This window comes from Cervus elaphus, chromosome 26 (assembly GCF_910594005.1).
Source record: "Cervus elaphus chromosome 26, mCerEla1.1, whole genome shotgun sequence".
Classification (NCBI taxonomy): Eukaryota; Metazoa; Chordata; class Mammalia; order Artiodactyla; family Cervidae; genus Cervus; species Cervus elaphus.
The window spans coordinates 3,133,669-3,277,847 of record NC_057840.1 but is presented as its reverse complement, the minus strand read 5'-3'; positions in this window follow the sequence as shown (position 1 = coordinate 3,277,847).

Here is a 144,179-nt window from a genome sequence, read left to right as displayed (position 1 = left end):
TGGAGACCACAGAGAAAGACCTAGTTCCCCACCTCATCGCGACCGGAGGCCTCACATCCTTTGAAAACTCCAGAAGTACGCGGAGATCAGTGCCTCCAAAGGAGACGATGCCTGACTCCTCGTGAAACTTGATAGGAGTCCCAGGATTCCTGTGGCACGTGGAAAGGGACCCTTGGTCTCCCGCCTCAGCTGGAGAGGCGTCCCAATTGCCTTGCCAATCCTCGAGGAGAATCCCGAGTTGTGTCTCGCAACTAGGCAAGAGTCCTGACGTGGCTGAACAAACACATGTGTGGAAGGGCCATCCCCGTCATAACTCGAGAATATACCCCAGGTTCCCGCCGCAACTCGAGAAAAACCATGAGACTTCCCCCTCGCCGCGAGATGAGGCCCGATTCCCCTGCACTGCGTGCAGAGCAATTCTGTGTTGCACATCACACATGAAAGGAGCCTTGATTTCCTTCATGGCACTCCAGAGAAACCCCAAGAACACTGTTTCAAGGCTAGAGGGATCCTGAGGTCACTGTAGCAACACGAAAGAGCTCCGTCGGCCAAAAATCAACTCGAGATGAGAGGTTAGTCCCTGGCTTCGACTCCAGAGGAATACCACCTTACCACAAGCACCTCAAGAGGAGGCTTCTCTCAGGTCTAGGTATGTGAGAGGGACCCTGAGTTTGGGGCCTCAAGTGGAATGGACACCGCGATGCCCTGACTCGAAATAAGGCCGGATATCCCTGCAGTGACTGGAATGCAGGCTCGTCTTGCATCTCCCAAGACGAAAGGGTGTCTGAATCCCCTGTGGAGACCACAGAGAAAGACCTAGTCCCCCACCTCATCGCGACAGGAGGCCTCAAATCCTTTGAAAACTCCAGAGGTATGCGGAGATCAGTGCCTCCAAAGGAGACGATGCCTGACTTCTCGTGAAACTTGATAGAAGACCCAGGATTCCTGTGGCACGTGGAAAGGGACCCTTCGTCTCCCGTCTCAGCTGGAGAGGCGTCCCAATTGTCCTGCCAAGCCTCGAGGAGAATCCCGAGTTGTCCCTCGCAACTAGGCAGGAGTCCTGACATGGCTGAACACACACGTGTGTGGAAGGGCCATCCCCGTCGTAACTCGAGAATATACCCCAGGTTCCCGCCGCAACTTGAGAAAAACCATGAGACTTCCCCCTCGCCGCGAGATGAGGCCCGATTCCCCTGCACTGCGTGCAGAGCAATTCCGTGTTGCACATCACACATGAAAGGAGCCTTGATTTCCTTGATGGCACTCCAGAGAAACCCCAAGAACACTGTTTCAAGGCTAGAGGGATCCTGAGGTCACTGTAGCAACACGAAAGAGCTCCGTGGACCAAGAATCAACACGAGATGAGAGGTTAGTCGCTGGCTTCGACTCCTGAGGAATACCACCTTACCACAAGCACCTCAAGAGGAGGCTTCTCTCAGCTCTAGGTATGTGAGAGGGACCCTGAGTTTGCGGCCTCAAGTGGAATGGACACCGCGATGCCCTGACTCGAAATAAGGAAGGATATCCCTGCAGTGACTTGAATGCAGGCTCGTCTTGCATCTCCCAAGAAGAAAGGATGTCTGAATCCCCTGTGCAGATCACAGAGAAACACCTAGTTCCCCACCTCATCGCGACCGGATGCCTCACATCCTTTGAAAACTCCAGAGGTATGCGGAGATCAGTGCATCCAAAGGAGACGATGCCTGACTCCTCGTGAAACTTGATAGGAGTCCCAGGATTCCTGTGGCACGTGGAAAGGGACCCTTGGTCTCCCGCCTCAGCTGGAGAGGCGTCCCAATTGCCTTGCCAAGCCTCGAGGAGAATGCCGAGTTGTGTCTCGCAACTAGGCAAGAGTCCTGACGTGGCTGAACAAACACGTGTGTGGAAGGGCCATCCCCGTCGTAACTCGAGAATATACCCCAGGTTCCCGCCGCAACTCGAGAAAAACCATGAGACTTCCCCCTCGCCGCGAGATGAGGCCCGATTCCCCTGCACTGCGTGCAGAGCAATTCTGTGTTGCACATCACACATGAAAGGAGCCTTGATTTCCTTCATGGCACTCCAGAGAAACCCCAAGAACACTGTTTCAAGGCTAGAGGGATCCTGAGGTCACTGTAGCAACACGAAAGAGCTCCGTGGACCAAAAATCAACTCGAGATGAGAGGTTAGTCCCTGGCTTCGACTCCAGAGGAATACCACCTTAGCACAAGCACCTCAAGAGGAGGCTTCTCTCAGCTCTAGGTATGTGAGAGGGACCCTGAGTTTGCGGCCTCAAGTGGAATGGACACTGCGATGCCCTGACTCGAAATAACGCCGGATATCCCTGCAGTGACTGGAATGCAGGCTCGTCTTGCATCTCCCAAGACGAAAGGGTGTCTGAATCCCCTGTGGAGGCCACAGAGAAAGACCTAGTTCCCCTCCTCATCGCGACAGGAGGCCTCAAATCCTTTGGAAACTCCAGAGGTATGCGGAGATCAGTGCCTCCAAAGGAGACGATGCCTGACTCCTTGTGAAACTTGATAGGAGACCCAGGATTCCTGTGGCACGTGGAAAGGGACACTTGGTCTCCCGTCTCAGCTGGAGAGGCGTCCCAATTGCCCTGCAAAGCCTCGAGGAGAATCCCGAGTTGTCCCTCGCAAATAGGCAGGAGTCCTGACATGGCTGAACACACACGTGTGTGGAAGGGCCATCCCCGTCGTAACTCGAGAATATACCCCAGGTTCCCGCCGCAACTCGAGAAAAACCATGAGACTTCCCCCTCGCCGCGAGATGAGGCCCGATTCCCCTGCACTGCGTGCAGAGCAATTCTGTGTTGCACATCACACATGAAAGGAGCCTTGATTTCCTTCATGGCACTCCAGAGAAACCCCAAGAACACTGTTTCAAGGCTAGAGGGATCCTGAGGTCACTGTAGCAACACGAAAGAGCTCCGTGGACCAAAAATCAACTCGAGATGAGAGGTTAGTCCCTGGCTTCGACTCCAGAGGAATACCACCTTAGCACAAGCACCTCAAGAGGAGGCTTCTCTCAGCTCTAGGTATGTGAGAGGGACCCTGAGTTTGCGGCCTCAAGTGGAATGGACACCGCGATGCCCTGACTCGAAATAAGGCCGGATATCCCTGCAGTGACTGGAATGCAGGCTCGTCTTGCATCTCCCAAGACGAAAGGGTGTCTGAATCCCCTGTGGAGACCACAGAGAAAGACCTAGTTCCCCACCTCATCGCGACCGGAGGCCTCACATCCTTTGAAAACTCCAGAGGTATGCGGAGATCAGTGCCTCCAAAGGAGACGATGCCTGACTCCTCGTGAAACTTGATAGGAGACCCAGGATTCCTGTGGCACGTGGAAAGGGACCCTTGGTCTCCCGTCTCAGCTGGAGAGGCGTCCCAATTGCCCTGCAAAGCCTCGAGGAGAATTCCGAGTTGTCCCTCGCAGGTAGGCAGGAGTCCTGACGTCGCTGAAAAAACACGTGGGTGGAAGGGCCATCCCCGTCGTAACTCGAGAATATACCCCAGGTTCCCGCCGCAACTCGAGAAAAACCATGAGACTTCCCCCTCGCCGCGAGATGAGGCCCGATTCCCCTGCACTGCGTGCAGAGCAATTCCGTGTTGCACATCACACATGAAAGGAGCCTTGATTTCCTTGATGGCACTCCAGAGAAACCCCAAGAACACTGTTTCAAGGCTAGAGGGATCCTGAGGTCACTGTAGCAACACGAAAGAGCTCCGTGGACCAAAAATCAACTCGAGATGAGAGGTTAGTCCCTGGCTTCGACTCCAGAGGAATACCACCTTACCACAAGCACCTCAAGAGGAGGCTTCTCTCAGCTCTAGGTATGTGAGAGGGACCCTGAGTTTGCGGCCTCAAGTGGAATGGACACCGTGATGCCCTGACTCGACATAAGGCCGGATATCCCTGCATTGACTGGAATGCAGGCTCGTCTTGCATCTCCCAAGACGAAAGGGTGTCTGAATCCCCTGTGGAGACCACAGAGAAAGACCTAGTTCCCCACCTCTTCGCGACAGGAGGCCTCAAATCCTTTGAAAACTCCAGAGGTATGCGGAGATCAGTGCCTCCAAAGGAGACGATGCCTGACTCCTCGTGAAACTTGATAGGAGTCCCAGGATTCCTGTGGCACGTGGAAAGGGACCCTTGGTCTCCCGCCTCAGCTGGAGAGGCGTTCCAATTGCCCTGCCAAGCCTCGAGGAGAATCCCGAGTTGTCCCTCGCAACTAGGCAGGAGTCCTGACGTGGCTGAACAAACATGTGGGTGGAAGGGCCATCCCCGTCGTAACTCGAGAATATACCCCAGGTTCCCGCCGCAACTCGAGAAAAACCATGAGACTTCCCCCTCGATGCGAGATGAGGCCCGATTCCCCAGTACTGCGGGCAGAGCAATTCCGTCTTGCACATCACACATGAAAGGAGCCTTGATTTCCTTGATGGCACTCCAGAGAAACCCCAAGAACACTGTTTCAAGGATAGAGGGATCCTGAGGTCACTGTAGCAACACGAAAGAACTCTGTGGACCAAAAATCAACTCGAAAAGAGAGGTTAGTCCCTGGATTCGTCTCCAGAGGAATACCACCTTACCACAAGCACCTCAAGAGGAGGCTTCTCTCAGCTCTAGGTATGTGAGAGGGACCCTGAGTTTGCGGCCTCAAGTGGAATGGACACCGCGATGCCCTGACTCGAAATAAGGCCGGATATCCCTGCAGTGACTTCAATGCAGGCAAGTCTTGCATCTCCCAGGACGAAAGGATGTCTGAATCCCCTGTGGAAAGCACAGAGAAAGACTTAGTTCCCCACCTCATCGCGACCGATAGCCTCACATACTTTGAAAACTCCAGAGGTACGCGGAGATCAGTGCCTCCAAAGGAGACGATGCCTGACTCCTCGTGAAACTTGATAGGAGTCCCAGGATTCCTGTGGCACTTGGAAAGGGACCCTTGGTCTCCCGTCTCAGCTGGAGAGGCGTTCCAATTGCCCTGCCAAGCCTCGAGGAGAATTCCGAGTTGTCCCTCGCAACTAGGCAGGAGTCCTGACGTGGCTGAACAAACACGTGGGTGGAAGGGCCATCCCCGTCGTAACTCGAGAATATACCCCAGGTTCCCGCCGCAACTCGAGAAAAACCATGAGACTTCCCCCTCGATGCGAGATGAGGCCCGATTCCCCTGCACTGCGTGCAGAGCAATTCCGTGTTGCACATCACACATGAAAGGAGCCTTGATTTCCTTGATGGAACTCCAGAGAAACCCCAAGAACACTGTTTCAAGGCTAGAGGGATCCTGAGGTCACTGTAGCAACACGAAATAGCTCCGTGGACCAAGAATCAACACGAGATGAGAGGTTAGTCCCTGGCTTCGACTCCTGAGGAATACCACCTTACCACAAGCACCTCAAGAGGAGGCTTCTCTCAGCTCTAGGTATGTGAGAGGGACCCTGAGTTTGCGGCCTCAAGTGGAATGGACACCGCGATGCCCTGACTCGAAATAAGGCCGGATATCCCTGCAGTGACTTCAATGCAGGCTCGTCTTGCATCTCCCAAGAAGAAAGGATGTCTGAATCCCCTGTGGAGACCACAGAGAAAGACCTAGTTCCCCACCTCATCGCGACCGATAGCCTCACATCCTTTGAAAACTCCAGAGGTACGCGGAGATCAGTGCCTCCAAAGGAGACGATGCCTGACTCCTCGTGAAACTTGATAGGAGTCCCAGGATTCCTGTGGCACTTGGAAAGGGATCCTTGGTCTCCCGCCTCAGCTGGAGAGGCGTCCCAATTGCCCTGCCAAGCCTCGAGGAGAATCCAGAGTTGTCCCTCGCAACTAGGCAGGAGTCCTGACATGCCTGAACAAACACGTGTGTGGAAGGGCCATCCTCCTCGTAACTCGAGAATATACCCCAGGTTCCCGCCACAACTCGAGAAAAACCATGAGACTTCCCCTCGCCGCGAGATGAGGCCCGATTCCCCTGCACTGCGTGCAGAGCAATTCCGTGTTGCACATCACACATGAAAGGAGCCTTGATTTCCTCGATGGCACTTCAGAGAAACCCCAAGAACACTGTTTCAAGGCTAGAGGGATCCTGAGGTCACTGTAGCAACACGAAAGAGCTCCGTGGGCCAAAAATCAACTCGAGATGAGAGGTTAGTCCCTGGCTTCGACTCCAGAGGAATACCACCTTACCACAAGCACCTCAAGAGGAGGCTTCTCACAGCTCTAGGTATGTGAGAGGGACCCTGAGTTTGCGGCCTCAAGTGGAATGGACACCGCGATGCCCTGACGCGAAATAAGGCTGGATATCCCTGCAGTGACTTGAATGCAGGCTCGTCTTGCATCTCCCAAGATGAAAGGATGTCTGAATCCCCTGTGGAGACCACAGAGAAAGACCTAGATCCCCACCTCATCGCGACCGGAGGCCTCACATCCTTTGAAAACTCCAGAGGTACGCGGAGATCAGTGCCTCCAAAGGAGGCGATGCCTGACTCCTCGTGAAACTTGATAGGAGTCCCAGGATTCCTGTGGCACTTGGAAAGGAACACTTGGTCTTCCGCCTCAGCTGGAGAGGCGTCCCAATTGCCCTGCCAAGCCTCGAGGAGAATCCAGAGTTGTCCCTCGCAACTAGGCAGGAGTCGTGACGTCGCTGAAGAAACACGTGGGTGGAAGGGCGATCGCCGACGTAACTCGAGAATATACCCCAGGTTCCCGCTGCAACTCGAGAAAAACCATGAGACTTCCCCCTCGCCCCGAGATGAGGCCCGATTCCCCTGCACTGCGTGCAGAGCAATTCCGTGTTGCACATCACACATGAAAGGAGCCTTGATTTCCTTCATGGCACTCCAGAGAAACCCCAAGAACACTGTTTCAAGGCTAGAGGGATCCTGAGGTCACTGTAGCAACACGAAAGAGCTCCGTGGGCCAAAAATCAACTCGAGATGAGAGGTTAGTCCCTGGCTTCGACTCCAGAGGAATACCACCTTACCACAAGCACCTCAAGAGGAGGCTTCTCTCAGCTCTAGGTATGTGAGAGGGACCCTGAGTTTGCGGCCTCAAGTGGAATGGACACCGCGATGCCCTGACGCGAAATAAGGCTGGATATCCCTGCAGTGACTTGAATGCAGGCTCGTCTTGCATCTCCCAAGATGAAAGGATGTCTGAATCCCCTGTGGAGACCACAGAGAAAGACATAGTTCCCCACCTCATCGCGACCGGAGGCCTCACATCCTTTGAAAACTCCAGAGGTACACGGAGATCAGTGCCTCCAAAGGAGACGATGCCTGACTCCTCGTGAAACTTGATAGGAGTCCCAGGATTCCTGTGGCACTTAGAAAGGGACACTTGGTCTCCCGCCTCAGCTGGAGAGGCGTCCCAATTGCCCTGCCAAGCCTCGAGGAGAATCCAGAGTTGTCCCTCGCAACTAGGCAGGAGTCCTGACGTCGCTGAAGAAACACGTGGGTGGAAGTGCCATCCCCGTCGTAACTGGAGAATATACCCCAGGTTCCCGCCGCAACTCGAGAAAAACCATGAGACTTCCCCCTCGCCGCGAGATGAGGCCCGATTCCCCTGCACTGCGTGGAGAGCAATTCTGTGTTGCATATCACACATGAAAGGAGCCTTGATTTCCTTCATGGCACTCCAGAGAAACCCCAAGAACACTGTTTCAAGGCTAGAGGGATCCTGAGGTCACTGTAGCAACACGAAAGAGCTCCGTGGACAAAAAATCAACTCGAGATGAGAGGTTAGTCCCTGGCTTCGACTCCAGAGGAATACCACCTTACCACAAGCACCTCAAGAGGAGGCTTCTCTCAGCTCTAGGTATGTGAGAGGGACCCTGAGTTTGGGGCCTCAAGTGGAATGGACACCGCGATGCCCTGACTCGAAATAAGGCCGGATATCCCTGCAGTGACTGGAATGCAGGCTCGTCTTGCATCTCCCAAGACGAAAGGGTGTCTGAATCCCCTGTGGAGGCCACAGAGAAGGACCTAGTTCCCCACCTCATCGCGACAGGAGGCCTCAAATCCTTTGAAAACTCCAGAGGTATGCGGAGATCAGTGCCTCCAAAGGAGACGATGCCTGACTCCTCGTGAAACTTGATAGGAGACCCAGGATTCCTGTGGCACGTGGAAAGGGACCCTTGGTCTCCCGTCTCAGCTGGAGAGGCGTCCCAATTGCCCTGCCAAGCCTCGAGGAGAATCCCGAGTTGTCCCTCGCAACTAGGCAGGCGTCCTGACATGGCTGAACGCACACGTGTGTGGAAGGGCCATCCCCGTCGTAACTCGAGAATATACCCCAGGTTCCCGCCGCAACTTGAGAAAAACCATGAGACTTCCCCCTCGCCGCGAGATGAGGCCCGATTCCCCTGAACTGCGTGCAGAGCAATTCCGTGTTGCACATCACACATGAAAGGAGCCTTGATTTCCTTGATGGCACTCCAGAGAAACCTCAAGAACACTGTTTCAAGGCTAGAGGGATCCTGAGGTCACTGTAGCAACACGAAAGAGCTCCGTGGACCAAGAATCAACACGAGATGAGAGGTTAGTCCCTGGCTTCGACTCCTGAGGAATACCACCTTACCATAAGCACCTCAAGAGGAGGCTTCTCTCAGCTCTAGGTATGTGAGAGGGACCCTGAGTTTGCGGCCTCAAGTGGAATGGACACCGCGATGCCCTGACTCGAAATAAGGCCGGATATCCCTGCAGTGACTTGAATGCAGGCTCGTCTTGCATCTCCCAAGAAGAAAGGATGTCTGAATCCCCTGTGGAGACCACAGAGAAACACCTAGTTCCCCACCTCATCGCGACCGGAGGCCTCACATCCTTTGAAAACTCCAGAGGTACGCGGAGATCAGTGCCTCCAAAGGAGACGATGCCTGACTCCTCGTGAAAATTGATAGGAGTCCCAGGATTCCTGTGGCACTTGGAAAGGGACCCTTGGTCTCTCGCCTCAGCTGGAGAGGCGTCCCAATTGCCTTGCCAAGCCTCGAGGAGAATCCCGAGTTGTCCCTCGCAACTAGGCAGGAGTCCTGACGTTGCTGAAGAAACACGTGGGTGGAAAGGCCATCCCCGTCGTAACTCGAGAATATACCCCAGGTTCCCGCCGCAACTCGAGAAAAACCATGAGACTTCCCCCTCGATGCGAGATGAGGCCCGATTCCCCTGTACTGCGTGCAGAGCAATTCCGTGTTGCACATCACACATGAAAGGAGCCTTGATTTCCTTGATGGCACTCCAGCGAAACCCCAAGAACACTGTTTCAAGGATAGAGGGATCCTGAGGTCACTGTAGCAACATGAAAGAACTCTGTGGACCAAAAATCAACTCGAAAAGAGAGGTTAGTCCCTGGATTCGTCTCCAGAGGCATACCACCTTACCACAAGCACCTCAAGAGGAGGCTTCTCTCAGCTCTAGGTATGTGAGAGGGACCCTGAATTTGCGGCCTCAAGTGGAATGGACACCGCGATGCCCTGACACGAAATAAGGCCGGATATCCCTGCAGTGACTTCAATGCAGGCTCGTCTTGCATCTCCCAGGAAGAAAGGATGTCTGATTCCCCTGTGGAAAGCACAGAGAAAGACTTAGTTCCCCACCTCATCGCGACCGATAGCCTCACATCCTTTGAAAACTCCAGAGGTACGCGGAGATCAGTGCCTCCAAAGGAGACGATGCCTGACTCCTCGGGAAAATTGATAGGAGTCCCAGGATTCCTGTGGCACTTGGAAAGGGACCCTTGGTCTCTCGCCTCAGCTGGAGAGGCGTCCCAATTGCCTTGCCAAGCCTCGAGGAGAATCCCGAGTTGTCCCTCGCAACTAGGCAGGAGTCCTGACGTCGCTGAAGAAACACGTGTTGGAAGGGCCATCCCCGTCGTAACTCGAGAATATACCCCAGGTTCCCGCCGCAACTCGAAAAAAACCATGAGACTTCCCCCTCGATGCGAGATGAGGCCCGATTCCCCTGCACTGCGTGCAGAGCAATTCCGTGTTGCACATCACACATGAAAGGAGCCTTGATTTCCTTGATGGCACTCCAGAGAAACCCCAAGAACACTGTTTCAAGGCTAGAGGGATCCTGAGGTCACTGTAGCAACACGAAAGAGCTCCGTGGACCAAGAATCAACACGAGATGAGAGGTTAGTCCCTGGCTTCGACTCCTGAGGAATACCACCTTACCACAAGCACCTCAAGAGGAGGCTTCTCTCAGCTCTAGGTATGTGAGAGGGACCCTGAGTTTGCGGCCTCATGTGGAATGGACACCGCGATGCCCTGACGCGAAATAAGGCTGGATATCCCTGCAGTGACTTGAATGCAGGCTCGTCTTGCATCTCCCAAGATGAAAGGATGTCTGAATCCCCTGTGGAGACCACAGAGAAAGACCTAGATCCCCACCTCATCGCGACCGGAGGCCTCACATCCTTTGAAAACTCCAGAGGTACGCGGAGATCAGTGCCTCCAAAGGAGGCGATGCCTGACTCCTCGTGAAACTTGATAGGAGTCCCAGGATTCCTGTGGCACGTGGAATGGGACCCTTGGTCTCCCGCCTCAGCTGGAGAGGCGTCCCAATTGCCCTGCCAAGCCTCGAGGAGAATCCCGAGTTGTGTCTCGCAACTAGGCAAGAGTCCTGACGTGGCTGAACAAACACGTGTGTGGAAGGGCCATCCCCGTCGTAACTCGAGAATATACCCCAGGTTCCCGCCGCAACTCGAGAAAAACCATGAGAATTCCCCCTCGCCGCGAGATGAGGCCCGATTCCCCTACACTGTGTGCAGAGCAATTCCGTTTTGCACATCACACATGAAAGGAGCCTTGATTTCCTTGATGGCACTCCAGAGAAACCCCAAGAACACTGTTTCAAGGCTAGAGGGATCCTGAGGTCACTGTAGCAACACGAAAGAGCTCCGTGGACCCAAAATCAACTCGAGATGAGAGGTTAGTCCCTGGCTTCGACTCCAGAGGAATACCACCTTACCACAAGCACCTCAAGAGGAGGCTTCTCTCAGCTCTAGGTATGTGAGAGGGACCCTGAGTTTGCGGCCTCAAGTGGAATGGACACCGCGATGCCCTGACTCGAAATAAGGCCGGATATCCCTGCAGTGACTTCAATGCAGGCTCGTCTTGCATCTCCCAGGACGAAAGGATGTCTGAATCCCCTGTGGAAAGCACAGAGAAAGACTTAGTTCCCCACCTCATCGCGACCGATAGCCTCACATCCTTTGAAAACTCCAGAGGTACGCGGAGATCAGTGCCTCCAAAGGAGACGATGCCTGACTCCTCGTGAAACTTGATAGGAGTCCCAGGATTCCTGTGGCACTTGGAAAGGAACACTTGGTCTTCCGCCTCAGCTGGAGAGGCGTCCCAATTGCCCTGCCAAGCCTCGAGGAGAATCCAGAGTTGTCCCTCGCAACTAGGCAGGAGTCGTGACGTCGCTGAAGAAACACGTGGGTGGAAGGGCCATCGCCGACGTAACTCGAGAATATACCCCAGGTTCCCGCTGCAACTCGAGAAAAACCATGAGACTTCCCCCTCGCCCCGAGATGAGGCCCGATTCCCCTGCACTGCGTGCAGAGCAATTCCGTGTTGCACATCACACATGAAAGGAGCCTTGATTTCCTTCATGGCACTCCAGAGAAACCCCAAGAACACTGTTTCAAGGCTAGAGGGATCCTGAGGTCACTGTAGCAACACGAAAGAGCTCCGTGGGCCAAAAATCAACTCGAGATGAGAGGTTAGTCCCTGGCTTCGACTCCAGAGGAATACCACCTTACCACAAGCACCTCAAGAGGAGGCTTCTCTCAGCTCTAGGTATGTGAGAGGGACCCTGAGTTTGCGGCCTCAAGTGGAATGGACACCGCAATGCCCTGACGCGAAATAAGGCTGGATATCCCTGCAGTGACTTGAATGCAGGCTCGTCTTGCATCTCCCAAGATGAAAGGATGTCTGAATCCCCTGTGGAGACCACAGAGAAAGACATAGTTCCCCACCTCATCGCGACCGGAGGCCTCACATCCTTTGAAAACTCCAGAGGTACACGGAGATCAGTGCCTCCAAAGGAGACGATGCCTGACTCCTCGTGAAACTTGATAGGAGTCCCAGGATTCCTGTGGCACTTGGAAAGGGACACTTGGTCTCCCGCCTCAGCTGGAGAGGCGTCCCAATTGCCCTGCCAAGCCTCGAGGAGAATCCAGAGTTGTCCCTCGCAACTAGGCAAGAGTCCTGACGTCGCTGAAGAAACACGTGGGTGGAAGTGCCATCCCCGTCGTAACTGGAGAATATACCCCAGGTTCCCGCCGCAACTCGAGAAAAACCATGAGACTTCCCCCTCGCCGCGAGATGAGGCCCGATTCCCCTGCACTGCGTGGAGAGCAATTCTGTGTTGCATATCACACATGAAAGGAGCCTTGATTTCCTTCATGGCACTCCAGAGAAACCCCAAGAACACTGTTTCAAGGCTAGAGGGATCCTGAGGTCACTGTAGCAACACGAAAGAGCTCCGTGGACAAAAAATCAACTCGAGATGAGAGGTTAGTCCCTTGCCTCGACTCCAGAGGAATACCACCTTACCACAAGCACCTCAAGAGGAGGCTTCTCTCAGCTCTAGGTATGTGAGAGGGACCCTGAGTTTGGGGCCTCAAGTGGAATGGACACCGCGATGCCCTGACTCGAAATAAGGCCGGATATCCCTGCAGTGACTGGAATGCAGGCTCGTCTTGCATCTCCCAAGACGAAAGGGTGTCTGAATCCCCTGTGGAGGCCACAGAGAAGGACCTAGTTCCCCACCTCATCGCGACAGGAGGCCTCAAATCCTTTGAAAACTCCAGAGGTATGCGGAGATCAGTGCCTCCAAAGGAGACGATGCCTGACTCCTCGTGAAACTTGATAGGAGACCCAGGATTCCTGTGGCACGTGGAAAGGGACCCTTGGTCTCCCGTCTCAGCTGGAGAGGCGTCCCAATTGCCCTGCCAAGCCTCGAGGAGAATCCCGAGTTGTCCCTCGCAACTAGGCAGGCGTCCTGACATGGCTGAACACACACGTGTGTGGAAGGGCCATCCCCGTCGTAACTCGAGAATATACCCCAGGTTCCCGCCGCAACTTGAGAAAAACCATGAGACTTCCCCCTCGCCGCGAGATGAGGCCCGATTCCCCTGAACTGCGTGCAGAGCAATTCCGTGTTGCACATCACACATGAAAGGAGCCTTGATTTCCTTGATGGCACTCCAGAGAAACCTCAAGAACACTGTTTCAAGGCTAGAGGGATCCTGAGGTCACTGTAGCAACACGAAAGAGCTCCGTGGACCAAGAATCAACACGAGATGAGAGGTTAGTCCCCGGCTTCGACTCCTGAGGAATACCACCTTACCATAAGCACCTCAAGAGGAGGCTTCTCTCAGCTCTAGGTATGTGAGAGGGACCCTGAGTTTGCGGCCTCAAGTGGAATGGACACCGCGATGCCCTGACTCGAAATAAGGCCGGATATCCCTGCAGTGACTTGAATGCAGCTCGTCTTGCATCTCCCAAGAAGAAAGGATGTCTGAATCCCCTGTGGAGACCACAGAGAAACACCTAGTTCCCCACCTCATCGCGACCGGAGGCCTCACATCCTTTGAAAACTCCAGAGGTACGCGGAGATCAGTGCCTCCAAAGGAGACGATGCCTGACTCCTCGTGAAACTTGATAGGAGTCCCAGGATTCTTGTGGCACTTGGAAAGGGACCCTTGGTCTCCCACCTCAGCTGAAGAGGCGTTCCAATTGCCCTGCCAAGCCTCGAGGAGAATCCCGAGTTGTCCCTCGCAACTAGGCAGGAGTCCTGACGTCGCTGAAGAAACACGTGTGTGGAAGGGCCATCCCCGTCGTAACTGGAGAATATACCCTAGGTTCCCGCCGCAACTCGAGAAAAACCATGAGACTTCCCCCTCGCCACGAGATGAGGCCCGATTCCCCTGCACTGCGTGCAGAGCAATTCCGTGTTGCACATCACACATGAAAGGAGCCTTGATTTCCTTGATGGCACTCCAGGGAAACCCCAAGAACACTGTTTCAAGGCTAGAGGGATCCTGAGGTCACTGCAGCAACACAAAAGAGCTCCGTGGGCCAAAAATCAACTCGAGATGAGAGGTTAGTCCCTTTCTTCGACTCCAGAGGAATACCACCTTACCACAAGCACCTCAAGAGGAGGCTTCTCTCAGCTCTAGGTATGTGAGAGGGACCCTGATTTTGCGGCCTCAAGTGGAATGGACACCGCGATGCCCTGACGCGAAATAAGGCTGGATATCCCTGCAGTGACTTGAATGCAGGCTCGTCTTGCATCTCCCAAGATGAAAGGATGTTTGAATTCCCTGTGGAGACCACAGAGAAAGACCTAGTTCCCCACGTCATCGCGACAGGAGGCCTCACATCCTTTGAAAACTCCAGAGGTACGCGGAGATCAGTGCCTCCAAAGGGGACGATGCCTGACTCCTCGTGAAACTTGATAGGAGTCCCAGGATTCCTGTGGCACGTGGAAAGGGACCCTTGGTCTCCCGCCTCAGCTGGAGAGGAGTCCCAATTGCCCTGCAAAGCCTCGACGAGAATCCCGAGTTGTCCCTCACAAGTAGGCAGGCGTCCTGACGTCGCTGAAGAAACACGTGGGTGGAAGGGCCATCCCCGTCGTAACTCGAGAATATACCCCAGGTTCCCGCCGCAACTCGAGAAAAACCATGAGACTTCCCCCTCGATGTGAGATGAGGCCCGATTCCCCTGTACTGCGTGCAGAGCAATTCCTTCTTGCACATCACACATGAAAGGAGCCTTGATTTCCTTGATGGCACTCCAGAGAAACCCCAAGAACACTGTTTCAAGGCTAGAGGGATCCTGAGGTCACTGTAGCAACACGAAAGAACTCTGTGGACCAAAAATCAACTCGAAAAGAGAGGTTAGTCCCTGGATTCGTCTCCAGAGGAATACCACCTTACCACAAGCACCTCAAGAGGAGGCTTCTCTCAGCTCTAGGTATGTGAGAGGGACCCTGAGTTTGCGGCCTCAAGTGGAATGGACACCGCGATGCCCTGACTCGAAATAAGGCCGGATATCCCTGCAGTGACTTCAATGCAGGCTCGTCTTGCATCTCCCAGGACGAAAGGATGTCTGAATCCCCTGTGGAAAGCACAGAGAAAGACTTAGTTCCCCACCTCATCGCGACCGATAGCCTCACATCCTTTGAAAACTCCAGAGGTACGCGGAGATCAGTGCCTCCAAAGGGGACGATGCCTGACTCCTCGTGAAACTTGATAGGAGTCCCAGGATTCCTGTGGCACTTGGAAAGGGACACTTGGTCTCCCGCCTCAGCTGGAGAGGCGTCCCAATTGCCCTGCCAAGCCTCGAGGAGAATCCAGAGTTGTCCCTCGCAACTAGGCAGGAGTCCTGACATGGCTGTACACTCACGTGTGTGGAAGGGCCATCCCCGTCGTAACTCGAGAATATACCCCAGGTTCCCGCCGCAACTCGAGAAAAACCATGAGACTTCCCCCTCGCCGCGAGATGAGGCCCGATTCCCCTGCACTGCGTGCAGAGCAATTCTGTGTTGCACATCACACATGAAAGGAGCCTTGATTTCCTTCATGGCACTCCAGAGACACCCCAAGAACACTGTTTCAAGGCTAGAGGGATTCTGAGGTCACTGTAGCAAGACGAAAGAGCTCCGTGGACCAAAAATCAACTCGAGATGAGAGGTTAGTCCCTGGCTTCGACTCCAGAGGAATACCACCTTACCACAAGCACCTCAAGAGGAGGCTTCTCTCAGCTCTAGGTATGTGATAGGGACCCTGAGTTTGCGGCCTCAAGTGGAATGGACACCGCGATGCCCTGACTCGAAATAAGGCCGGATATCCCTGCTGTGACTGGAATGCAGGCTCGTCTTGCATCTCCCAAGACGAAAGGGTGTCTGAATCCCCTGTGGAGACCACAGAGAAAGACCTAGTTCCCGACCTCATCGCGACAGGAAGCCTCAAATCCTTTGAAAACTCCAGAGGTATGCGGAGATCAGTGCCCCCAAAGGAGACGATGCCTGACTCCTCGTGAAACTTGATAGGAGTCCCAGGATTCCTGTGGCACGTGGAAAGGGACCCTTGGTCTCCCGTCTCAGCTGGAGAGGCGTCCCAATTGCCCTGCAAAGCCTCGAGGAGAATCCCGAGTTTTCCCTCGCAACTAGGCAGGAGTCCTCACATGGCTGAACACACACGTGTGTGGAAGGGCCATCCCCGTCGGAACTCGAGAATATACCCCAGGTTCCCGCCGCAACTCGAGAAAAACCATGAGACTTCCCCCTCGCCGCGAGATGAGGCCCGATTCCCCTGCACTGCGTGCAGAGCAATTCCGTGTTGCACATCACACATGAAAGGAGCCTTGATTTCCTTCATGGCACTCCAGAGAAACCCCAAGAACACTGTTTCAAGGCTAGAGGGATCCTGAGGTCACTGTAGCAACACGAAAGAGCTCCGTGGACCAAGAATCAACACGAGATGAGAGGTTAGTCCCTGGCTTCGACTCCTGAGGAATACCACCTTACCACAAGTATCTCAAGAGGAGGCTTCTCTCAGCTCTAGGTATGTGAAAGGGATCCTGAGTTTGCGGCCTCAAGTGGAATGGACACCGCGATGCCCTGACTCGAAATAACGCTGGATATCCCTGCAGTGACTTGAATGCAGGCTCGTCTTGAATCTCCCAAGAAGAAAGGATGTCTGAATCCCCTGTGGAGACCACAGAGAAACACCTAGTTCCCCACCTCATCGCGACCGGAGGCCTCACATCCTTTGAAAACTCCAGAGGTACGCGGAGATCAGTGCCTCCAAAGGAGACAATGCCTGACTCCTCGTGAAAATTGATAGGAGTCCCAGGATTCTTGTGGCACGTGGAAAGGGACCCTTGGTCTCCCGCCTCAGCTGGAGAGGCGTTCCAATTGCCCTGCCAAGCCTCGAGGAGAATCCCGAGTTGTCCCTCGCAACTAGGCAGGAGTCCTGACGTGGCTGAACAAACACGTGAGTAGAAGGGCCATCCCCGTCGTAACTCGAGAATATACCCCAGGTTCCCGCCGCAACTCGAGAAAAACCATGAGACTTCCCCCTCGATACGAGATGAGGCCCGATTCCCCTGTACTGCGTGCAGAGCAATTCCGTGTTGCACATCACACATGAAAGGAGCCTTGATTTCCTTGATGGCACTCCAGAGAAACCCCAAGAACACTGTTTCAAGGCTAGAGGGATCCTGATGTCACTGTAGCAACAGGAAAGAACTCTGTGGAACAAAAATCAACTCGAAAAGAGAGGTTAGTCCCTGGATTCGTCTCCAGAGGAATAACACCTTACCACAAGCACCTCAAGAGGAGGCTTCTCTCAGCTCTAGGTATGTGAGAGGGACCCTGAGTTTGCGGCCTCAAGTGGAATGGACACCGCGATGCCCTGACGCGAAATAAGGCTGGATATCCCTGCAGTGACTTGAATGCAGGCTCGTCTTGCATCTCCAAAGATGAAAGGATGTCTGAATCCCCTGGGGAGACCACAGAGAAAGACCTAGTTCCCCACCTCATCGCGACCGGAGGCCTCACATCTTTGAAAACTCCCGAGGTATGCGGAGATCAGTGCCTCCAAAGGGGACGATGCCTGACTCCTCGTGAAACTTGATAGGAGTCCCAGGATTCCTGTGGCACTTGGAAAGGGACACTTGGTCTCCCGCCTCAGCTGGAGAGGCGTCCCAATTGCCTTGCCAAGCCTCGAGGAGAATCCCGAGTTGTGTCTCGCAACTAGGCAAGAGTCCTGACGTGGCTGAACAAACACGTGTGTGGAAGGGCCATCCCCGTCGTAACTCGGAAATATACCCCAGGTTCCCGCCGCAACTCGAGAAAAACCATGAGACTTCCCCCTCGCCGCGAGATGAGGCCCGATTCCCCTGCACTGCGTGCAGAGCAATTCTGTGTTGCACATCACACATGAAAGGAGACTTGATTTCCTTCATGGCACTCCAGAGAAACCCCAAGAACACTGTTTCAAGGCTAGAGGGATCCTGAGGTCACTGTAGCAACACGAAAGAGCTCCGTGGACAAAAAATCAACTCGAGATGAGAGGTTAGTCCCTGGCTTCGACTCCAGAGGAATACCACCTTACCACAAGCACCTCAAGAGGAGGCTTCTCTCAGCTCTAGGTATGTGAGAGGGACCCTGAGTTTGCGGCCTCAAGTGGAAAGGACACCGCGATGCCCTGACTCGAAATAAGGCCGGATATCCCTGCAGTGACTGGAATGCAGGCTCGTCTTGCATCTCCCAAGACGAAAGGGTGTCTGAATCCCCTGTGGAAAGCACAGAGAAAGACTTAGTTCCCCACCTCATCGCGACCGATAGCCTCACATTCTTTGAAAACTCCAGAGGTACGCGGAGATCAGTGCCTCCAATGAGACGATGCCTGAGTCCTCGTGAAACTTGATAGGAGTCCCAGGATTCCTGTGGCACTTGGAAAGGGACCCTTGGTCTCCCGCCTCAGCTGGAGAGGCGTCCCAATTGCCTTGCCAAGCCTCGAGGAGAATCCCGAGTTGTGTCTCACAACTAGGCAAGAGTCCTGACGTGGCTGAACAAACACGTGTGTGGAATGGCCATCCCCGTCGTAACTCGAGAATATACCCCAGGTTCCCGCCGCAACTCGAGAAAAACCATGAGATTTCCCCCTCGCCGCGAGATGAGGCCCGATTCCCCTGCACTGCGTGCAGAGCAATTCTGTGTTGCACATCACACATGAAAGGAGCCTTGATTTCCTTCATGGCACTCCAGAGAAACCCCAAGAACACTGTTTCAAGGCTAGAGGGATCCTGAGGTCACTGTAGCAACACGAAAGAGCTCCGTGGACCAAGAATCAACATGAGATGAGAGGTTAGTCCCTGGCTTCGACTCCTGAGGAATACCACCTTACCACAAGCACCTCAAGAGGAGGCCTCTCTCAGCTCTAGGTATGTGAGAGGGACCCTGAGTTTGCGGCCTCAAGTGGAATGGACACCGCGATGCCCTGACTCAAAATAAGGCCGGATATCCCTGCAGTGACTTCAATGCAGGCTCATCTTGCATCTCCCAAGATGAAAGGGTGTCTGAATCCCCTGTGGAGACCACAGAGAAAGACCTAGTTCCCCACCTCATCGCGACCGGAGGCCTCACATCCTTTGAAAACTCCAGAGGTATGCGGAGATCAGTGCCTCCAAAGGAGACGATGCCTGACTCCTCGTGAAACTTGATAGGAGACCCAGGATTCCTGTGGCACGTGGAAAGGGACACTTGGTCTCCCGTCTCAGCTGGAGAGGCGCCCCAATTGCCCTGCAAAGCCTCGAGGAGAATCCCGAGTTGTCCCTCGCAACTAGGCAGGAGTCCTGACATGGCTGAACACACACGTGGGTGGAAGGGCCATCCCCGTCGTAACTCGAGAATATACCCCAGGTTCCCGTCGCAACTCGAGAAAAACAATGAGACTTCCCCCTCGCCGCGAGATGAGGCCCGATTCCCCTGCACTGCGTGCAGAGCAATTCTGTGTTGCACATCACACATGAAAGGAGCCTTGATTTCCTTCATGGCACTCCAGAGAAACCCCAAGAACACTGTTTCAAGGCTAGAGGGATCCTGAGGTCACTGTATCAACACGAAAGAGCTCCGTGGACCAAGAATCAACACGAGATGAGAGGTTAGTCCCTGGCTTCGACTCCTGAGGAATACCACCTTACCACAAGCACCTCAAGAGGAGGCTTCTCTCAGCTCTAGGTATGTGAGAGGGATCCTGAGTTTGCGGCCTCAAGTGGAATGGACACCGTGATGCCCTGACTCGAAATAAGGCCGGATATCCATGCAGTGACCTGAATGCAGGCTCGTCTTGCATCTCCCAAGAAGAAAGGATGTCTGAATCTCCTGTGGAGACCACAGAGAAACACCTAGTTCCCCACCTCATCGCGACCGCATGCCTCACATCCTTTGAAAACTCCAGAGGTACGCGGAGATCAGTGCCTCCAAAGGAGACGATGCCTGACTCCTCGTGAAACTTGATAGGAGTCCCAGGATTCCTGTGGCACTTGGAAAGGGACACTTGATCTCCCACCTCAGCTGGAGAGGCGTCCCAATTGCCCTGCCAAGCCTCGAGGAGAATCCAGAGTTGTCCCTCGCAACTAGGCAGGAGTCCTGACGTCGCTGAAGAAACACGTGGGTGGAAGGGCCATCCCCGTCGTAACTCGAGAATATACCCCAGGTTCCCGCCGCAACTCGAGAAAAACCATGAGAGTTCCCCCTCGCTGCGAGATGAGGCCCGATTCCCCTGCACTGCGTGCAGAGCAATTCCGTGTTGCACATCACACATGAAAGGAGCCTTGATTTCCTTGATGGCACTCCAGAGAAACCCCAAGAACACTGTTTCAAGGCTAGAGGGATCCTGAGGTCACTGTAGCAACACGAAAGAGCTCCGTGGGCCAAAAATCAACTCGAGATGAGAGGTTAGTCCCTGGCTTCGACTCCAGAGGAATACCACCTTACCACAAGCACCTCAAGAGGAGGCTTCTCTCAGCTCTAGGTATGTGAGAGGGACCCTGAGTTTGCGGCCTCAAGTGGAATGGACACCGCGATGCCCTGACGCGAAATAAGGCTGGATATCCCTGCAGTGACTTGAATGCAGGCTCGTCTTGCATCTCCCAAGATGAAAGGATGTCTGAATCCCCTGTGGAGTCCACAGAGAAAGACCTAGTTCCCCACCTCATCGCGACCGGAGGCCTCACATCCTTTGAAAACTCCAGAGGTATGCGGAGATCAGTGCCTCCAAAGGAGACGATGCCTGACTCCTCGTGAAACTTGATAGGAGACCCAGGATTCCTGTGGCACGTGGAAAGGGACCCTTCGTCTCCCGTCTCAGCTGGAGAGGCGTCCCAATTGCCCTGCCAAGCCTCGAGGAGAATCCCGAGTTGTCCCTCGCAACTAGGCAGGAGTCCTGACATGGCTGAACACGCACGTGTGTGGAAGGGCCATCCCCGTCGGAACTCGAGAATATACCCCAGGTTCCCGCCGCAACTCGAGAAAAACCATGAGACTTCCCCCTCACCGCGAGATGAGGCACGATTCCCCTGCACTGCGTGCAGAGCAATTCCGTGTTGCACATCACACATGAAAGGAGCCTTGATTTCCTTGATGGCACTCCAGAGAAACCCCAAGAACACTGTTTCAAGGCTAGAGGGATCCTGAGGTCACTGTAGCAACACGAAAGAGCTCCGTGGACCAAGAATCAACACGAGATGAGAGGTTAGTCCCTGGCTTCGACTCCTGAGGAATACCACCTTACCACAAGCACCTCAAGAGGAGGCTTCTCTCAGCTCTAGGTATGTGAGAGGGACCCTGAGTTTGCGGCCTCAAGTGGAATGGACACCGCGATGCCCTGACTCGAAATAAGGCCGGATATCCCTGCAGTGACTTCAATGCAGGCTCGTCTTGCATCTCCCAGGACGAAAGGATGTCTGAATCCCCTGTGGAAAGCACAGAGAAAGACTTAGTTCCCCACCTCATCGCGACCGATTGCCTCACATCCTTTGAAAACTCCAGAGGTACGCGGAGATCAGTGCCTCCAAAGGAGACGATGCCTGACTCCTCGTGAAACTTAATAGGAGTCCCAGGATTCCTGTGGCACTTGGAAAGGGACACTTGGTCTCCCGCCTCAGCTGGAGAGGCGTCCCAATTGCCCTGCCAAGCCTCGAGGAGAATCCAGAGTTGTCCCTCGCAACTAGGCAGGAGTACTGACGTCGCTGAAGAAACACGTGGGTGGAAGGGCCATCCCCGTCGTAACTCGAGAATATACCCCAGGTTCCCGCCGCAACTCGAGAAAAACCATGAGACTTCCCCCTCGCCGCGAGATGAGGCCCGATTCCCCTGCACTGCGTGCAGAGCAATTCCGTGTTGCACATCACACATGAAAGGAGCCTTGATTTCCTTGATGGCACTCCAGAGAAACCCCAAGAACACTGTTTCAAGGCTAGAGGGATCCTGAGGTCACTGTAGCAACACGAAAGAGCTCCGTGGACCAAGAATCAACACGAGATGAGAGGTTAGTCTCTGGCTCTGACTCCTGAGGAATACCACCTTACCACAAGCACCTCAAGAGGAGGCTTCTCTCAGCTCTAGGTATGTGAGAGGGATCCTGGGTTTGCGGCCTCAAGTGGAATGGACACCGCGATGCCCTGACTCGAAATAAGGCCGAATATCCCTGCAGTGACTTCAATGCAGGCTCGTCTTGCATCTCCCAGGACGAAAGGATGTCTGAATCCCCTCTGGAGACCACAGAGAAACACCTAGTTCCCCACCTCATCGCGACCGATAGCCTCACATCCTTTGAAAACTCCAGAGGTACGCGGAGATCAGTGCCTCCAAAGGAGACGATGCCTGACTCCTCGTGAAACTTGATAGGAGTCCCAGGATTCTTGTCGCACGTGGAAAGGGACCCTTGGTCTCCCGCCTCAGCTGGAGAGGCGTTCCAATTGCCCTGCCAAGCCTCGAGGAGAATCCCGAGTTGTCCCTCGCAACTAGGCAGGAGTCCTGACGTGGCTGAACAAACACGTGGGTGGAAGGGCCATCCCCGTCGTAACTCGAGAATATACCCCAGGTTCCCGCCGCAACTCGAGAAAAACCATGAGACTTCCCCCTCGATGCGAGATGAGGCCCGATTCCCCTGTACTGCGTGCAGAGCAATTCTGTCTTGCACATCACACATGAAAGGAGCCTTGATTTCCTTGATGGCACTCCAGAGAAACCCCAAGAACACTGCTTCAAGGCTAGAGGTATCCTGAGGTCACTGTAGCAACACGAAAGAACTCTGTGGACCAAAAATCAACTCGAAAAGAGAGGTTAGTCCCTGGATTCGTCTCCAGAGGAATACCACCTTACCACAAGCACCTCAAGAGGAGGCTTCTCTCAGCTCTAGGTATGTGAGAGGGACCCTGAGTTTGCGGCCTCAAGTGGAATGGACACCGCGATGCCCTGACTCGAAATAAGGCCGGATATCCCTGCAGTGACTTCAATGCAGGCTCGTCTTGCATCTCCCAGGACGAAAGGATGTCTGAATCCCCTGTGGAAAGCACAGAGAAAGACTTAGTTCCCCACCTCATCGCGACCGATAGCCTCACATCCTTTGAAAACTCCAGAGGTACGCGGAGATCAGTGCCTCCAAAGGAGACGATGCCTGACTCCTCGTGAAACTTGATAGGAGTCCCAGGATTCCTGTGGCACGTGGAAAGGGACCCTTGGTCTCCCGCCTCAGCTGGAGAGGCGTCCCAATTGCCTTGCCAAGCCTCGAGGAGAATCCCGAGTTGTGTCTCGCAACTAGGCAAGAGTCCTGACATGGCTGAACAAACACGTGTGTGGAAGGGCCATCCCCGTCGTAACTCGCGAATATACCCCAGGTTCCCGCCGCAACTCGAGAAAAACCATGAGACTTCCCCCTCGCCGCGAGATGAGGCCCGATTCCCCTGCACTGCGTGCAGAGCAATTCTGTGTTGCACATCACACATGAAAGGAGCCTTGATTTCCTTGATGGCACTCCAGAGAATCCCCAAGAACACTGTTTCAAGGCTAGAGGGATCCTGAGGTCACTGTAGCAACACGAAAGAGCTCCGTGGACCAAAAATCAACTCGAGATGAGAGGTTAGTCCCTGGCTTCGACTCCAGAGGAATACCACCTTACCACAAGCACCTCAAGAGGAGGCTTCTCTCAGCTCTAGGTATGTGAGAGGGACCCTGAGTTTGCGGCCTCAAGTGGAATGGACACCGCGATGCCCTGACTCGAAATAAGGCCGGATATCCCTGCAGTGACTGGAATGCAGGCTCGTCTTGCATCTACCAAGACGAAAGGGTGTCTGAATCCCCTGTGGAGACCACAGAGAAAGACCTAGTTCCCCACCTCATCGCGACAGGAGGCCTCAAATCCTTTGAAAACTCCAGAGGTATGCGGAGATCAGTGCCTCCAAAGGAGACGATGCCTGACTCCTCGTGAAACTTGATAGGAGACCCAGGATTCCTGTGGCACGTGGAAAGGGACCCTTGGTCTCCCGCCTCAGCTGGAGAGGCGTCCCAATTGCCCTGCAAAGCCTCGAGGAGAATCCCGAGTTGTCCCTCGCAACTAGACAGGAGTCCTGACGTCGCTGAAGAAACACGTGTGTGGAAGGGCCATCCGCAACGTAACTCGAGAATATACCCCAGGTTCCCGCCGCAACTCGAGAAAAACCATGAGTCTTCCCCCTCGCCGCGTGATGAGGCCCGATTCCCCTGCACTGCGTGCAGAGCAATTCCGTGTTGCACATCACACATGAAAGGAGCCTTGATTTCCTTGATGGCACTCCAGAGAAACCCCAAGAACACTGTTTCAAGGCTAGAGGGATCCTGAGGTCACTGTAGCAACACGAAAGTGCTCCGTGGACCAAGAATCAACACGAGATGAGAGGTTAGTCCCTGGCTTCGACTCCAGAGGAATACCACCTTACCACAAGCACCTCAAGAGGAGGCTTCTCTCAGCTCTAGGTATGTGAGAGGGATCCTGAGTTTGCGGCCTCAAGTGGAATGGACACCGCGATGCCCTGACTCGAAATAAGGCCGGATATCCCTGCAGTGACTTGAATGCAGGCTCGTCTTGCATCTCCCAAGAAGAAAGGATGTCTGAATCCCCTGTGGAGACCACAGAGAAAGACCTAGTTCCCCACCTCATCGCGACCGGAGGCCTCACATCCTTTGAAAACTCCAGAGGTACGCGGAGATCAGTGCCTCCAAAGGAGACGATGCCTGACTCCTCGTGAAACTTGATAGGAGTCCCAGGATTCTTGTGGCACGTGGAAAGAGACACTTGGTCTCCCGCCTCAGCTGGAGAGGCGTTCCAATTGCCCTGCCAAGCCTCGAGGAGAATCCCGAATTGTCCCTCGCTACTAGGCAGGAGTCCTGGCGTCGCTGAAGAAACACGTGGGTGGAAGGGCCATCCCCGTCGTAACTCGAGAATATACCCCAGGTTCCCGCCGCAACTCGAGAAAAACCATGAGACTTCCCACTCGATGCGATATGAGGCCTGATTCCCCTGTACTGCGTGCAGAGCAATTCCGTCTTGCACATCACACATGAAAGGAGCCTTGATTTCCTTGATGGCACTCCAGAGAAACCCCAAGAACACTGTTTCAAGAATAGAGGGATCCTGAGGTCACTGTAGCAACACGAAAGAACTCTGGGGACCAAAAATCAACTCGAAAAGAGAGGTTAGTCCCTGGATTCGTCTCCAGAGGAATACCACCTTACCACAAGCACCTCAAGAGGAGGCTTCTCTCAGCTCTAGGTATGTGAGAGGGACCCTGAGTTTGCGGCCTCAAGTGGAATGGACACCGCGATGCCCTGCCTCTAAATAAGGCCGGATATCCCTGCAGTGACTTCAATGCAGGCTCGTCTTGCATCTCCCAGAACGAAAGGATGTCTGAATCCCCTGTGGAGACCACAGAGAAAGACCTAGTTCCCCACCTCATCGCGACCGGAGGCCTCACATCCTTTGAAAACTCCAGAGGTACGCGGAGATCAGTGCCTCCAAAGGAGACGATGCCTGACTCCTCGTGAAACTTGATAGGAGTCCCAGGATTCCTGTGGCACGTGGAAAGGGACCCTTGGTCTCCCGTCTCAGCTGGAGAGGCGTCCCAATTGTCCTGCAAAGCCTCGAGGAGAATCCCGAGTTGTGTCTCGCAACTAGGCAAGAGTCCTGACGTGGCTGAACAAACACGTGGGTGGAAGGGCCATCCACGTCGTAACTCGAGAATATACCCCAGGTTCCCGTCGCAACTCGAGAAAAACCATGAGACTTCCCCCTCGCCGCGAGATGAGGCCCGATTCCCCTGCACTGCGTACAGAGCAATTCTGTGTTGCACATCACACATGAAAGGAGCCTTGATTTCCTTCATGGCACTCCAGAGAAACCCCAAGAACACTGTTTCAAGGCTAGAGGGATCCTGAGGTCACTGTAGCAACACGAAAGAGCTCCGTGGACCAAAAATCAACTCGAGATGAGAGGTTAGTCCCTGGCTTCGACTCCAGAGGAATACCACCTTACCACAAGCACCTCAAGAGGAGGCTTCTCTCAGCTCTAGGTATGTGAGAGGGACCCTGAGTTTGCGGCCTCAAGTGGAATGGACACCGCGATGCCCTGACTCGAAATAAGGCCGGATATCCCTGCAGTGACTGGAATGCAGGCTCGTCTTGCATCTCCCAAGACGAAAGGGTGTCTGAATCCCCTGTGGAGACCACAGAGAAAGACCTAGTTCCCCACCTCATTGCGACAGGAGGCCTCAAATCCTTTGAAAACTCCAGAGGTATGCGGAGATCAGTGCCTCCAAAGGAGACGATGCCTGACTCCTCGTGAAACTTGATAGGAGACCCAGGATTCCTGTGGCACGTGGAAAGGGACCCTTCGTCTCCCGTCTCAGCTGGAGAGGCGTCGCAATTGCCCTGCAAAGCCTCAAGGAGAATCCCGAGTTGTCCCTCGCAACTAGGCAGGAGTCCTGACATGGCTGAACACGCACGTGTGTGGAAGGGCCATCCCCGTCGGAACTCGAGAATATACCCCAGGTTCCCGCCGCAACTCGAGAAAAACCATGAGACTTCCCCCTCGCCGTGAGATGAGGCCCGATTCCCCTGCACTGCGTGCAGAGCAATTCTGTGTTGCACATCACACATGAAAGGAGCCTTGATTTCCTTGATGGCACTCCAGAGAAACCCCAAGAACACTGTTTCAAGGCTAGAGGGATCCTGAGGTCACTGTAGCAACACGAAAGAGCTCCGTGGGCCAAAAATCAACTCGAGATGAGAGGTTAGTCCCTGGCTTCAACTCCAGAGGAATACCACCTTACCACAAGCACCTCAAGAGGAGGCTTCTCTCAGCTCTAGGTATGTGAGAGGGACCCTGAGTTTGCGGCCTCAAGTGGAATGGACACCGCGATGCCCTGACGCGAAATAAGGCTGGATATCCCTGCAGTGACTTGAATGCAGGCTCATCTTGCATCTCCCAAGATGAAAGGATGTCTGAATCCCCTGTGGAGACCACAGAGAAAGACCTAGTTCCCCACCTCATTGCGACCGGAGGCCTCACATCCTTTGAAAACTCCAGAGGTACGCGGAGATCAGTGCCTCCAAAGGAGACGATGCCTGACTCCTAGTGAAACTTGATAGGAGTCCCAGGATACCTGTGGCACGTGGAAAGGGACCCTTGGTCTCCCGCCTCAGTGGAGAGGCGTCCCAATTGCCTTGCCAAGCCTCGAGGAGAATCCCGAGTTGTGTCTCGCAACTAGGCAAGAGTCCTGACGTGGCTGAACAAACACGTGAGTGGAAGGGCCATCCCCGTCGTAACTCGAGAATATACCCCAGGTTCCCGCCGCAACTCGAGAAAAACCATGAGACTTCCCCCTCGCCGCGAGATGAGGCCCGATTCCCCTGCACTGCGTGCAGAGCAATTCCGTGTTGCACATCACACATGAAAGGAGCCTTGATTTCCTTCATGGCACTCCAGAGAAACCCCAAGAACACTGTTTCAAGGCTAGAGGGATCCTGAGGTCACTGTAGCAACACGAAAGAGCTCCGTGGACCAAAAATCAACTCGAGATGAGAGGTTAGTCCCTGGGTTCGACTCCAGAGGAATACCACCTTACCACAAGCACCTCAAGAGGAGGCTTCTCTCAGCTCTAGGTATGTGAGAGGGACCCTGAGTTTGCGGCCTCAAGTGGAATGGACACCGCGATGCCCTGACGCGAAATAAGGCTGGATATCCCTGCAGTGACTTGATTGCAGGTTCGTCTTGCATCTCCCAAGATGAAAGGATGTCTGAATCCCCTGTGGAGACCACAGAGAAAGACCTAGTTCCCCACCTCATCGCGACCGGAGGCCTCACATCCTTTGAAAACTCCAGAGGTACGCGGAGATCAGTGCCTCCAAAGGAGACGATGCCTGACTCCTCGTGAAACTTGATAGGAGACACAGGATTCCTGTGGCACGTGGAAAGGGACCCTTGGTTTCCCGCCTCAGCTGGAGAGGCGTCCCAATTGCCTTGCCAAGCCTCGAGGAGAATCCCGAGTTGTGACTCGCAACTAGGCAAGAGTCCTGACGTGGCTGAACAAACACGTGTGTGGAAGGGCCATCCCCGTCTTAACTGGAGAATATACCCCAGGTTCCCGCCGCAACTCGAGAAAAACCATGAGACTTCCCGCTCGCCGCGAGATGAGGCCCGATTCCCCTGCACTGCGTGCAGAGCAATTCCGTGTTGCACATCACACATGAAAGGAGCCTTGATTTCCTTGATGGCACTCCAGAGAAACCCCAAGAACACTGTTTCAAGGCTAGAGGGATCCTGAGGTCACTGTAGCAACACGAAAGAGCTCCGTGGACCAAGAATCAACACGAGATGAGAGGTTAGTCCCTGGCTTCGACTCCTGAGGAATACCACCTTACCACAAGCACCTCAAGAGGAGGCTTCTCTCAGCTCTAGGTTTGTGAGAGGGATCCTGAGTTTGCGGCCTCAAGTGGAATGGACACTGCGATGCCCTGAGTCGAAATAAGGCCGGATATCCCTGCAGTGACTTGAATGCAGGCTCGTCTTGCATCTCCCAAGAAGAGAGGATGTCTGAATCCCCTGTGGAGACCACAGAGAAAGACCTAGTTCCCCACCTCATCGCGACCGGAGGCCTCACATCCTTTGAAAACTCCAGAGGTACGCGGAGATCAGTGCCTCCAAAGGAGACGATGCCTGACTCCTCGTGAAACTTGATAGGAGTCCCAGGATTCTTGTGGCACGTGGAAAGGGACCCATGGTCTCCCGCCTCAGCTGGAGAAGCGTTCCAATTGCCCTGCCAAGCCTCGAGGAGAATCCCGAGTTGTCCCTCGCAACTAGGCAGGAGTCCTGACGTGGCTGAACAAACACGTGGGTGGAAGGGCCATCCCCGTCGTAACTCGAGAATATACCCCAGGTTCCCGCCGCAACTCGAGAAAAACCATGAGACTTCCCCCTCGATGCGAGATGAGGCCCGATTCCCCTGCACTGCGTGCAGAGCAATTCTGTCTTGCACATCACACATGAAAGGAGCCTTGATTTCCTTGATGGCACTCCAGAGAAACCCCAAGAACACAGTTTCAAGGATAGAGGGATCCTGAGGTCACTGTAGCAACACGAAAGAACTCTGTGGACCAAAAATCAACTCGAAAAGAGAGGTTAGACCCTGGATTCGTCTCCAGAGGAATATCACCTTACCACAAGCACCTCAAGAGGAGGCTTCTCTCAGCTCTAGGTATGTGAGAGGGACCCTGAGATTGCGGCCTCAAGTGGAATGGACACCGCGATGCCCTGACTCGAAATAAGGCCGGATATCCCTGCAGTGACTTCAATGCAGGCTCGTCTTGCATCTCCCAGGAGGAAAGGATGTCTGAATCCCCTGTGGAAAGCACAGAGAAAGACTTAGTTCCCCACCTCATCGCGACCGATAGCCTCACATCCTTTGAAAACTCCAGAGGTACGCGGAGATCAGTGCCTCCAAAGGAGACGATGCCTGACTCCTCGTGAAACTTGATAGGAGTCCCAGGATTCCTGTGGCACTTGGAAAGGGACCCTTGGTATCCCGCCTCAGCAGGAGAGGCGTCCCAATTGCCCTGCCAAGCCTCGAGGAGAATCCAGAGTTGTCCCTCGCAACTAGGCAGGAGTCCTGACGTCGCTGAAGAAACACGTGGGTGGAAGGGCCATCCCCGTCGTAACTCGAGAATATACCCCAGGTTCCCGCCGCAACTCGAGAAAAACCATGAGACTTCCCCCTCGCCGCGAGATGAGGCCCGATTCCCCTGCACTGCGTGCAGAGCAATTCCGTGTTGCACATCACACATGAAAGGAGCCTTGATTTCCTTCATGGCACTCCAGAGAAACCCCAAGAACACTGTTTCAAGGCTAGAGGGATCCTGAGGTCACTGTAGCAACATGAAAGAGCTCCGTGGACCAAAAATCAACTCGAGATGAGAGGTTAGTCCCTGGCTTCGACTCCAGAGGAATACCACGTTACCACAAGCACCTCAAGAGGAGGCTTCTCTCAGCTCTAGGTATGTGAGAGGGACCCTGAGTTTGGGGCCTCAAGTGGAATGGACACCGCGATGCCCTGACTCGAAATAAGGCCGGATATCCCTGCAGTGACTTCAATGCAGGCTCGTCTTGCATCTCCCAGGACGAAAGGATGTCTGAATCCCCTGTGGAAAGCACAGAGAAAGACTTAGTTCCCCACCTCATCGCGACGGATAGCCTCACATCCTTTGAAAACTTCAGAGGTACGCGGAGATCAGTGCCTCCAAAGGAGACGATGCCTGACTCCTCGTGAAACTTGATAGGAGACACAGGATTCCTGTGGCACGTGGAAAGGGACCCTTGGTCTCCCGCCTCAGCTGGAGAGGCGTCCCAATTGCCTTGCCAAGCCTCGAGGAGAATCCCGAGTTGTCCCTCGCAACTAGGCAGGAGTCCTGACGTCGCTGAAGAAACACGTGGGTGGGAGGGCCATCCCCGTCGTAACTCGAGAATATACCCCAGGTTCCCGCCGCAACTCGAGAAAAACCATGAGACTTCCCCCTCGCCGCGAGATGAGGCCCGATTCCCCTGCACTGCGTGCAGAGCAATTTCGTGTTGCACATCACACATGAAAGGAGCCTTGATTTCCTTGATGGCACTCCAGAGAAACCCCAAGAACACTGTTTCAAGGCTAGAGGGATCCTGAGGTCACTGTAGCAACACGAAAGAGCTCCGTGGGCCAAAAATCAACTCGAGATGAGAGGTTAGTCCCTGGCTTCAACTCCAGAGGAATACCACCTTACCACAAGCACCTCAAGAGGAGGCTTCTCTCAGCTCTAGGTATGTGAGAGGGACCCTGAGTTTGCGGCCTCAAGTGGAATGGACACCGCGATGCCCTGACTCGAAATAAGGCCGGATATCCCTGCAGTGACTTCAATGCAGGCTCGTCTTGCATCTCCCAGGACGAAAGGATGTCTGAATCCCCTGTGGAAAGCACAGAGAAAGACTTAGTTCCCCACCTCATCGCGACGGATAGCCTCACATCCTTTGAAAACTTCAGAGGTACGCGGAGATCAGTGCCTCCAAAGGAGACGATGCCTGACTCCTCGTGAAACTTGATAGGAGTCCCAGGATTCTTGTGGCACGTGGAAAGGGACCCTTGGTCTCCCGCCTCAGCTGGAGAGGCGTTCCAATTGCCCTGCCAAGCCTCGAGGAGAATCCCGAGTTGTCCCTCGCAACTAGGCAGGAGTCCTGACGTCGCTGAACAAACACGTGGGTGGAAGGACCATCCCCGTCGTAACTCGAGAATATACCCCAGGTTCCCGCCGCAACTCGAGAAAAACCATGAGACTTCCCCCTCGCCGCGAGATGAGGCCCGATTCCCCTGTACTGCGTGCAGAGCAATTCCGTCTTGCACATCACACATGAAAGGAGCCTTGATTTCCTTGATGGCACTCCAGAGAAACCCCAAGAACACTGTTTCAAGGATAGAGGGATCCTGAGGTCACTGTAGCAACACGAAAGAGCTCCGTGGGCCAAAAATCAACTCGAAAAGAGAGGTTAGTCCCTGGATTCGTCTCCAGAGGAATACCACCTTACCACAAGCACCTCAAGAGGAGGCTTCTCTCAGCTCTAGGTATGTGAGAGGGACCCTGAGTTTGCGGCCTCAAGTGGAATGGACACCGCGATGCCCTGACTCGAAATAAGGCCGGATATCCCTGCAGTGACTTGAATGCAGGCTCATCTTGCATCTCCCAGGACGAAAGGATGTCTGAATCCCCTGTGGAGATCACAGAGAAAGACCTAGTTCCCCACCTCATCACGACCGGAGGCCTCACATCCTTTGAAAACTCCAGAGGTACGCGGAGATCAGTGCCTCCAAAGGAGACGATGCCTGACTCCTCGTGAAACTTGATAGGAGTCCCACGATTCCTGTGGCACGTGGAAAGGGACCCTTGGTCTCCCGCCTCAGCTGGAGAGGCGTCCCAATTGCCTTGCCAAGCCTCGAGGAGAATCCCGAGTTGTGTCTCGCAACTAGGCAAGAGTCCTGACGTGGCTGAACAAACACGTGTGTGGAAGGGCCATCCCCGTCGTAACTCGAGAATATACCCCAGGTTCCCGCCGCAACTCAAGAAAAACCATGAGACTTCCCCCTCGCCGCGAGATGAGGCCCGATTCCCCTGCACTGCGTGCAGAGCAATTCTGTGTTGCACATCACACATGAAAGGAGCCTTGATTTCCTTCATGGCACTCCAGAGAAACCCCAAGAACACTGTTTCAAGGCTAGAGGGATCCTGAGGTCACTGTAGCAACACGAAAGAGCTCCGTGGACCAAAAATCAACTCGAGATGAGAGGTTAGTCCCTGGCTTCGACTCCAGAGGAATACCACCTTACCACAAGCACCTCAAGAGGAGGCTTCTCTCAGCTCTAGGTATGTGAGAGGGACCCTGAGTTTGCGGCCTCAAGTGGAATGGACACCGCGATGCCCTGACTCGAAATAAGTCCGGATATCCCTGCAGTGACTGGAATGCAGGCTCGTCTTGCATCTCTCAAGATGAAAGGATGTCTGAATCCCCTGTGGAGACCACAGAGAAAGAACTAGTTCCCCACCTCACCGCGGCAGGAGGTCTCAAATACTTTGAAAACTCCAGAGGTACGCGGAGATCAGTGCCTCCAAAGGAGACGATGCCTGACTCCTCGTGAAACTTGATAGGAAACCCAGGATTCCTGTGGCACGTGGAAAGGGACACTTGGTCTCCCGTCTCAGCTGGAGAGGCGTCCCAATTGCCCTGCCAAGCCCCGAGGAGAATCCCGAGTTGTCCCTCGCAACTAGGCAGGAGTCCTGACATGGCTGAACACACACGTGTGTGGAAGGGCCATCCCCGTCTTAACTCGAGAATATAACCCAGGTTCCCACCGCAACTCGAGAAAAACCATGAGACTACCCCCTCGCCGCGAGATGAGGCCCGATTACCCTGCACTGCGTGCAGAGCAATTCTGTGTTGCACATCACACATGAAAGGAGCCTTGATTTCCTTGATGGCACTCCAGAGAAACCCCAAGAACACTGTTTCAAGGATAGAGGGATCCTGAGGTCACTGTAGCAACACGAAAGAACTCTGTGGACCAAAAATCAACTCGAAAAGGGAGGTTAGTCCCTGGATTCGTCTCCAGAGGAATACCACGTTACCACAAGCACCTCAAGAGGAGGCTTCTCTCAGCTCTAGGTATGTGAGAGGGACCCTGAGTTTGGGGCCTCAAGTGGAATGGACACCGCGATGCCCTGACTCGAAATAAGGCCGGATATCCCTGCAGTGACTTCAATGCAGGCTCGTCTTGCATCTCCCAGGACGAAAGGAAGTCTGAATCCCCTGTGGAAAGCACAGAGAAAGACTTAGTTCCCCACCTCATCGCGACCGATAGCCTCACATCCTTTGAAAACTCCAGAGGTACGCGGAGATCAGTGCCTCCAAAGGAGACGATGCCTGACCCCTCGTGAAACTTGATAGGAGTCCCAGGATTCTTCTGGCACCTGTAAAGGGACACTTGGTCTCCCGCCTCAGCTGGAGAGGCGTCCCAATTGCCCTGCCAAGCCTCGAGGAGTATCCAGAGTTGTCCCTCGCAACTAGGCAGGAGTCCTGACGTCGCTGAAGAAACACGTGGGTGGAAGGGCCATCCCCGTCGTAACTCGAGAATATACCCCAGGTTCCCGCCGCAACTCGAGAAAAACCATGAGACTTCCCCCTCGCCGCGAGATGAGGCCCGATTCCCCGGAACTGCGTGCAGAGCAATTCCGTGTTGCACATCACACATGAAAGGAGCCTTGATTTCCTTGATGGAACTCCAGAGAAACCCCAAGAACACTGTTTCAAGGCTAGAGGGATCCTGAGGTCACTGTAGCAACACGAAAGAGCTCCGTGGGCCAAAAATCAACTCGAAAAGAGAGGTTAGTCCCTGGCTTCGACTCCAGAGGAATACCACCTTACCACAAGCACCTCAAGAGGAGGCTTCTCTCAGCTCTAGGTATGTGAGAGGGACCCTGAGTTTGCGGCCTCAAGTGGAATGGACACCGCGATGCCCTGACTCGAAATAAGGCCGGATATCCCTGCAGTGACTGGAATGCAGGCTCGTCTTGCATCTCCCAAGACGAAAGGGTGTCTGAATCCCCTGTGGAGACCACAGAGAAAGACCTAGTTCCCCACCTCATCGCGACAGGAGGCCTCAAATCCTTTGAAAACTCCAGAGGTATGCGGAGATCAGTGCCTCCAAAGGAGACGATGCCTGACTCCTCGTGAAACTTGATAGGAGACCCAGGATTCCTGTGGCACGTGGAAAGGGACCCTTGGTCTCCCGTCTCAGCTGGAGAGGCGTCCCAATTGCCCTGCAAAACCTCGAGGAGAATCCCGAGTTGTCCCTCGCAACTAGGCAGGAGTCCTGACGTGGCTGAACAAACACGTGGGTGGAAGGGCCATCCCCGTCGTAACTCGAGAATATACCCCAGGTTCCCGCCGCAACTCGAGAAAAACCATGAGACTTCCCCCTCGATGCGAGATGAGGCCCGATTCCCCTATACTGCGTGCAGAGCAATTCCGTCTTGCACATCACACATGAAAGGAGCCTTGATTTCCTTGATGGCACTCCAGAGAAACCCCAAGAACACTGTTTCAAGGATAGAGGGATCCTGAGGTCACTGTAGTAACACGAACGAACCTTGTGGACCAAAAATAAACTCGAAAAGAGAGGTTAGTCCCTGGATTCGTCTCCAGAGGAATACCACCTTACCACAAGCACCTCAAGAGGAGGCTTCTCTCAGCTCTAGGTATGTGAGAGAGACCCTGAGTTTGCGGCCTCAAGTGGAATGGACACCGCGATGCCCTGACGCGAAATAAGGTTGGATATCAATGCAGTGACTTGAATGCAGGCTCGTCTTGCATCTCCCAAGATGAAAGGAAGTCTGAATCCCCTGTGGAGACCACAGAGAAAGACCTAGTTCCCCACCTCATCGCGACCGGAGGCCTCACATCCTTTGAAAACTCCAGAGGTACGCGGAGATCAGTGCCTCCAAAGGAGACGATGCCTGACTCCTCGTGAAACTTGATAGGAGTCCCAGGATTCCTGTGGCACGTGGAAAGGGACCCTTGGTCTCCCGCCTCAGCTGGAGAAGCGTCCCAATTGCCTTGCCAAGCCTCGAGGAGAATCCCGAGTTGTGTCTCGCAACTAGGCAAGAGTCCTGACGTGGCAGAACAAACACGTGTGTGGAAGGGCCCTCCCTGTCGTAACTCGAGAATACACCCCAGGTTCCCGCCACAACTCGAGAAAAACCATGAGACTTCCCCTTCGCCGCGAGATGAGGCCCGATTCGCCTGCACTGCGTGCAGAGCAATTCTGTGTTGCACATGACACATGAAAGGAGCCTTGATTTCTTTCATGGCACTCCAGAGAAACCCCAAGAACACTGTTTCAAGGCTAGAGGGATCCTGAGGTCACTGTAGCAACACGAAAGAGCTCCGTGGACCAAGAATCAACACGAGATGAGAGGTTAGTCCCTGGCTTCGACTCCTGAGGAATACCACCTTACCACAAGCACCTCAAGAGGAGGCTTCTCTCAGCTCTAGGTATGTGAGAGGGACCCTGAGTTTGCGGCCACAAGTGGAATGGACACCGCGATGCCCTGACTCGAAATAAGGCCAGATATCCCTGCAGTGACTTCAATGCAGGCTCGTCTTGCATCTCCCAGGACGAAAGGATGTCTGAATCCCCTGTGGAAAGCACAGAGAAAGACTTAGTTCCCCACCTCATCACGACCGATAGCCTCACATCCTTTGAAAACTCCAGAGGTACGCGGAGATCAGTGCCTCCAAAGGAGACGATGCCTGACTCCTCGTGAAACTTGATAGGAGTCCCAGGATTCCTGTGGCACTTGGAAAGGGACACTTGGTCTCCCACCTCAGCTGGAGAGGCGTCCCAATTGCCCTGCCAAGCCTCGAGGAGAATCCAGAGTTGTCCCTCGCAACTAGGCAGGAGTCCTGACGTCGCTGAAGAAACACGTGGGTGGAAGGGCCATCCCCGTCGTAACTCGAGAATATACCCCCGGTTCCCGCCGCAACTCGAGAAAAACCATGAGACTTCCCCTCGCCGCGAGATGAGGCCCGATTCCCCTGCACTGCGTGCAAAGCAATTCCGTGTTGCACATCACACATGAAGGGAGCCTTGATTTCCTTGATGGCACTCCAGAGAAACCCCAAGAACACTGTTTCAAGGCTAGAGGGATCCTGAGGTCACTGTAGCAACACAAAAGAGCTCCGTGGACCAAGAATCAACACGAGATGAGAGGTTAGTCCCTGGCTTCGACTCCTGAGGAATACCACCTTACCACAAGCACCTCAAGAGGAGGCTTCTCTCAGTTCTAGGTATGTGAGAGGGATCCTGAGTTTGCGGCCTCAAGAGGAATGGACACCGCGATGCCCTGACTCGAAATAAGGCCGGATATCCCTGCAGTGACTTGAATGCAGGCTCGTCTTGCATCTCCCAAGAAGAAAGGATGTCTGAATCCCCTGTGGAGACCACAGAGAAAGACCTAGTTCCCCACCTCATCGCGACCGGAGGCCTCACATCCTTTGAAATCTCCAGAGGTACGCGGAGATCAGTGCCTCCAAAGGAGACGATGCCTGACTCCTCGTGAAACTTGATAGGAGTCCCAGGATTCTTGTGGCACGTGGAAAGGGACCCTTGGTCTCCCGCCTCAGCTGGAGAGGCGTTCCAATTGCCCTGCCAAGCCTCGAGGAGAATTCCGAGTTGTCCCTCGCAACTAGGCAGGAGTCCTGACGTGGCTGAACAAACACGTGGGTGGAAGGGCCATCCCCGTCGTAACTCGAGAATATACCCCAGGTTCCCGCCGCAACTCGAGAAAAACCATGAGACTTCCCCCTCGATGCGAGATGAGGCCCGATTCCCCTGTACTGCGTGCAGAGCAATTCCGTGTTGCACATCACACATGAAAGGAGCCTTGATTTCCTTGATGGCACTCCAGAGAAACCCCAAGAACACTGTTTCAAGGATAGAGGGATCCTGAGGTCACTGTAGCAACACGAAAGAACTCTGTGGACCAAAAATCAACTCGAAAAGAGAGGTTAGTCCCTGGATTCGTCTCCAGAGGAATACCACCTTACCACAAGCACCTCAAGAGGAGACTTCTCTCAGCTCTAGGTATGTGAGAGGGACCCTGAGTTTGCGGCCTCAAGTGGAATGGACACCGCGATGCCCTGACTCGAAATAAGGCCGGATATCCCTGCAGTGACTTCAATGCAGGCTCGTCTTGCATCTCCCAGGACGAAAGGATGTCTGAATCCCCTGTGGAAAGCACAGAGAAAGACTTAGTTCCCCACCTCATCGCGACCGATAGCCTCACATCCTTTGAAAACTCCAGAGGTACGCGGAGATCAGTGCCTCCAAAGGAGACGATGCCTGACTCCTCGTGAAACTTGATAGGAGACCCAGGATTCCTGTGGCACTTGGAAAGGGACCCTTGGTATCCCGCCTCAGCAGGAGAGGCGTCCCAATTGCCCTGCCAAGCCTCGAGGAGAATCCAGAGTTGTCCCTCGCAACTAGGCAGGAGTCCTGACGTCGCTGAAGAAACACGTGGGTGGAAGGGCCATCCCCGTCGGAACTCGAGAATATACCCCAGGTTCCCGCCGCAACTCGAGAAAAACCATGAGACTTCCCCCTCGCCGTGAGATGAGGCCCGATTCCCCTGCACTGCGTGCAGAGCAATTCTGTGTTGCACATCACACATGAAAGGAGCCTTGATTTCCTTCATGGCACTCCAGAGAAACCCCAAGAACACTGTTTCAAGGCTAGAGGGATCCTGAGGTCACTGTAGCAACATGAAAGAGCTCCGTGGACCAAAAATCAACTCGAGATGAGAGGTTAGTCCCTGGCTTCGACTCCAGAGGAATACCACCTTACCACAAGCACCTCAAGAGGAGGCTTCTCTCAGCTCTAGGTATGTGAGAGGGACCCTGAGTTTGCGGCCTCAAGTGGAATGGACACCGCGATGCCCTGACTCGAAATAAGGCCGGATATCCCTGCAGTGACTGGAATGCAGGCTCGTCTTGCATCTCCCAAGACGAAAGGGTGTCTGAATCCCCTGTGGAGACCACAGAGAAAGACCTAGTTCCCCACCTCATCGCGACAGGAGGCCTCAAATCCTTTGAAAACTCCAGAGGTATGCGGAGATCAGTGCCTCCAAAGGAGACGATGCCTGACTCCTCGTGAAACTTGATAGGAGACCCAGGATTCCTGTGGCACGTGGAAAGGGACCCTTCGTCTCCCGTCTCAGCTGGAGAGGCGTCGCAATTGCCCTGCAAAGCCTCAAGGAGAATCCCGAGTTGTCCCTCGCAACTAGGCAGGAGTCCTGACATGGCTGAACACGCACGTGTGTGGAAGGGCCATCCCCGTCGGAACTCGAGAATATACCCCAGGTTCCCGCCGCAACTCGAGAAAAACCATGAGACTTCCCCCTCGCCGTGAGATGAGGCCCGATTCCCCTGCACTGCGTGCAGAGCAATTCTGTGTTGCACATCACACATGAAAGGAGCCTTGATTTCCTTCATGGCACTCCAGAGAAACCCCAAGAACACTGTTTCAAGGCTAGAGGGATCCTGAGGTCACTGTAGCAACACGAAAGAGCTCCGTGGACCAAAAATCAACTCGAGATGAGAGGTTAGTCCCTGGCTTCGACTCCAGAGGAATACCACCTTACCACAAGCACCTCAAGAGGAGGCTTCTCTCAGCTCTAGGTATGTGAGAGAGACCCTGAGTTTGCGGCCTCAAGTGGAATGGACACCGCGATGCCCTGACTCGAAATAAGGCCGGATATCCCTGCAGTGACTGGAATGCAGGCTCGTCTTGCATCTCCCAAGAAGAAAGGATGTCTGAATCCCCTATGGAGACCACAGAGAAACACCTAGTTCCCCACCTCATCGCGACCGGAGGCCTCACATCCTTTGAAAACTCCAGAGGTACGCGGAGATCAGTGCCTCCAAAGGAGACGATGCCTGACTCCTCGTGAAACTTGATAGGTGTCCCAGGATTCTTGTGGCACGTGGAAAGGGACCCTTGGTCTCCCGCCTCAGCTGGAGAGGCGTTCCAATTGCCCTGCCAAGCATCGAGGAGAATCCCAAGTTGTCCCTCGCAACTAGGCAGGAGTCCTGACGTGGCTGAACAAACACGTGGGTGGAAGGGCCATCCCCGTCGTAACTCGAGAATATACCCCAGGTTCCCGCCGAAACTCGAGAAAAACCATGAGACTTCCCCCTCGATGCGAGATGAGGCCCGATTCCCCTGTACTGCGTGCAGAGCAATTCCGTCTTGCACATCACACATGAAAGGAGCCTTGATTTCCTTGATGGCACTCCAGAGAAACCCCAAGAACACTGTTTCAAGGATAGAGGGATCCTGAGGTCACTGTAGCAACACGAAAGAACTCTGTGGACCAAAAATCAACTCGAAAAGAGAGGTTAGTCCCTGGATTCGTCTCCAGAGGAATACCACCTTACCACAAGCACCTCAAGAGGAGGCTTTTCTCAGCTCTAGGTATGTGAGAGGGACCCTGAGTTTGCGGCCTCAAGTGGTATGGACACCGCGATGCCCTGACTCGAAATAAGGCCGGATATCCCTGCAGTGACTTCAATGCAGGCTCGTCTTTCATCTCCCAGGACGAAAGGATGTCTGAATCCCCTGTGGAAAGCACAGAGAAAGACTTAGTTCCCCACCTCATCGCGACCGATAGCCTCACATCCTTTGAAAACTCCAGAGGTACGCGGAGATCAGTGCCTCCAAAGGAGACGATGCCTGACTCCTCGTGAAACTTGATAGGAGTCCCAGGATTCCTGTGGCACTTGGAAAGGGACACTTGATCTCCCACCTCAGCTGGAGAGGCGTCCCAATTGCCCTGCCAAGCCTCGAGGAGAATCCAGAGTTGTCCCTCGCAACTAGGCAGGAGTCCTGACGTCGCTGAAGAAACACGTGGGTGGAAGGGCCATCCCCGTCGTAACTCGAGAATATACCCCAGGTTCCCGCCGCAACTCGAGAAAAACCATGAGACTTCCCCCTCGCCGCGAGATGAGGCCCGATTCCCCGGCACTGCGTGCAGAGCAATTCCGTGTTGCACATCACACATGAAAGGAGCCTTGATTTCCTTCATGGCACTCCAGAGAAACCCCAAGAACACTGTTTCAAGGCTAGAGGGATCCTGAGGTCACTGTAGCAACACGAAAGAGCTCCGTGGACCAAAAATCACCTCGAGATGAGAGGTTAGTCCCTGGCTTCGACTCCAGAGGAATACCACCTTACCACAAGCACCTCAAGAGGAGGCTTCTCTCAGCTCTAGGTATGTGAGAGGGACTCTGAGTTTGCGGCCTCAAGTGGAATGGACACCGCGATGCCCTGACGCGAAATAAGGCTGGATATCCCTGCAGTGACTTGAATGCAGGCTCGTCTTGCATCTCCCAAGATGAAAGGATGTCTGAATCCCCTGTGGAGACCACAGAGAAAGACCTAGTTCCCCACCTCATCGCGACCGGAGGCCTCACATCCTTTGAAAACTCCAGAGGTACGCGGAGATCAGTTCCCCCAAAGGAAACGATGCCTGACTCCTCGTGAAACTTGATAGGAGTCCCAGGATTCCTGTGGCACTTGGAAAGGGACACTTGGTCTCCCGCCTCAGCTGGAGAGGCGTCACAATTGCCCTGCCAAGCCTCGAGGAGAATCCAGAGTTGTCCCTCGCAACTAGGCAGGAGTCCTGACGTCGCTGAAGAAACACGTGGGTGGGAGGGCCATCCCCGTCGTAACTCGAGAATATACCCCAGGTTCCCGCCACAACTCGAGAAAAACCATGAGACTTTCCCCTCGCCGCGAGATGAGGCCCGATTCCCCTGCACTGCGTGCAGAGCAATTCCGTGTTGCACATCACACATGAAAGGAGCCTTGATTTCCTTGATGGCACTCCAGAGAAACCCCAAGAACACTGTTTCAAGGCTAGAGGGATCCTGAGGTCACTGTAGCAACACGAAAGAGCTCCGTGGGCCAAAAATCAACTCGAGATGAGAGGTTAGTCCCTGGCTTCAACTCCAGAGGAATACCACCTTACCACAAGCACCTCAAGAGGAGGCTTCTCTCAGCTCTAGGTATGTGAGAGGGACCCTGAGTTTGCGGCCTCAAGTGGAATGGACACCGCGATGCCCTGACGCGAAATAAGGCTGGATATCCCTGCAGTGACTTGAATGCAGGCTCATCTTGCATCTCCCAAGATGAAAGGATGTCTGAATCCCCTGTGGAGACCACAGAGAAAGACCTAGTTCCCCACCTCATTGCGACCGGAGGCCTCACATCCTTTGAAAACTCCAGAGGTACGCGGAGATCAGTGCCTCCAAAGGAGACGATGCCTGACTCCTAGTGAAACTTGATAGGAGTCCCAGGATACCTGTGGCACGTGGAAAGGGACCCTTGGTCTCCCGCCTCAGTGGAGAGGCGTCCCAATTGCCTTGCCAAGCCTCGAGGAGAATCCCGAGTTGTGTCTCGCAACTAGGCAAGAGTCCTGACGTGGCTGAACAAACACGTGAGTGGAAGGGCCATCCCCGTCGTAACTCGAGAATATACCCCAGGTTCCCGCCGCAACTCGAGAAAAACCATGAGACTTCCCCCTCGCCGCGAGATGAGGCCCGATTCCCCTGCACTGCGTGCAGAGCAATTCCGTGTTGCACATCACACATGAAAGGAGCCTTGATTTCCTTCATGGCACTCCAGAGAAACCCCAAGAACACTGTTTCAAGGCTAGAGGGATCCTGAGGTCACTGTAGCAACACGAAAGAGCTCCGTGGACCAAAAATCAACTCGAGATGAGAGGTTAGTCCCTGGGTTCGACTCCAGAGGAATACCACCTTACCACAAGCACCTCAAGAGGAGGCTTCTCTCAGCTCTAGGTATGTGAGAGGGACCCTGAGTTTGCGGCCTCAAGTGGAATGGACACCGCGATGCCCTGACGCGAAATAAGGCTGGATATCCCTGCAGTGACTTGAATGCAGGTTCGTCTTGCATCTCCCAAGATGAAACGATGTCTGAATCCCCTGTGGAGACCACAGAGAAAGACCTAGTTCCCCACCTCATCGCGACCGGAGGCCTCACATCCTTTGAAAACTCCAGAGGTACGCGGAGATCAGTGCCTCCAAAGGAGACGATGCCTGACTCCTCGTGAAACTTGATAGGAGACACAGGATTCCTGTGGCACGTGGAAAGGGACCCTTGGTCTCCCGCCTCAGCTGGAGAGGCGTCCCAATTGCCTTGCCAAGCCTCGAGGAGAATCCCGAGTTGTGACTCGCAACTAGGCAAGAGTCCTGACGTGGCTGAACAAACACGTGTGTGGAAGGGCCATCCCCGTCTTAACTGGAGAATATACCCCAGGTTCCCGCCGCAACTCGAGAAAAACCATGAGACTTCCCGCTCGCCGCGAGATGAGGCCCGATTCCCCTGCACTGCGTGCAGAGCAATTCCGTGTTGCACATCACACATGAAAGGAGCCTTGATTTCCTTGATGGCACTCCAGAGAAACCCCAAGAACACTGTTTCAAGGCTAGAGGGATCCTGAGGTCACTGTAGCAACACGAAAGAGCTCCGTGGGCCAAGAATCAACACGAGATGAGAGGTTAGTCCCTGGCTTCGACTCCTGAGGAATACCACCTTACCACAAGCACCTCAAGAGGAGGCTTCTCTCAGCTCTAGGTATGTGAGAGGGATCCTGAGTTTGCGGCCTCAAGTGGAATGGACACTGCGATGCCCTGAGTCGAAATAAGGCCGGATATCCCTGCAGTGACTTGAATGCAGGCTCGTCTTGCATCTCCCAAGAAGAGAGGATGTCTGAATCCCCTGTGGAGACCACAGAGAAAGACCTAGTTCCCCACCTCATCGCGACCGGAGGCCTCACATCCTTTGAAAACTCCAGAGGTACGCGGAGATCAGTGCCTCCAAAGGAGACGATGCCTGACTCCTCGTGAAACTTGATAGGAGTCCCAGGATTCTTGTGGCACGTGGAAAGGGACCCATGGTCTCCCGCCTCAGCTGGAGAAGCGTTCCAATTGCCCTGCCAAGCCTCGAGGAGAATCCCGAGTTGTCCCTCGCAACTAGGCAGGAGTCCTGACGTGGCTGAACAAACACGTGGGTGGAAGGGCCATCCCCGTCGTAACTCGAGAATATACCCCAGGTTCCCGCCGCAACTCGAGAAAAACCATGAGACTTCCCCCTCGATGCGAGATGAGGCCCGATTCCCCTGCACTGCGTGCAGAGCAATTCTGTCTTGCACATCACACATGAAAGGAGCCTTGATTTCCTTGATGGCACTCCAGAGAAACCCCAAGAACACAGTTTCAAGGATAGAGGGATCCTGAGGTCACTGTAGCAACACGAAAGAACTCTGTGGACCAAAAATCAACTCGAAAAGAGAGGTTAGACCCTGGATTCGTCTCCAGAGGAATATCACCTTACCACAAGCACCTCAAGAGGAGGCTTCTCTCAGCTCTAGGTATGTGAGAGGGACCCTGAGATTGCGGCCTCAAGTGGAATGGACACCGCGATGCCCTGACTCGAAATAAGGCCGGATATCCCTGCAGTGACTTCAATGCAGGCTCGTCTTGCATCTCCCAGGAGGAAAGGATGTCTGAATCCCCTGTGGAAAGCACAGAGAAAGACTTAGTTCCCCACCTCATCGCGACCGATAGCCTCACATCCTTTGAAAACTCCAGAGGTACGCGGAGATCAGTGCCTCCAAAGGAGACGATGCCTGACTCCTCGTGAAACTTGATAGGAGTCCCAGGATTCCTGTGGCACTTGGAAAGGGACCCTTGGTATCCCGCCTCAGCAGGAGAGGCGTCCCAATTGCCCTGCCAAGCCTCGAGGAGAATCCAGAGTTGTCCCTCGCAACTAGGCAGGAGTCCTGACGTCGCTGAAGAAACACGTGGGTGGAAGGGCCATCCCCGTCGTAACTCGAGAATATACCCCAGGTTCCCGCCGCAACTCGAGAAAAACCATGAGACTTCCCCCTCGCCGCGAGATGAGGCCCGATTCCCCTGCACTGCGTGCAGAGCAATTCCGTGTTGCACATCACACATGAAAGGAGCCTTGATTTCCTTCATGGCACTCCAGAGAAACCCCAAGAACACTGTTTCAAGGCTAGAGGGATCCTGAGGTCACTGTAGCAACACGAAAGAGCTCCGTGGGCCAAAAATCAACTCGAGATGAGAGGTTAGTCCCTGGCTTCGACTCCAGAGGAATACCACCTTACCACAAGCACCTCAAGAGGAGGCTTCTCTCAGCTCTAGGTATGTGAGAGGGACTCTGAGTTTGCGGCCTCAAGTGGAATGGACACCGCGATGCCCTGACGCGAAATAAGGCTGGATATCCCTGCAGTGACTTGAATGCAGGCTCGTCTTGCATCTCCCAAGATGAAAGGATGTCTGAATCCCCTGTGGAGACCACAGAGAAAGACCTAGTTCCCCACCTCATCGCGACCGGAGGCCTCACATCCTTTGAAAACTCCAGAGGTACGCGGAGATCAGTTCCTCCAAAGGAGACGATGCCTGACCCCTCGTGAAACTTGATAGGAGTCCCAGAATTCCTGTGGCACTTGGAAAGGGACACTTGGTCTCCCGCCTCAGCTGGAGAGGCGTCACAATTGCCCTGCCAAGCCTCGAGGAGAATCCAGAGTTGTCCCTCGCAACTAGGCAGGAGTCCTGACGTCGCTGAAGAAACACGTGGGTGGGAGGGCCATCCCCGTCGTAACTCGAGAATATACCCCAGGTTCCCGCCGCAACTCGAGAAAAACCATGAGACTTCCCCCTCGCCGCGAGATGAGGCCCGATTCCCCTGCACTGCGTGCAGAGCAATTTCGTGTTGCACATCACACATGAAAGGAGCCTTGATTTCCTTGATGGCACTCCAGAGAAACCCCAAGAACACTGTTTCAAGGCTAGAGGGATCCTGAGGTCACTGTAGCAACACGAAAGAGCTCCGTGGGCCAAAAATCAACTCGAGATGAGAGGTTAGTCCCTGGCTTCAACTCCAGAGGAATACCACCTTACCACAAGCACCTCAAGAGGAGGCTTCTCTCAGCTCTAGGTATGTGAGAGGGACCCTGAGTTTGCGGCCTCAAGTGGAATGGACACCGCGATGCCCTGACTCGAAATAAGGCCGGATATCCCTGCAGTGACTTCAATGCAGGCTCGTCTTGCATCTCCCAGGACGAAAGGATGTCTGAATCCCCTGTGGAAAGCACAGAGAAAGACTTAGTTCCCCACCTCATCGCGACGGATAGCCTCACATCCTTTGAAAACTTCAGAGGTACGCGGAGATCAGTGCCTCCAAAGGAGACGATGCCTGACTCCTCGTGAAACTTGATAGGAGTCCCAGGATTCTTGTGGCACGTGGAAAGGGACCCTTGGTCTCCCGCCTCAGCTGGAGAGGCGTTCCAATTGCCCTGCCAAGCCTCGAGGAGAATCCCGAGTTGTCCCTCGCAACTAGGCAGGAGTCCTGACGTCGCTGAACAAACAAGTGGGTGGAAGGACCATCCCCGTCGTAACTCGAGAATATACCCCAGGTTCCCGCCGCAACTCGAGAAAAACCATGAGACTTCCCCCTCGCCGCGAGATGAGGCCCGATTCCCCTGTACTGCGTGCAGAGCAATTCCGTCTTGCACATCACACATGAAAGGAGCCTTGATTTCCTTGATGGCACTCCAGAGAAACCCCAAGAACACTGTTTCAAGGATAGAGGGATCCTGAGGTCACTGTAGCAACACGAAAGAACTCTGTGGACCAAAAATCAACTCGAAAAGAGAGGTTAGTCCCTGGATTCGTCTCCAGAGGAATACCACCTTACCACAAGCACCTCAAGAGGAGGCTTCTCTCAGCTCTAGGTATGTGAGAGGGACCCTGAGTTTGCGGCCTCAAGTGGAATGGACACCGCGATGCCCTGACTCGAAATAAGGCCGGATATCCCTGCAGTGACTTGAATGCAGGCTCATCTTGCATCTCCCAGGACGAAAGGATGTCTGAATCCCCTGTGGAGATCACAGAGAAAGACCTAGTTCCCCACCTCATCACGACCGGAGGCCTCACATCCTTTGAAAACTCCAGAGGTACGCGGAGATCAGTGCCTCCAAAGGAGACGATGCCTGACTCCTCGTGAAACTTGATAGGAGTCCCACGATTCCTGTGGCACGTGGAAAGGGACCCTTGGTCTCCCGCCTCAGCTGGAGAGGCGTCCCAATTGCCTTGCCAAGCCTCGAGGAGAATCCCGAGTTGTGTCTCGCAACTAGGCAAGAGTCCTGACGTGGCTGAACAAACACGTGTGTGGAAGGGCCATCCCCGTCGTAACTCGAGAATATACCCCAGGTTCCCGCCGCAACTCAAGAAAAACCATGAGACTTCCCCCTCGCCGCGAGATGAGGCCCGATTCCCCTGCACTGCGTGCAGAGCAATTCTGTGTTGCACATCACACATGAAAGGAGCCTTGATTTCCTTCATGGCACTCCAGAGAAACCCCAAGAACACTGTTTCAAGGCTAGAGGGATCCTGAGGTCACTGTAGCAACACGAAAGAGCTCCGTGGACCAAAAATCAACTCGAGATGAGAGGTTAGTCCCTGGCTTCGACTCCAGAGGAATACCACCTAACCACAAGCACCTCAAGAGGAGGCTTCTCTCAGCTCTAGGTATGTGAGAGGGACCCTGAGTTTGCGGCCTCAAGTGGAATGGACACCGCGATGCCCTGACTCGAAATAAGTCCGGATATCCCTGCAGTGACTGGAATGCAGGCTCGTCTTGCATCTCTCAAGATGAAAGGATGTCTGAATCCCCTGTGGAGACCACAGAGAAAGAACTAGTTCCCCACCTCACCGCGGCAGGAGGTCTCAAATACTTTGAAAACTCCAGAGGTACGCGGAGATCAGTGCCTCCAAAGGAGACGATGCCTGACTCCTCGTGAAACTTGATAGGAAACCCAGGATTCCTGTGGCACGTGGAAAGGGACACTTGGTCTCCCGTCTCAGCTGGAGAGGCGTCCCAATTGCCCTGCCAAGCCCCGAGGAGAATCCCGAGTTGTCCCTCGCAACTAGGCAGGAGTCCTGACATGGCTGAACACACACGTGTGTGGAAGGGCCATCCCCGTCTTAACTCGAGAATATAACCCAGGTTCCCACCGCAACTCGAGAAAAACCATGAGACTACCCCCTCGCCGCGAGATGAGGCCCGATTACCCTGCACTGCGTGCAGAGCAATTCTGTGTTGCACATCACACATGAAAGGAGCCTTGATTTCCTTGATGGCACTCCAGAGAAACCCCAAGAACACTGTTTCAAGGATAGAGGGATCCTGAGGTCACTGTAGCAACACGAAAGAACTCTGTGGACCAAAAATCAACTCGAAAAGGGAGGTTAGTCCCTGGATTCGTCTCCAGAGGAATACCACGTTACCACAAGCACCTCAAGAGGAGGCTTCTCTCAGCTCTAGGTATGTGAGAGGGACCCTGAGTTTGGGGCCTCAAGTGGAATGGACACCGCGATGCCCTGACTCGAAATAAGGCCGGATATCCCTGCAGTGACTTCAATGCAGGCTCGTCTTGCATCTCCCAGGACGAAAGGAAGTCTGAATCCCCTGTGGAAAGCACAGAGAAAGACTTAGTTCCCCACCTCATCGCGACCGATAGCCTCACATCCTTTGAAAACTCCAGAGGTACGCGGAGATCAGTGCCTCCAAAGGAGACGATGCCTGACCCCTCGTGAAACTTGATAGGAGTCCCAGGATACTTCTGGCACCTGTAAAGGGACACTTGGTCTCCCGCCTCAGCTGGAGAGGCGTCCCAATTGCCCTGCCAAGCCTCGAGGAGTATCCAGAGTTCTCCCTCGCAACTAGGCAGGAGTCCTGACGTCGCTGAAGAAACACGTGGGTGGAAGGGCCATCCCCGTCGTAACTCGAGAATATACCCCAGGTTCCCGCCGCAACTCGAGAAAAACCATGAGACTTCCCCCTCGCCGCGAGATGAGGCCCGATTCCCCGGAACTGCGTGCAGAGCAATTCCGTGTTGCACATCACACATGAAAGGAGCCTTGATTTCCTTGATGGAACTCCAGAGAAACCCCAAGAACACTGTTTCAAGGCTAGAGGGATCCTGAGGTCACTGTAGCAACACGAAAGAGCTCCGTGGGCCAAAAATCAACTCGAAAAGAGAGGTTAGTCCCTGGCTTCGACTCCAGAGGAATACCACCTTACCACAAGCACCTCAAGAGGAGGCTTCTCTCAGCTCTAGGTATGTGAGAGGGACCCTGAGTTTGCGGCCTCAAGTGGAATGGACACCGCGATGCCCTGACTCGAAATAAGGCCGGATATCCCTGCAGTGACTGGAATGCAGGCTCGTCTTGCATCTCCCAAGACGAAAGGGTGTCTGAATCCCCTGTGGAGACCACAGAGAAAGACCTAGTTCCCCACCTCATCGCGACAGGAGGCCTCAAATCCTTTGAAAACTCCAGAGGTATGCGGAGATCAGTGCCTCCAAAGGAGACGATGCCTGACTCCTCGTGAAACTTGATAGGAGACCCAGGATTCCTGTGGCACGTGGAAAGGGACCCTTGGTCTCCCGTCTCAGCTGGAGAGGCGTCCCAATTGCCCTGCAAAACCTCGAGGAGAATCCCGAGTTGTCCCTCGCAACTAGGCAGGAGTCCTGACGTGGCTGAACAAACACGTGGGTGGAAGGGCCATCCCCGTCGTAACTCGAGAATATACCCCAGGTTCCCGCCGCAACTCGAGAAAAACCATGAGACTTCCCCCTCGATGCGAGATGAGGCCCGATTCCCCTATACTGCGTGCAGAGCAATTCCGTCTTGCACATCACACATGAAAGGAGCCTTGATTTCCTTGATGGCACTCCAGAGAAACCCCAAGAACACTGTTTCAAGGATAGAGGGATCCTGAGGTCACTGTAGTAACACGAACGAACCTTGTGGACCAAAAATAAACTCGAAAAGAGAGGTTAGTCCCTGGATTCGTCTCCAGAGGAATACCACCTTACCACAAGCACCTCAAGAGGAGGCTTCTCTCAGCTCTAGGTATGTGAGAGAGACCCTGAGTTTGCGGCCTCAAGTGGAATGGACACCGCGATGCCCTGACGCGAAATAAGGTTGGATATCAATGCAGTGACTTGAATGCAGGCTCGTCTTGCATCTCCCAAGATGAAAGGAAGTCTGAATCCCCTGTGGAGACCACAGAGAAAGACCTAGTTCCCCACCTCATCGCGACCGGAGGCCTCACATCCTTTGAAAACTCCAGAGGTACGCGGAGATCAGTGCCTCCAAAGGAGACGATGCCTGACTCCTCGTGAAACTTGATAGGAGTCCCAGGATTCTTGTGGCACGTGGAAAGGGACCCTTGGTCTCCCGCCTCAGCTGGAGAGGCGTTCCAATTGCCCTGCCAAGCCTCGAGGAGAATCCCGAGTTGTGTCTCGCAACTAGGCAAGAGTCCTGACGTGGCAGAACAAACACGTGTGTGGAAGGGCCCTCCCTGTCGTAACTCGAGAATACACCCCAGGTTCCCGCCACAACTCGAGAAAAACCATGAGACTTCCCCTTCGCCGCGAGATGAGGCCCGATTCGCCTGCACTGCGTGCAGAGCAATTCTGTGTTGCACATGACACATGAAAGGAGCCTTGATTTCTTTCATGGCACTCCAGAGAAACCCCAAGAACACTGTTTCAAGGCTAGAGGGATCCTGAGGTCACTGTAGCAACACGAAAGAGCTCCGTGGACCAAGAATCAACACGAGATGAGAGGTTAGTCCCTGGCTTCGACTCCTGAGGAATACCACCTTACCACAAGCACCTCAAGAGGAGGCTTCTCTCAGCTCTAGGTATGTGAGAGGGACCCTGAGTTTGCGGCCACAAGTGGAATGGACACCGCGATGCCCTGACTCGAAATAAGGCCAGATATCCCTGCAGTGACTTCAATGCAGGCTCGTCTTGCATCTCCCAGGACGAAAGGATGTCTGAATCCCCTGTGGAAAGCACAGAGAAAGACTTAGTTCCCCACCTCATCACGACCGATAGCCTCACATCCTTTGAAAACTCCAGAGGTACGCGGAGATCAGTGCCTCCAAAGGAGACGATGCCTGACTCCTCGTGAAACTTGATAGGAGTCCCAGGATTCCTGTGGCACTTGGAAAGGGACACTTGGTCTCCCACCTCAGCTGGAGAGGCGTCCCAATTGCCCTGCCAAGCCTCGAGGAGAATCCAGAGTTGTCCCTCGCAACTAGGCAGGAGTCCTGACGTCGCTGAAGAAACACGTGGGTGGAAGGGCCATCCCCGTCGTAACTCGAGAATATACCCCCGGTTCCCGCCGCAACTCGAGAAAAACCATGAGACTTCCCCTCGCCGCGAGATGAGGCCCGATTCCCCTGCACTGCGTGCAAAGCAATTCCGTGTTGCACATCACACATGAAGGGAGCCTTGATTTCCTTGATGGCACTCCAGAGAAACCCCAAGAACACTGTTTCAAGGCTAGAGGGATCCTGAGGTCACTGTAGCAACACAAAAGAGCTCCGTGGACCAAGAATCAACACGAGATGAGAGGTTAGTCCCTGGCTTCGACTCCTGAGGAATACCACCTTACCACAAGCACCTCAAGAGGAGGCTTCTCTCAGTTCTAGGTATGTGAGAGGGATCCTGAGTTTGCGGCCTCAAGAGGAATGGACACCGCGATGCCCTGACTCGAAATAAGGCCGGATATCCCTGCAGTGACTTGAATGCAGGCTCGTCTTGCATCTCCCAAGAAGAAAGGATGTCTGAATCCCCTGTGGAGACCACAGAGAAAGACCTAGTTCCCCACCTCATCGCGACCGGAGGCCTCACATCCTTTGAAATCTCCAGAGGTACGCGGAGATCAGTGCCTCCAAAGGAGACGATGCCTGACTCCTCGTGAAACTTGATAGGAGTCCCAGGATTCTTGTGGCACGTGGAAAGGGACCCTTGGTCTCCCGCCTCAGCTGGAGAGGCGTTCCAATTGCCCTGCCAAGCCTCGAGGAGAATTCCGAGTTGTCCCTCGCAACTAGGCAGGAGTCCTGACGTGGCTGAACAAACACGTGGGTGGAAGGGCCATCCCCGTCGTAACTCGAGAATATACCCCAGGTTCCCGCCGCAACTCGAGAAAAACCATGAGACTTCCCCCTCGATGCGAGATGAGGCCCGATTCCCCTGTACTGCGTGCAGAGCAATTCCGTGTTGCACATCACACATGAAAGGAGCCTTGATTTCCTTGATGGCACTCCAGAGAAACCCCAAGAACACTGTTTCAAGGATAGAGGGATCCTGAGGTCACTGTAGCAACACGAAAGAACTCTGTGGACCAAAAATCAACTCGAAAAGAGAGGTTAGTCCCTGGATTCGTCTCCAGAGGAATACCACCTTACCACAAGCACCTCAAGAGGAGACTTCTCTCAGCTCTAGGTATGTGAGAGGGACCCTGAGTTTGCGGCCTCAAGTGGAATGGACACCGCGATGCCCTGACTCGAAATAAGGCCGGATATCCCTGCAGTGACTTCAATGCAGGCTCGTCTTGCATCTCCCAGGACGAAAGGATGTCTGAATCCCCTGTGGAAAGCACAGAGAAAGACTTAGTTCCCCACCTCATCGCGACCGATAGCCTCACATCCTTTGAAAACTCCAGAGGTACGCGGAGATCAGTGCCTCCAAAGGAGGCGATGCCTGACTCCTCGTGAAACTTGATAGGAGTCCCAGGATTCCTGTGGCACGTGGAAAGGGACCCTTGGTCTCCCGCCTCAGCTGGAGAGGCGTCCCAATTGCCTTGCCAAGCCTCGAGGAGAATCCCGAGTTGTGTCTCGCAACTAGGCAAGAGTCCTGACGTGGCTGAACAAACACGTGTGTGGAAGGGCCATCCCCGTCGTAACTCGAGAATATACCCCAGGTTCCTGCCGCAACTCGAGAAAAACCATGAGACTTCCCCCTCGCCGCGAGATGAGGCCCGATTCCCCTGCACTGCGTGCAGAGCAATTCTGTGTTGCACATCACACATGAAAGGAGCCTTGATTTCCTTCATGGCACTCCAGAGAAACCCCAAGAACACTGTTTCAAGGCTAGAGGGATCCTGAGGTCACTGTAGCAACACGAAAGAGCTCCGTGGACCAAAAATCAACTCGAGATGAGAGGTTAGTCCCTGGCTTCGACTCCAGAGGAAAACCACCTTACCACAAGCACCTCAAGAGGAGGCTTCTCTCAGCTCTAGGTATGTGAGAGGGACCCTGAGTTTGCGGCCTCAAGTGGAATGGACACCGCGATGCCCTGACTCGAAATAAGGCCGGATATCCCTGCAGTGACTGGAATGCAGCCTCGTCTTGCATCTCCCAAGACGAAAGGGTGTCTGAATCCCCTGTGGAGACCACAGAGAAAGACCTAGTTCCCCACCTAATCGCGACAGGAGGCCTCAAATCCTTTGAAAACTCCAGAGGTATGCGGAGATCAGTGCCTCCAAAGGAGACGATGCCTGACTCCTCGTGAAACTTGATAGGAGACCCAGGATTCCTGTGGCACGTGGAAAGGGACCCTTGGTCTCCCGTCTCAGCTGGAGAAGCGTCCCAATTGCCCTGCAAAGCCTCGAGGAGAATCCCGAGTTGTCCCTCACAAATAGGCAGGAGTCCTGACATGGCTGAACACACACGTGTGTGGAAGGGCCATCCCCGTCGTAACTCGAGAATATACCCCAGGTTCCCGCCGCAACTCGAGAAAAACCATGAGACTTCCCCCTCGCCGCGAGATGAGGCCCGATTCCCCTGCACTGCGTGCAGAGCAATTCCGTGTTGCACATCACACATGAAAGGAGCCTTGATTTCCTTGATGGCACTCCAGAGAAACCCCAAGAACACTGTTTCAAGGCTAGAGGGATCCTGAGGTCACTGTAGCAACACGAAAGAGCTCCGTGGACCAAGAATCAACACGAGATGAGAGGTTAGTCCCTGGCTTCGACTCCTGAGGAATACCACCTTACCACAAGCACCTCAAGAGGAGGCTTCTCTCAGCTCTAGGTATGTGAGAGGGACCCTGAGTTTGCGGCCTCAAGTGGAATGGACACCGCGATGCCCTGACTCGAAATAAGGCCGGATATCCCTGCAGTGACTTCAATGCAGGCTCGTCTTGCATCTCCCAGGACGAAAGGATGTCTGAATCCCCTGTGGAAAGCACAGAGAAAGACTTAGTTCCCCACCTCATCGCGACCGATAGCCTCACATCCTTTGAAAACTCCAGAGGTACGCGGAGATCAGTGCCTCCAAAGGAGACGATGCCTGACTCCTCGTGAAACTTGATAGGAGTCCCAGGATTCCTGTGGCACTTGGAAAGGGACACTTGGTCTCCCGTCTCACCTGAAGAGGCGTCCGAATTGCCCTGCAAAGCCTCGAGGAGAATCCCGAGTTGGCCCTCGCAACTAGGCAGGAGTCCTGACGTCGCTGAAGAAACACGTGGGTGGAAGGGTCATCCCCGTCGTAACTCGAGAATATACCCCAGGTTCCCGCCGCAACTCGAGAAAAACCATGAGACTTCCCCCTCGCCGCGAGATGAGGCCCGATTCCCCTGCACTGCGTGCAGAGCAATTCCGTGTTGCCCATCACACATGAAAGGAGCCTTGATTTCCTTGATGGCACTCCAGAGAAACCCCAAGAACACTGTTTCAAGGCTAGAGGGATCCTGAGGTCACTGTAGCACCACGGAAGAGCTCCGTGGGCCAAAAATCAACTCGAGATGAGAGGTTAGTCCCTGGCTTCGACTCCAGAGGAATACCACCTTACCACAAGCACCTCAAGAGGAGGCTTCTCCCAGCTCTGGGTATGTGAGAGGGACCCTGAGTTTGCGGCCTCAAGTGGAATGGACACCGCGATGCCCTGACGCGAAATAAGGCTGGATATCCCTGCAGTGACTTGAATGCAGGCTCGTCTTGCATCTCCCAAGAAGAAAGGATGTCTGAATCCCCTGTGGAGACCACAGAGAAAGACCTAGTTCCCCACCTCATCGCGACCGGAGGCCTCACATCCTTTGAAAATTCCAGAGGTACGCGGAGATCAGTGCCTCCAAAGGAGACGATGCCTGACTCCTCGTGAAACTTGATAGGAGTCCCAGGATTCCTGTAGCACTTGGAAAGGGACACTTGGTCTCCCGCCTCAGCTGGAGAGGCGTCCCAATTGCCCTGCCAAGCCTCGAGGAGAATCCAGAGTTGTCCCTCGCAACTAGGCAGGAGTCCTTACGTGGCTGAACAAACACGTGGGTGGAAGGGCCATCCCCGTCGTAACTCGAGAATATACCCCAGGTTCCCGCCGCAACTCGAGAAAAACCATGAGACTTCCCCCTCGCCGCGAGATGAGGCCCGATTCCCCTGCACTGCGTGCAGAGCAATTCTGTGTTGCACATCACACATGAAAGGAGCCTTGATTTCCTTCATGGCACTCCAGAGAAACTCCAAGAACACTGTTTCAAGGCTAGAGGGATCCTGAGGTCACTGTAGCAACACGAAAGAGCTCCGTGGACCAAAAATCAACTCGAGATGAGAGGTTAGTCCCTGGCTTCGACTCCAGAGGAATACCACCTTACCAAAAGCACCTCAAGAGGAGGCTTCTCTCAGCTCTAGATATGTGAGAGGGACCCTGAGTTTGTGGCCTCAAGTGGAATGGACACCGCGATGCCCTGACTCGAAATAAGGCCGGATATCCCTGCAGTGACTGGAATGCAGGCTCGTCTTGCATCTCCCAAGATGAAAGGATGTTTGAATCCCCTGTGGAGACCACAGAGAAAGACCTAGTTCCCCACCTCATCGCGACAGGAGGCCTCAAATCCTTTGAAAACTCCAGAGGTATGCGGAGATCAGTGCCTCCATAGGAGACGATGCCTGACTCCTCGTGAAACTTGATAGGAGACCCAGGATTTCTGTGGCACGTGGAAAGGGACCCTTGGTCTCCCGTCTCAGCTGGAGAGGCGTCCCAATTGCCCTGCAAAGCCTCGAGGAGAATCCCGAGTTGTCCCTCGCAACTAGGCAGGAGTCCTGACGTGGCTGAACAAACACGTGGGTGGAAGGGCCATCCCCGTCGTAACTCGAGAATATACCCCAGGTTCCCGCCGCAACTCGAGAAAAACCATGAGACTTCCCCTTCGCCGCGAGATGAGGCCCGATTCCCCTGCACTGCGTGCAGAGCAATTCCGTGTTGCACATCACACATGAAAGGAGCCTTGATTTCCTTGATGGCACTCCAGAGAAACCCCAAGAACACTGTTTCAAGGATAGAGGGATCCTGAGGTCACTGTAGCAACACGAAAGAACTCTGTGGACCACAAATCAACTTGAAAAGAGAGGTTAGTCCCTGGATTCGTCTCCAGAGGAATACCACCTTACCACAAGCACCTCAAGAGGAGGCTTCTCTCAGCTCTAGGTATGTGAGAGGGACCCTGAGTTTGCGGCCTCAAGTGGAATGGACACCGCGATGCCCTGACTCGAAATAAGGCCGGATATCCCTGCAGTGACTTCAATGCAGGCTCGTCTTGCATCTCCCAGGACGAAAGGATGTCTGAATCCCCTGTGGAAAGCACAGAGAAAGACTTAGTTCCCCACCTCATCGCGACCGATAGCCTCACATCCTTTCAAAACTCCAGAGGTACGCGGAGATCAGTGCCTCCAAAGGAGACGATGCCTGACTTCTCGTGAAACTTGAGAGGAGTCCCAGGATTCCTGTGGCACTTGGAAAGGGACACTTGGTCTCCCGCCTCAGCTGGAGAGGCGTCCCAATTGCCCTGCCAAGCCTCGAGGAGAATCCAGAGTTGTCCCTAGCAACTAGGCAGGAGTCCTGACGTCGCTCAAGAAACACGTGGGTGGAAGGACCATCCCCGTCGTAACTCGAGAATATACCCCAGGTTCCCGCCGCAACTCGAGAAAAACCATGAGACTTCCCCCTCGCTGCGAGATGAGGCCCGATTCCCCTGCACTGCGTGCAGAGCAATTCCGTGTTGCACATCACACATGAAAGGAGCCTTGATTTCCTTGATGGCACTCCAGAGAAACCCCAAGAACACTGTTTCAAGGCTAGAGGGATCCTGAGGTCACTGTAGCAACACGAAAGAGCTCCGTGGACCAAAAATCAACTCGAGATGAGATGTTAGTCCCTGGCTTCGACTCCAGAGGAATACCACCTTACCACAAGCACCTCAAGAGGAGGCTTCTCTCAGCTCTAGGTATGTGAGAGGGACCCTGAGTTTGCTGCCTCAAGTGGAATGGACACCGCGATGCCCTGACTCGAAATAAGGCCGGATATCCCTGCAGTGACTTCAATGCAGGCTCGTCTTGCATCTCCCAGGACGAAAGGATGTCTGAATCCCCTGTGGAAAGCACAGAGAAAGACTTAGTTCCCCACCTCATCGCGACCGGAGGCCTCACATCCTTTGAAAACTCCAGAGGTACGCGGAGATCAGTGCCTCCAAAGGAGACGATGCCTGACTCCTCGTGAAACTTGATAGGAGTCCCAGGATTCCTGTGGCACTTGGAAAGGGGCCCTTGGTCTCCCGCCTCAGCTGGAGAGGCGTCCCAATTGCCCTGCCAAGCCTCGAGGAGAATCCCGAGTTGTCCCTCGCAACTAGGCAGGCGTCCTGACTTCGCTGAAGAAACACGTGGGTGGAAGGGCCATCCCCGTCGTAACTCGAGAATATACCCCAGGTTCCCGCCGCAACTCGAGAAAAACCATGAGACTTCCCCCTCGCCGCGAGATGAGGCCCGATTCCCCTGCACTGCGTGCAGAGCAATTCCGTGTTGCACATCACACATGAAAGGAGCCTTGATTTCCTTGATGGCACTCCAGAGAAACCCCAAGAACACTGTTTCAAGGCTAGAGGGATCCTGAGGTCACTGTAGCAACACGAAAGAGCTCCGTGGGCCAAAAATCAACTCGAGATGAGAGGTTAGTCCCTGGCTTCGTCTCCAGAGGAATACCACCTTACCACAAGCACCTCAAGAGGAGGCATCTCTCAGCTCTAGGTATGTGAGAGGAACCCTGAGTTTGCGGCCTCAAGGGGAATGGACACCGCGATGCCCTGACGCAAAATAAGGCTGGATATCCCTGCAGTGACTTGAATGCAGGCTCGTCTTGCATCTCCCAAGATGAAAGGATGTCTGAATCCCCTGTGGAGACCACAGAGAAAGACTTAGTTCCCCACCTCATCGCGACCGGAGGCCTCACATCCTTTGAAAACTCCAGAGGTACGCGGAGATCAGTGCCTCCAAAGGAGACGATGCCTGACTCCTCGTGAAACTTGATAGGAGTCCCAGGATTCCTGTGGCACGTGGAAAGGGACCCTTGGTCTCCCACCTCAGCTGGAGAGGCGTCCCAATTGCCTTGCCAAGCCTCGAGGAGAATCCCGAGTTGTGTCTCGCAACTAGGCAAGAGTCCTGACGTGGCTGAACAAACACGTGTGTGGAAGGGCCATCCCTGTCGTAACTCGAGAATAGACCCCAGGTTCCCGCAACAACTCGAGAAAAAACATGAGACTTCCCCCTCGCCACGAGATGAGGCCCGATTCCCCTGCACTGCGTGCAGAGCAATTCTGTGTTGCACATCACACATGAAAGGAGCCTTGATTTCCTTCATGGCACTCCAGAGAAATCCCAAGAACACTGTTTCAAGGCTAGAGGGATCCTGAGGTCACTGTAGCAACACGAAAGAACTCTGTGGACCAAAAATCAACTCGAGATGAGAGGTTAGTCCCTGGCTTCGACTCCAGAGGAATACCACCTTACCACAAGCACCTCAAGAGGAGGCTTCTCTCAGCTCTAGGTATGTGAGAGGGATCCTGAGTTTGTGGCCTCAAGTGGAATGGACACCGCGATGCCCTGACTCGAAATAAGGCCGGATATCCCTGCAGTGACTGGAATGCAGGCTCGTATTGCATCTCCCAAGACGAAAGGGTGTCTGAATCCCCTGTGGAGACCACAGAGAAAGACCTAGTTCCCCACCTCATCGCGACAGGAGGCCTCAAATCCTTTGAAAACTCCAGAGGTATGCGGAGATCAGTGCCTCCAAAGGAGACGATGCCTGACTCCTCGTGAAACTTGATAGGCGACCCAGTATTCATGTGGCACGTGGAAAGGGACCCCTGGTCTCCCGTCTCAGTTGGAGAGGCGTCCCAATTGCCCTGCCAAGCCTCGAGGAGAATCCCGAGTTGTCCCTCGCTACTAGGCAGGAGTCCTGGCGTCGCTGAAGAAACACGTGGGTGGAAGGGCCATCCCCGTCGGAACTCGAGAATATACCCCAGGTTCCCGCCGCAACTCGAGAAAAACCATGAGACTTCCCCCTCGCCGCGAGATGAGGCCCGATTCCCCTGCACTGCGTGCAGAGCAATTCCGTGTTGCACATCACACATGAAAGGAGCCTTGATTTCCTTGATGGCACTCCAGAGAAACCCCAAGAACACTGTTTCAAGGCTAGAGGGATCCTGAGGTCACTGAAGCAACACGAAAGAGCTCCGTGGGCCAAAAATCAACTCGAGATGAGAGGTTAGTCCCTGGCTTCGTCTCCAGAGGAATACCACCTTACCACAAGCACCTCAAGAGGAGGCATCTCTCAGCTCTAGGTATGTGAGAGGAACCCTGAGTTTGCGGCCTCAAGGGGAATGGACACCGCGATGCCCTGACGCAAAATAAGGCTGGATATTCCTGCAGTGACTTGAATGCAGGCTCGTCTTGCATCTCCCAAGATGAAAGGATGTCTGAATCCCCTGTGGAGACCACAGAGAAAGACCTAGTTCCCCACCTCATCGCGACCGGAGGCCTCACATCCTTTGAAAACTCCAGAGGTACGCGGAGATCAGTGCCTCCAAAGGAGACGATGCCTGACTCCTCGTGAAACTTGATAGGAGTCCCAGGATTCCTGTGGCACGTGGAAAGGGACCCTTGGTCTCCCGCCTCAGCTGGAGAGGCGTCCCAATTGCCTTGTCAAGCCTCGAGGAGAATCCCGAGTTGTGTCTCGCAACTAGGCAAGAGTCCTGACGTGGCTGAACAAACACGTGTGTGGAAGGGCCATCCCTGTCGTAACTCGAGAATAGACCCCAGGTTCCCGCAACAACTCGAGAAAAACCATGAGACTTCCCCCTCGCCACGAGATGTGGCCCGATTCCCCTGCACTGCGTGCAGAGCAATTCTGTGTTGCACATCACACATGAAAGGAGCCTTGATTTCCTTCATGGCACTCCAGAGAAATCCCAAGAACACTGTTTCAAGGCTAGAGGGATCCTGAGGTCACTGTAGCAACACGAAAGAGCTCCGTGGACCAAAAGTCAACTCGAGATGAGAGGTTAGTCCCTGGCTTCGACTCCAGAGGAATACCACCTTACCACAAGCACCTCAAGAGGAGGCTTCTCTCAGCTCTAGGTATATGAGAGGGACCCTGAGTTTGTGGCCTCAAGTGGAATGGACACCGCGATGCCCTGACTCGAAATAAGGCCGGATATCCCTGCAGTGACTGGAATGCAGGCTCGTATTGCATCTCCCAAGACGAAAGGGTGTCTGAATCCCCTGTGGAGACCACAGAGAAAGACCTAGTTCCCCACCTCATCGCGACAGGAGGCCTCAAATCCTTTGAAAACTCCAGAGGTATGCGGAGATCAGTGCCTCCAAAGGAGACGATGCCTGACTCCTCGTGAAACTTGATAGGAGACCCAGTATTCATGTGGCACGTGGAAAGGGACCCCTGGTCTCCCGTCTCAGCTGGAGAGGCGTCCCAATTGCCCTGCCAAGCCTCGAGGAGAATCCCGAGTTGTCCCTCGCTACTAGGCAGGAGTCCTGGCATCGCTGAAGAAACACGTGGGTGGAAGGGCCATCCCCGTCGTAACTCGAGAATATACCCCAGGTTCCCGCCGCAACTCGAGAAAAACCATGAGACTTCCCCCTCGCCGCGAGATGAGGCCCGATTCCCCTGCACTGTGTGCAGAGCAATTCCGTGTTGCACATCACACATGAAAGGAGCCTTGATTTCCTTGATGGCACTCCAGAGAAACCCCAAGAACACTGTTTCAAGGCTAGAGGGATCCTGAGGTCACTGTAGCAACACGAAAGAGCTCCGTGGACCAAGAATCAACACGAGATGAGAGGTTAGTCCCTGGCTTTGACTCCTGAGGAATACCACCTTACCACAAGCACCTCAAGAGGAGGCTTCTCTCAGCTCTAGGTATGTGAGAGGGACCCTGAGTTTGCGGCCTCAAGTGGAATGGACACCGCGATGCCCTGACGCGAAATAAGGCTGGATATCCCTGCAGTGACTTGAATGCAGGCTCATCTTGCATCTCCCAAGATGAAAGGATGTCTGAATCCCCTGTGGAGACCACAGAGAAAGACCTAGTTCCCCACCTCATCGCGACCGGAGGCCTCACATCCTTTGAAAACTTCAGAGGTACGCGGAGATCAGTGCCTCCAAAGGAGACGATGCCTGACTCCTCGTGAAACTTGATAGGAGTCCCAGGATTCTTGTGGCACGTGGAAAGGGACCCTTGGTCTCCCGCCTCAGCTGGAAAGGCGTTCCAATTGCCCTGCCAAGCCTCGAGGAGAATCCCGAGTTGTCCCTCGCAACTAGGCAGGAGTCCTGACGTGGCTGAACAAACACGTGGGTGGAAGGGCCATCCCCGTCGTAACTCGAGAATATACCCCAGGTTCCCGCCGCAACTCGAGAAAAACCATGAGACTTCCCCCTCGCCGCGAGATGAGGCCCGATTCCCCTGCACTGCGTGCAGAGCAATTCCGTGTTGCACATCACACATGAAAGGAGCCTTGATTTCCTTGATGGCACTCCAGAGAAACCCCAAGAACACTGTTTCAAGGCTAGAGGGATCCTGAGGTCACTGTAGCAACACGAAAGAGCTCCGTGGACCAAAAATCAACTCGAGATGAGAGGTTAGTCCCTGGCTTCGACTCCAGAGGAATACCACCTTACCAGAAGCACCTCAAGAGGAGGCTTCTCTCAGCTCTAGGTATGTGAGAGGGACCCTGAGTTTGTGGCCTCAAGTGGAATGGACACCGCGATGCCCTGACTCGAAATAAGGCCTGATATCCCTGCAGTGACTGGAATGCAGGCTCGTCTTGCATCTCCCAAGACGAAAGGGTGTCTGAATCCCCTGTGGAGACCACAGAGAAAGACCTAGTCCCCCACCTCATCGCGACAGGAGGCCTCAAATCCTTTGAAAACTCCAGAGGTATGCGGAGATCCGTGCCTCCAAAGGAGACGATGCCTGACTCCTCGTGAAACTTGATAGGAGACCCAGGATTCCTGTGGCACGTGGAAAGGGACACTTGGTCTCCCGTCTCAGCTGGAGAGGCGTCCCAATTGCCCTGCAAAGCCTCGAGGAGAATCCCGAGTTGTCCCTCGCAACTAGGCAGGAGTCCTGGCGTCGCTGAAGAAACACGTGGGTGGAAGGGCCATCCCCGTCGTAACTCGAGAATATACCCCAGGTTCCCGCCGCAACTCGAGAAAAACCATGATACTTCCCCCTCGCCGCGAGATGAGGCCCGATTCCCCTGCACTGCGTGCAGAGCAATTCCGTGTTGCACATCACACATGAAAGGAGCCTTGATTTCCTTGATGGCACTCCAGAGAAACGCCAAGAACACTGTTTCAAGGCTAGAGGGATCCTGAGGTCACTGTAGCAACACGAAAGAGCTCCGTGGACCAAGAATCAACACGAGATGAGAGGTTAGTCCCTGGCTTCGACTCCTGAGGAATACCACCTTACCACAAGCACCTCAAGAGGAGGCTTCTCTCAGCTCTAGGTATGTGAGAGGAATCCTGAGTTTGCGGCCTCAAGTGGAATGGACACCGCGATGCCCTGACTCGAAATAAGGCCGGATATCCCTGCAGTGACTTGAATGCAGGCTCGTCTTGCATCTCCCAAGAAGAAAGGATGTCTGAATCCCCTGTGGAGACCACAGAGAAACACCTAGTTCCCCACCTCATCGCGACCGGAGGCCTCACATCCTTTGAAAACTCCAGAGGTACGCGGAGATCAGTGCCTCCAAAGGAGACGATGCCTGACTCATCGTGAAAGTTGATAGAAGTCCCAGGATTCTTGTGGCACGTGGAAAGGGACCCTTGGTCTCCCGCCTCAGCTGGAAAGGCGTTCCAATTGCCCTGCCAAGCCTCGAGGAGAATCCCGAGTTGTCCCTCGCAACTAGGCAGGAGTCCTGACGTGGCTGAACAAACACGTGGATGGAAGGGCCATCCCCGTCGTAACTCGAGAATATACCCCAGGTTCCCGCCGCAACTCGAGAAAAACCATGAGACTTCCCCCTCAATGCGAGATGAGGCCCGATTCCCCTGTACTGCGTGCAGAGCAATTCCGTCTTGCACATCACACATGAAAGGAGCCTTGATTTCCTTGATGGCACTCCAGAGAAACCCCAAGAACACTGTTTCAAGGCTAGAGGGATCCTGAGGACACTGTAGCAACACGAAAGAGCTCCGTGGACCAAGAATCAACACGAGATGAGAGGTTAGTCCCTGGCTTCGACTCCTGAGGAATACCACCTTACCACAAGCACCTCAAGAGGAGGCTTCTCTCAGCTCTAGGTATGTGAGAGGGACCCTGAGTTTGCGGCCTCAAGTGGAATGGACACCGCGATGCCCTGACGCAAAATAAGGCTGGATATCCCTGCAGTGACTTGAATGCAGGCTCATCTTGCATCTCCCAAGATGAAAGGATGTCTGAATCCCCTGTGGAGACCACAGAGAAAGACCTAGTTCCCCACCTCATCGCGACCGGAGGCCTCACATCCTTTGAAAACTCCAGATGTACGCGGAGATCAGTGCCTCCAAAGGAGACGATGCCTGACTCCTCGTGAAACTTGATAGGAGTCCCAGGATTCCTGTGGCACGTGGAAAGGGACACTTGGTCTCCCGCCTCAGCTGGAGAGGCGTCCCAATTGCCTTGCCAAGCCTCGAGGAGAATCCCGAGTTGTGTCTCGCAACTAGGCAAGAGTCCTGACGTGGCTGAACAAACACGTGTGTGGAAGAGCCATCACCGTCGTAACTCGAGAATATACCCCAGGTTCCCGCCGCAACTCGAGAAAAACCATGAGATTTCCTCTCGCCGCGAGATGAGGCCCGATTCCCCTGCACTGCGTGCAGAGCAATTCTGTGTTGCACATCACACATGAAAGGAGCCTTGATTTCCTTCATGGCACTCCAGAGAAACCCCAAGAACACTGTTTCAAGGATAGAGGGATCCTGAGGTCACTGTAGCAACACGAAAGAGCTCCGTGGACCAAAAATCAACTCGAGATGAGAGGTTAGTCCCTGGCTTCGACTCCAGAGGAATACCACCTTACCACAAGCACCTCAAGAGGAGGCTTCTCTCAGCTCTAGGTATGTGAGAGGGACCCTGAGTTTGCGGCCTCAAGTGGAATGGACACCGCGATGCCCTGACTCGAAATAAGGCCGGATATCCCTGCAGTGACTGGAATGCAGGCTCGTCTTGCATCTCCCAAGACGAAAGGGTGTCTGAATCCCCTGTGGAGACCACAGAGAAAGACCTAGTTCCCCACCTCATCGCGACAGGAGGCCTCAAATTCTTTGAAAACTCCAGAGGTATGCGGAGATCAGTGCCTCCAAAGGAGACGATGCCTGACTCCTCGTGAAACTTGATAGGAGTCCCAGGATTCCTGTGGCACGTGGAAAGGGACCCTTGGTCTCCCGCCTCAGCTGGAGAGGCGTCCCAATTGCCTTGCCAAGCCTCGAGGAGAATCCCGAGTTGTGTCTCGCAACTAGGCAAGAGTCCTGACGTGGCAGAACGAACACGTGTGTGGAAGGGCCATCCCTGTCGTAACTCGAGAATATACCCCAGGTTCCCGCCGCAACTCGAGAAAAACCATGAGACTTCCCCCTCGCCGCGAGATGAGGCCCGATTCCCCTGCACTGCGTGCAGAGCAATTCCGTGTTGCACATCACACATGAAAGGAGCCTTGATTTCCTTCATGGCACTCCAGAGAAACCCGAAGAACACTGTTTCAAGGCTAGAGGGATCCTGAGGTCACTGTAGCAACACGAAAAAGCTCCGTGGACCAAGAATCAACACGAGATGAGAGGTTAGTCCCTGGCTTCGACTCCAGAGGAATACCACCTTACCAGAAGCACCTCAAGAGGAGGCTTCTCTCAGCTCTAGGTATGTGAGAGGGACCCTGAGTTTGTGGCCTCAAGTGGAATGGACACCGCGATGCCCTGACTCGAAATACGGCCTGACATCCCTGCAGTGACTGGAATGCAGGCTCGTCTTGCATCTCCCAAGACGAAAGGTTGTCTGAATCCCCTGTGGAGACCACAGAGAAAGACCTAGTTCCCCACCTCATCGCGACAGGAGGCCTCAAATCCTTTGAAAACTCCAGAGGTATGCGGAGATCCGTGCCTCCAAAGGAGACGATGCCTGACTCCTCGTGAAACTTGATAGGAGACCCAGGATTCCTGTGGCACGTGGAAAGGGACCCCTGGTCTCCCGTCTCAGCTGGAGAGGCGTCCCAATTGCCCTGCCAAGCCTCGAGGAGAATCCCGAGTTGTCCCTCGCTACTAGGCAGGAGTCCTGGCATCGCTGAAGAAACACGTGGGTGGAAGGGCCATCCCCGTCGTAACTCGAGAATATACCCCAGGTTCCCGCCGCAACTCGAGAAAAACCATGAGACTTCCCCCTCGCCGCGAGATGAGGCCCGATTCCCCTGCACTGTGTGCAGAGCAATTCCGTGTTGCACATCACACATGAAAGGAGCCTTGATTTCCTTGATGGCACTCCAGAGAAACCCCAAGAACACTGTTTCAAGGCTAGAGGGATTCTGAGGTCACTGTAGCAACACGAAAGAGCTCCGTGGACCAAGAATCAACACGAGATGAGAGGTTAGTCCCTGGCTTCGACTCCAGAGGAATACCACCTTACCACAAGCACCTCAAGAGGAGGCTTCTCTCAGCTCTAGGTATGTGAGAGGGACCCTGAGTTTGCGGCCTCAAGTGGAATGGACACCGGGATGCCCTGACGCGAAATAAGGCTGGATATCCCTGCAGTGACTTGATTGCAGGCTCATCTTGCATCTCCCAAGATGAAAGGATGTCTGAATCCCCTGTGGAGACCACAGAGAAAGACCTAGTTCCCCACCTCATCGCGACCGGAGGCCTCACATCCTTTGAAAACTCCAGAGGTACGCGGAGATCAGTGCCTCCAAAGGAGACGATGCCTGACTCCTCGTGAAACTTGATAGGAGTCCCAGGATTCCTGTGGCACGTGGAAAGGGACACTTGGTCTCCCGCCTCAGCTGGAGAGGCGTCCCAATTGCCTTGCCAAGCCTCGAGGAGAATCCCGAGTTGTGTCTCGCAACTAGGCAAGAGTCCTGACGTGGCTGAACAAACACGTGTGTGGAAGAGCCATCACCGTCGTAACTCGAGAATATACCCCAGGTTCCCGCCGCAACTCGAGAAAAACCATGAGATTTCCCCTCGCCGCGAGATGAGGCCCGATTCCCCTGCACTGCGTGCAGAGCAATTCTGTGTTGCACATCACACATGAAAGGAGCCTTGATTTCCTTCATGGCACTCCAGAGAAACCCCAAGAACACTGTTTCAAGGCTAGAGGGATCCTGAGGTCACTGTAGCAACATGAAAGAGCTCCGTGGACCAAAAATCAACTCGAGATGAGAGGTTAGTCCCTGGCTTCGACTCCAGAGGAATACCACCTTACCACAAGCACCTCAAGAGGAGGCTTCTCTCAGCTCTAGGTATGTGAGAGGGACCCTGAGTTTGCGGCCTCAAGTGGAATGGACACCGCGATGCCCTGACTCGAAATAAGGCCGGATATCCCTGCAGTGACTGGAATGCAGGCTCGTCTTGCATCTCCCAAGACGAAAGGGTGTCTGAATCCCCTGTGGAGACCACAGAGAAAGACCTAGTTCCCCACCTCATCGCGACCGGAGGCCTCAAATCCTTTGAAAACTCCAGAGGTATGCGGAGATCAGTGCCTCCAAAGGAGACGATGCCTGACTCCTCGTGAAACTTGATAGGAGTCCCAGGATTCCTGTGGCACGTGGAAAGGGACCCTTGGTCTCCCGCCTCAGCTGGAGAGGCGTCCCAATTGCCTTGCCAAGCCTCGAGGAGAATCCCGAGTTGTGTCTCGCAACTAGGCAAGAGTCCTGACGTGACAGAACGAACACGTGTGTGGAAGGGCCATCCCCGTCGTAACTCGAGAATATACCCCAGGTTCCCGCCGCAACTCGAGAAAAACCATGAGACTTCCCCCTCGCCGCGAGATGAGGCCCGATTCCCCTGCACTGCGTGCAGAGCAATTCCGTGTTGCACATCACACATGAAAGGAGCCTTGATTTCCTTGATGGCACTCCAGAGAAACCCCAAGAACACTGTTTCAAGGCTAGAGGGATCCTGAGGTCACTGTAGCAACACGAAAGAGCTCCGTGGACCAAGAATCAACACGAGATGAGAGGTTAGTCCCTGGCTTCGACTCCAGAGGAATACCACCTTACCAGAAGCACCTCAAGAGGAGGCTTCTCTCAGCTCTAGGTATGTGAGAGGGACCCTGAGTTTGTGGCCTCAAGTGGAATGGACACCGCGATGCCCTGACTCGAAATAAGGCCTGACATCCCTGCAGTGACTGGAATGCAGGCTCGTCTTGCATCTCCCAAGACGAAAGGGTGTCTGAATCCCCTGTGGAGACCACAGAGAAAGACCTAGTTCCCCACCTCATCGCGACAGGAGGCCTCAAATCCTTTGAAAACTCCAGAGGTATGCGGAGATCCGTGCCTCCAAAGGAGACGATGCCTGACTCCTCGTGAAACTTGATAGGAGACCCAGGATTCCTGTGGCACGTGGGAAGGGACACTTGGTCTCCCGTCTCAGCTGGAGAGGCGTCCCAATTGCCCTGCAAAGCCTCGAGGAGAATCCCGAGTTGTCCCTCGCAACTAGGCAGGAGTCCTGGCGTCGCTGAAGAAACACGTGGGTGGAAGGGCCATCCCCGTCGTAACTCGAGAATATACCCCAGGTTCCCGCTGCAACTCGAGAAAAACCATGAGACTTCAACCTCGCCGCGAGATGAGGCCCGATTCCCCTGCACTGCGTGCAGAGCAATTCCGTGTTGCACATCACACATGAAAGGAGCCTTGATTTCCTTGATGGCACTCCAGAGAAACACCAGAGAACACTGTTTCAAGGCTAGAGGGATCCTGAGGTCACTGTAGCAACACGAAAGAGCTCCGTGGACCAAGAATCAACACGAGATGAGAGGTTAGTCCCTGGCTTCGACTCCTGAGGAATACCACCTTACCACAAGCACCTCAAGAGGAGGCTTCTCTCAGCTCTAGGTATGTGAGAGGAATCCTGAGTTTGCGGCCTCATGTGGAATGGACACCGCGATGCCCTGACTCGAAATAAGGCCGGATATCCCTGCAGTGACTTGAATGCAGGCTCGTCTTGCATCTCCCAAGAAGAAAGGATGTATGAATACCCTGTGGAGACCACAGAGAAACACCTAGTTCCCCACCTCATCGCGACCGGAGGCCTCACATCCTTTGAAAACTCCAGAGGTACGCGGAGATCAGTGCCTCCAAAGGAAACGATGCCTGACTCCTCGTGAAACTTGATAGGAGTCCCAGGATTCTTGTGGCACGTGGAAAGGGACCCTTGGTCTCCCGTCTCAGCTGGAGAGGCGTCCCAATTGCCCTGCCAAGCCTCGAGGAGAATCTCGAGTTGTCCCTCGCAACTAGGCAGGAGTCCTGACGTGGCTGAACAAACACGTGGGTGGAAGGGCCATCCCCGTCGTAACTCGAGAATATACCCCAGGTTCCCGCCGCAACTCGAGAAAAACCATGAGACTTCCCCCTCGCCGCGAGATGAGGCCCGATTCCCCTGTACTCCGTGCAGAGCAATTCCGTCTTGCACATCACACATGAAAGGAGCCTTGATTTCCTTGATGGCACTCCAGAAAAACCCCAAGAACACTGTTTCAAGGCTAGAGGGATCCTGAGGTCACTGTAGCAACACGAAAGAGCTCCGTGGACCAAGAATCAACTCGAGATGAGAAGTCAGTCCCTGGCTTCGACTCCAGAGGAATACCACATTACCACAAGCACCTCAAGAGGAGGCTTCTCTCAGCTCTAGGTATGTGAGAGGGACCCTGAGTTTGCGGCCTCAAGTGGAATGGACACCGCGATGCCCTGACGCGAAATAAGGCTGGATATCCCTGCAGTGACTTGAATGCAGGCTCGTCTTGCATCTCCCAAGATGAAAGGATGTCTGAATCCCCTGTGGAGACCACAGAGAAAGACCTAGTTCCCCACCTCATCGCGACCGGAGGCCTCACATCCTTTGAAAACTCCAGAGGTACGCGGAGATCCGTGCCTCCAAAGGAGACGATGCCTGACTCCTCGTGAAACTTGATAGGAGACCCAGGATTCCTGTGGCACGTGGAAAGGGACCCTTGGTCTCCCGCCTCAGCTGGAGAGGCGTCCCAATTGCCTTGCCAAGCCTCGAGGAGAATCCCGAGTTGTGTCTCGCAACTAGGCAAGAGTCCTGACGTGGCTGAACAAACACGTGTGTGGAAGGGCCATCCCCGTCGTAACTCGAGAATATACCCCAGGTTCCCGTCGCAACTCGAGAAAAACCATGAGATTTCCCCTCGCCGCGAGATGAGGCCCGATTCCCCTGCACTGCGTGCAGACCAATTCTGTGTTGCACATCACACATGAAAGGAGCCTTGATTTCCTTCATGGCACTCCAGAGAAACCCCAAGAACACTGTTTCAAGGCTAGAGGGATCCTGAGGTCACTGTAGCAACACGAAAGAGCTCCGTGGACCAAGAATCAACACGAGATGAGAGGTTAGTCCCTGGCTTCGACTCCAGAGGAATACCACCTTACCACAAGCACCTCAAGAGGAGGCTTCTCTCAGCTCTAGGTATGTGAGAGGGATCCTGAGTTTGCGGCCTCAAGAGGAATGGACACCGCGATGCCCTGACTCGAAATAAGGCCGGATATCCCTGCAGTGACTTGAATGCAGGCTCGTCTTGCATCTCCCAAGAAGAAAGGATGTCTGAATCCCCTGTGGAGACCACAGAGAAAGACCTAGTTCCCCACCTCATCGCGACCGGAGGGCTCACATCCTTTGAAAACTCCAGAGGTACGCGGAGATCAGTGCCTCCAAAGGAGACGATGCCTGACTCCTCGTGAAACTTGATAGGAGTCCCAGGATTCTTGTGGCCCGTGGAAAGGGACCCTTGGTCTCCCGCCTCAGCTGGAGAGGCGTTCCAATTGCCCTGCCAAGCCTCGAGGAGAATCCCGAGTTGTCCGTCACAACTAGGCAGGAGTCCTGACGTGGCTGAACAAACACGTGGGTGGAAGGGCCATCCCCGTCGTAACTCGAGAATATACCCCAGGTTCCCGCCGCAACTCGAGAAAAACCATGAGACTTCCCCCTCGATGCGAGATGAGGCCCGATTCCCCAGTACTGCGTGCAGAGCAATTCCGTCTTGCACATCACACATGAAAGGAGCCTTGATTTCCTTGATGGCACTCCAGAGAAACCCCAAGAACACTGTTTCAAGGCTAGAGGGATCCTGAGGTCACTGTAGCAACACGAAAGAGCTCCGTGGGCCAAAAATCAACTCGAGATGAGAGGTTAGTCCCTGGCTTCGTCTCCAGAGGAATACCACCTTACCACAAGCACCTCAAGAGGAGGCATCTCTCAGCTCTAGGTATGTGAGAGGAACCCTGAGTTTGCGGCCTCAAGGGGAATGGACACCGCGATGCCCTGACGCAAAATAAGGCTGGATATTCCTGCAGTGACTTGAATGCAGGCTCGTCTTGCATCTCCCAAGATGAAAGGATGTCTGAATCCCCTGTGGAGACCACAGAGAAAGACCTAGTTCCCCACCTCATCGCGACCGGAGGCCTCACATCCTTTGAAAACTCCAGAGGTAAGCGGAGATCAGTGCCTCCAAAGGAGACGATGCCTGACTCCTCGTGAAACTTGATAGGAGTCCCAGGATTCCTGTGGCACGTGGAAAGGGACCCTTGGTCTCCCGCCTCAGCTGGAGAGGCGTCCCAATTGCCTTGCCAAGCCTCGAGGAGAATCCCGAGTTGTGTCTCGCAACTAGGCAAGAGTCCTGACGTGGCTGAACAAACACGTGTGTGGAAGGGCCATCCCTGTCGTAACTCGAGAATAGACCCCAGGTTCCCGCAACAACTCGAGAAAAACCATGAGACTTCCCCCTCGCCACGAGATGAGGCCCGATTCCCCTGCACTGTGTGCAGAGCAATTCTGTGTTGCACATCACACATGAAAGGAGCCTTGATTTCCTTCATGGCACTCCAGAGAAATCCCAAGAACACTGTTTCAAGGCTAGAGGGATCCTGAGGTCACTGTAGCAACACGAAAGAGCTCCGTGGACCAAAAATCAACTCGAGATGAGAGGTTAGTCCCTGGCTTCGACTCCAGAGACATACCACCTTACCACAAGCACCTCAAGAGGAGGCTTCTCTCAGCTCTAGGTATGTGAGAGGGACCCTGAGTTTGTGGCCTCAAGTGGAATGGACACCGCGATGCCCTGACTCGAAATAAGGCCGGATATCCCTGCAGTGACTGGAATGCAGGCTCGTATTGCATCTCCCAAGACGAAAGGGTGTCTGAATCCCCTGTGGAGACCACAGAGAAAGACCTAGTTCCCCACCTCATCGCGACAGGAGGCCTCAAATCCTTTGAAAACTCCAGAGGTACGCGGAGATCAGTGCCTCCAAAGGAGACGATGCCTGACTCCTCGTGAAACTTGATAGGAGTCCCAGGATTCTTGTGGCACGTGGAAAGGGACCCTTGGTCTCCCGCCTCAGCTGGAAAGGCGTTCCAATTGCCCTGCCAAGCCTCGAGGAGAATCCCGAGTTGTCCCTCGCAACTAGGCAGGAGTCCTGACGTGGCTGAACAAACACGTGGATGGAAGGGCCATCCCCGTCGTAACTCGAGAATATACCCCAGGTTCCCGCCGCAACTCGAGAAAAACCATGAGACTTCCCCCTCGATGCGAGATGAGGCCCGATTCCCCTGTACTGCGTGCAGAGCAATTCCGTCTTGCACATCACACATGAAAGGAGCCTTGATTTCCTTGATGGCACTCCAGAGAAACCCCAAGAACACTGTTTCAAGGCTAGAGGGATCCTGAGGTCACTGTAGCAACCCGAAAGAGCTCCGTGGACCAAGAATCAACTCGAGATGAGAGGTCAGTCCCTGGCTTCGACTCCAGAGGAATACCACATTACCACAAGCACCTCAAGAGGAGGCTTCTCTCAGCTCTAGGTATGTGAGAGGGACCCTGAGTTTGCGGCCTCAAGTGGAATGGACACCGCGATGCCCTGACGCGAAATAAGGCTGGATATCCCTGCAGTGAATTGAATGCAGGCTCGTTTTGCATCTCCCAAGATGAAAGGATGTCTGAATCCCCTGTGGAGCCCACAGAGAAAGACCTAGTTCCCCACCTCATCGCGACCGGAGGCCTCACATCCTTTGAAAACTCCAGAGGTACGCGGAGATCAGTGCCTCCAAAGGAGACGATGCCTGACTCCTCGTGAAACTTGATAGGAGTCCCAGGATTCCTGTGGCACGTGGAAAGGGACCCTTGGTCTCCCGCCTCAGCTGGAGAGGCGTCCCAATTGCCTTGCCAAGCCTCGAGGAGAATCCCGAGTTGTGTCTCGCAACTAGGCAAGAGTCCTGACGTGGCTGAACAAACACGTGTGTGGAAGGGCCATCCCTGTCGTAACTCGAGAATATACCCCAGGTTCCCGCCGCAACTCGAGAAAAACCATGAGACTTCCCCCTCGCCGCGAGATGAGGCCCGATTCCCCTGCACTGCGTGCAGAGCAATTCCGTGTTGCACATCACACATGAAAGGAGCCTTGATTTCCTTGATGGCACTCCAGAGAAACCCCAAGAACACTGTTTCAAGGCTAGAGGGATCCTGAGGTCACTGTAGCAACACGAAAGAACTCTGTGGACCAAAAATCAACTCGAAAAGAGAGGTTAGTCCCTGGATTCGTCTCCAGAGGAATACCACCTTACCACAAGCACCTCAAGAGGAGGCTTCTCTCAGCTCTAGGTATGTGAGAGGGACCCTGAGTTTGCGGCCTCAAGTGGAATGGACACCGCGATGCCCTGACTCGAAATAAGGCCGGATATCCCTGCAGTGACTTCAATGCAGGCTCGTCTTGCATCTCCCAGGACAAAAGGATGTCTGAATCCCCTGTGGAAAGCACAGAGAAAGACTTAGTTCCCCACCTCATCACGACCGATAGCCTCACATCCTTTGAAAACTCCAGAGGTACGCGGAGATCAGTGCCTCCAAAGGAGACGATGCCTGACTCCTCGTGAAACTTGATAGGAGTCCCAGGATTCCTGTGGCACTTGGAAAGGGACACTTGGTCTCCCGCCTCAGCTGGAGAGGCGTCCCAATTGCCCTGCCAAGCCTCGAGGAGAATCCAGAGTTGTCCCTCGCAACTAGGCAGGAGTCCTGACGTCGCTGAAGAAACACGTGGGTGGAAGGGCCATCCCCGTCGTAACTCGAGAATATACCCCAGGTTCCCGCCGCAACTCGAGAAAAACCATGAGACTTCCCCCTCGCCGCGAGATGAGGCCCGATTCCCCTGCACTGCGTGCAGAGCAATTCCGTGTTGCACATCACACATGAAAGGAGCCTTGATTTCCTTGTCGGCACTCCAGAGAAACCCCAAGAACACTGTTTCAAGGCTAGAGGGATCCTGAGGTCACTGTAGCAACACGAAAGAGCTCCATGGGCCAAAAATCAACTCGAGATGAGACGTTAGTCCCTGGCTTCGACTCCAGAGGAATACCACCTTACCACAAGCACCTCAAGAGGAGGCTTCTCTCAGCTGTAGGTATGTGAGAGGGATCCTGAGTTTGCGGTCTCAAGTGGAATGGACACCGCGATGCCCTGACGTGAAATAAGGCTGGATATCCCTGCAGTGACTTGAATGCAGGCTCGTCTTGCATCTCCCAAGATGAAAGGATGTCTGAATCCCCTGTGGAGACCACAGAGAAACACCTAGTTCCCCACCTCATCGCGACCGGAGGCCTCAAATCCTTTGAAAACTCCAGAGGTATGCGGAGATCAGTGCCTCCAAAGGAGACGATGCCTGACTCCTCGTGAAACTTGATAGGAGACCCAGGATTCCTGTGGCACGTGGAAAGGGACCCTTGGTCTCCCGCCTCAGCTGGAGAGGAGTCCCAATTGCCCTGCCAAGCCTCGAGGAGAATCCAGAGTTGTCCCTCGCAACTAGGCAGGAGTCCTGACGTCGCTGAAGAAACACGTGGGTGGAAGGGCCATCCCCGTCGTAACTCGAGAATATACCCCAGGTTCCCACCGCAACTCGAGAAAAACCATGAGACTTCCCCCTCGATGCGAGATGAGGCCCGATTCCCCTGTACTGCGTGCAGAGCAATTCCGTCTTGCACATCACACATGAAAGGAGCCTTGATTTCCTTGATCGCACTCCAGAGAAACCCCAAGAACACTGTTTCAAGGATAGAGGGATCCTGAGGTCACTGTAGCAACACGAAAGAACTCTGTGGACCAAAAATCAACTCGAAAAGAGAGGTTAGTCCCTGGATTCGTCTCCAGAGGAATACCACCTTACCACAAGCACCTCAAGAGGAGGCTTCTCTCAGCTCTAGGTATGTGAGAGGGATCCTGAGTTTGCGGCCTCAAGTGGAATGGACACCGCGATGCCCTGACTCGAAATAAGGCCGGATATCCCTGCAGTGACTTCAATGCAGGCTCGTCTTGCATCTCCCAGGACGAAAGGATGTCTGAATCCCCTGTGGAAAGCACAGAGAAAGACTTAGTTCCCATCCTCATCGCGACCCATAGCCTCACATCCTTTGAAAACTCCAGAGGTATGCGGAGATCAGTGCCTCCAAAGGAGACGACGCCTGACTCCTCATGAAACTTGATAGGAGTCCCAGGATTCCTGTGGCACTTGGAAAGCGACACTTGGTCTCCCGCCTCAGCTGGAGAGGCGTCCCAATTGCCCTGCCAAGCCTCGAGGAGAATCCCGAGTTGTCCCTCGCAAGTAGGCAGGAGTCCTGACGTCGCTGAAGAAACACGTGGGTGGAAGGGCCATCCCCGTCGTAACTCGAGAATATACCCCAGGTTCCCGCCGCAACTCGAGAAAAACCATGAGACTTCCCCCTCGCCGTGAGATGAGTCCCGATTCCCCTGCACTGCGTGCAGAGCAATTCCGTGTTGCACATCACACATGAAAGGTGCCTTGATTTCCTTGATGGCACTCCAGAGAAACCCCAAGAACACTGTTTCAAGGCTAGAGGGATCCTGAGGTCACTGTAGCAACACGAAAGAGCTCCGTGGGCCAAAAATCAACTCGAGATGAGAGGTTAGTCCCTGGCTTCGACTCCAGAGGAATACCACCTTACCACAAGCACCTCAATAGGAGGCTTCTCTCAGCTCTAGGTATGTGAGAGGGACCCTGAGTTTGCGGCCTCAAGTGGAATGGACACCGCGATGCCCTGACTCGAAATAAGGCCGGATATCCCTGCAGTGACTGTAATGCAGGCTCGTCTTGCATCTCCCAAGACGAAAGGGTGTCTGAATCCCCTGTGGAGACCACAGAGAAAGACCTAGTTCCCCACTTCATCGCGACAGGAGGCCTCAAATCCTTTGAAAACTCCAGAGGTATGCGGAGATCAGTGCCTCCAAAGGAGACGATGCCTGACTCCTCGTGAAACACTGATAGGAGTCCCAGGATTCTTGTGGCACGTGGAAAGGGACCCTTGGTCTCCCGCCTCAGCTGGAGAGGCGTTCCAATTGCCCTGCCAAGCCTCGAGGAGAATCCCGAGTTGTCCCTCGCAACTAGGCAGGAGTCCTGACGTGGCTGAACAAACACGTGGGTGGAAGGGCCATCCCCGTCGTAACTCGAGAATATACCCCAGGTTCCCGCTGCAACTCGAGAAAAACCATGAGACTTCCCCCTCGCCGCGAGATGAGGCCCGATTCCCCTGTACTGCGTGCAGAGCAATTCCGTCTTGCACATCACACATGAAAGGAGCCTTGATTTCCTTGATGGCACTCCAGAGAAACCCCAAGAACACTGTTTCAAGGATAGAGGGATCCTGAGGTCACTGTAGCAACACGAAAGAACTCTGTGGACCAAAAATCAACTCGAAAAGAGAGGTTAGTCCCTGGATTCGTCTCCAGAGGAATACCACCTTACCACAAGCACCTCAAGAGGAGGCTTCTCTCAGCTCTAGGTATGTGAGAGGGACCCTGAGTTTGCGGCCTCAAGTGGAATGGACACCGCGATGCCCTGACTCGAAATAAGGCCGGATATCCCTGCAGTGACTTCAATGCAGGCTCGTCTTGCATCTCCCAGGACGAAAGGATGTCTGAATCCCCTGTGGAAAGCACAGAGAAAGACTTAGTTCCCCACCTCATCGCGACAGGAGGCCTCAAATCCTTTGAAAACTCCAGAGGTATGCGGAGATCAGTGCCTCCAAAGGAGACGATGCCTGACTCCTCGTGAAACTTGATAGGAGGCCCAGGATTCCTGTGGCACGTGGAAAGGGACCCTTGGTCTCCAGTCTCAGCTGGAGAGGCGTCCCAATTGCCCTGCAAAGCCTCGAGGAGAATCCCGAGTTGTCCCTCGCAACTAGGCAGGAGTCCTGACATGGCTGAACACACACGTGTGTGGAAGTGCCATCCCCGTCGTAACTCGAGAATATACCCCAGGTTCCCGCCGCAACTCGAGAAAAACCATGAGACTTCCCCCTGGCCGCGAGATGAGGCCCGATTCCCCTGCACTGCGTGCAGAGCAATTCCGTGTTGCACATCACACATGAAAGGAGCCTTGATTTCCTTGATGGCACTCCAGAGAAACCCCAAGAACACTGTTTCAAGGCTAGAGGGATCCTGACGTCACTGTAGCAACACGAAAGAGCTCCGTGGACCAAGAATCAACACGAAATGAGAGGTTAGTCCCTGGCTTCGACTCCTGAGGAATACTACCTTACCACAAGCACCTCAAGAGGAGGCTTCTCTCAGCTCTAGGTATGTGAGAGGGATCCTGAGTTTGCGGCCTCAAGTGGAATGGACACCGCGATGCTCTGACTCGAAATAAGGCCGCATATCCCTGCAGTGACTTGAATGCAGGCTCGTCTTGCATCTCCCAAGAAGAAAGGATGTCTGAATCCCCTGTGGAAAGCACAAAGAAAGACTTAGTATCCCACCTCATCGCGACCGGAGGCCTCACATCCTTTGAAAACTCCAGAGGTACGCGGAGATCAGTGCCTCCAAAGGAGACGATGCCTGACTCCTCGTGAAACTTGATAGGAGTCCCAGGATTCTTGTGGCACGTGGAAAGGGACCCTTGGTCTCCCGCCTCAGCTGGAGAGGCGTTCCAATTGCCCTGCCAAGCCTCGAGGAGAATCCCGAGTTTTCCCTCGCAACTAGGCAGGAGTCCTGAAGTGGCTGAACAAACACGTGGGTGGAAGGGCCATCCCCGTCGTAACTCGAGAATATACCCCAGGTTCCCGCCGCAACTCGAGAAAAACCATGAGACTTCCCCCTCGATGCGAGATGAGGATCGATTCCCCTCTACTGCGTGCAGAGCAATTCCGTCTTGCACATCACACATGAAAGGAGCCTTGATTTCCTTGATGGCACTCCAGAGAAACCCCAAGAACACTGTTTCAAGGCTAGAGGGATCCTGCGGTCACTGTAGCAACACGAAAGAACTCTGGGGACCAAAAATCAACTCGAAAAGAGAGGTTAGTCCCTGGATTCGTCTCCAGAGGAATACCACCTTACCACAAGCACCTCAAGAGGAGGCTTCTCTCAGCTCTAGGTATGTGAGAGGGACCCTGAGTTTGCGGCCTCAAGTGGAATGGACACCGCGATGCCCTGACTCGAAATAAGGCCGGATATCCCTGCAGTGACTTCAATGCAGGCTCGTCTTGCATCTCCCAGGACGAAAGGATGTCTGAATCCCCTGTGGAAAGCACAGAGAAAGACTTAGTTCCCCACCTCATCGCGACCGATAGCCTCACATCCTTTGAAAACTCCAGAGGTACGCGGAGATCAGTGCCTCCAAAGGAGACGATGCCTGACTCCTCGTGAAACTTGATAGGAGTCCCAGGATTCCTGTGGCACTTGGAAAGGGACACTTGGTCTCCCGCCTCAGCTGGAGAGGCGTCCCAATTGCGCTGCCAAGCCTCGAGGAGAATCCAGAGTTATCCCTCGCAACTAGGCAGGAGTCCTGACGTCGCTGAAGAAACACGTGGGTGGAAGGGCCATCCCCGTCGTAACTCGAGAATATACCCCAGGTTCCCGCCGCAACTCGAGAAAAACCATGAGACTTCCACCTCGCCGCGAGATGAGGCCCGATTCCCCTGCACTGCGTGCAGAGCAATTCTGTGTTGCACATCACACATGAGGGGAGCCTTGATTTCCTTGGTGGCACTCCAGAGAAACCCCAAGAACACTGTTTCAAGGCTAGAGGGATCCTGAGGTCACTGTAGCAACACGAAAGAGCTCCGTGGACACAAAATTAACTCGAGATGAGAGGTTACTCCCTGGCTTCGACTCCAGAGGAATACCACCTTACCACAAGCACCTCAAGAGGAGGCTTCTCTCAGCTCTAGGTATATGAGAGGGATTCTGAGTTTGCGGCCTCAAGTGGAATGGACACCGCGATGCCCTGACGCGAAATAAGGCCGGATATCCCTGCAGTGACTTGAATGCAGGCTCGTCTTGCATCTCTCAAGACGAAAGGGTGTCTGAATCCCCTGTGGAGACCACAGAGAAAGACCTAGTTCCCCACCTCATCGCGACCGGAGGCCTCACATCCTTTGAAAACTCCAGAGGTACGCGGAGATCAGTGCCTCCAAAGGAGACGATGCCTGACTCCTCGTGAAACTTGATAGGAGTCCCAGGATTCCTGTGGCACGTGGAAAGGGACACTTGGTCTCCCGCCTCAGCTGGAGAGGCGTCCCAATTGCCTTGCCAAGCCTCGAGGAGAATCCCGAGTTGTGTCTCGCAACTAGGCAAGAGTCCTGACGTGGCTGAACAAACACGTGTGTGGAAGAGCCATCACCGTCGTAACTCGAGAATATACCCCAGGTTCCCGCCGCAACTCGAGAAAAACCATGAGATTTCCCCTCGCCGCGAGATGAGGCCCGATTCCCCTGCACTGCGTGCAGAGCAATTCTGTGTTGCACATCACACATGAAAGGAGCCTTGATTTCCTTCATGGCACTCCAGAGAAACCCCAAGAACACTGTTTCAAGGATAGAGGGATCCTGAGGTCACTGTAGCAACATGAAAGAGCTCCGTGGACCAAAAATCAACTCGAGATGAGAGGTTAGTCCCTGGCTTCGACTCCAGAGGAATACCACCTTACCACAAGCACCTCAAGAGGAGGCTTCTCTCAGCTCTAGGTATGTGAGAGGGACCCTGAGTTTGCGGCCTCAAGTGGAATGGACACCGCGATGCCCTGACTCGAAATAAGGCCGGATATCCCTGCAGTGACTGGAATGCAGGCTCGTCTTGCATCTCCCAAGACGAAAGGGTGTCTGAATCCCCTGTGGAGACCACAGAGAAAGACCTAGTTCCCCACCTCATCGCGACCGGAGGCCTCAAATCCTTTGAAAACTCCAGAGGTATGCGGAGATCAGTGCCTCCAAAGGAGACGATGCCTGACTCCTCGTGAAACTTGATAGGAGTCCCAGGATTCCTGTGGCACGTGGAAAGGGACCCTTGGTCTCCCGCCTCAGCTGGAGAGGCGTCCCAATTGCCTTGCCAAGCCTCGAGGAGAATCCCGAGTTGTGTCTCGCAACTAGGCAAGAGTCCTGACGTGACAGAACGAACACGTGTGTGGAAGGGCCATCCCCGTCGTAACTCGAGAATATACCCCAGGTTCCCGCCGCAACTCGAGAAAAACCATGAGACTTCCCCCTCGCCGCGAGATGAGGCCCGATTCCCCTGCACTGCGTGCAGAGCAATTCCGTGTTGCACATCACACATGAAAGGAGCCTTGATTTCCTTGATGGCACTCCAGAGAAACCCCAAGAACACTGTTTCAAGGCTAGAGGGATCCTGAGGTCACTGTAGCAACACGAAAGAGCTCCGTGGACCAAGAATCAACACGAGATGAGAGGTTAGTCCCTGGCTTCGACTCCAGAGGAATACCACCTTACCAGAAGCACCTCAAGAGGAGGCTTCTCTCAGCTCTAGGTATGTGAGAGGGACCCTGAGTTTGTGGCCTCAAGTGGAATGGACACCGCGATGCCCTGACTCGAAATAAGGCCTGACATCCCTGCAGTGACTGGAATGCAGGCTCGTCTTGCATCTCCCAAGACGAAAGGGTGTCTGAATCCCCTGTGGAGACCACAGAGAAAGACCTAGTTCCCCACCTCATCGCGACAGGAGGCCTCAAATCCTTTGAAAACTCCAGAGGTATGCGGAGATCCGTGCCTCCAAAGGAGACGATGCCTGACTCCTCGTGAAACTTGATAGGAGACCCAGGATTCCTGTGGCACGTGGGAAGGGACACTTGGTCTCCCGTCTCAGCTGGAGAGGCGTCCCAATTGCCCTGCCAAGCCTCGAGGAGAATCCCGAGTTGTCCCTCGCAACTAGGCAGGAGTCCTGGCGTCGCTGAAGAAACACGTGGGTGGAAGGGCCATCCCCGTCGTAACTCGAGAATATACCCCAGGTTCCCGCTGCAACTCGAGAAAAACCATGAGACTTCAACCTCGCCGCGAGATGAGGCCCGATTCCCCTGCACTGCGTGCAGAGCAATTCCGTGTTGCACATCACACATGAAAGGAGCCTTGATTTCCTTGATGGCACTCCAGAGAAACACCAGAGAACACTGTTTCAAGGCTAGAGGGATCCTGAGGTCACTGTAGCAACACGAAAGAGCTCCGTGGACCAAGAATCAACACGAGATGAGAGGTTAGTCCCTGGCTTCGACTCCTGAGGAATACCACCTTACCACAAGCACCTCAAGAGGAGGCTTCTCTCAGCTCTAGGTATGTGAGAGGAATCCTGAGTTTGCGGCCTCATGTGGAATGGACACCGCGATGCCCTGACTCGAAATAAGGCCGGATATCCCTGCAGTGACTTGAATGCAGGCTCGTCTTGCATCTCCCAAGAAGAAAGGATGTATGAATACCCTGTGGAGACCACAGAGAAACACCTAGTTCCCCACCTCATCGCGACCGGAGGCCTCACATCCTTTGAAAACTCCAGAGGTACGCGGAGATCAGTGCCTCCAAAGGAAACGATGCCTGACTCCTCGTGAAACTTGATAGGAGTCCCAGGATTCTTGTGGCACGTGGAAAGGGACCCTTGGTCTCCCGTCTCAGCTGGAGAGGCGTCCCAATTGCCCTGCCAAGCCTCGAGGAGAATCTCGAGTTGTCCCTCGCAACTAGGCAGGAGTCCTGACGTGGCTGAACAAACACGTGGGTGGAAGGGCCATCCCCGTCGTAACTCGAGAATATACCCCAGGTTCCCGCCGCAACTCGAGAAAAACCATGAGACTTCCCCCTCGCCGCGAGATGAGGCCCGATTCCCCTGTACTCCGTGCAGAGCAATTCCGTCTTGCACATCACACATGAAAGGAGCCTTGATTTCCTTGATGGCACTCCAGAAAAACCCCAAGAACACTGTTTCAAGGCTAGAGGGATCCTGAGGTCACTGTAGCAACACGAAAGAGCTCCGTGGACCAAGAATCAACTCGAGATGAGAGGTCAGTCCCTGGCTTCGACTCCAGAGGAATACCACATTACCACAAGCACCTCAAGAGGAGGCTTCTCTCAGCTCTAGGTATGTGAGAGGGACCCTGAGTTTGCGGCCTCAAGTGGAATGGACACCGCGATGCCCTGACGCGAAATAAGGCTGGATATCCCTGCAGTGACTTGAATGCAGGCTCGTCTTGCATCTCCCAAGATGAAAGGATGTCTGAATCCCCTGTGGAGACCACAGAGAAAGACCTAGTTCCCCACCTCATCGCGACCGGAGGCCTCACATCCTTTGAAAACTCCAGAGGTACGCGGAGATCAGTGCCTCCAAAGGAGATGATGCCTGACTCCTCGTGAAACTTGATAGGAGTCCCAGGATTCCTGTGGCACGTGGAAAGGGACCCTTGGTCTCCCGCCTCAGCTGGAGAGGCGTCCCAATTGCCTTGCCAAGCCTCGAGGAGAATCCCGAGTTGTGTCTCGCAACTAGGCAAGAGTCCTGACGTGGCTGAACAAACACGTGTGTGGAAGGGCCATCCCCGTCGTAACTCGAGAATATACCCCAGGTTCCCGTCGCAACTCGAGAAAAACCATGAGATTTCCCCTCGCCGCGAGATGAGGCCCGATTCCCCTGCACTGCGTGCAGACCAATTCTGTGTTGCACATCACACATGAAAGGAGCCTTGATTTCCTTCATGGCACTCCAGAGAAACCCCAAGAACACTGTTTCAAGGCTAGAGGGATCCTGAGGTCACTGTAGCAACACGAAAGAGCTCCGTGGACCAAGAATCAACACGAGATGAGAGGTTAGTCCCTGGCTTCGACTCCAGAGGAATACCACCTTACCACAAGCACCTCAAGAGGAGGCTTCTCTCAGCTCTAGGTATGTGAGAGGGATCCTGAGTTTGCGGCCTCAAGAGGAATGGACACCGCGATGCCCTGACTCGAAATAAGGCCGGATATCCCTGCAGTGACTTGAATGCAGGCTCGTCTTGCATCTCCCAAGAAGAAAGGATGTCTGAATCCCCTGTGGAGACCACAGAGAAAGACCTAGTTCCCCACCTCATCGCGACCGGAGGGCTCACATCCTTTGAAAACTCCAGAGGTACGCGGAGATCAGTGCCTCCAAAGGAGACGATGCCTGACTCCTCGTGAAACTTGATAGGAGTCCCAGGATTCTTGTGGCCCGTGGAAAGGGACCCTTGGTCTCCCGCCTCAGCTGGAGAGGCGTTCCAATTGCCCTGCCAAGCCTCGAGGAGAATCCAGAGTTGTCCGTCACAACTAGGCAGGAGTCCTGACGTGGCTGAACAAACACGTGGGTGGAAGGGCCATCCCCGTCGTAACTCGAGAATATACCCCAGGTTCCCGCCGCAACTCGAGAAAAACCATGAGACTTCCCCCTCGATGCGAGATGAGGCCCGATTCCCCAGTACTGCGTGCAGAGCAATTCCGTCTTGCACATCACACATGAAAGGAGCCTTGATTTCCTTGATGGCACTCCAGAGAAACCCCAAGAACACTGTTTCAAGGCTAGAGGGATCCTGAGGTCACTGTAGCAACACGAAAGAGCTCCGTGGGCCAAAAATCAACTCGAGATGAGAGGTTAGTCCCTGGCTTCGTCTCCAGAGGAATACCACCTTACCACAAGCACCTCAAGAGGAGGCATCTCTCAGCTCTAGGTATGTGAGAGGAACCCTGAGTTTGCGGCCTCAAGGGGAATGGACACCGCGATGCCCTGACGCAAAATAAGGCTGGATATTCCTGCAGTGACTTGAATGCAGGCTCGTCTTGCATCTCCCAAGATGAAAGGATGTCTGAATCCCCTGTGGAGACCACAGAGAAAGACCTAGTTCCCCACCTCATCGCGACCGGAGGCCTCACATCCTTTGAAAACTCCAGAGGTACGCGGAGATCAGTGCCTCCAAAGGAGACGATGCCTGACTCCTCGTGAAACTTGATAGGAGTCCCAGGATTCCTGTGGCACGTGGAAAGGGACCCTTGGTCTCCCGCCTCAGCTGGAGAGGCGTCCCAATTGCCTTGCCAAGCCTCGAGGAGAATCCCGAGTTGTGTCTCGCAACTAGGCAAGAGTCCTGACGTGGCTGAACAAACACGTGTGTGGAAGGGCCATCCCTGTCGTAACTCGAGAATAGACCCCAGGTTCCCGCAACAACTCGAGAAAAACCATGAGACTTCCCCCTCGCCACGAGATGAGGCCCGATTCCCCTGCACTGTGTGCAGAGCAATTCTGTGTTGCACATCACACATGAAAGGAGCCTTGATTTCCTTCATGGCACTCCAGAGAAATCCCAAGAACACTGTTTCAAGGCTAGAGGGATCCTGAGGTCACTGTAGCAACACGAAAGAGCTCCGTGGACCAAAAATCAACTCGAGATGAGAGGTTAGTCCCTGGCTTCGACTCCAGAGACATACCACCTTACCACAAGCACCTCAAGAGGAGGCTTCTCTCAGCTCTAGGTATGTGAGAGGGACCCTGAGTTTGTGGCCTCAAGTGGAATGGACACCGCGATGCCCTGACTCGAAATAAGGCCGGATATCCCTGCAGTGACTGGAATGCAGGCTCGTATTGCATCTCCCAAGACGAAAGGGTGTCTGAATCCCCTGTGGAGACCACAGAGAAAGACCTAGTTCCCCACCTCATCGCGACAGGAGGCCTCAAATCCTTTGAAAACTCCAGAGGTACGCGGAGATCAGTGCCTCCAAAGGAGACGATGCCTGACTCCTCGTGAAACTTGATAGGAGTCCCAGGATTCTTGTGGCACGTGGAAAGGGACCCTTGGTCTCCCGCCTCAGCTGGAAAGGCGTTCCAATTGCCCTGCCAAGCCTCGAGGAGAATCCCGAGTTGTCCCTCGCAACTAGGCAGGAGTCCTGACGTGGCTGAACAAACACGTGGATGGAAGGGCCATCCCCGTCGTAACTCGAGAATATACCCCAGGTTCCCGCCGCAACTCGAGAAAAACCATGAGACTTCCCCCTCGATGCGAGATGAGGCCCGATTCCCCTGTACTGCGTGCAGAGCAATTCCGTCTTGCACATCACACATGAAAGGAGCCTTGATTTCCTTGATGGCACTCCAGAGAAACCCCAAGAACACTGTTTCAAGGCTAGAGGGATCCTGAGGTCACTGTAGCAACCCGAAAGAGCTCCGTGGACCAAGAATCAACTCGAGATGAGAGGTCAGTCCCTGGCTTCGACTCCAGAGGAATACCACATTACCACAAGCACCTCAAGAGGAGGCTTCTCTCAGCTCTAGGTATGTGAGAGGGACCCTGAGTTTGCGGCCTCAAGTGGAATGGACACCGCGATGCCCTGACGCGAAATAAGGCTGGATATCCCTGCAGTGAATTGAATGCAGGCTCGTTTTGCATCTCCCAAGATGAAAGGATGTCTGAATCCCCTGTGGAGCCCACAGAGAAAGACCTAGTTCCCCACCTCATCGCGACCGGAGGCCTCACATCCTTTGAAAACTCCAGAGGTACGCGGAGATCAGTGCCTCCAAAGGAGACGATGCCTGACTCCTCGTGAAACTTGATAGGAGACCCAGGATTCCTGTGGCACGTGGAAAGGGACCCTTGGTCTCCCGTCTCAGCTGGAGAGGCGTCCCAATTGCCCTGCCAAGCCTCGAGGAGAATCCAGAGTTGTCCCTCGCAACTAGGCAGGAGTCCTGACGTCGCTGAAGAAACACGTGGGTGGAAGGGCCATCCCCGTCGTAACTCGAGAATATACCCCAGGTTCCCGCCGCAACTCGAGAAAAACCATGAGACTTCCCCCTCGCCGCGAGATGAGGCCCGATTCCCCTGCACTGCGTGCAGAGCAATTCCGTGTTGCACATCACACATGAAAGGAGCCTTGATTTCCTTGACGGCACTCCAGAGAAACCCCAAGAACACTGTTTCAAGGCTAGAGGGATCCTGAGGTCACTGTAGCAACACGAAAGAGCTCCATGGGCCAAAAATCAACTCGAGATGAGACGTTAGTCCCTGGCTTCGACTCCAGAGGAATACCACCTTACCACAAGCACCTCAAGAGGAGGCTTCTCAGCTGTAGGTATGTGAGAGGGACCCTGAGTTTGCGGTCTCAAGTGGAATGGACACCGCGATGCCCTGACGTGAAATAAGGCTGGATATCCCTGCAGTGACTTCAATGCAGGCTCGTCTTGCATCTCCCAAGATGAAAGGATGTCTGAATCCCCTGTGGAGACCACAGAGAAAGACCTAGTTCCCCACCTCATCGCGACCGATAGCCTCACATCCTTTGAAAACTCCAGAGGTACGCGGAGATCAGTGCCTCCAAAGGAGACGACGCCTGACTCCTCGTGAAACTTGATAGGAGTCCCAGGATTCCTGTGGCACTTGGAAAGGGACACTTGGTCTCCCGCCTCAGCTGGAGAGGCGTCCCAATTGCCCTGCCAAGCTTCGAGGAGAATCCAGAGTTGTCCCTCGCAACTAGGCAGGAGTCCTGACGTCGCTGAAGAAACACGTGGGTGGAAGGGCCATCCCCGTCGTAACTCGAGAATATACCCCAGGTTTCCCCCGCAACTCGAGAAAAACCATGAGACATCCCCCTCGCCGCGAGATGAGGCCCGATTCCCCTGCACTGCGTGCAGAGCAATTCCGTGTTGCACATCACACATGAAAGGAGCCTTGATTTCCTTGATGGCACTCCAGAGAAACCCCAAGAACACTGTTTCAAGGCTAGAGGGATCCTGAGATCACTGTAGCAACACGAAAGAGTTCCGTGGGCCAAAAATCAACTCGAGATGAGAGGTTAGTCCCTGGCTTCGACTCCAGAGGAATACCACCTTACCACAAGCACCTCAAGAGGAGGCTTCTCTCAGCTCTAGGTATGTGAGAGGGACCCTGAGTTTGCGGCCTCAAGTGGAATGGACACCGCGATGCCCTGACTCGAAATAAGGCCGGATATCCCTGCAGTGACTTGAATGCAGGCTCGTCTTGCATCTCCCAAGAAGAAAGGATGTCTGAATCCCCTGTGGAGACCACAGAGAAAGACCTAGTTCCCCACCTCATCGCGACAGGAGGCCTCAAATCCTTTGAAAACTCCAGAGGTATGCGGAGATCAGTGCCTCCAAAGGAGACGATGCCTGACTCCTCGTGAAACTTGATAGGAGACCCAGGATTCCTGTGGCACGTGGAAAGGGACCCTTGGTCTCCCGTCTCAGCTGGAGAGGCGTCAAAATTGCCCTGCAAAGCCTCGAGGAGAATCCCGAGATGTCCCTCGCAACTAGGCAGGAGTCCTGACATGGCTGAACACACACGTGTGTGGAAGGGCCATCCCCGTCGTAACTCGAGAATATACCCCAGGTTCCCGCCGCAACTCGAGAAAAACCATGAGACTTCCCCCTCGCCGCGAGATGAGGCCCGATTCCCCTGCACTGCGTGCAGAGCAATTCCGTGTTGCACATCACACATGAAAGGAGCCTTGATTTCCTTGATGGCACTCCAGAGAAACCCCAAGAACACTGTTTCAAGGCTAGAGGGATCCTGAGGTCACTGTAGCAACACGAAAGAACTCTGTGGACCAAAAATCAACTCGAAAAGAGAGGTTAGTCCCTGGATTCGTCTCCAGAGGAATACCACCTTACCACAAGCACCTCAAGAGGAGGCTTCTCTCAGCTCTAGGTATGTGAGAGGGACCCTGAGTTTGCGGCCTCAAGTGGAATGGACACCGCGATGCCCTGACTCGAAATAAGGCCGGATATCCCTGCAGTGACTTCAATGCAGGCTCGTCTTGCATCTCCCAGGACAAAAGGATGTCTGAATCCCCTGTGGAAAGCACAGAGAAAGACTTAGTTCCCCACCTCATCACGACCGATAGCCTCACATCCTTTGAAAACTCCAGAGGTACGCGGAGATCAGTGCCTCCAAAGGAGACGATGCCTGACTCCTCGTGAAACTTGATAGGAGTCCCAGGATTCCTGTGGCACTTGGAAAGGGACACTTGGTCTCCCGCCTCAGCTGGAGAGGCGTCCCAATTGCCCTGCCAAGCCTCGAGGAGAATCCAGAGTTGTCCCTCGCAACTAGGCAGGAGTCCTGACGTCGCTGAAGAAACACGTGGGTGGAAGGGCCATCCCCGTCGTAACTCGAGAATATACCCCAGGTTCCCGCCGCAACTCGAGAAAAACCATGAGACTTCCCCCTCGCCGCGAGATGAGGCCCGATTCCCCTGCACTGCGTGCAGAGCAATTCCGTGTTGCACATCACACATGAAAGGAGCCTTGATTTCCTTGTCGGCACTCCAGAGAAACCCCAAGAACACTGTTTCAAGGCTAGAGGGATCCTGAGGTCACTGTAGCAACACGAAAGAGCTCCATGGGCCAAAAATCAACTCGAGATGAGACGTTAGTCCCTGGCTTCGACTCCAGAGGAATACCACCTTACCACAAGCACTTCAAGAGGAGGCTTCTCTCAGCTGTAGGTATGTGAGAGGGATCCTGAGTTTGCGGTCTCAAGTGGAATGGACACCGCGATGCCCTGACGTGAAATAAGGCTGGATATCCCTGCAGTGACTTGAATGCAGGCTCGTCTTGCATCTCCCAAGATGAAAGGATGTCTGAATCCCCTGTGGAGACCACAGAGAAACACCTAGTTCCCCACCTCATCGCGACCGGAGGCCTCAAATCCTTTGAAAACTCCAGAGGTATGCGGAGATCAGTGCCTCCAAAGGAGACGATGCCTGACTCCTCGTGAAACTTGATAGGAGACCCAGGATTCCTGTGGCACGTGGAAAGGGACCCTTGGTCTCCCGCCTCAGCTGGAGAGGAGTCCCAATTGCCCTGCCAAGCCTCGAGGAGAATCCAGAGTTGTCCCTCGCAACTAGGCAGGAGTCCTGACGTCGCTGAAGAAACACGTGGGTGGAAGGGCCATCCCCGTCGTAACTCGAGAATATACCCCAGGTTCCCACCGCAACTCGAGAAAAACCATGAGACTTCCCCCTCGATGCGAGATGAGGCCCGATTCCCCTGTACTGCGTGCAGAGCAATTCCGTCTTGCACATCACACATGAAAGGAGCCTTGATTTCCTTGATCGCACTCCAGAGAAACCCCAAGAACACTGTTTCAAGGATAGAGGGATCCTGAGGTCACTGTAGCAACACGAAAGAACTCTGTGGACCAAAAATCAACTCGAAAAGAGAGGTTAGTCCCTGGATTCGTCTCCAGAGGAATACCACCTTACCACAAGCACCTCAAGAGGAGGCTTCTCTCAGCTCTAGGTATGTGAGAGGGATCCTGAGTTTGCGGCCTCAAGTGGAATGGACACCGCGATGCCCTGACTCGAAATAAGGCCGGATATCCCTGCAGTGACTTCAATGCAGGCTCGTCTTGCATCTCCCAGGACGAAAGGATGTCTGAATCCCCTGTGGAAAGCACAGAGAAAGACTTAGTTCCCAACCTCATCGCGACCCATAGCCTCACATCCTTTGAAAACTCCAGAGGTATGCGGAGATCAGTGCCTCCAAAGGAGACGACGCCTGACTCCTCATGAAACTTGATAGGAGTCCCAGGATTCCTGTGGCACTTGGAAAGCGACACTTGGTCTCCCGCCTCAGCTGGAGAGGCGTCCCAATTGCCCTGCCAAGCCTCGAGGAGAATCCCGAGTTGTCCCTCGCAAGTAGGCAGGAGTCCTGACGTCGCTGAAGAAACACGTGGGTGGAAGGGCCATCCCCGTCGTAACTCGAGAATATACCCCAGGTTCCCGCCGCAACTCGAGAAAAACCATGAGACTTCCCCCTCGCCGTGAGATGAGTCCCGATTCCCCTGCACTGCGTGCAGAGCAATTCCGTGTTGCACATCACACATGAAAGGTGCCTTGATTTCCTTGATGGCACTCCAGAGAAACCCCAAGAACACTGTTTCAAGGCTAGAGGGATCCTGAGGTCACTGTAGCAACACGAAAGAGCTCCGTGGGCCAAAAATCAACTCGAGATGAGAGGTTAGTCCCTGGCTTCGACTCCAGAGGAATACCACCTTACCACAAGCACCTCAATAGGAGGCTTCTCTCAGCTCTAGGTATGTGAGAGGGACCCTGAGTTTGCGGCCTCAAGTGGAATGGACACCGCGATGCCCTGACTCGAAATAAGGCCGGATATCCCTGCAGTGACTGTAATGCAGGCTCGTCTTGCATCTCCCAAGACGAAAGGGTGTCTGAATCCCCTGTGGAGACCACAGAGAAAGACCTAGTTCCCCACCTCATCGCGACAGGAGGCCTCAAATCCTTTGAAAACTCCAGAGGTATGCGGAGATCAGTGCCTCCAAAGGAGACGATGCCTGACTCCTCGTGAAACACTGATAGGAGTCCCAGGATTCTTGTGGCACGTGGAAAGGGACCCTTGGTCTCCCGCCTCAGCTGGAGAGGCGTTCCAATTGCCCTGCCAAGCCTCGAGGAGAATCCCGAGTTGTCCCTCGCAACTAGGCAGGAGTCCTGACGTGGCTGAACAAACACGTGGGTGGAAGGGCCATCCCCGTCGTAACTCGAGAATATACCCCAGGTTCCCGCTGCAACTCGAGAAAAACCATGAGACTTCCCCCTCGATGCGAGATGAGGCCCGATTCCCCTGTACTGCGTGCAGAGCAATTCCGTCTTGCACATCACACATGAAAGGAGCCTTGATTTCCTTGATGGCACTCCAGAGAAACCCCAAGAACACTGTTTCAAGGATAGAGGGATCCTGAGGTCACTGTAGCAACACGAAAGAACTCTGTGGACCAAAAATCAACTCGAAAAGAGAGGTTAGTCCCTGGATTCGTCTCCAGAGGAATACCACCTTACCACAAGCACCTCAAGAGGAGGCTTCTCTCAGCTCTAGGTATGTGAGAGGGACCCTGAGTTTGCGGCCTCAAGTGGAATGGACACCGCGATGCCCTGACTCGAAATAAGGCCGGATATCCCTGCAGTGACTTCAATGCAGGCTCGTCTTGCATCTCCCAGGACGAAAGGATGTCTGAATCCCCTGTGGAAAGCACAGAGAAAGACTTAGTTCCCCACCTCATCGCGACAGGAGGCCTCAAATCCTTTGAAAACTCCAGAGGTATGCGGAGATCAGTGCCTCCAAAGGAGACGATGCCTGACTCCTCGTGAAACTTGATAGGAGGCCCAGGATTCCTGTGGCACGTGGAAAGGGACCCTTGGTCTCCAGTCTCAGCTGGAGAGGCGTCCCAATTGCCCTGCAAAGCCTCGAGGAGAATCCCGAGTTGTCCCTCGCAACTAGGCAGGAGTCCTGACATGGCTGAACACACACGTGTGTGGAAGTGCCATCCCCGTCGTAACTCGAGAATATACCCCAGGTTCCCGCCGCAACTCGAGAAAAACCATGAGACTTCCCCCTGGCCGCGAGATGAGGCCCGATTCCCCTGCACTGCGTGCAGAGCAATTCCGTGTTGCACATCACACATGAAAGGAGCCTTGATTTCCTTGATGGCACTCCAGAGAAACCCCAAGAACACTGTTTCAAGGCTAGAGGGATCCTGACGTCACTGTAGCAACACGAAAGAGCTCCGTGGACCAAGAATCAACACGAAATGAGAGGTTAGTCCCTGGCTTCGACTCCTGAGGAATACTACCTTACCACAAGCACCTCAAGAGGAGGCTTCTCTCAGCTCTAGGTATGTGAGAGGGATCCTGAGTTTGCGGCCTCAAGTGGAATGGACACCGCGATGCTCTGACTCGAAATAAGGCCGCATATCCCTGCAGTGACTTGAATGCAGGCTCGTCTTGCATCTCCCAAGAAGAAAGGATGTCTGAATCCCCTGTGGAAAGCACAAAGAAAGACTTAGTATCCCACCTCATCGCGACCGGAGGCCTCACATCCTTTGAAAACTCCAGAGGTACGCGGAGATCAGTGCCTCCAAAGGAGACGATGCCTGACTCCTCGTGAAACTTGATAGGAGTCCCAGGATTCTTGTGGCACGTGGAAAGGGACCCTTGGTCTCCCGCCTCAGCTGGAGAGGCGTTCCAATTGCCCTGCCAAGCCTCGAGGAGAATCCCGAGTTTTCCCTCGCAACTAGGCAGGAGTCCTGAAGTGGCTGAACAAACACGTGGGTGGAAGGGCCATCCCCGTCGTAACTCGAGAATATACCCCAGGTTCCCGCCGCAACTCGAGAAAAACCATGAGACTTCCCCCTCGATGCGAGATGAGGATCGATTCCCCTCTACTGCGTGCAGAGCAATTCCGTCTTGCACATCACACATGAAAGGAGCCTTGATTTCCTTGATGGCACTCCAGAGAAACCCCAAGAACACTGTTTCAAGGCTAGAGGGATCCTGCGGTCACTGTAGCAACACGAAAGAACTCTGGGGACCAAAAATCAACTCGAAAAGAGAGGTTAGTCCCTGGATTCGTCTCCAGAGGAATACCACCTTACCACAAGCACCTCAAGAGGAGGCTTCTCTCAGCTCTAGGTATGTGAGAGGGACCCTGAGTTTGCGGCCTCAAGTGGAATGGACACCGCGATGCCCTGACTCGAAATAAGGCCGGATATCCCTGCAGTGACTTCAATGCAGGCTCGTCTTGCATCTCCCAGGACGAAAGGATGTCTGAATCCCCTGTGGAAAGCACAGAGAAAGACTTAGTTCCCCACCTCATCGCGACCGATAGCCTCACATCCTTTGAAAACTCCAGAGGTACGCGGAGATCAGTGCCTCCAAAGGAGACGATGCCTGACTCCTCGTGAAACTTGATAGGAGTCCCAGGATTCCTGTGGCACTTGGAAAGGGACACTTGGTCTCCCGCCTCAGCTGGAGAGGCGTCCCAATTGCGCTGCCAAGCCTCGAGGAGAATCCAGAGTTATCCCTCGCAACTAGGCAGGAGTCCTGACGTCGCTGAAGAAACACGTGGGTGGAAGGGCCATCCCCGTCGTAACTCGAGAATATACCCCAGGTTCCCGCCGCAACTCGAGAAAAACCATGAGACTTCCACCTCGCCGCGAGATGAGGCCCGATTCCCCTGCACTGCGTGCAGAGCAATTCTGTGTTGCACATCACACATGAGGGGAGCCTTGATTTCCTTGGTGGCACTCCAGAGAAACCCCAAGAACACTGTTTCAAGGCTAGAGGGATCCTGAGGTCACTGTAGCAACACGAAAGAGCTCCGTGGACACAAAATTAACTCGAGATGAGAGGTTACTCCCTGGCTTCGACTCCAGAGGAATACCACCTTACCACAAGCACCTCAAGAGGAGGCTTCTCTCAGCTCTAGGTATATGAGAGGGATTCTGAGTTTGCGGCCTCAAGTGGAATGGACACCGCGATGCCCTGACGCGAAATAAGGCCGGATATCCCTGCAGTGACTTGAATGCAGGCTCGTCTTGCATCTCTCAAGACGAAAGGGTGTCTGAATCCCCTGTGGAGACCACAGAGAAAGACCTAGTTCCCCACCTCATCGCGACAGGAGGCCTCAAATCCTTTGAAAACTCCAGAGGTATGCGGAGATCAGTGCCTCCAAAGGAGACGATGCCTGACTCCTCGTGAAACTTGATAGGAGTCCCAGGATTCCTGTGGCACATGGAAAGGGACCCTTGGTCTCCCGCCTCAGCTGGAGAGGCGTCCCAATTGCCCTGCAAAGCCTCTAGGAGAATCCCGAGTTGTCCCTCGCAACTAGGCAGGAGTCCTGACATGGCTGAACACACACGTGTGTGGAAGGGCCATCCCCGTCGTAACTCGAGAATATACCCCAGGTTCCCACCGCAACTCGAGAAAAACCATGAGACTTCCCCCTCGCCGCGAGATGAGGCCCGATTCCCCTGCACTGCGTGCAGAGCAATTCCGTGTTGCACATCACACATGAAAGGAGCCTTGATTTCCTTGATGGCACTCCAGAGAAACCCCAAGAACATTGTTTCAAGGCTAGAGGGATCCTGAGGTCACTGTAGCAACACGAAAGAGCTCCGTGGACCAAGAATCAACACGAGATGAGAGGTTAGTCCCTGGCTTCGACTCCTGACGAATACCACCTTACCACAAGCACCTCAAGAGGAGGCTTCTCTCAGCTCTAGGTATGTGAGAGGGATCCTGAGTTTGCGGCCTCAAGTGGAATGGACACCGCGATGCCCTGACTCGAAATAAGGCCGGATATCCCTGCAGTGACTTGAATGCAGGCTCGTCTTGCATCTCCCAAGATGAAAGGATGTCTGAATCCCCTGTGGAGACCACAGAGAAAGACCTAGTTCCCCACCTCATCGCGACCGGAGGCCTCACATCCTTTGAAAACTCCAGAGGTACGCGGAGATCAGTGCCTCCAAAGGAGACGATGCCTGACTCCTCGTGAAACTTGATAGGAGTCCCAGGATTCCTGTGGCACGTGGAAAGGGACCCTTGGTCTCCCGCCTCAGCTGGAGAGGCGTTCCAATTGCCCTGCCAAGCCTCGAGGAGAATCCCGAGTTGTCCCTCGCAACTAGGCACGAGTCCTGACGTGGCTGAACAAACACGTGGGTGGAAGGGCCATCCCCGTCGTAACTCGAGAATATACCCCAGGTTCCCGCCGCAACTCGAGAAAAACCATGAGACTTCCCCCTCGCCGCGAGATGAGGCCCGATTCCCCTGCATTGCGTGCAGAGCAATTCCGTGTTGCACATCACACATGAAAGGAGCCTTGATTTCCTTGATGGCACTCCAGAGAAACCCCAAGAACACTGTTTCAAGGCTAGAGGGATCCTGAGGTCACTGTAGCAACACGAAAGAGCTCCGTGGGCCAAAAATCAACTCGAGATGAGAGGTGAGTCCCTGGCTTCGACTCCAGAGGAATACCACCTTACCACAAGCACCTCAAGAGGAGGCTTCTCTCAGCTCTAGGTATGTGAGAGGGACCCTGAGTTTGCGGCCTCAAGTGGAATGGACACCGCGATGCCCTGACGCGAAATAAGGCTGGATATCCCTGCAGTGACTTGAATGCAGGCTCGTCTTGCATCTCCCAAGATGAAAGGATGTCTGAATCCCCTGTGGAGACCACAGAGAAAGACCTAGTTCCCCACCTCATCGCGACCGGAGGCCTCACATCCTTTGAAAACTCCAGAGGTACGCGGAGATAAGTGCCTCCAAAGGAGATGATGCCTGACTCCTCGTGAAACTTGATAGGAGTCCCAGGATTCCTGTGGCACGTGGAAAGGGACCCTTGGTCTCCCGCCTCAGCTGGAGAGGCGTCCCAATTGCCTTGCCAAGCCTCGAGGAGAATCCCGAGTTGTGTCTCGCAACTAGGCAAGAGTCCTGACGTGGCTGAACAAACACGTGTGTGGAAGGGCCATCCCCGTCGTAACTGGAGAATATACCCCAGGTTCCCGCCGCAACTCGAGAAAAACCATGAGACTTCCCCCTCGCCGCGAGATGAGGCCCGATTCCCCTGCACTGCGTGTAGAGCAATTCTGTGTTACACATCACACATGAAAGGAGCCTTGATTTCCTTCATGGAACTCCAGAGAAACCCCAAGAACACTGTTTCAAGGCTAGAGGGATCCTGAGGTCACTGTAGCAACACGAAAGAGCTCCGTGGACCAAAAATCAACTCGAGATGAGAAGTTAGTCCCTGGCTTCGACTCCAGAGGAATACCACCTTACCACAAGCACCTCAAGGGGAGGTTTCTCTCAGCTCTAGGTATGTGAGAGGGACCCTGAGTTTGCGGCCTCAAGTGGAATGGACACCGCGATTCCCTGACTCGAAATAAGGCCGGATATCCCTGCAGTGACTGGAATGCAGACTCGTCTTGCATCTCCCAAGACGAAAGGGTGTCTGAATCCCCTGTGGAGACCACAGAGAAAGACCTAGTTACCCACCTCATCGCGACAGGAGGCCTCACATCCTTTGAAAACTCCAGAGGTATGCGGAGATCAGTGCCTCCAAAGGAAACGATGCCTGACTCCTCGTGAAACTTGATAGGAGACCCAGGATTCCTGTGGCACGTGGAAAGGGACCCTTGGTCTCCCGTCTCAGCTGGAGAGGCATCCCAATTGCCCTGCCAAGCCTCGAGGAGAATCCAGAGTTGTCCCTCGCAACTAGGCAGGAGTCCTGACGTCGCTGAAGAAACACGTGGGTGGAAGGGCCATCCCCGTCGTAACTTGAGAATATACCCCAGGTTCCCGCCGCAACTCGAGAAAAACCATGAGACTTCCCCCTCGCCGCGAGATGAGGCCCGATTCCCCTGCACTGCGTGCAGAGCAATTCCGTGTTGCACATCACACATGAAAGGAGCCTTGATTTCCTTCATGGCACTCCAGAGAAACCCCAACAACACTGTTTCAAGGCTAGAGGGATCCTGAGGTCACTGTAGCAACACGAAAGAGCTCCGTGGACCAAGAATCTACACGAGATGAGAGGTTAGTCCCTGGCTTCGACTCCTGAGGAATACCACCTTACCACAAGCACCTCAAGAGGAGGCTTCTCTCAGCTCTAGGTATGTGAGAGGGATCCTGAGTTTGCGGCCTCAAGTGGAATGGACACCGCGATGCCCTGACTCGAAATAAGGCCGGATATCCCTGCAGTGACTTGAATGCAGGCTCGTCTTGCATCTCCCAAGAAGAAAGGATGTCTGAATCCCCTGTGGAGACCACAGAGAAAGACCTAGTTCCCCACCTCATCGCGACCGGAGGCCTCACATCCTTTGAAAACTCCAGAGGTATGCGGAGATCAGTGCCTTCAAAGGAGACGATGCCTGACTCCTCGTGAAACTTGATAGGAGTCCCAGGATTCTTGTGGCACGTGGAAAGGGACCCTTGGTCTCCCGCCTCAGCTGGAGAGGCATTCCAATTGCCCTGCCAAGCCTCGAGGGGAATCCCGAGTTGTCCCTCGCAACTAGGCAGGAGTCCTGACGTGGCTGAACAAACACGTGGGTGGAAGGGCCATCCCCGTCGTCACTCGAGAATATACCCCAGGTTCCCGCCGCAACTCGAGAAAAACCATGAGACTTCCCCCTCGATGCGAGATGAGGCCCAATTCCCCTATACTGCGTGCAGAGCAATTCCGTGTTGCACATCACACATGAAAGGAGCCTTGATTTCCTTCATGGCACTCCAGAGAAACCCCAAGAACACTGTTTCAAGGCTAGAGGGATCCTGAGGTCACTGTAGCAACACGAAAGAGCTCCGTGGGCTAAAAATCAACTCGAGATGAGAGGTTAGTCCCTGGCTTCGACTCCTGAGGAATACCACCTTACCACAAGCACCTCAAGAGGAGGCTTCTCTCAGCTCTAGGTATGTGAGAGGGACCCTGAGTTTGCGGCCTCAAGTGGAATGGACACCGCGATGCCCTGACGCGAAATAAGGCTGGATATCCCTGCAGTGACTTGAATGCAGGCTCGTCTTGCATCTCCCAAGATGAAAGGATGTCTGAATCCCCTGTGGAGACCACAGAGAAAGACCTAGTTCCCCACCTCATCGCGACCGGAGGCCTCAAATCCTTTGAAAACTCCAGAGGTACGCGGAGATCAGTGCCTCCAAAGGAGACGATGCCTGACTCCTCGTGAAACTTGATAGGAGTCCCAGGATTCCTGTGGCACGTGGAAAGGGACCCTTGGTCTCCCGCCTCAGCTGGAGAGGCGTCCCAATTGCCTTGCCAAGCCTCGAGGAGAATCCCGAGTTTTGTCTCGCAACTAGGCAAGAGTCCTGACGTGGCTGAACAAACACGTGTGTGGAAGGGCCAACCCCGTCGTAACTGGAGAATATACCCCAGGTTCCTGCCGCAACTCGAGAAAAACCATGAGACTTCCCCCTCGCCGCGAGATGAGGCCCGATTCCCCTGCACTGCGTGCAGAGCAATTCTGTGTTGCACATCACACATGAAAGGAGCCTTGATTTCCTTGATGGCACTCCAGAGAAACCCCAAGAACACTGTTTCAAGGCTAGAGGGATCCTGAGGTCACTGTAGCAACACGAAAGAACTCTGTGGACCAAAAATCAACTCGAGATGAGAGGTTAGTCCCTGGCTTCGACTCCAGAGGAATACCACCTTACCACAAGCACCTCAAGAGGAGGCTTCTCTCAGCTCTAGGTATGTGAGAGGGACCCTGAGTTTGCGGCCTCAAGTGGAATGGACACCGCGATGCCCTGACTCGAAATAAGGCCGGATATCCCTGCAGTGACTGGAATGCAGGCTCGTCTTGCATCTCCCAAGATGAAAGGATGTCTGAATCCCCTGTGGAGACCACAGAGAAAGACCTAGTTCCCCACCTCATCGCGACCGGAGGCCTCACATCCTTTGAAAACTCCAGAGGTACGCGGAGATCAGTGCCTCCAAAGGAGACGATGCCTGACTCCTCGTGAAACTTGATAGGAGTCCCAGGATTCCTGTGGCACATGGAAAGGGACCCTTGGTCTCCCGCCTCAGCTGGACAGGCGTCCCAATTGCCTTGCCAAGCCTCGAGGAGAATCCCGAGTTGTGTCTCGCAACTAGGCAAGAGTCCTGACGTGGCTGAACAAACACGTGTGTGGAAGGGCCATCCCCGTCGTAACTCGAGAATATACCCCAGGTTCCCGCCGCAACTCGAGAAAAACCATGAGACTTCCCCCTCGCCCGAGATGAGGCCCGATTCCCCTGCACTGTGTGCAGAGCAATTCTGTGTTGCACATCACACATGAAAGAAGCCTTGATTTCTTTCATGGCACTCCAGAGAAACCCCAAGAACACTGTTTCAAGGCTAGAGGGATCCTGAGGTCACTGTAGCAACACGAAAGAACTCTGAGGACCAAAAATCAACTCGAGATGAGAGGTTAGTCCCTGGCTTCGACTCCTGAGGAATACCACCTTACCACAAGCACCTCAAGAGGAGGCTTCTCTCAGCTCTAGGTATGTGAGAGGGACCCTGAGTTTGCGGCCTCAAGTGGAATTGACACCGCGATACCCTGACTCGAAATAAGGCCGGATATCCCTGCAGTGACTGGAATGCAGGCTCGTCTTCCATCTCCCAAGAAGAAAGGATGTCTGAATCCCCTGTGGAGACCACAGAGAAAGACCTAGTTCCCCACCTCATCGCGACCGGAGGCCTCAAAATCTTTGAAAACTCCAGAGGTATGCGGAGATCAGTGCCTCCAAAGGAGACGATGCCTGACTCCTCGTGAAACTTGATAGGAGGCCCAGGATTCCTGTGGCACGTGGAAAGGGACACTTGGTCTCCCGCCTCAGCTGGAGAGGCATCCCAATTGCCCTTCAAAGCCTCAAGGAGAATCCCGAGTTGTCCCTCGCAACTAGGCAGGAGTCCTGACATGGCTGAACACACACGTGTGTGGAAGGGCCATCCCCGTCGTAACTCGAGAATATACCCCAGGTTCCCGCCGCAAATCGAGAAAAACCATGAGACTTCCCCCTCGCCGCGAGATGAGGCCCGATTCCCCTGCACTGCGTGCAGAGGAATTCTGTGTTGCACATCACACATGAAAGGAGCCTTGATTTCCTTGATGGCACTCCAGAGAAGCCCCAAGAACACTGTTTCAAGGCTAGAGGGATCCTGAGGTCACTGTAGCAACACGAAAGAGCTCCGTATGCCAAGATTCAACACAAGATGAGAGGTTAGTCCCTGGCTTCGACTCCTGAGGAATACCACCTTACCACAAGCACCTCAAGAGGAGGCTTCTCTCAGCTCTAGGTATGTGAGAGGGATCCTGAGTTTGCGGCCTCAAGTGGAATGGACACCGCGATGCCCTGACTCGAAATAAGGCCGGATATCCCTGCAGTGACTTGAATGCAGGCTCGTCTTGCATCTCCCAAGAAGAAAGGATGTCTGAATCCCCTGTGGAGACCACAGAGAAACACCTAGTTCCCCACCTCATCGCGACCGGAGGCCTCACATCCTTTGAAAACTCCAGAGGTATGCGGAGATCAGTGCCTCCAAAGGAGACGATGCCTGACTCCTCGTGAAACTTGATAGGAGTCCCAGGATTCCTGTGGCACGTGGAAAGGGACCCTTGGTCTCCCGCCTCAGCTGGAGAGGCGTTCCAATTGCCCTGCCAAGCCTCGAGGAGAATCCCGAGTTGTCCCTCGCAACTAGGCAGGAGTCCTGACGTGGCTGAACAAACACGTGGGTGGAAGGGCCATCCCCGTCGTAACTCGAGAATATACCCCAGGTTCCCGCCGCAACTCGAGAAAAACCATGAGATTCCCCCTCGATGCGAGATGAGGCCCGATTCCCCTGTACTGCGTGCAGAGCAATTCCGTGTTGCACATCACACATGAAAGGAGCCTTGATTTCCTTCATGGCACTCCAGAGAAACCCCAAGAACACTGTTTCAAGGCTAGAGGGATCCTGAGGTCACTGTAGCAACACGAAAGAACTCTGTGGACCAAAAATCAACTCGAAAAGGGAGGTTAGTCCCAGGATTCGTCTCCAGAGGAATACCACCTTACCACAAGCACCTCAAGAGGAGGCTTCTCTCAGCTCTAGGTATGTGAGAGGGACCCTGAGTTTGCGGCCTCAAGTGGAATGGACACCGCGATGCCCTGACTCGAAATAAGGCCGGATATCCCTGCAGTGACTTCAATGCAGGCTCGTCTTGCATCTCCCAGGACGAAAGGATGTCTGAATCCCCTGTGGAAAGCACAGAGAAAGACTTAGTTCCCCACCTCATCGCGACCGATAGCCTCACATCCTTTGAAAACTCCAGAGGTACGCGGAGATCAGTGCCTTCAAAGGAGACGATGCCTGACTCCTCGTGAAACTTGATAGGAGTCCCAGGATTCCTGTGGCACTTTGAAAGGGACACTTGGTCTCCCGCCTCAGCTGGAGAGGCGTCCCAATTGCCCTGCCAAGCCTCGAGGAGAATCCCGAGTTGTCCCTCGCAACTAGGCAGGAGTCCTGATGTGGCTGAACAAACACGTGGGTGGAAGGGCCATCCCCGTCGTAACTCGAGAATATACCCCAGGTTCCCGCCGCAACTCGAGAAAAACCATGAGACTTCCCCCTCGATGCGAGATGAGGCCCGATTCCCCTGTACTGCGTGCAGAGCAATTTCGTCTTGCACATCACACATGAAAGGAGCCTTAATTTCCTTGATGGCACTCCAGAGAAACCCCAAGAACACTGTTTCAAGGATAGAGGGATCCTGAGGTCACTGTAGCAACACGAAAGAACTCTGTGGACCAAAAATCAACTCGAAAAGAGAGGTTAGTCCCTGGATTCGTCTCCAGAGGAATACCACCTTACCACAAGCACCTCAAGAGGAGGCTTCTCTCAGCTCTAGGTATGTGAGAGGGACACTGAGTTTGCGGCCTCAAGTGGAATGGACACCGCGATGCCCTGACTCGAAATAAGGCCGGATATCCCTGCAGTGACTTCAATGCAGGCTCGTCTTGCATCTCCCAGGACGAAAGGATGTCTGAATCCCCTGTGGAAAGCACAGAGAAAGACTTAGTTCCCCACCTCATCGCGACCGGAGGCCTCACATCCTTTGAAAACTCCAGAGGTACGCGGAGATCAGTGCCTCCAAAGGAGACGATGCCTGACTCCTCGTGAAACTTGATAGGAGTCCCAGGATTCCTGTGGCACTTGGAAAGGGACACTTGGTCTCACGCCTCAGCTGGAGAGGCGTCCCAATTGCCCTGCCAAGCCTCGAGGAGAATCCAGAGTTGTCCCTCGCAACTAGGCAGGAGTCCTGACGTCGCTGAAGAAACACGTGGGTGGAAGGGCCATCCCCGTCGTAACTCGAGAATATACCCCAGGTTCCCGCCGCAACTCGAGCAAAACCATGAGACTTCCCCCTCGCCGCGAGATGAGGCCCGATTCCCCTGCACTGCGTGCAGAGCAATTCCGTGTTGCACATCACACATGAAAGGAGCCTTGATTTCCTTGATGGCACTCCAGAGAAACCCCAAGAACACTGTTTCAAGGCTAGAGGGATCCTGAGGTCACTGTAGCAACACGAAAGAGCTCCGTGGGCCAAAAATCAACTCGAGATGAGAGGTTAGTCCCTGGCTTCGACTCCAGAGGAATACCACCTTACCACAAGCACCTCAAGAGGAGGCTTCTCTCAGCTCTAGGTATGTGAGAGGGACCCTGAGTTTGCGGCCTCAAGTGGAATGGACACCGCGATGCCCTGACGCGAAATAAGGCTGGATATCCCTACAGTGACTTGAATGCAGGCTCGTCTTGCATCTCTCAAGATGAAAGGATGTCTGAATCCCCTGTGGAGACCACAGAGAAAGACCTAGTTCCCCACCTCATCGAGACCGGAGGCCTCACATCCTTTGAAAACTCCAGAGGTACGCGGAGATCAGTGCCTTCAAAGGAGACGATGCCTGACTCCTCGTGAAACTTGATAAGAGACCCAGGATTCCTGTGGCACGTGGAAAGGGACACTTAGTCTCTCGCCTCAGCTGGAGAGGCGTTCCAATTGCCCTGCCAAGCCTCGAGGAGAATCCCGACTTGTCCCTCGCAACTAGGCAGGAGTCCTGACGTGGCTGAACAAACACGTGGGTGTAAGGGCCATCCCCGTCGTAACTCGAGAATATACCCCAGGTTCCCGCCGCAACTCGAGAAAAACCATGAGACTTCCCCCTCGATGCGAGATGAGGCCCAATTCCCCTGTACTGCATGCAGAGCAATTCCGTCTTGCACATCACACATGAAAGGAGCCTTGATTTCCTTGATGGCACTCCAGAGAAACCCCAAGAACACTGTTTCAAGGATAGAGGGATCCTGAGGTCACTGTAGCAACATGAAAGAACTCTGTGGACCAAAAATCAACTCGAAAAGAGAGGTTAGTCCCTGGATTCGTCTCCAGAGGAATACCACCTTACCACAAGCACCTCAAGAGGAGGCTTCTCTCAGCTCTAGGTATGTGAGAGGGATCCTGAGTTTGCGGCCTCAAGTGGAATTGACACCGCGATGCCCTGACTCGAAATAAGGCCAGATATCCCTGCAGTGACTGGAATGCAGGCTCGTCTTGCATCTCTCAAGACGAAAGGTTGTCTGAATCCCCTGTGGAGACCACAGAGAAAGACCTCGTTCCCCACCTCATCGCGACAGGAGACCTCAAAATCTTTGAAAACTCCAGAGGTATGCGGAGATCAGTGCCTCCAAAGGAGACGATGCCTGACTCCTCGTGAAACTTGATAGGAGACCCAGGATTCCTGTGGCACGTGGAAAGGGACACTTGGTCTCCCGCCTCAGCTGGAGAGGCATCCCAGTTGCCTTGCCAAGCCTCAAGGAGAATCCCGAGTTGTCCCTCACAACTAGGCAGGAGTCCTGACGTGGCTGAACAAACACGTGGGTGGAAGGGCCATCCCCGTCGTAACTCGAGAATATACCCCAGGTTCCCGCCGCAACTCGAGAAAAACCATGAGACTTCCCCCTCGATGCGAGATGAGGCCCGATTCCCCTGTACTGCGTGCAGAGCAATTCCGTCTTGCACATCACACATGAAAGGAGCCTTGATTTCCTTGATGGCACTCCAGAGAAACCCCAAGAACACTGTTTCAAGGATAGAGGGATCCTGAGGTCACTGTAGCAACACGAAAGAACTCTGTGGACCAAAAATCAACTCGAAAAGGGAGGTTAGTCCCTGGATTCGTCTCCAGAGGAATACCACCTTACCACAAGCACCTCAAGAGGAGGCTTCTCTCAGCTCTAGGTATGTGAGAGGGACCCTGAGTTTGCGGCCTCAAGTGGAATGGACACCGCGATGCCCTGACTCGAAATAAGGCCGGATATCCCTGCAGTGACTTCAATGCAGGCTCGTCTTGCATCTACCAGGACGAAAGGATGTCTGAATCCCCTGTGGAAAGCACAGAGAAAGACTTAGTTTCCCACCTCATCGTGACCGGAGGCCTCACATCCTTTGAAAACTCCAGAGGTACGCGGAGATCAGTGCCTCCAAAGGAGACGATGCCTGACTCCTCGTGAAACTTGATAGGAGTCCCAGGATTCCTGTGGCACTTGGAAAGGGACACTTGGTCTCCCGCCTCAGCTGGAGAGGCGTCCCAATTGCCCTGCCAAGCCTCGAGGAGAATCCAGAGTTGTCCCTCGCAACTAGGCAGGAGTCCTGACGTCGCTGAAGAAACACGTGGGTGGAAGGGCCATCCCCGTCATAACTCGAGAATATACCCCAGGTTCCCGCCGCAACTCGAGCAAAACCATGAGACTTCCCCCTCGCCGCGAGATGAGGCACGATTCCCCTGCACTGCGTGCAGAGCAATTCCGTGTTGCACATCACACATGAAAGGAGCCTTGATTTCCTTGATGGCACTCCAGAGAAACCCCAAGAACACTGTTTCAAGGCTAGAGGGATCCTGAGGTCACTGTAGCAACACGTAAGAGCTCCGTGGGCCAAAAATCAACTCGAGATGAGAGGTTAGTCCCTGGCTTCGACTCCAGAGGAATACCACCTTACCACAAGCACCTCAAGAGGAGGCTTCTCTCAGCTCTAGGTATGTGAGAGGGACCCTGAGTTTGCGGCCTCAAGTGGAATGGACACCGCGATGCCCTGACCCAAAATAAGGCTGGATATCCATGCAGTGACTTGAATGCAGGCTCGTCTTTCATCTCCCAAGATGAAAGGATGTCTGAATCCCCTGTGGAGACCACAGAGAAAGACCTAGTTCCCCACCTCATCGCGACCGGAGGCCTCACATCCTTTGAAAACTCCAGAGGTACGCGGAGATCAGTGCCTCCAAAGGAGACGATACCTGAGTCCTCGTGAAACTTGATAGGAGTCCCAGGATTCCTGTGGCACGTGGAAAGGGACCCTTGGTCTCCCGCCTCAGCTGGAGAGGCGTCCCAATTGCCTTGCCAAGCCTCGAGGAGAATCCCGAGTTGTGTCTCGCAACTAGGCAGGAGTCCTGACGTGGCTGAACAAACACGTGTGTGGAAGGGCCATCCCCGTCGTAACTCGAGAATATACCCCAGGTTCCCGCCGCAACTCGAGAAAAACCATGAGACTTGCCCCTCGCCGCGAGATGAGGCCCGATTCCCCTGCTCTGCCTGCAGAGCAATTCTGTGTTGCACATCACACATGAAAGGAGACTTGATTTCCTTCATGGCACTCCAGAGAAACCCCGAGAACACTGTTGCAAGTCTAGAGGGTCCTGAGGTCACTGTAGCAACACGAAAGAGCTCCGTGGACCAAAAATCAACTCGAGATGAGAGGTTAGTCCCTGGCTTCGACTCCAGAGGAATACCACCTTACCAGAAGCACCTCAAGAGGAGGCTTCTCTCAGCTCTAGGTATGTGAGAGGGACCCTGAGTTTGGGGCCTCAAGTGGAATGTACACCGCGATGCCCTGACTCGAAATAAGGCCGGATATCCCTGCGGTGACTGGAATGCAGGCTCGTCTTGCATCTCCCAAGACGAAAGGGTGTCTGAATCCCCTGTGGAGACCACAGAGAAAGGCCTAGTTCCCCACCTCATCGCGACAGGAGGCCTCAAATCCTTTGAAAACTCCAGAGGTATGCGGAGATCAGTGCCTCCAAAGGAGACGATGCCTGACTCCTCGTGAAACTTGATAGGAGACCCAGGATTCCTGTGGCACGTGGAAAGGGACCCTTGGTTCCCGCCTCAGCTGGAGAGGCGTTCCAATGCCCTGACAAGCCTCGAGGAGAATCCCGAGTTGTCCCTCGCAACTAGGCAGGAGTCCTGACGTGGCTGAACAAACACGTGGGTGGAAGGGCCATCCCCGTCGTAACTCGAGAATATACCCCAGGTTCCCGCCGCAACTCGAGAAAAACCATGAGACTTCCCCCTCGATGCGAGATGAGGCCCGATTCCCCTGTACTGCGTGCAGAGCAATTCCGTGTTGCACATCACACATGAAAGGAGCCTTGATTTCCTTGATCGCACTCCAGAGAAACCCCAAGAACACTGTTTCAAGGATAGAGGGATCCTGAGGTCACTGTAGCAACACGAAAGAACTCTGTGGACCAAAAATCAACTCGAAAAGAGAGGTTAGTCCCTGGATTCGTCTCCAGAGGAATACCACCTTACCACAAGCACCTCAAGAGGAGGCTTCTCTCAGCTCTAGGTATGTGAGAGGGACCCTGAGTTTGCGGCCTCAAGTGGAATGGACACCGCGATGCCCTGACTCGAAATAAGGCCGGATATCCCTGCAGTGACTACAATGCAGGCTCGTCTTGCATCTCCCAGGACGAAAGGATGTCTGAATCCCCTGTGGAAAGCACAGAGAAAGACTTAGTTCCCCACCTCATCGCGACCGGAGGCCTCACATCCTTTGAAAACTCCAGAGGTACGCGGAGATCAGTGCCTCCAAAGGAGACGATGCCTGACTCCTCGTGAAACTTGATAGGAGTCCCAGGATTCCTGTGGCACTTGGAAAGGGACACTTGGTCTCCCGCCTCAGCTGGAGAGGCGTCCCAATTGCCCTGCCAAGCCTCGAGGAGAATCCAGAGTTGTCCCTCGCAACTAGGCAGGAGTCCTGATGTGGCTGAACAAACACGTGGGTGGAAGGGCCATCCCCGTCGTAACTCGAGAATATACCCCAGGTTCCCGCCGCAACTCGAGAAAAACCATGAGACTTCCCCCTCGCCGCGAGATGAGGCCCGATTCCCCTGCACTGCGTGCAGAGCAATTCCGTGTTGCACATCACACATGAAAGGAGCCTTGATTTCCTTGATGGCACTCCAGAGAAACCCCAAGAACACTGTTTCAAGGCTAGAGGGATCCTGAGGTCACTGTAGCAACACGAAAGAGCTCCGTGGGCCAAAAATCAACTCGAGATGAGAGGTTAGTCCCTGGCTTCGACTCCTGAGGAATACCACCTTACCACAAGCACCTCAAGAGGAGGCTTCTCTCAGCTCTAGGTATGTGAGAGGGACCCTGAGTTTGCGGCCTCAAGTGGAATGGACACCGCGATGCCCTGACGCGAAATAAGGCCGGATATCCCTGCAGTGACTTGAATGCAGGCTCGTCTTGCATCTCCCAAGATGAAAGGATGTCTGAATCCCCTGTGGAGACCACAGAGAAAGACCTAGTTCCCCACCTCATCGCGACCGGAGGCCTCACATCCTTTGAAAACTCCAGAGGTATGCGGAGATCAGTGCCTCCAAAGGAGACGATGCCTGACTCCTCGTGAAACTTAATAGGAGTCCCAGGATTCCTGTGGCACGTGGAAAGGGACCCTTGGTCTCCCGCCTCAGCTGGAGAGGCGTCCCAATTGCCTTGCCAAGCCTCGAGGATAATCCCGAGTTGTGTCTCGCAACTAGGCAAGAGTCCTGACGTGGCTGAACAAACACGTGTGTGGAAGGGCCATCCCCGTCGTAACTCGAGAATATACCCCAGGTTCCCGCCGCAACTCGAGCAAAACCATGAGACTTCCCCCTCGCCGCGAGATGAGGCTCGATTCCCCTGCACTGCGTGCAGAGCAATTCTGTGTTGCACATCACACATGAAAGGAGCCTTGATTTCCTTCATGGCACACCAGAGAAACCCCAAGAACACTGTTTCAAGGATAGAGGGATCCTGAGGTCACTGTAGCAACACGAAAGAGCTCCGTGGACCAAAAATCAACTCGAGATGAGAGGTTACTCCCTGGCTTCGACTCCAGAGGAATACCACCTTACCACAAGCACCTCAAGAGGAGGCTTCTCTCAGCTCTAGGTATGTGAGAGGGACCCTGAGTTTGCGGCCTCAAGTGGAATGGACACCGCGATGCCCTGACTCGAAATAAGGCCGGATATCCCTGCAGTGACTTCAATGCAGGCTCGTCTTGCATCTCCCAGGACGAAAGGATGTCTGAATCCCCTGTGGAAAGCACAGAGAAAGACTTAGTTCCCCACCTCATCGCGACCGATAGCCTCACATCCTTTGAAAACTCCAGAGGTACGCGGAGATCAGTGCCTCCAAAGGAGACGATGCCTGACTCCTCGTGAAACTTGATAGGAGTCCCAGGATTCCTGTGGCACGTGGAAAGGGACCCTTGGTCTCCCGCCTCAGCTGGAGAGGCATCCCAATTGCCCTGCAAAGCCTCGAGGAGAATCCCGAGTTGTGTCTCGCAACTAGGCAGGAGTCCTGACGTGGCTGAACAAACACGTGGGTGGAAGGGCCATCCCCGTCGTAACTCGAGAATATACCCCAGGTTCCCGCCGCAACTCGAGAAAAACCATGAGACTTCCCCCTCGCCGCGAGATGAGGCCCGATTCCCCTGCACTGCGTGCAGAGCAATTCCGTGTTGCACATCACACATGAAAGGAGCCCTGATTTCCTTGATGGCACTCCAGAGAAACCCCAAGAACACTGTTTCAAGGCTAGAGGGATCCTGAGGTCACTGTAGCAACACGAAAGAGCTCCGTGGACCAAGAATCAACACAAGATGAGAGGTTAGTCCCTGGCTTCGACTCCTGAGGAATACCACCTTACCACAAGCACGTCAAGAGGAGGCTTCTCTCAGCTCTAGGTATGTGAGAGGGATCCTGAGTTTGCGGCCTCAAGTGGAATGGACACCGCGATGCCCTGACTCGAAATAAGGCCGGATATCCCTGCAGTGACTTGAATGCAGGCTCGTCTTGCATCTCCCATGACGAAAGGATGTCTGAATCCCCTGTGGAAAGCACAGAGAAAGACTTAGTTCCCCACCTCATCGCGACCGGAGGCCTCACATCCTTTGAAAACTCCAGAGGTACGCGGAGATCAGTGCCTCCAAAGGAGACGATGCCTGACTCCTCGTGAAACTTGATAGGAGTCCCAGGATTCCTGTGGCACGTGGCAAGGGACCCTTGGTCTCCCACCTCAGCTGGAGAGGCGTCCCAATTGCCTTACCAAGCCTCGAGGAGAATCCCGAGTTGTGTCTCGCAACTAGGCAAGAGTCCTGACGTGGCTGAACAAACACGTGTGTGGAAGGGCCATCCCCGTCGTAACTCGAGAATATACCCCAGGTTCCCGCCGCAACTCGAGAAAAACCATGAGACTTCCCCCTCACCAAGAGATGAGGCCCGATTCCCCTGCATTGCGTGCAGAGCAATTCCGTGTTGCACATCACAAATGAAAGGAGCCTTGATTTCCTTCATGGCACTCCAGAGAAACCCCAAGAACACTGTTTCAAGGCTAGAGGGATCCTGAGGTCACTGTAGCAACACGAAAAAGCTCCGTGGACCAAAAATCAAATCGAGATGAGAGGTTACTCCCTGGCTTCGACTCCAGAGGAATACCACCTTACCACAAGCACCTCAAGAGGAGGCTTCTCTCAGCTCTAGGTATGTGAGAGGGACCCTGAGTTTGCGGCCTTAAGTGGAATGGACACCGCGATGCCCTGAGCGAAATAAGGCTGGATATCCCTGCAGTGACTTGAATGCAGGCTAGTCTTGCATCTTCCAAGATGAAAGGATGTCTGAATCCCATGTGGAGACCACAGAGAAAGACCTAGTTCCCCACCTCATCGCGACCGGAGGCCTCACATCCTTTGAAAACTCCAGAGGCACGCGGAGATCAGTGCCTCCAAAGGAGACGATACCTGAGTCCTCGTGAAACTTGATAGGAGTCCCAGGATTCCTGTGGCACGTGGAAAGGGACCCTTGGTCTCCCGCCTCAGCTGGAGAGGCGTCCCAATTGCCTTGCCAAGCCTCGAGGAGAATCCCGAGTTGTGTCTCGCAACTAGGCAGGAGTCCTGACGTGGCTGAACAAACACGTGTGTGGAAGGGCCATCCCCGTCGTAACTCGAGAATATACCCCAGGTTCCCGCCGCAACTCGAGAAAAACCATGAGACTTGCCCCTCGCCGCGAGATGAGGCCCGATTCCCCTGCTCTGCCTGCAGAGCAATTCTGTGTTGCACATCACACATGAAAGGAGACTTGATTTCCTTCATGGCACTCCAGAGAAACCCCGAGAACACTGTTGCAAGGCTAGAGGGTCCTGAGGTCACTGTAGCAACACGAAAGAGCTCCGTGGACCAAAAATCAACTCGAGATGAGAGGTTAGTCCCTGGCTTCGACTCCAGAGGAATACCACCTTACCAGAAGCACCTCAAGAGGAGGCTTCTCTCAGCTCTAGGTATGTGAGAGGGACCCTGAGTTTGGGGCCTCAAGTGGAATGTACACCGCGATGCCCTGACTCGAAATAAGGCCGGATATCCCTGCGGTGACTGGAATGCAGGCTCGTCTTGCATCTCCCAAGACGAAAGGGTGTCTGAATCCCCTGTGGAGACCACAGAGAAAGGCCTAGTTCCCCACCTCATCGCGACAGGAGGCCTCAAATCCTTTGAAAACTCCAGAGGTATGCGGAGATCAGTGCCTCCAAAGGAGACGATGCCTGACTCCTCGTGAAACTTGATAGGAGACCCAGGATTCCTGTGGCACGTGGAAAGGGACCCTTGGTTCCCGCCTCAGCTGGAGAGGCGTTCCAATGCCCTGACAAGCCTCGAGGAGAATCCCGAGTTGTCCCTCGCAACTAGGCAGGAGTCCTGACGTGGCTGAACAAACACGTGGGTGGAAGGGCCATCCCCGTCGTAACTCGAGAATATACCCCAGGTTCCCGCCGCAACTCGAGAAAAACCATGAGACTTCCCCCTCGATGCGAGATGAGGCCCGATTCCCCTGTACTGCGTGCAGAGCAATTCCGTGTTGCACATCACACATGAAAGGAGCCTTGATTTCCTTGATCGCACTCCAGAGAAACCCCAAGAACACTGTTTCAAGGATAGAGGGATCCTGAGGTCACTGTAGCAACACGAAAGAACTCTGTGGACCAAAAATCAACTCGAAAAGAGAGGTTAGTCCCTGGATTCGTCTCCAGAGGAATACCACCTTACCACAAGCACCTCAAGAGGAGGCTTCTCTCAGCTCTAGGTATGTGAGAGGGACCCTGAGTTTGCGGCCTCAAGTGGAATGGACACCGCGATGCCCTGACTCGAAATAAGGCCGGATATCCCTGCAGTGACTACAATGCAGGCTCGTCTTGCATCTCCCAGGACGAAAGGATGTCTGAATCCCCTGTGGAAAGCACAGAGAAAGACTTAGTTCCCCACCTCATCGCGACCGGAGGCCTCACATCCTTTGAAAACTCCAGAGGTACGCGGAGATCAGTGCCTCCAAAGGAGACGATGCCTGACTCCTCGTGAAACTTGATAGGAGTCCCAGGATTCCTGTGGCACTTGGAAAGGGACACTTGGTCTCCCGCCTCAGCTGGAGAGGCGTCCCAATTGCCCTGCCAAGCCTCGAGGAGAATCCAGAGTTGTCCCTCGCAACTAGGCAGGAGTCCTGATGTGGCTGAACAAACACGTGGGTGGAAGGGCCATCCCCGTCGTAACTCGAGAATATACCCCAGGTTCCCGCCGCAACTCGAGAAAAACCATGAGACTTCCCCCTCGCCGCGAGATGAGGCCCGATTCCCCTGCACTGCGTGCAGAGCAATTCCGTGTTGCACATCACACATGAAAGGAGCCTTGATTTCCTTCATGGCACTCCAGAGAAACCCCAAGAACACTGTTTCAAGGCTAGAGGGATCCTGAGGTCACTGTAGCAACACGAAAGAGCTCCGTGGGCCAAAAATCAACTCGAGATGAGAGGTTAGTCCCTGGCTTCGACTCCTGAGGAATACCACCTTACCACAAGCACCTCAAGAGGAGGCTTCTCTCAGCTCTAGGTATGTGAGAGGGACCCTGAGTTTGCGGCCTCAAGTGGAATGGACACCGCGATGCCCTGACGCGAAATAAGGCCGGATATCCCTGCAGTGACTTGAATGCAGGCTCGTCTTGCATCTCCCAAGATGAAAGGATGTCTGAATCCCCTGTGGAGACCACAGAGAAAGACCTAGTTCCCCACCTCATCGCGACCGGAGGCCTCACATCCTTTGAAAACTCCAGAGGTATGCGGAGATCAGTGCCTCCAAAGGAGACGATGCCTGACTCCTCGTGAAACTTAATAGGAGTCCCAGGATTCCTGTGGCACGTGGAAAGGGACCCTTGGTCTCCCGCCTCAGCTGGAGAGGCGTCCCAATTGCCTTGCCAAGCCTCGAGGATAATCCCGAGTTGTGTCTCGCAACTAGGCAAGAGTCCTGACGTGGCTGAACAAACACGTGTGTGGAAGGGCCATCCCCGTCGTAACTCGAGAATATACCCCAGGTTCCCGCCGCAACTCGAGCAAAACCATGAGACTTCCCCCTCGCCGCGAGATGAGGCTCGATTCCCCTGCACTGCGTGCAGAGCAATTCTGTGTTGCACATCACACATGAAAGGAGCCTTGATTTCCTTCATGGCACACCAGAGAAACCCCAAGAACACTGTTTCAAGGATAGAGGGATCCTGAGGTCACTGTAGCAACACGAAAGAGCTCCGTGGACCAAAAATCAACTCGAGATGAGAGGTTACTCCCTGGCTTCGACTCCAGAGGAATACCACCTTACCACAAGCACCTCAAGAGGAGGCTTCTCTCAGCTCTAGGTATGTGAGAGGGACCCTGAGTTTGCGGCCTCAAGTGGAATGGACACCGCGATGCCCTGACTCGAAATAAGGCCGGATATCCCTGCAGTGACTTCAATGCAGGCTCGTCTTGCATCTCCCAGGACGAAAGGATGTCTGAATCCCCTGTGGAAAGCACAGAGAAAGACTTAGTTCCCCACCTCATCGCGACCGATAGCCTCACATCCTTTGAAAACTCCAGAGGTACGCGGAGATCAGTGCCTCCAAAGGAGACGATGCCTGACTCCTCGTGAAACTTGATAGGAGTCCCAGGATTCCTGTGGCACGTGGAAAGGGACCCTTGGTCTCCCGCCTCAGCTGGAGAGGCATCCCAATTGCCCTGCAAAGCCTCGAGGAGAATCCCGAGTTGTGTCTCGCAACTAGGCAGGAGTCCTGACGTGGCTGAACAAACACGTGGGTGGAAGGGCCATCCCCGTCGTAACTCGAGAATATACCCCAGGTTCCCGCCGCAACTCGAGAAAAACCATGAGACTTCCCCCTCGCCGCGAGATGAGGCCCGATTCCCCTGCACTGCGTGCAGAGCAATTCCGTGTTGCACATCACACATGAAAGGAGCCCTGATTTCCTTGATGGCACTCCAGAGAAACCCCAAGAACACTGTTTCAAGGCTAGAGGGATCCTGAGGTCACTGTAGCAACACGAAAGAGCTCCGTGGACCAAGAATCAACACAAGATGAGAGGTTAGTCCCTGGCTTCGACTCCTGAGGAATACCACCTTACCACAAGCACGTCAAGAGGAGGCTTCTCTCAGCTCTAGGTATGTGAGAGGGATCCTGAGTTTGCGGCCTCAAGTGGAATGGACACCGCGATGCCCTGACTCGAAATAAGGCCGGATATCCCTGCAGTGACTTGAATGCAGGCTCGTCTTGCATCTCCCATGACGAAAGGATGTCTGAATCCCCTGTGGAAAGCACAGAGAAAGACTTAGTTCCCCACCTCATCGCGACCGGAGGCCTCACATCCTTTGAAAACTCCAGAGGTACGCGGAGATCAGTGCCTCCAAAGGAGACGATGCCTGACTCCTCGTGAAACTTGATAGGAGTCCCAGGATTCCTGTGGCACGTGGCAAGGGACCCTTGGTCTCCCACCTCAGCTGGAGAGGCGTCCCAATTGCCTTACCAAGCCTCGAGGAGAATCCCGAGTTGTGTCTCGCAACTAGGCAAGAGTCCTGACGTGGCTGAACAAACACGTGTGTGGAAGGGCCATCCCCGTCGTAACTCGAGAATATACCCCAGGTTCCCGCCGCAACTCGAGAAAAACCATGAGACTTCCCCCTCACCAAGAGATGAGGCCCGATTCCCCTGCATTGCGTGCAGAGCAATTCCGTGTTGCACATCACAAATGAAAGGAGCCTTGATTTCCTTCATGGCACTCCAGAGAAACCCCAAGAACACTGTTTCAAGGCTAGAGGGATCCTGAGGTCACTGTAGCAACACGAAAAAGCTCCGTGGACCAAAAATCAAATCGAGATGAGAGGTTACTCCCTGGCTTCGACTCCAGAGGAATACCACCTTACCACAAGCACCTCAAGAGGAGGCTTCTCTCAGCTCTATGTATGTGAGAGGGACCCTGAGTTTGCGGCCTTAAGTGGAATGGACACCGCGATGCCCTGAGCGAAATAAGGCTGGATATCCCTGCAGTGACTTGAATGCAGGCTAGTCTTGCATCTTCCAAGATGAAAGGATGTCTGAATCCCATGTGGAGACCACAGAGAAAGACCTAGTTCCCCACCTCATCGCGACCGGAGGCCTCACATCCTTTGAAAACTCCAGAGGCACGCGGAGATCAGTGCCTCCAAAGGAGACGATGCCTGACTCCTCGTGAAACTTGATAGGAGACCCAGGATTCCTGTGGCACGTGGAAAGGGACCCTTGGTCTCCCGCCTCAGCTGGAGAGGCGTCCCAATTGCCTTGCCAAGCCTCGAGGAGAATCCCGAGTTGTCCCTCGGAACTAGGCAAGAGTCCTGACGTGGCTGAACAAACATGTGTGTGGAAGGGCCATCCCCGTCGTAACTCGAGAATATACCCCAGGTTCCAGCCGCAACTCGAGCAAAACCATGAGACTTCCCCCTCGCCGCGAGATGAGGCCCGATTCCCCTGCACTGCGTGCAGAGCAATTCTGTGTTGCACATCACACATGAAAGGAGCCTTGATTTCCTTGATGGCACTCCAGAGAAACCCCAAGAACACTGTTTCAAGGCTAGAGGGATCCTGAGGTCACTGTAGCAACACGAAAGAGCTCCATGGACCAAAAATCAACTCGAAATGAGAGGTTAGTCCCTGGCTTCGACTCCAGAGGAATACCACCTTACCACAAGCACCTCAAGAGAAGGCTTCTCTCAGCTCTAGGTATGTGAGAGGGACCCTGAGTTTGCGGCCTCAAGTGGAATGGACACCGCGATGCCCTGACTCGAAATAAGGCCGGATATCCCTGCAGTGACTGGAATGCAGGCTCGTCTTGCATCTCCCAAGACGAAAGGGTGTCTGAATCCCCTGTGGAGACCACAGAGAAAGACCTAGTTCCCCACCTCATCGCGACAGGAGGCCTCAAATCCTTTGAAAACTCCAGAGGTATGCGGAGATCAGTGCCTCCAAAGGAGACGATGCCTGACTCCTCGTGAAACTTGATAGGAGACCCAGGATTCCTGTGGCACGTGGAAAGGGACACTTGGTCTCCCATCTCAGCTGGAGAGGCGTCCCAATTGCCCTGCAAAGCCTCGAGGAGAATCCAGAGTTTTCCCTCGCAACTAGGCAGGAGTCCTGACTTCGCTGAAGAAACACGTAGGTGGAAGGGCCATCCCCGTCGTAACTCGAGAAAATACCCCAGGTTCCCGCCGCAACTCGAGAAAAACCATGAGACTTCCCCCTCGCCGCGAGATGAGGCCCGATTCCCCTGCACTGCGTGCAGAGCAATTCCGTGTTGCACATCACACATGAAAGGAGCCTTGATTTCCTTCATGGCACTCCTGAGAAACCCCAAGAACACTGTTTCAAGGCTAGAGGGATCCTGAGGTCACTGTAGCAACACGAAAGAGCTCCGTGGGCCAAAAATCAACTCGAGATGAGAGTTTAGTCCCTGGCTTCGACTCCAGAGGAATACCACCTTACCACAAGCACCTCAAGAGGAGGCTTCTCTCAGCTTTAGGTATGTGAGAGGGACCCTGAGTTTGCGGCCTCAAGTGGAATGGACACCGCGATGCCCTGACTCGAAATAAGGCCGGATATCACTGCAGTGACTTGAATGCAGGCTCGTCTTGCATCTCCCAAGAAGAAAGGATGTCTGAATCCCCTCTGGAGACCACAGAGAAAGACCTAGTTCCCCACCTCATCGCGACCGGAGGCCTCACATCCTTTGAAAACTCCAGAGGTACGCGGAGATCAGTGCCTTCAAAGGAGACGATGCCTGACTCCTCGTGAAACTTGATAGGAGTCCCAGGATTCTTGTGGCACGTGGAAAGGGACCCTTGGTCTCCCGCCTCAGCTGGAGAGGCGTTCCAATTGCCCTGCCAAGCCTCGAGGAGAATCCCGAGTTGTCCCTCGCAACTAGGCAGGAGTCCTGACGTGGCTGAACAAACACGTGGGTGGAAGGGCCATCCCCGTCGTAACTCGAGAATATACCCCAGGTTCCCGCCGCAACTCGAGAAAACCATGAGACTTCCCCCTCGATGCGAGATGAGGCCCAATTCCCCTGTACTGCGTGCAGAGCAATTCCGTCTTGCACATCACACATGAAAGGAGCCTTGATTTCCTTCATGGCACTCCAGAGAAACCCCAAGAACACTGTTTCAAGGCTAGAGGGATCCTGAGGTCACTGTAGCAACACGAAAGAGCTCCGTGGACCAAAAATCAACTCGAGATGAGAGGTTAGTCCCTGGCTTCGACTCCAGAGGAATACCACCTTACCACAAGCACCTCAAGAGAAGGCTTCTCTCAGCTCTAGGTATGTGAGAGGGACCCTGAGTTTGCGGCCTCAAGTGGAATGGACACCGCGATGCCCTGACTCGAAATAAGGCCGGATATCCCTGCAGTGACTTCAATGCAGGCTCGTCTTGCATCTCCCAAGACGAAAGGGTGTCTGAATCCCCTGTGGAGACCACAGAGAAAGACCTAGTTCCCCACCTCATCGCGACGGGAGGCCTCAAATCCTTTGAAAACTCCAGAGGTATGCGGAGATCAGTGCCTCCAAAGGAGACGATGCCTGACTCCTCGTGAAACTTGATAGGAGACCCAGGATTCCTGTGGCACGTGGAAAGGGACACTTGGTCTCCCATCTCAGCTGGAGAGGCATCCCAATTGCCCTGCAAAGCCTCGAGCAGAATCCAGAGTTTTCCCTCGCAACTAGGCAGGAGTCTTGACTTCGCTGAAGAAACACGTGGGTGGAAGGGCCATCCCCGTCGTAACTCGAGAAAATACCCCAGGTTCCCGCCGCAACTCGAGAAAAAGCATGAGACTTCCCCCTCGCCGCGAGATGAGGCCCGATTCCCCTGCACTGCGTGCAGAGCAATTCCGTGTTGCACATCACACATGAAAGGAGCCTTGATTTCCTTCATGGCACTCCTGAGAAACCCCAAGAACACTGTTTCAAGGCTAGAGGGATCCTGAGGTCACTGTAGCAACACGAAAGAGCTCCGTGGGCCAAAAATCAACTCGAGATGAGAGTTTAGTCCCTGGCTTCGACTCCAGAGGAATACCACCTTACCACAAGCACCTCAAGAGGAGGCTTCTCTCAGCTTTAGGTATGTGAGAGGGACCCTGAGTTTGCGGCCTCAAGTGGAATGGACACCGCGATGCCCTGACTCGAAATAAGGCCGGATATCACTGCAGTGACTTGAATGCAGGCTCGTCTTGCATCTCCCAAGAAGAAAGGATGTCTGAATCCCCTCTGGAGACCACAGAGAAAGACCTAGTTCCCCACCTCATCGCGACCGGAGGCCTCACATCCTTTGAAAACTCCAGAGGTACGCGGAGATCAGTGCCTCCAAAGGAGACGATGCCTGACTCCTCGTGAAACTTGATAGGAGTCCCAGGATTCTTGTGGCACGTGGAAAGGGACCCTTGGTCTCCCGCCTCAGCTGGAGAGGCGTTCCAATTGCCCTGCCAAGCCTCGAGGAGAATCCCGAGTTGTCCCTCGCAACTAGGCAGGAGTCCTGACGTGGCTGAACAAACACGTGGGTGGAAGGGCCATCCCCGTCGTAACTCGAGAATATACCCCAGGTTCCCGCCGCAACTCGAGAAAAACCATGAGACTTCCCCCTCGATGCGAGATGAGGCCCAATTCCCCTGTACTGCGTGCAGAGCAATTCCGTCTTGCACATCACACATGAAAGAAGCCTTGATTTCCTTGATGGCACTCCAGAGAATCCCCAAGAACACTGTTTCAAGGATAGAGGGATCCTGAGGTCACTGTAGCAACACGAAAGAACTCTGTGGACCAAAAATCAAGTCGAAAAGAGAGGTTAGTCCCTGGATTCGTCTCCAGAGGAATACCACCTTACCACAAGCACCTCAAGAGGAGGCTTCTCTCAGCTCTAGGTATGTGAGAGGGATCCTGAGTTTGCGGCCTCAAGTGAAATGGACACCGCGATGCCCTGACTCGAAATAAGGCCGGATATCCCTGCAGTGACTTCAATGCAGGCTCGTCTTGCATCTTCCAGGACGAAAGGATGTCTGAATCCCCTGTGGAAAGCACAGAGAAAGACTTAGTTCCCCACCTCATCGCGACCGATAGCCTCACATCCTTTGAAAACTCCAGAGGTACGCGGAGATCAGTGCCTCCAAAGGAGACGATGCCTGACTCCTCGTGAAACTTGATAGGAGTCCCAGGATTCCTGTGGCACTTGGAAAGGGACACTTGGTCTCCCGCCTCAGCTGGAGAGGCGTCCCAATTGCCCTGCCAAGCCTCGAGGAGAATCCAGAGTTGTCCCTCGCAACTAGGCAGGAGTCTTGACTTGGCTGAACAAACACGTGTGTGGAAGGGCCATCCCCGTCGTAACTCGAGAATATACCCCAGGTTCCCGCCGCAACTCGAGAAAAACCATGAGACTTCCCCCTCGCCGCGAGATGAGGCCCGATTCCCCTGCACTGCGTGCAGAGCAATTCCGTGTTGCACATCACACATGAAAGGAGCCTTGATTTCCTTGATGGCACTCCAGAGAAACCCCAAGAACACTGTTTCAAGGCTAGAGGGATCCTGAGGTCACTGTAGCAACACGAAAGAGCTCCGTGGGCCAAAAATCAACTCGAGATGAGAGGTTAGTCCCTGGCTTCGACTCCAGAGGAATATCACCTTACCACGAGCACCTCAAGAGGAGGCTTCTCTCAGCTCTAGGTATGTGAGAGGGACCCTGAGTTTGCGGCCTCAAGTGGAATGGACACCGCGATGCCCTGACGTGAAATAAGGCCGGATATCCCTGCAGTGACGTGAATGCAGGCTCGTCTTGCATCTCCCAAGATGAAAGGATGTCTGAATCCCCTGTGGAGACCACAGAGAAACACCTAGTTCCCCACCTCATCGCGACCGGAGGCCTCACATCCTTTGAAAACTCCAGAGGTACACGGAGATCCGTGCCTCCAAAGGAGACGATGCCTGACTCCTCGTGAAACTTGATAGGAGTCCCAGGATTCCTGTGGCACGTGGAAAGGGACCCTTGGTCTCCCGCCTCAGCTGGAGAGGCGTCCCAATTGCCTTGCCAAGCCTCGAGGAGAATCCCGAGTTGTGTCTCGCAACTAGGCAAGAGTCCTGACGTGGCTGAACAAACACGTGTGTGGAAGGGCCATCCCCGTCGTAACTCGAGAATATACCCCAGGTTCCCGCCGCAACTCGAGAAAAACCATGAGACTTCCCCCTCGCCGCGAGATGAGGCCCGATTCCCCTGCACTGCGTGCAGAGCAATTCTGTGTTGCACATCACACATGAAAGGAGCCTTGATTTCCTTCATGGCACTCCAGAGAAACCCCAAGAACACTGTTTCAAGGCTAGAGGGATCCTGAGGTCACTGTAGCAACACGAAAGAGCTCCGTGGACCAAAAATCAACTCCAGATGAGAGGTTAGTCCCTGGCTTCGACTCCAGAGGAATACCACCTTACCACAAGCACCTCAAGAGGAGGCTTCTCTCAGCTCTAGGTATGTGAGAGGGATCCTGAGTTTGCGGCCTCAAGAGGAATGGACACCGCGATGCCCTGACTCGAAATAAGGCCGGATATCCCTGCAGTGACTTGAATGCAGGCTCGTCTTGCATCTCCCAAGAAGAAAGGATGTCTGAATCCCCTGTGGAGACCACAGAGAAACACCTAGTTCCCCACTTCATCGCGACCGGAGGCCTCACATCCTTTGAAAACTCCAGAGGTACGCGGAGATCAGTGCCTCCAAAGGAGAGGATGCCTGACTCCTCGTGAAACTTGATAGGAGTCCCAGGATTCTTGTGGCACGTGGAAAGGGACCCTTGGTCTCCCGCCTCAGCTGGAGAGGCGTTCCGATTGCCCTGCCAAGCCTCGAGGAGAATCCCGAGTTGTCCCTCGCAACTAGGCAGGAGTCCTGACGTGGCTGAACAAACACGTGGTTGGAAGGGCCATCCCCGTCGTAACTCGAGAATATACCCCAGGTTCCCGCCGCAACTCGAGAAAAACCATGAGACTTCCCCCTCGCCGCGAGATGAGGCCCGATTCCCCTGCACTGCGTGCAGAGCAATTCCGTGTTGCACATCACACATGAAAGGAGCCTTGATTTCCTTGATGGCACTCCAGAGAAACCCCAAGAACACTGTTTCAAGGCTAGAGGGATCCTGAGGTCACTGTAGCAACACGAAAGAGCTCCGTGGGCCAAAAATCAACTCGAGATGAGAGGTTAGTCCCTGGCTTCGACTCCTGAGGAATACCACCTTACCACAAGCACCTCAAGAGGAGGCTTCTCTCAGCTCTAGGTATGTGAGAGGGACCCTGAGTTTGCGGCCTCAAGTGGAATGGACACCTCGATGCCCTGACGCGAAATAAGGCCGGATATCTCTGCAGTGACTTGAATGCAGGCTCGTCTTGCCTCTCCCAAGATGAAAGGATGTCTGAATCCCCTGTGGAGACCACAGAGAAAGACCTAGTTCCCCACCTCATCGCGACCGGAGGCCTCACATCCTTTGAAAACTCCAGAGGTACGCGGAGATCAGTGCCTCCAAAGGAGACGATGCCTGACTCCTCGTGAAACTTGATAGGAGTCCGAGGATTCTTGTGGCACGTGGAAAGGGACTCTTGGTCTCCCACCTCAGCTGGAGAGGCGTCCCAATTGCCCTGCCAAGCCTCGAGGAGAATCCAGAGTTGTCCCTCGCAACTAGGCAGGAGTCCTGACATGGCTGAACAAACACGTGGGTGGAAGGGCCATCCCCGTCGTAACTCGAGAATATACCCCAGGTTCCCGCCGCAACTCGAGAAAAACCATGAGACTTCCCCCTCGATGCGAGATGAGGCCCGATTCCCCTGTACTGCGTGCAGAGCAATTCCGTCTTGCACATCACACATGAAAGGAGCCTTGATTTCCTTGATGGCACTCCAGAGAAACCCCAAGAACACTGTTTCAAGGATAGAGGGATCCTGAGGTCACTGTAGCAACACGAAAGAACTCTGTGGACCAAAAATCAACTCGAAAAGAGAGGTTAGTCCCTGGATTCGTCTCCAGAGGAATACCACCTTACCACAAGCACCTCAAAAGGTGGCTTCTCTCAGCTCTAGGTATGTGAGAGGGACCCTGAGTTTGCGGCCTCAAGTGGAATGGACACCGCGATGCCCTGACTCGAAATAAGGCCGGATATCCCTGCAGTGACTTCAATGCAGGCTCGTCTTGCATCTCCCAGGACGAAACGATGTCTGAATCCCCTGTGGAAAGCACAGAGAAAGACTTAGTTCCACACCTCATCGCGACCGATAGCCTCACATCCTTTGAAAACTCCAGAGGTACGCGGAGATCAGTGCCTCCAAAGGAGACGATGCCTGACTCCTCGTGAAACTTGATAGGAGTCCCAGGATTCCTGTGGCACTTGGAAAGGGACACTTGGTCTCCCGCCTCAGCTGGAGAGGCGTTCCAATTGCCCTGCCAAGCCTCGAGGAGAATCCCGCGTTGTGTCTCGCAACTAGGCAAGAGTCCTGACGTGGCTGAACAAACACGTGTGTGGAAGGGCCATCCCCGTCGTAACTCGAGAATATACCCCAGGTTCCCGCCGCAACTCGAGAAAAACCATGAGACTTCCCCCTCGCCGTGAGATGAGGCCCGATTCCCCTGCACTGCGTGCAGAGCAATTCTGTGTTGCACATCACACATTAAAGGAGCCTTGATTTCCTTCATGGCACTCCAGAGAAACCCCAAGAACACTGTTTCAAGGCTAGAGGGATCCTGAGGTCACTGTAGCAACACGAAAGAGCTCCGTGGGCCAAAAATAAACTCGAGATGAGAGGTTAGTCCCTGGCTTCGACTCCAGAGGAATACCACCTTACCACAAGCACCTCAAGAGGAGGCTTCTCTCAGCTCTAGGTATGTGAGAGGGACCCTGAGTTTGCGGCCTCAAGTGGAATGGACACCGCGATGCCCTGACTCGAAATAAGGCCGTATATCCCTGCAGTGACTGGAATGCAGGCTCGTCTTGCATCTCCCAAGACGAAAGGGTGTCTGAATCCCCTGTGGAGACCACAGAGAAAGACCTAGTTCCCCACCTCATCGCGACAGGAGGCCTCAAATACTTTGAAAACTCCAGAGGTTTGCGGAGATCAGTGCCTCCAAAGGAAACGATGCCTGACTCCTCGTGAAACTTGATAGGAGACCCAGGATTCCTGTGGCACGTGGAAAGGGACCCTTGGTCTCCCGTCTCAACTGGAGAGGCGTCCCAATTGCCCTGCAAAGCCTCGAGGAGAATCCCGAGTTGTCCCTCGCAAGTAGGCAGGAGTCCTGACATGGCTGAACACACACGTGTGTGGAAGGGCCATCCCCGTCGTAACTCGAGAATATACCCCAGGTTCCCGCCGCAACTCGAGAAAAACCATGAGACTTCCCCCTCGCCGCGAGATGAGGCCCGATTCCCCTGCACTGCGTGCAGAGCAATTCCGTGTTGCACATCACACAGGAAAGGAGCCTTGATTTCCTTGATGGCACTCCAGAGAAACCCCAAGAACACTGTTTCAAGGCTAGAGGGATCCTGAGGTCACTGTAGCAACACGAAAGACCTCCGTGGGCCAAAAATCAACTCGAGATGAGAGGTTAGTCCCTGGCTTCGACTCCAGAGGAATACCACCTTACCACAAGCACCTCAAGAGGAGGCTTCTCTCAGCTCTAGGTATGTGAGAGGGATCCTGAGTTTGCGGCCTCAAGTGGAATGGACACCGCGATGCCCTGACTCGAAATAAGGCCGGATATCCCTGCAGTGACTGGAATCCAGGCTCGTCTTGCATCTCCCAAGACGAAAGGGTGTCTGAATCCCCTGTGGAGACCACAGAGAAAGACCTAGTATCCCACCTCATCGCGACAGGAGGCCTCAAATCCTTTGAAAACTCCAGAGGTATGCGGAGATCAGTGCCTCCAAAGGAGACGATGCCTGACTCCTCGTGAAACTTGATAGGAGACCCAGGATTCCTGTGGCACGTGGAAAGGGACCCTTGGTCTCCCGTCTCAGCTGGAGAGGCGTCCCAATTGCCCTGCCAAGCCTCGAGGAGAATCCAGAGTTGTCCCTCGCAACTAGGCAGGAGTCCTGACGTCGCTGAAGAAACACGTGGGTGGAAGGGCCATCCCCGTCGTAACTCGAGAATATACCCCAGGTTCCCGCCGCAACTCGAGAAAAACCATGAGACTTCCCCCTCGCCGCGAGATGAGGCCCGATTCCCCTGCACTGCGTGCAGAGCAATTCCGTGTTGCACATCACACATGAAAGGAGCCTTGATTTCCTTGATGGCACTCCAGAGAAACCCCAAGAACACTGTTTCAAGGCTAGAGGGATCCTGAGGTCACTGTAGCAACACGAAAGAGCTCCGTGGACCAAGAATCAACACGAGATGAGAGGTTAGTCCCTGGCTTCGACTCCTGAGGAATACCACCTTACCACAAGCACCTCAAGAGGAGGCTTCTCTCAGCTCTAGGTATGTGAGAGGGATCCTGAGTTTGCGGCCTCAAGTGGAATGGACACCGCGATGCCCTGACTCGAAATAAGGCCGGATATCCCTGCAGTGACTTGAATGCAGGCTCGTCTTGCATCTCCCAAGAAGAAAGGATGTCTGAATCCCGTGTGGAGACCACAGAGAAAGACCTAGTTCCCCACCTCATCGCGACCGGAGGCCTCACATCCTTTGAAAACTCCAGAGGTACGCGGAGATCAGTGCCTTCAAAGGAGACGATGCCTGACTCCTCGTGAAACTTGATAGGAGTCCCAGGATTCTTGTGGCACGTGGAAAGGGACCCTTGGTCTCCCGCCTCAGCTGGAGAGGCGTTCCAATTGCCCTGCCAAGCCTCGAGGAGAATCCAGAGTTGTTCCTCGCAACTAGGCAGGAGTCCTGACGTGGCTGAACAAACACGTGGGTGTAAGGGCCATCCCCGTCGTAACTCGAGAATATACCCCAGGTTCCCGCCGCAACTCGAGAAAAACCATGAGACTTCCCCCTCGATGCGAGATGAGGCCCAATTCCCCTGTACTGCGTGCAGAGCAATTCCGTCTTGCACATCACACATGAAAGGAGCCTTGATTTCCTTGATGGCACTCCAGAGAAACCCAAAGAACACTGTTTCAAGGATAGAGGGATCCTGAGGTCACTGTAGCAACACGAAAGAACTCTGTGGACCAAAAATCAACTCGAAAAGAGAGGTTAGTCCCTGGATTCGTCTCCAGAGGAATACCACCTTACCACAAGCACCTCAAGAGGAGGCTTCTCTCAGCTCTAGGTATGTGAGAGGGACCCTGAGTTTGCGGCCTCAAGTGGAATGGACACCGCGATGCCCTGACTCGAAATAAGGCTGGATATCCCTGCAGTGACTTCAATGCAGGCTCGTCTTGCATCTCCCAGGACGAAAGGATGTCTGAATCCCCTGTGGAAAGCACAGAGAAAGACTTAGTTCCCCACCTCATCGCGACCGGAGGCCTCACATCCTTTGAAAACTCCAGAGGTACGCGGAGATCAGTGCCTCCAAAGGAGACGATGCCTGACTCCTTGTTAAACTTGATAGGAGTCCCAGGATTCCTGTGGCACTTGGAAAGGGACCCTTGGTCTCCCGCCTCAGCTGGAGAGGCGTCCCAATTGCCCTGCAAAGCCTCGAGGAGAATGCAGAGTTGTCCCTCGCAACTAGGCAGGAGTCCTGACGTGGCTGAACAAACACGTGGGTGGAAGGGCCATCCCCGTCGTAACTCGAGAATATACCCCAGGTTCCCGCCGCAACTCGAGAAAAACCATGAGACTTCCCCCTCGCCACGAGATGAGGCCCGATTCCCCTGCACTGCGTGCAGAGCAATTCCGTGTTGCACATCACACATGAAAGGAGCCTTGATTTCCTTCATGGCACTCCAGAGAAATCCCAAGAACACTGTTTCAAGGCTAGAGGGATCCTCAGGTCACTGTAACAACACGAAAGAGCTCCGTGGGCCAAAAATCAACTCGAGATGAGAGGTTAGTCCCTGGCTTCGACTCCAGAGGAATACCACCTTACCACAAGCACCTCAAGAGGAGGCTTCTCTCAGCTCTAGGTATGTGAGAGGGACCCTGAGTTTGCGGCCTCAAGTGGAATGGACACCGCGATGCCCTGACGCGAAATAAGGCTGGATATCCCTGCAGTGACTTGAATGCAGGCTCGTCTTGCATCTCCCAAGATGAGAGGATGTCTGAATCCCCTGTGGAGACCACAGAGAAAGACCTAGTTCCCCACCTCATCGCGACCGGAGGCCTCACATCCTTTGAAAACTCCAGAGGTACGCGGAGATCAGTGCCTCCAAAGGAGACGATGCCTGACTCATCGTGAAACTTGATAGGAGTCCCAGGATTCTTGCGGCATGTGGAAAGGGACCCTTGGTCTCCCGCCTCAGCTGGAGAGGCGTTCCAATTGCCCTGCCAAGCCTCGAGGAGAATCCAGAGTTGTCCCTCGCAACTAGGCAGGAGTCCTGACGTGGCTTCACAAACACGTGTGTGGAAGGGCCATCCCCGTCGTAACTCGAGAATATACCCCAGGTTCCCGCCGCAACTCGAGAAAAACCATGAGACTTCCCCCTCGCCGCGAGATGAGGCCCGATTCCCCTGCACTGCGTGCAGAGCAATTCCGTGTTGCACATCACACATGAAAGGAGCCTTGATTTCCTTCATGGCACTCCAGAGAAACCCCAAGAACACTGTTTCAAGGCTAGAGGGATCCTGAGGTCACTGTAGCAACACGAAAGAGCTCCGTGGGCCAAAAATCAACTCGAGATGAGAGGTTAGTCCCTGGCTTCGACTCCAGAGGAATACCACCTTACCACAAGCACCTCAAGAGGAGGCTTCTCTCAGCTCTAGGTATGTGAGAGGGACCCTGAGTTTGCGGCCTCAAGTGGAATGGACACCGCGATGCCCTGACTCGAAATAAGGCTGGATATCCCTGCAGTGACTTGAATGCAGGCTCGTCTTGCATCTCCCAAGATGAAAGGATGTCTGAATCCCCTGTGGAGACCACAGAGAAAGACCTAGTTCCCCACCTCATCGCGACCGGAGGCCTCACATCCATTGAAAACTCCAGAGGTACGCGGAGATCAGTGCCTCCAAAGGATACGATGCCTGACTCCTCGTGAAACTTGATAGGAGTCCCAGGATTCCTGTGGCACGTGGAAAGGGACCCTTGGTCTCCCGCCTCAGCTGGAGAGGCGTCCCAATTGCCTTGCCAAGCCTCGAGGAGAATCCCGAGTTGTGTCTCGCAACTACACAAGAGTCCTGACGTGACTGAACAAACACGTGTGTGGAAGGGCCATCCCCGTCTTAACTGGAGAATATACCCCAGGTTCCCGCCGCAACTCGAGAAAAACCATGAGACTTCCCCCTCGATGCGAGATGAGGCCCGATTCCCCTGCACTGCGTGCAGAGCAATTCTGTGTTGCACATCACACATGAAAGGAGCCTTGATTTCCTTCATGGCACTCCAGAGAAACCCAAAGATCACTGTTTCAAGGCTAGAGGGATCCTGAGGTCACTGTAGCAACACGAAAGAGCTCTGTGGACGAAAAATCAACTCGAGATGAGAGGTTAGTCCCTGGCTTCGACTCCTGAGGAATACCACCTTACCAGAAGCACCTCAAGAGGAGGCTTCTCTCAGCTCTAGGTATGTGAGAGGGATCCTGGGTTTGCGGCCTCAAGTGGAATGGACACCGCGATGCCCTGACTCGAAATAAGGCCGGATATCCCTGCAGTGACTGGAATGCAGGCTCGTCTTGCATCTCCCAAGACGAAAGGGTGTCTGAATCCCCTGTGGAGACCACAGAGAAAGACCTAGTTCCCCACCTCATCGCGACAGGAGGCCTCAAAATCTTTGAAAACTCCAGAGGTATGCGGAGATCAGTGCCTCCAAAGGAGACGATGCCTGACTCCTCGTGAAACTTGATAGGAGTCCCAGGATTCCTGTGGCACGTGGAAAGGGACTCTTGGTCTCCCGCCTCAGCTGGAGAGGCGTCCCAATTGCCCTGCAAAGCCTCGAGGAGAATCCCGAATTGTCCCTCGCAACTAGGCAGGAGTCCTGACATGGCTGAACACACACGTGTGTGGAAGGGCCATCCCCGTCGTAACTCGAGAATATACCCCAGGTTCCCGCCGCAACTCGAGAAAAACCATGAGACTTCCCCCTCGCCGCGAGATGAGGCCCGATTCCCCTGCACTGCATGCAGAGCAATTCTGTGTTGCACATCACACATGAAAGGAGCCTTGATTTCCTTGATGGCACTCCAGAGAAACCCCAGGAACACTGTTTCAAGGCTAGAGGGATCCTGAGGTCACTGTAGCAACACGAAAGAGCTCTGTGGACCAAGAATCAACACGAGATGAGAGGTTAGTCCCTGGCTTCGACTCCTGAGGTATACCACCTTACCACAAGCACCTCAAGAGGAGGCTTCTCTCAGCTCTAGGTATGTGAGAGGGATCCTGAGTTTGCGGCCTCAAGTGGAATGGACACCGCGATGCCCTGACTCGAAATAAGGCCGGATATCCCTGCAGTGACTTGAATGCAGGCTCGTCTTGCATCTCCCAAGATGAAAGGATGTCTGAATCCCCTGTGGAGACCACAGAGAAAGACCTAGTTCCCCACCTCATCGCAACCGGAGGCCTCACATCCTTTGAAAACTCCAGAGGTACGCGGAGATCAGTGCCTTCAAAGGAGACGATGCCTGACTCCTCGTGAAACTTGATAGGAGTCCCAGGATTCTTGTGGCACGTGGAAAGGGACCCTTGGTCTCCCGCCTCAGCTGGAGACGCGTTCCAATTGCCCTGCCAAGCCTCGAGGAGAATCCCGAGTTGTCCCTCGCAACTAGGCAGGAGTCCTGACGTGGCTGAACAAACACGTGGGTGGAAGGGCCATCCCCGTCGTAACTCGAGAATATACCCCAGGTTCCCGCCGCAACTCGAGAAAAACCATGAGACTTCCCCCTCGATGCGAGATGAGGCCCAATTCCCCTGTACTGCGTGCAGAGCAATTCCGTCTTGCACATCACACATGAAAGGAGCCTTGATTTCCTTGATGGCACTCCAGAGAAACCCAAAGAACACTGTTTCAAGGATAGAGGGATCCTGAGGTCACTGTAGCAACACGAAAGAACTCTGTGGACCAAAAATCAACTCGAAAAGAGAGGTTAGTCCCTGGCTTCGACTCCAGAGGAATACCACCTTACCACAAGCACCTCAAGAGGAGGCTTCTCTCAGCTCTAGGTATGTGAGAGGGACCCTGAGTTTGCGGCCTCAAGTGGAATGGACACCGCGATGCCCTGACTCGAAATAAGGCCGGATATCCCTGCAGTGACTTCAATGCAGGCTCGTCTTGCATCTCCCAGGACGAAAGGATGTCTGAATCCCCTGTGGAAGGCACAGAGAAAGACTTAGTTCCCCACCTCATCGCGACCGGAGGCCTCACATCCTTTGAAAACTCCAGAGGTACGCAGAGATCAGTGCCTCCAAAGGAGACGATGCCTGACTCCTCGTGAAACTTGATAGGAGTCCCAGGATTCCTGTGGCACTTGGAAAGGGACACTTGGTCTCCCGCCTCAGCTGGAGAGGCGTCCCAATTGCCCTGCCAAGCCTCGAGGAGAATCCAGAGTTGTCCCTCGCAACTAGGCAGGAGTCCTGACGTCGCTGAAGAAACACGTGGGTGGAAGGGCCATCCCCGTCGTAACTCGAGAATATACCCCAGGTTCCCGCCGCAACTCGAGAAAAACCATGAGACTTCCCCCTCGCCGCGAGATGAGGCCCGATTCCCCTGCAATGCGTGCAGAGCAATTCCGTGTTGCACATCACACATGAAAGGAGCCTTGATTTCCTTGATGGCACTCCAGAGAAACGCCAAGAACACTGTTTCAAGGCTAGAGGGATCCTGAGGTCACTGTAGCAACACGAAAGAGCTCCGTGGACCAAGAATCAACACGAGATGAGAGGTTAGTCCCTGGCTTCGACTCCTGAGGAATACCACCTTACCACAAGCACCTCAAGAGGAGGCTTCTCTCAGCTCTAGGTATGTGAGAGGGATCCTGAGTTTGCGGCCTCAAGTGGAATGGACACCGCGATGCCCTGACTCGAAATAAGGCCGGATATCCCTGCAGTGACTTGAATGCAGGCTCGTCTTGCATCTCCCAAGAAGAAAGGATGTCTGAATCCCCTGTGGAGACCACAGAGAAAGACCTAGTTCCCCACCTCATCGCGACCGGAGGCCTCACATCCTTTGAAAATTCCAGAGGTACGCGGAGATCAGTGCCTCCAAAGGAGACGATGCCTGACTCCTCGTGAAACTTGATAGGAGTCCCAGGATTCTTGTGGCACGTGGAAAGGGACCCTTGGTCTCCCGCCTCAGCTGGAGAGGCGTTCCAATTGCCCTGCCAAGCCTCGAGGAGAATCCCGAGTTGTCCCTCGCAACTAGGCAGGAGTCCTGACGTGGCTGAACAAACACGTGGGTGGAAGGGCCATCCCCGTCGTAACTCGAGAATATACCCCAGGTTCCCGCCGCAACTCGAGAAAAACCATGAGACTTCCCCCTCGATGCGAGATGAGGCCCGATTCCCCTGTACTGCGTGCAGAGCAATTCCGTCTTGCACATCACACATGAAAGGAGCCTTGATTTCCTTCATGGCACTCCAGAGAAACCCCAAGAACACTGTTTCAAGGATAGAGGGATCCTGAGGTCACTGTAGCAACACGAAAGAACTCTGTGGACCAAAAATCAACTCGAAAAGAGAGGTAAGTCCCTGGATTCGTCTCCAGAGGAATACCACCTTACCACAAGCACCTCAAGAGGAGGCTTCTCTCAGCTCTAGGTATGTGAGAGGGACCCTGAGTTTGCGGCCTCAAGTGGAATGGACACCGCGATGCCCTGACTCGAAATAAGGCCGGATATTCCTGCAGTGACTTCAATGCAGGCTCGTCTTGCATCTCCCAGGACGAAAGGATGTCTGAATCCCCTGTGGAAAGCACAGAGAAAGACTTAGTTCCCCACCTCATCGCGACCGATAGCCTCACATCCTTTGAAAACTCCAGAGGTACGCGGAGATCAGTGCCTCCAAAGGAGACGATGCCTGACTCCTCGTGAAACTTGATAGGAGTCCCAGGATTCCTGTGGCACTTGGAAAGGGACACTTGGTCTCCCGCCTCAGCTGGAGAGGCGTCCCAATTGCCCTGCCAAACCTCGAGGAGAATCCAGAGTTGTCCCTCGCAACTAGGCAGGAGTCCTGACGTCGCTGAAGAAACACGTGTGTGGAAGGGCCATCCCCGTCGTAACTCGAGAATATACCCCAGGTTCCCGCCGCAACTCGAGAAAAACCATGAGACTTCCCCCTCGCTGCGAGATGAGGCCCGATTCCCCTGCACTGCGTGCAGAGCAATTCCGTGTTGCACATCACACATGAAAGGAGCCTTGATTTCCTTCATGGCACTCCAGAGAAACCCCAAGAACACTGTTTCAAGGCTAGAGGGATCCTGAGGTCACTGTAGCAACACGAAAGAGCTCCGTGGACCAAGAATCAACACGAGATGAGAGGTTAGTCCCTGGCTTCGACTCCTGAGGAATACCACCTTACCACAAGCACCTCAAGAGGAGGCTTCTCTCAGCTCTAGGTATGTGAGAGGGATCCTGAGTTTGCGGCCTCAAGTGGAATGGACACCGCGATGCCCTGACTCGAAATAAGGCCGGATATCCCTGCAGTGACTTGAATGCAGGCTCGTCTTGCATCTCCCAAGAAGAAAGGATGTCTGAATCCCCTGTGGAGACCACAGAGAAAGACCTAGTTCCCCACCTCATCGCGACCGGAGGCCTCAAATCCTTTGAAAACTCCAGAGGTACGCGGAGATCAGTGCCTTCAAAGGAGACGATGACTGACTCCTCGTGAAACTTGATAGGAGACCCAGGATTCTTGTGGCACGTGGAAAGGGACCCTTGGTCTCCCGCCTCAGCTGGAGAGGCGTTCCAATTGCCCTGCCAAGCCTCGAGGAGAATCCCGAGTTGTCCCTCACAACTAGGCAGGAGTCCTGACGTGGCTGAACAAACACGTGGGTGGAAGGGCCATCCCCGTCGTAACTCGAGAATATACCCCAGGTTCCCGCCGCAACTCGAGAAAAACCATGAGACTTCCCCCTCGATGCGAGATGAGGCCCAATTCCCCTGTACTGCGTGCAGAGCAATTCCGTCTTGCACATCACACATGAAAGGAGCCTTGATTTCCTTGATGGCACTCCAGAGAAACCCCAAGAACACTGTTTCAAGGATAGAGGGATCCTGAGGTCACTGAAGCAACACGAAAGAACTCTGTGGACCAAAAATCAACTCGAAAAGAGAGGTTAGTCCCTGGCTTCGACTCCAGAGGAATACCACCTTACCACAAGCACCTCAAGAGGAGGCTTCTCTCAGCTCTAGGTATGTGAGAGGGACCCTGAGTTTGCGGCCTCAAGTGGAATGGACACCGCGATGCCCTGACTCGAAATAAGGCCGGATATCCCTGCATTGAAGTCACTGCAGGCTCGTCTTGCATCTCCCAGGACGAAAGGATGTCTGAATCCCCTGTGGAAAGCACAGAGAAAGACTTAGTTCCCCACCTCATCGCGACCGGAGGCCTCACATCCTTTGAAAACTCCAGAGGTACGCGGAGATCAGTGCCTCCAAAGGAGACGATGCCTGACTCCTCGTGAAACTTGATAGGAGTCCCAGGATTCCTTTGGCACTTGGAAAGGGACCCTTGGTCTCCCGCCTCAGCTGGAGAGGCGTCCCAATTGCCCTGCCAAGCCTCGAGGAGAATCCCGAGTTGTCCCTCGCAACTAGGCAGGAGTCCTGACGTCGCTGAAGAAACACGTGGGTGGACGGGCCATCCCCGTCGTAACTCGAGAATATACCCCAGGTTCCCGCCGCAACTCGAGAAAAACCATGAGACTTCCCCCTCGCCGCCAGATGAGGCCCGATTCCCCTGCACTGCGTGCAGAGCAATTCCGTGTTGCACATCACACATGAAAGGAGCCTTGATTTCCTTGATGGCACTCCAGAGAAACCCCAAGAACACTGTTTCAAGGCTAGAGGGATCCTGAGGTCACTGTTGCAACACGAAAGAGCACCGTGGACCCAAAATCAACTCGAGATGAGAGGTTAGTCCCTGGCTTCGACTCCAGAGGAACACCACCTTACCACAAGCGCCTCAAGAGGAGGCTTCTCTCAGCTCTAGGTATGTGAGAGGGACCCTGAGATTGCGGCCTCAAGTGGAATGGACACCGCGATGCCCTGGCTCGAAATAAGGCCGGATATCCCTGCAGTGACTGGAATGCAGGCTCGTCTTGCATCTCCCAAGACGAAAGGGTGTCTGAATCCCCTGTGGAGACCACAGAGTAAGACCTAGTTCCCCACCTCATCGCGACAGGAGGCCTCAAATCCTTTGAAAACTCCAGAGGTATGCGGAGATCAGTGCCTCCAAAGGAGACGATGCCTGACTCCTCGTGAAACTTGATAGGAGACCCAGGATTCCTGTGGCACGTGGAAAGGGACCCTTGGTCTCCCGCCTCAGCTGGAGAGGCGTTCCAATTGCCCTGCCAAGCCTCGAGGAGAATCCCGAGTTGTCCCTCACAACTAGGCAGGAGTCCTGACGTGGCTGAACAAACACGTGGGTGGAAGGGCCATCCCCGTCGTAACTCGAGAATATACCCCAGGTTCCCGCCGCAACTCGAGAAAAACCATGAGACTTCCCCCTCGATGCGAGATGAGGCCCAATTCCCCTGTACTGCGTGCAGAGCAATTCCGTCTTGCACATCACACATGAAAGGAGCCTTGATTTCCTTGATGGCACTCCAGAGAAACCCCAAGAACACTGTTTCAAGGATAGAGGGATCCTGAGGTCACTGAAGCAACACGAAAGAACTCTGTGGACCAAAAATCAACTCGAAAAGAGAGGTTAGTCCCTGGCTTCGACTCCAGAGGAATACCACCTTACCACAAGCACCTCAAGAGGAGGCTTCTCTCAGCTCTAGGTATGTGAGAGGGACCCTGAGTTTGCGGCCTCAAGTGGAATGGACACCGCGATGCCCTGACTCGAAATAAGGCCGGATATCCCTGCAGTGACTTCAATGCAGGCTCGTCTTGCATCTCCCAGGACGAAAGGATGTCTGAATCCCCTGTGGAAAGCACAGAGAAAGACTTAGTTCCCCACCTCATCGCGACCGGAGGCCTCACATCCTTTGAAAACTCCAGAGGTACGCGGAGATCAGTGCCTCCAAAGGAGACGATGCCTGACTCCTCGTGAAACTTGATAGGAGTCCCAGGATTCCTTTGGCACTTGGAAAGGGACCCTTGGTCTCCCGCCTCAGCTGGAGAGGCGTCCCAATTGCCCTGCCAAGCCTCGAGGAGAATCCCGAGTTGTCCCTCGCAACTAGGCAGGAGTCCTGACGTCGCTGAAGAAACACGTGGGTGGACGGGCCATCCCCGTCGTAACTCGAGAATATACCCCAGGTTCCCGCCGCAACTCGAGAAAAACCATGAGACTTCCCCCTCGCCGCGAGATGAGGCCCGATTCCCCTGCACTGCGTGCAGAGCAATTCCGTGTTGCACATCACACATGAAAGGAGCCTTGATTTCCTTGATGGCACTCCAGAGAAACCCCAAGAACACTGTTTCAAGGCTAGAGGGATCCTGAGGTCACTGTTGCAACACGAAAGAGCTCCGTGGACCCAAAATCAACTCGAGATGAGAGGTTAGTCCCTGGCTTCGACTCCAGAGGAACACCACCTTACCACAAGCACCTCAAGAGGAGGCTTCTCTCAGCTCTAGGTATGTGAGAGGGACCCTGAGATTGCGGCCTCAAGTGGAATGGACACCGCGATGCCCTGGCTCGAAATAAGGCCGGATATCCCTGCAGTGACTGGAATGCAGGCTCGTCTTGCATCTCCCAAGACGAAAGGGTGTCTGAATCCCCTGTGGAGACCACAGAGTAAGACCTAGTTCCCCACCTCATCGCGACAGGAGGCCTCAAATCCTTTGAAAACTCCAGAGGTATGCGGATATCAGTGCCTCCAAAGGAGACGATGCCTGACTCCTCGTGAAACTTGATAGGAGACCCAGGATTCCTGTGGCACGTGGAAAGGGACCCTTGGTTTCCCGTCTCAGCTGGAGAGGCGTCCCAATTGCCCTGCAAAGCCTCGAGGAGAATCCCGAGTTGTCCCTCGCAACTAGGCAGGAGTCCTGACATGGCTGAACACACACGTGTGTGGAAGGGCCATCCCCGTCGTAACTCGAGAATATACCCCAGGTTCCCGCCGCAACTCGAGAAAAACCATGAGACTTCCCCCTCGCCGCCAGATGAGGCCCGATTCCCCTGCACTGCGTGCAGAGCAATTCCGTGTTGCACATCACACATGAAAGGAGCCTTGATTTCCTTGATGGCACTCCAGAGAAACCCCAAGAACACTGTTTCAAGGATAGAGGGATCCTGAGGTCACTGTAGCAACACGAAAGAACTCTGTGGACCAAAAATCAACTCGAAAAGAGAGGTTAGTCCCTGGATTCGTCTCCAGAGGAATACCACCTTACCACAAGCACCTCAAGAGGAGGCTTCTCTCAGCTCTAGGTATGTGAGAGGGACCCTGAGTTTGCGGCCTCAAGTGGAATGGACACCGCGATGCCCTGACTCGAAATAAGGCCGGATATCCCTGCAGTGACTTCAATGCAGGCTCGTCTTGCATGTCCCAGGACGAAAGGATGTTTAAATCCCCTGTGGAAAGCACAGAGAAAGACTTAGTTCCCCACCTCATCGCGACCGATAGCCTCACATCCTTTGAAAACTCCAGAGGTACGCGGAGATCAGTGCCTCCAAAGGAGACGATGCCTGACTCCTCGTGAAACTTGATAGGAGTCCCAGGATTCCTGTGGCACTTGGAAAGGGACACTTGGTCTCCCGCCTCAGCTGGAGAGGCGTCCCAATTGCCCTGCCAAGCCTCGAGGAGAATCCAGAGTTGTCCCTCGCAACTAGGCAGGAGTCCTGACGTCGCTGAAGAAACACGTGGGTGGAAGGGCCATCCCCATTGTAACTCGAGAATATACCCCAGGTTCCCGCCGCAACTCGAGAAAAACCATGAGACTTCCCCCACGCCGCGAGATGAGGCCCGATTCCCCTGCACTGCGTGCAGAGCAATTCCGTGTTGCACATCACACATGAAAGGAGGCTTGATTTCCTTCATGGCACTCCAGAGAAACCCCAAGAACACTGTTTCAAGGCTAGAGGGATCCTGAGGTCACTGTAGCAACACGAAAGAGCTCCGTGGGCCAAAAATCAACTCGAGATGAGAGGTTAGTCCCTGGCTTCGACTCCAGAGGAATACCACCTTACCACAAGCACCTCAAGAGGAGGCTTCTCTCAGCTCTAGGTATGTGAGAGGGACCCTGAGTTTGCGGCCTCAAGTGGAATGGACACCGCGATGCCCTGACTCGAAATAAGGCTGGATATCCCTGCAGTGACTGGAAGGCAGGCTCGTCTTGCATCTCCCAAGACGAAAGGGTGTCTGAATCCCCTGTGGAGACCACAGAGAAAGACCTAGTTCCAAACCTCATCGCGACAGGAGGCCTCAAATCCTTTGAAAACTCCAGAGGTATGCGGAGATGAGTGCCTCCAAAGGAGACGATGCCTGACTCCTCGTGAAACTTGATACGAGACCCAGGATTCCTGTGGCACGTGGAAAGGGACCCTTGGTCTCCCGTCTTAGCTGGAGAGGCGTCCCAATTGCCCTGCAAAGCCTCGAGGAGAATCCCGAGTTGTCCCTCGCAACTAGGCAGGAGTCCTGACATGGCTGAACACACACGTGTGTGGAAGGGCCATCCCCGTCGTAACTCGAGAATATACCCCAGGTTCCCGCCGCAACTCGAGAAAAACCATGAGACTTCCCCCTCGCCGCGAGATGAGGCCCGATTCCCCTGCACTGCGTGCAGAGCAATTCCGTGTTGCACATCACACATGAAAGGAGCCTTGATTTCCTTGATGGCACTCCAGAGAAACCCCAAGAACACTGTTTCAAGGCTAGAGGGATCCTGAGGTCACTGTAGCAACACGAAAGAGCTCCGTGGACCAAGAATCAACACGAGATGAGAGGTTAGTCCCTGGCTTCGACTCCTGAGGAATACCACCTTACCACAAGCACCTCAAGAGGAGGCTTCTCTCAGCTCTAGGTATGTGAGAGGGATCCTGAGTTTGCGGCCTCAAGTGGAATGGACACCGCGATGCCCTGACTCGAAATAAGGCCGGATATCCCTGCAGTGACTTGAATGCAGGCTCGTCTTGCATCTCCCAAGAAGAAAGGATGTCTGAATCCCCTGTGGAGACCACAGAGAAAGACCTAGTTCCCCACCTCATCGCGATCGGAGGCCTCACATCCTTTGAAAACTCCAGAGGTACGCGGAGATCAGTGCCTCCAAAGGAGACGATGCCTGACTCCTCGTGAAACTTGATAGGAGTCCCAGGATTCTTGTGGCACGTGGAAAGGGACCCTTGGTCTCCCGCCTCAGCTGGAGAGGCGTTCCAATTGCCCTGCCAAGCCTCAAGGAGAATCCCGAGTTGTCCCTCGCAACTAGGCAGGAGTCCTGACGTGGCTGAACAAACACGTGGGTGGAAGGGCCATCCCCGTCGTAACTCGAGAATATACCCCAGGTTCCCGCCGCAACTCAAGAAAAACCATGAGAATTCCCCCTCGCCGCGAGATGAGGCCCGCTTCCCCTGTACTACGTGCAGAGCAATTCCGTGTTGCACATCACACATGAAAGGAGCCTTGATTTCCTTCATGGCACTCCAGAGAAACCCCAAGAACACTGTTTCAAGGATAGAGGGATCCTGAGGTCACTGTAGCAACACGAAAGAACTCTGTGGACCTAAAATCAACTCGAAAAGAGAGGTTAGTCCCTGGATTCGTCTTCAGAGGAATACCACCTTACCACAAGCACCTCAAGAGGAGGCTTCTCTCAGCTCTAGGTATGTGAGAGGGACCCTGAGTTTGCGGCCTCAAGTGGAATGGACACCGCGATGCCCTGACTCGACATAAGGCCGGATATCCCTGCAGTGACTTCAATGCAGGCTCGTCTTGCATCTCCCAGGACGAAAGGATGTCTGAATCCCCTGTGGAAAGCACAGAGAAAGACTTAGTTCCCCACCTCATCGCGACCGATAGCCTCACATCCTTTGAAAACTCCAGAGGTATGCGGAGATCAGTGCCTCCAAAGGAGACGATGCCTGACTCCTCGTGAAACTTGATAGGAGTCCCAGGATTCCTGTGGCACTTGGAAAGGGACACTTGGTCTCCCGCCTCAGCTGCAGAGGCGTCCCAATTGCCCTGCAAAGCCTCGAGGAGAATCCAGAGTTGTCCCTCGCAACTAGGCAGGAGTCCTGACGTCGCTGAAGAAACACGTGTGTGGAAGGGCCATCCCCGTCGTAACTCGAGAATATACCCCAGGTTCCCGCCGCAACTCGAGAAAAACAATGAGACTTCCCCCTCGCCGCGAGATGAGGCCCGATTCCCCTGCACTGCGTGCAGAGCAATTCCGTGTTGCACATCACACATGAAAGGAGCCTTGATTTCCTTGATGGCACTCCAGAGAAACCCCAAGAACACTGTTTCAAGGCTAGAGGGATCCTGAGGTCACTGTAGCAACACCAAAGAGCTCCGTGGGCCAAAAATCAACACGAGATGAGAGGTTAGTCCCTGGTTTCGACTCCCGAGGAATACCACCTTACCACAAGCACCTCAAGAGGAGGCTTCTCTCAGCTCTAGGTATGTGAGAGGGACCCTGAGTTTGCGGCCTCAAGTGGAATGGACACCGCGATGCCCTGACGCGAAATAAGGCTGGATATCCCTGCAGTGACTTGAATGCAGGCTCGTCTTGCATCTCCCAAGATGAAAGGATGTCTGAATCCCCTGTGGAGACCACAGAGAAAGACCTAGTTCCCCACCTCATCGCGACCGGAGGCCTCACATCCTTTGAAAACTCCAGAGGTACGCGGAGATCAGTGCCTCCAAAGGAGACGATGCCTGACTCCTCGTGAAACTTGATAGGAGTCCCAGGATTCCTGTGGCACGTGGAAAGGAACCCTTGGTCTCCCGCCTCAGCTGGAGAGGCGTCCCAATTGCCGTGCCAAACCTCGAGGAGAATCCCGAGTTGTCCCTCGCAACTAGGCAAGAGTCATGACGTGGCTGAACAAACACGTGGGTGGAAGGGCCATCCCCGTCATAACTCGAGAATATACCCCAGGTTCCCGCCGCAACTCGAGAAAAACCATGAGACTTCCCCCTCGCCGCGAGATGAGGCCCGATTCCCCTGCACTGCATGCAGAGCAATTCCGTGTTGCACATCACACATGAAAGGAGCCTTGATTTCCTTGATGGCACTCCAGAGAAACCCCAAGAACACTGTTTCAAGGCTAGAGGGATCCTGAGGTCACTGTAGCAACACGAAAGAACTCTGTGGACCAAAAATCAACTCGAAAAGAGAGGTTAGTCCCTGGATTCGTCTCCAGAGGAATACCACCTTACCACAAGCACCTCAAGAGGAGGCTTCTCTCAGCTCTAGGTATGTGAGAGGGACCCTGAGTTTGCGGCCTCAAGTGGAATGGACACCGCGATGCCCTGACTCGAAATAAGGCCGGATATCCCTGCAGTGACTTCAATGCAGGCTCGTCTTGCATCTCCCAGGACGAAAGGATGTCTGAATCCCCTGTGGAAAGCACAGAGAAAGACTTAGTTCCCCACCTCATCGCGACCGATAGCCTCACATCCTTTGAAAACTCCAGAGGTACGCGGAGATCAGTGCCTCCAAAGGAGACGATGCCTGACTCCTCGTGAAATTTGATAGGAGTCCCAGGATTCCTGTGGCACTTGGAAAGGGACACTTGGTCTCCCGCCTCAGCTGGAGAGGCGTCCCAATTGCCCTGCCAAGCCTCGAGGAGAATCCAGAGTTGTCCCTCGCAACTAGGCAGGAGTCCTGACGTCGCTGAAGAAACACGTGTGTGGAAGGGCCATCCCCGTCGTAACTCGAGAATATACCCCAGGTTCCCGCCGCAACTCGAGAAAAACCATGAGACTTCCCCCTCGCCGCCAGATGAGGCCGGATTCCCCTGCACTGCGTGCAGAGCAATTCCGTGTTGCACATCACACATGAAAGGAGCCTTGATTTCCTTGATGGCACTCCAGAGAAACCCCAAGAACACTGTTTCAAGGCTAGAGGGATCCTGAGGTCACTGTAGCAACAAGAAAGAGCTCCGTGGACCAAGAATCAACACGAGATGAGAGGTTAGTCCCTGGCTTCGACTCCTGAGGAATACCACCTTACCACAAGCACCTCAAGAGGAGGCTTCTCTCAGCTCTAGGTATGTGAGAGGGATCCTGAGTTTGCGGCCTCAAGTGGAATGGACACCGCGATGCCCTGACTCGAAATAAGGCCGGATATCCCTGCAGTGACTTGAATGCAGGCTCGTCTTGCATCTCCCAAGAAGAAAGGATGTCTGAATCCCCTGTGGAGACCACAGAGAAAGACCTAGTTCCCCACCTCATCGCGACCGGAGGCCTCACATCCTTTGAAAACTCCAGAGGTACGCGGAGATCAGTGCCTTCAAAGGAGACGATGCCTGACTCCTCGTGAAACTTGATAGGAGTCCCAGGATTCCTGTGGCACTTGGAAAGGGACACTTGGTCTCCCGCCTCAGCTGGAGAGGCGTTCCAATTGCCCTGCCAAGCCTCGAGGAGAATCCCGAGTTGTGTCTCGCAACTAGGCAAGAGTCCTGACGTGGCTGAACAAACACGTGTGTGGAAGGGCCATCCCCGTCGTAACTCGAGAATATACCCCAGGTTCCCGCCGCAACTCGAGAAAAACCATGAGACTTCCCCCTCGCCGTGAGATGAGGCCCGATTCCCCTGCACTGCGTGCAGAGCAATTCTGTGTTGCACATCACACATTAAAGGAGCCTTGATTTCCTTCATGGCACTCCAGAGAAACCCCAAGAACACTGTTTCAAGGCTAGAGGGATCCTGAGGTCACTGTAGCAACACGAAAGAGCTCCGTGGACCAAAAATCAACTCGAGATGAGAGGTTAGTCCCTGGCTTCGACTCCAGAGGAATACCACCTTACCACAAGCACCTCAAGAGGAGGCTTCTCTCAGCTCTAGGTATGTGAGAGGGATCCTGAGTTTGCGGCCTCAAGTGGAATGGACACCGCGATGCCCTGACTCGAAATAAGGCCATATATCCCTGCAGTGACTGGAATGCAGGCTCGTCTTGCATCTCCCAAGACGAAAGGGTGTCTGAATCCCCTGTGGAGACCACAGAGAAAGACCTAGTTCCCCACCTTACCGCGACAGGAGGCCTCACATCCTTTGAAAACTCCAGAGGTTTGCAGAGATCAGTGCCTCCAAAGGAAACGATGCCTGACTCCTCGTGAAACTTGATAGGAGACCCAGGATTCCTGTGGCACGTGGAAAGGGACCCTTGGTCTCCCGCCTCAGGTGGAGAGGCGTCCCAATTGCCCTGCAAAGCCTCGAGGAGAATCCCGAGTTGTCCCTCGCAACTAGGCAGGAGTCCTGACGTCGCTGAAGAAACACGTGTGTGGAAGGGCCATCCCCGTCTTAACTCGAGAATATACCCCAGGTTCCCGCCGCAACTCGAGAAAAACCATGAGACTTCCCCCTCGCCGCGAGATGAGGCCCGATTCCCCTGCACTGCGTGCAGAGCAATTCCGTGTTACACATCACACATGAAAGGAGCCTTGATTTCCTTGATGGCACTCCAGAGAAACCTCAAGAACACTGTTTCAAGGCTAGAGGGATCCTGAGGTCACTGTAGCAACACGAAAGAGCTCCATGGACCAAGAATCAACACGAGATGAGAGGTTAGTCCCTGGCTTCGACTCCTGAGGAATACCACCTTACCACAAGCACCTCAAGAGGAGGCTTCTCTCAGCTCTAGGTATGTGAGAGGGATCCTGAGTTTGCGGCCTCAAGTGGAATGGACACCGCGATGCCCTGACTCGAAATAAGGCCGGATATCCCTGCAGTGACTTGAATGCAGGCTCGTCTTGCATCTCCCAAGAAGAAAGGATTTCTGAATACCCTCTGGAGACCACAGAGAAAGACCTAGTTCCCCACCTCATCGCGACCGGAGGCCTCACATCCTTTGAAAACTCCAGAGGTACGCGGAGATCAGTGCCTTCAAAGGAGACGATGCCTGACTCCTCGTGAAACTTGATAGGAGTCCCAGGATTCTTGTGGCTCGTGGAAAGGGACCCTTGGTCTCCCGCCTCAGCTGGAGAGGCGTTCCAATTGCCCTGCCAAGCCTCGAGGAGAATCCCGAGTTGTCCCTCGCAACTAGGCAGGAGTCCTGACGTGGCTGAACAAACACGTGGGTGGAAGGGCCATCCCCGTCGTAACTCGAGAATATACCCCAGGTTCCCGCCGCAACTCGAGAAAAACCATGAGACTTCCCCCTCGATGCGAGATGAGGCCCAATTCCCCTGTACTGCGTGCAGAGCAATTCCGTGTTGCACATCACACATGAAAGGAGCCTTGATTTCCTTGATGGCACTCCAGAGAAACCCCAAGAACACTGTTTCAAGGATAGAGGGATCCTGAGGTCACTGTAGCAACAAGAAAGAACTCTGTGGACCAAAAATCAACTCGAAAAGAGAGGTTAGTCCCTGGATTCGTCTCCAGAGGAATACCACCTTACCACAAGCACCTCAAGAGGAGGCTTCTCTCAGCTCTAGGTATGTGAGAGGGACCCTGAGTTTGCGGCCTCAAGTGGAATGGACACCGCGATGCCCTGACTCGAAATAAGGCCGGATATCCCTGCAGTGACTTCATGCAGGCTCGTCTTGCATCTCCCAGGACGAAAGGATGTCTGAATCCCCTGTGGAAAGCACAGAGAAAGACTTAGTTCCCCACCTCATCACGACCGGAGGCCTCACATCCTTTGAAAACTCCAGAGGTACGCGGAGATCAGTGCCTCCAAAGGAGACGATGCCTGACTCCTCGTGAAACTTGATAGGAGTCCCAGGATTCCTGTGGCACTTGGAAAGGGACACTTGGTCTCCCGCCTCAGCTGGAGAGGCGTCCCAATTGCCCTGCCAAGCCTCTAGGAGAATCCCGAGTTGTCCCTCGCAACTAGGCAGGAGTCCTGACATGGCTGAACACACACGTGTGTGGAAGGGCCATCCCCGTCGTAACTCGAGAATATACCCCAGGTTCCCGCCGCAACTCGAGAAAAACCATGAGACTTCCCCCTGGCCGCGAGATGAGGCCCGATTCCCCTGCAATGCGTGCAGAGCAATTCCGTGTTGCACATCACACATGAAAGGAGCCTTGATTTCCTTGATGGCACTCCAGAGAAACCCCAAGAACACTGTTTCAAGGCTAGAGGGATCCTGAGGTCACTGTAGCAACACGAAAGAGCTCCGTGGACCAAGAATCAACACGAGATGAGAGGTTAGTCCCTGGCTTCGACTCCTGAGGAATACCACCTTACCACAAGCACCTCAAGAGGAGGCTTCTCTCAGCTCTAGGTATGTGAGAGTGACCCTGAGTTTGCGGCCTCAAGTGGAATGGACACCGCGATGCCCTGACGCGAAATAAGGCCGGATATCCCTGCAGTGACTTGAATGCAGGCTCGTCTTGCATCTCCCAAGATGAAAGGATGTCTGAATCCCCTGTGGAGACCACAGAGAAAGACCTAGTTCCCCACCTCATCGCGACCGGAGGCCTCAAATCCTTTGAAAACTCCAGAGGTATGCGGAGATCAGTGCCTCCAAAGGAGACGATGCCTGACTCCTCGTGAAACTTGACAGGAGTCCCAGGATTCCTGTGGCACGTGGAAAGGGACCCTTGGTCTCCCGCCTCAGCTGTAGAGGCGTCCCAATTGCCTTGCCAAGCCTCGAGGAGAATCCCGAGTTGTGTCTCGCAACTAGGCAAGAGTCCTGACGTGGCTGAACAAACACGTGGGTGGAAGGGCCATCCCCGTCGTAACTCGAGAATATACCCCAGGTTCCCGCCGCAACTCGAGAAAAACCATGAGACTTCCCCCCGATGCGAGATGAGGGCCGATTCCCCTGTACTGCGTGCAGAGCAATTCCGTCTTGCACATCACACATGAAAGGAGCCTTGATTTCCTTGATGGCACTCCAGAGAAACCCCAAGAACACTGTTTCAAGGATAGAGGGATCCTGAGGTCACTGTAGAAACACGAAAGAACTCTGTGGACCAAAAATCAACTCGAAAAGAGAGGTTAGTCCCTGGATTCGTCTCCAGAGGAATACCACCTTACCACAAGCACCTCAAGAGGAGGCTTCTCTCAGCTCTAGGTATGTGAGAGGGACCCTGAGTTTGCGGCCTCAAGTGGAATGGACACCGCGATGCCCTGACTCGAAATAAGGCCGGATATCCCTGCAGTGACTTCAATGCAGGCTCGTCTTGCATCTCCCAGGACGAAAGGATGTCTGAATCCCCTGTGGAAAGCACAGAGAAAGACTTAGTTCCCCACCTCATCGCGACCGATAGCCTCACATCCTTTGAAAACTCCAGAGGTACTCGGAGATCAGTGCCTGCAAAGGAGACGACGCCTGACTCCTCGTGAAACTTGATAGGAGTCCCAGGATTCCTGTGGCACTTGGAAAGGGACACTTGGTCTCTCGCCTCAGCTGGAGAGGCGTCCCAATTGCCCTGCCAAGCCTCGAGGAGAATCCAGAGATGTCCCTCGCAACTAGGCAGGAGTCCTGACGTCGCTGAAGAAACACGTGGGTGGAAGGGCCATCCCCGTCGTAACTCGAGAATATACCCCAGGTTCCCGCCGCAACTCGAGAAAAACCATGAGACTTCCCCCTCGCCACAAGATGAGGCCCGATTCCCCTGCACTGCGTGCAGAGCAATTCCGTGTTGCACATCACACATGAAAGGAGCCTTGATTTCCTTGATGGCACTCCAGAGAAACCCCAAGAACACTGTTTCAAGGCTAGAGGGATCCTGAGGTCACTGTAGCAACACGAAAGAGCTCCGTGGGCCAAAAATAAACTCGAGATGAGAGGTTAGTCCCTGGCTTCGACTCCAGAGGAATACCACCTTACCACAAGCACCTCAAGAGGAGGCTTCTCTCAGCTCTAGGTATGTGAGAGGGACCCTGAGTTTGCGGCCTCAAGTGGAATGGACACCGCGATGCCCTGACTCGAAATAAGGCCGTATATCCCTGCAGTGACTGGAATGCAGGCTCGTCTTGCATCTCCCAAGACGAAAGGGTGTCTGAATCCCCTGTGGAGACCACAGAGAAAGACCTAGTTCCCCACCTCATCGCGACAGGAGGCCTCAAATACTTTGAAAACTCCAGAGGTTTGCGGAGATCAGTGCCTCCAAAGGAAACGATGCCTGACTCCTCGTGAAACTTGATAGGAGACCCAGGATTCCTGTGGCACGTGGAAAGGGACCCTTGGTCTCCCGTCTCAACTGGAGAGGCGTCCCAATTGCCCTGCAAAGCCTCGAGGAGAATCCCGAGGTGTCCCTCGCAACTAGGCAGGAGTCCTGACATGGCTGAACACACACGTGTGTGGAAGGGCCATCCCCGTCGTAACTCGAGAATATACCCCAGGTTCCCGCCGCAACTCGAGAAAAACCATGAGACTTCCCCCTCGCCGCGAGATGAGGCCCGATTCCCCTGCACTGCGTGCAGAGCAATTCCGTGTTGCACATCACACAGGAAAGGAGCCTTGATTTCCTTGATGGCACTCCAGAGAAACCCCAAGAACACTGTTTCAAGGCTAGAGGGATCCTGAGGTCACTGTAGCAACACGAAAGACCTCCGTGGGCCAAAAATCAACTCGAGATGAGAGGTTAGTCCCTGGCTTCGACTCCAGAGGAATACCACCTTACCACAAGCACCTCAAGAGGAGGCTTCTCTCAGCTCTAGGTATGTGAGAGGGATCCTGAGTTTGCGGCCTCAAGTGGAATGGACACCGCGATGCCCTGACTCGAAATAAGGCCGGATATCCCTGCAGTGACTGGAATCCAGGCTCGTCTTGCATCTCCCAAGACGAAAGGGTGTCTGAATCCCCTGTGGAGACCACAGAGAAAGACCTAGTATCCCACCTCATCGCGACAGGAGGCCTCAAATCCTTTGAAAACTCCAGAGGTATGCGGAGATCAGTGCCTCCAAAGGAGACGATGCCTGACTCCTCGTGAAAC